The 139546-nt window shown below is 48.6% G+C and overlaps 5 protein-coding genes and 2 long non-coding RNA genes across 9 annotated transcripts; 4 read left to right on the top strand and 3 right to left on the bottom strand.

Annotated features, from left to right (window-relative positions):
* Nucleotides 1–11273: 11273 nt before the first annotated feature.
* On the top strand, nucleotides 11274–20678 carry CA6 (carbonic anhydrase 6). Its single transcript, XM_051786148.1, has 10 exons — nucleotides 11274–11385; nucleotides 12403–12495; nucleotides 13470–13652; nucleotides 16048–16196; nucleotides 16600–16695; nucleotides 17202–17268; nucleotides 17801–17958; nucleotides 18850–18973; nucleotides 19438–19536; nucleotides 20065–20678. The coding sequence occupies exons 2-10, from the start codon at nucleotides 12417–12419 to the stop codon at nucleotides 20676–20678; spliced, it is 1569 nt and encodes a 522-aa protein (XP_051642108.1). The 5' UTR covers nucleotides 11274–11385; nucleotides 12403–12416.
* A 661-nt stretch (nucleotides 20679–21339) lies between these two features.
* Nucleotides 21340–29848, bottom strand: LOC127470611 (solute carrier family 2, facilitated glucose transporter member 5-like). The gene is made up of 12 exons (XM_051786316.1): nucleotides 29706–29848; nucleotides 28445–28543; nucleotides 27902–28062; nucleotides 27329–27453; nucleotides 25145–25297; nucleotides 24939–25064; nucleotides 24500–24687; nucleotides 23987–24097; nucleotides 23587–23688; nucleotides 23174–23249; nucleotides 22645–22772; nucleotides 21340–21990 (listed from the first exon to the last, which is right to left on the bottom strand). Exons 1-12 carry the CDS (start codon nucleotides 29760–29762, stop codon nucleotides 21757–21759), a joined length of 1560 nt encoding a protein of 519 aa, XP_051642276.1. The 5' UTR covers nucleotides 29763–29848; the 3' UTR covers nucleotides 21340–21756.
* Nucleotides 29849–31031: 1183 nt separating this feature from the next.
* On the bottom strand, nucleotides 31032–45467 carry GPR157 (G protein-coupled receptor 157). The gene is made up of 5 exons (XM_051786319.1): nucleotides 44755–45467; nucleotides 38663–38876; nucleotides 36282–36476; nucleotides 35498–35749; nucleotides 31032–33146 (listed from the first exon to the last, which is right to left on the bottom strand). The coding sequence occupies exons 1-4, from the start codon at nucleotides 45129–45131 to the stop codon at nucleotides 35534–35536; spliced, it is 1002 nt and encodes a 333-aa protein (XP_051642279.1). The 5' UTR covers nucleotides 45132–45467; the 3' UTR covers nucleotides 31032–33146; nucleotides 35498–35533.
* A 7327-nt stretch (nucleotides 45468–52794) lies between these two features.
* Nucleotides 52795–56547, bottom strand: LOC127470616 (uncharacterized). 2 transcript variants are annotated; one of them, XR_007904342.1, is made up of 3 exons: nucleotides 54066–56045; nucleotides 53243–53348; nucleotides 52795–53097 (listed from the first exon to the last, which is right to left on the bottom strand). It is a non-coding gene; the product is annotated as an uncharacterized LOC127470616 (long non-coding RNA). The 2 variants fall into 2 exon arrangements; XR_007904341.1 differs by lacking the exon at nucleotides 52795–53097 and adding an exon at nucleotides 56353–56547 and having other exon boundaries at nucleotides 53143–53348; nucleotides 54066–54161.
* Nucleotides 56548–81466: 24919 nt separating this feature from the next.
* On the top strand, nucleotides 81467–93057 carry H6PD (hexose-6-phosphate dehydrogenase/glucose 1-dehydrogenase). The gene is made up of 7 exons (XM_051786309.1): nucleotides 81467–81505; nucleotides 82071–82185; nucleotides 83885–84039; nucleotides 85795–86451; nucleotides 87608–87725; nucleotides 89739–90008; nucleotides 90596–93057. The coding sequence occupies exons 4-7, from the start codon at nucleotides 85825–85827 to the stop codon at nucleotides 91951–91953; spliced, it is 2373 nt and encodes a 790-aa protein (XP_051642269.1). The 5' UTR covers nucleotides 81467–81505; nucleotides 82071–82185; nucleotides 83885–84039; nucleotides 85795–85824; the 3' UTR covers nucleotides 91954–93057.
* Nucleotides 93058–102455: 9398 nt separating this feature from the next.
* Nucleotides 102456–131963, top strand: SPSB1 (splA/ryanodine receptor domain and SOCS box containing 1). Of its 2 annotated transcripts, XM_051786321.1 has the most exons (3): nucleotides 102456–102597; nucleotides 125455–126270; nucleotides 129824–131963. In XM_051786321.1, the coding sequence occupies exons 2-3, from the start codon at nucleotides 125577–125579 to the stop codon at nucleotides 129949–129951; spliced, it is 822 nt and encodes a 273-aa protein (XP_051642281.1). In that variant the 5' UTR covers nucleotides 102456–102597; nucleotides 125455–125576; the 3' UTR covers nucleotides 129952–131963. The 2 variants fall into 2 exon arrangements, with proteins under 2 accessions (XP_051642281.1, XP_051642282.1); XM_051786322.1 differs by lacking the exon at nucleotides 102456–102597 and having other exon boundaries at nucleotides 125265–126270.
* Nucleotides 131964–133634: 1671 nt separating this feature from the next.
* On the top strand, nucleotides 133635–139274 carry LOC127470621 (uncharacterized). The gene is made up of 3 exons (XR_007904347.1): nucleotides 133635–134430; nucleotides 136045–136169; nucleotides 137172–139274. It is a non-coding gene; the product is annotated as an uncharacterized LOC127470621 (long non-coding RNA).
* The last annotated feature ends 272 nt before the right edge of the window (nucleotides 139275–139546 follow it).

Below are 139546 nucleotides of genomic sequence, written 5' to 3'. Positions count from 1 at the left end.
CCGGCGCCGCGTGCACAGTGCGCGCGCGTGGGGGGCGGGGCCAGAGCGGCCCATGCGGGCGGCGGGAGCGGGGGGGGCGGGAAGAGGACGGGACCATGTGACGGGGGGAGCGGGGGGAGCCGAGTCCGCGCGAGGGACCATCGTGGAGTCGTGGAATGGTTTGGGTTGGAAGGGACCTTAAAGATCATCCAGTTCCAAACCCGTTACATAAGCAGGGACACCTTCCACTACAACAGGTTGCTCCAGCCTGGCCCTGGACACTCCCAGGGATGAGGCAGCCACAGTTTCTCTGGGCAGCCCGTGCCAGGGCCTAACCACCCTCACAGCAAGAAATTCCTTCCCAATATCCCATCTAAACTTCCCGTCCTTCAGTTTGAACCCATCCCCCTGTCAATGCATGCTCCTGTAACTAGTCTTGCCCCATCATGGCTGTAAGTTCCCCTCAGGCACTGGAAGGCCGCAATTAGGTCACCCCGAAGCTTCTCTCCAGGCTGAACAGCCCCAGTTCTCTCACCCTTTCCTCACAGTTGTGTCCGTCTGGGGAGCTGGGTCCAGTTCTGGGCTCCTCAGCACCAGAGGAGCTACTGGAGAGGGTCCAGTGGAGGCCATAAGGATGATTTGGGGGCTGGAACATCTCTTTGAGGAGGAGAGACCACGGGAGCTGGGCCTGGTTAGTCTGGAGAAGAGAAGACTGAGAGGGGACCTTATCAATGCATATAAATATCTCAGAGGATGGTGCCAGGGACAGGACAAGGAACAATGGCCACAAACTAAAACACAAGAAGTTTCACCTCAACACGAGGAAGAGCATGAGGGCGGCAGAGCCCTGGAACAGCTGCCCAGGGAGGGTGTGGAGCTTCCCTCCCCGGAGACATTCCAAATCCACCTGGGCACATTCCTGTGTCACCCGTTCCAGGTGACCCTGCCTGGGAAGAGGGGTTGGGCTGGATAATCCCAATAATTCTGTGTGGGAATGGCAACTAAACCCAGAAAGAGGAAGGCTGGAAGGGGGGGTGCGTGTGTGTTTGTATTAATTCTAGGAAAAGGTTAATTACAATAAATATTTACTTTGATTTTTAAGTGAGTAACCATCACACTTCCCGGGGTGAAAAGGGAGCACTTATGTTGATGGGTTATGACACCCCATATCAGTGTGCCAGCAGCAACAAAAACTTTTCCAAGTGTTCTGCCTGGATCTGATTCCCCAAGACACATGTTTGAAAACTATGTTGTTACAAAAAAAAACCATAACAGAGCAGAACAGAGCTCAGAACCAGCCACAGAATTAAGGACTTTGCCAAAATGGAGTGATCTTTGCTCCTGAAAAGCTCCAACCCCTCTGTGGATGCTGTAAAAACATCCAATTATTCATTGATAATTATTCAGTCTGCTGTGCTATGGTGAGGTATGAGCCACTGGCTGAGCTGAGAGCTCTGTGATCAGCAAACCCTCCATCCCTGGAAAGTAACACTCAGCTGTCTGTGGACTCCACGCTGACCTCGTGTCCTGGTGTTTAATAAGAACATGACCCCTCACATGAATTGTTCCTGCTGTGGCACTGCCCAGGGATTCCTGTTCCTTCCGTATTTATCCAAATCTCCCCACCAGCTGTTCCCTGGGACCACCTTGGCAAGGCCCTGCTCCATCTCCTGAATGCTGGAATGCTGCACTGTGGTGCTGGTGGGGGGGCCATGCCTCCCTCCCTCCCTCCCTCAACAACAAAAAACCCCCTTCAAACCTGTTTTCATCAAGCCTGGAGTTGGGGTCTAGGGGCTCCAAGGTCCTGACAGACCTCAGAGTGGGTTCAGATTGGATATTAGGAAGAAATTCTTCCCTGTGAGGGTGGGGAGGCCCTGGCACAGGTTTGTCCAGAGAAACTGCGGCTGCCCCATCCCTGGAAGTGTCCAAGGAGCAACCTGGTGTAGTGGAAGGTGTCCCTGGCCATGACAGGGGGCTGGAACAGGATGATCTTTAAGGTCCCTTCCAACCCAAACCATTCTGTGACGTGATTCTGTGCCCAGTTCCCCCCGACTGCCCCAGACAGAGCCGCTTCCTTGCTCCCAGAGTCGGTGATGTTTGTGCTCTCTCCAGCCCTGCCTCGCCCTGCTGGCCTATGACTGATTATTTCTTCTGGGCACATTTTTCTTTCCTTCCTGAGAACATCCCCTGGGGGCAAGCTTTAAGTCTAACAAAAAGCAAAGGGAACCTGCTGAACTGACCTCCTTCCCCCAGCACCTCACGGTGCCACAGTGCCCCACGGGCCCCCTTGTGTGACCCCCCAGGCTCCCAGCAGGGAGAAGCCCTGTGAAATCCAAGCTGGTTTGGGACAGTGTGACGTGTCCCACGTGCCCACAGCGACACTGTGTGCTGGGGTTTGTGGTTTTTATGCAGGTTCATGTGGGCTGCACAGCCGTGAACCAGGCTGAAATGCTCCTGGGTTGCACACAGCTGAGACAAAGCCATGTTGGCCAGGAAAAGGAATTAAACTGCCACTTAGGGGTAGATTAATTAATTAATTAATCTTGGGATTAAACTGTCACTTCTAGGTAGATGATTTTTTGCAGTGCCACCCTCCCCAAAACTCCACATTATACCCCTTAGAGCTGTGTACTTGGCATTACTGACCTTCCTGCAGCCTTACCCTTCCTGGTGTGAGGGCAGAGGAGGGGAACATTCCCTTCAAAAACACATTCCAGATGCTGGAAATCACAAAACTGGATTTTTATGCTGGTTAACTGCTGGATTAGAGATGCCTCACCATCTCTGCACTTGGTAAAAGTCCCTTGATTGCTGTGCAGGAAAATCAGGCAGAGGTGCCGAGTCTCATAATGAGCTAAAGAAAATGGAGCACAGGAAAGCCTAAGGCAGAGGGAAATTAAACATTGTAGTAGCTGAGCAAAGGCTGATGCTGAAGTAAAATAGGGTGCTCTTTGGGGATACAAGATGTATTAGGAAAGGTCATAATTAGCTTGGTGGCAGGCAGAAGTGGAGTGTAAAGCAAACCCTCTGGCCTGGAGCACTGAGCCTCTTGCAGGTCCCTGTTCCTGCTCAGCCAAACCAAAGCTATGGGAGAGGACTGGTTGTAGAAGACCTTCCTTGTGAGGAAGAGTTTAGAACTTGTCCCTTGTCTTGGTTCTCCTTTCCTTGGGACCACAAAACCAGCACAAAGCGAATTCTCCTCCGTTGGAGTGCGAGCGACGAGCTGTGTGCTGAGAACCTGCATTCCCCATCCCCAGCAGGCAGGACTCGGTCCTGGCCATGGACACCGTGCCAAGAGCTGTGTCTGCTCCACTGGCTCGTGTGTCCATGAGGGAGGCACAGCTGGAGCCACTGGGACTGCAGTAGCTGGAGGCAGCAGTGGTCAGGCATCCATGATCAGAAGGCTGGCACTGTTCAGGTGTTGGTATAATATTTTTCTGGATCAGCAGATTTAAAATTGCACTGTACCATAAATATTAAAATGAAAATCAGAGCTGATATTAAAAAAATGCCGCTGCTCAGTCATGTATCCTGTCTGATTTTTCTTTTTCTCTTCCTTCATAAAGAGCATTCCTAAGGCTATGAGATATCTAGGAAGCATGAGTTTCTGCGGGAATCCAAGCTTGTTACCAGTTAATCAAATACTCAGAGCACTCTTTTAAAATATTTCTTTCATGGTTTGGAAGGGGTATGTATGGCTGATGGGGTGGACACTGGGAATAGAGAATTTTGGGAAACATAAAGCCAGCGATCCCATTTGACAGCCCACGCAGGGACACCAACACAGCAGCATAACTGCTGATGGAGCAGATGGAGGGAAAACACTGACACAGGCCTGGCTTACAGGCATCCACCACCCAGAGATGGAGAACAACTCTCATGATCAGAATCCCCCTTGCTGGTCATTCCTTGTGCTTTACAGGTAAAATTTCAAGTGGGATTGTGTAAGTTTTTTGATTGCTCGCAACACGCTGGTGAGCACAGCAGCTGACTGGGCCAGGCTTTCCCTTCCCTGGTTAAAGCAGGCTGTGAGCTTTGCAGAGTGTGAAATCACTGGTTCAGGCAGCTGAGGATGCCAAGGCAGGGAGCAGAACCCCCACAGATCAGGACTTGTTTGCCGGTGCATTAATGTGCTTAATGCCCATTAGCAGTGCAGGGCGCATTCCAGGGCGTGAGCTTCTGTAGCACCTTGAAAGCACTTCCTGAATACTCAGGGACTCCTCTTTCCCCCCCCAGTGCCTCACAGAACACCTGAAGAACATGTGTCTGGGTGGCTGCCTGTGCACCACCCTCGCCCGCTGCATCCGACAAGCGCCAGCCTGTTGGGGTTTGGATCGGGATCCTGAGGAAGAGCAGCCCTGCATCTCAGGGCACGAGGCTTCCCACATCACCACAGCCAAGTGGAGATCTCCAGGGGAAAGCCATTGGATGCAGAACTCAGCACTCTGTCCCTCAGATTTCTCCTCCTCATTGACCCTGCAGATCCTGCTATTTTAAGGAGCATCCATTGGGAAGGTAACAGCAGAGTCTGACTGATGCTGTTTCTGCGTCTGTTAAATTGCTGAATGACTGTTTAAGAGGTTTTCTGGCTGTTTAAGAGGTTTTCTTCCAGGCATTCAAAACTTCCTCTGACTTTACATCCTTCTCTCTCTCTTCTCATCCCCCTTTTCTGTCATGCCCTTGTCTCACACCATGGGCTTTAGGCACATGAATAGTGAAATGACTGCAGGTGACAGACCCGATGTCTTTCTTAATGCTTTTAATTTCTTAATTCTCTTAATTCTGCTGTCCTCTCCCAGGGTTTTAGAGATGGACTGGTTAGTCCATTTTTGAGAGGTGACACTGTGGCACACTGTGGTCTGTGTGCAGCTATGAAAATGTAGCACGGGTCAGTCCTCAACCTCCATGAGTAAATAAGGGCTGTGTTAGACACTGGGCAGAATATTTTGAACATGTTTTATTTAAAATGGAACATCCATGCACAACAACCATGACAACAACAACAAAAGAAGAGCAGGTAAGATGGCTCAAATAGGAAAAATATATACTGCTTTTTAACTGCTGTGAATTCCAACCTACATATACAGCCACTGCATCTGTTTCCAGGTGATGGGGAAGGGTTATTTGGAAGGGAACCAATGCCCAATTCAGAGTGCTAATACCAGAGAGCACATTTCCCAGCAGCTGATGATCTGATATGGTGATTTGAAGTGAGACTGAAAGCTTTTAAACCAGCTGGATATTAATTGCCAGGAATTGTGGATGCAAAGGCCAGAGCTGCTTGTTCCAACCACAGTGAAACCATTAAGTAATATCCTCTATAGAGGCCAGTGTGCAAGCCTTGCACTTCCTCTTACAGGGTGTTTGAGGCTCCTTGCTGAGCAGGGCCCTCCCTCTCTTTTTGAGATATATTCTGCTATAAAGGGGAAATTATGCTTGGAATTGATTAACCATTAAGAAATTATATTTGGTATTTAGGGTTGGGGTGTTTTTTTTAATGGAAACCTGAAAAAAAACCCAGCAGGAGTAACCCAATAACAACTCATTTGTTTTCTTAACGAGTGCAAAATACTTATGTAAAGCACAGGAGTTATCAAGCAGGATTCTCTTGCCACAGAACAGGTACAACACAGACAGTAGGATTTAAATCTCCTTCATGTTGTCTTTAAAAATGGACCTCATTCTCGTGGGAATGACTTCTAGCTCCCATCATCACTTTAAGCTCCTGTCATCTTCCTCCTCTTCTGAACTGGCAGAGTGCACTGGTGAGGAGCCACCAGGAGAGGAGGGACTGTGGGCACTTTGCTCCTGCTGAGTGTCCCTGCAAGGACCTTGCCTGCAGGAAAAAACCACTGCAGGGCTGAGCCAGCAAACACTGGGGCACTGAGGACCCTGAGGAAAGCAAGGACTGGTTTCTTGATCTCTGAAACTGGATGCATCTGTCCCTAGTTTGGATCTCTGAGCCATTCAAGTCTGCTTTTATAATCCAAAGGAAACAGGCACGTCTGGGTTGAAATCAAGGACAGCCGTGTGAAACACAGCATCTGTGAAAAGGCTGTTTGTCAGCACGGGGTAGAAGGGAAGCTTAAGGTGGCAAACTTGCACCTAGACTAGAACTTTTACATGTCTTCTTGGAGCTTACAGGCTTTGGGATGTGGAGTGATTGCACTTCTGTCCCTCACTGAAGGCTGTGAGCAGCTCAGCAAACACACCCTGGCCCAGCCACTCAGCACATGCCTCAAACAGGCAAAGGGTTGAGCAGAGTCTGAAATGCAGCAGATGCACCAAAGGCTACCATTAAACCTGCCAGAGGCTTTGTACCCACTGCTCCTCCCTAAACATGGGCCAGGAAAACCCATCTCTCGGTCCATTTTTGTCTTTCTCTGTGGAACAGATATTGCTAACACCAATCTGGGATGCCCTGTTCCATGGGTGAGACCCAGCTCCTCTTTTCCATGATTTTTTTTTCTTGGTTTCTCTATCTTCCAATTTACCTGACACGACAGGAATCACAGTTAACTGCTGGGATCTCCCTACAGTCACATTTCTTAATCCAAATCCACGTTAGTGCTGCCTTCCCCACCTTCCACATCTATCAGCAAAGTGCTCTGACGTGTTCAGAAAATCTCTGCAGAAGCTTTTTCCTCAGGCCAAGCCTCTTAACAAAGGATCTCTTCCAAACCAGCCCTGCTCCTGTGTCCCCTCATCCAGCTTTCCCCACTCCCTTACAATGGATTTTCTTGCTCTTGGGGAAAAGGAGCACAACTCTCCCCTCGGGTGTGGCCTCCTCAGCAGGTGCTGAAGGAGTTGCACCTTTCTGATCCCTTCTCTCTCAGCAGCTTCTCTTTGCACTGCTGGCTGAAGGTCCTGCACTCTGCTCCTACAGCAGGCTCTCCACCTCCCTAGAGAGCTGATTCCTGTGCTTTTGGAGAGCCTGGGGAGTGATATCCCCCTCTCACGTGCACTTTTGGGATCACTGCATTGCTCTGCCCCGCTGAGCCGTGTAGGGGTTAATGAATTCCTGCTTATGCAGCTCTTTGAAGATGAAAAGTGCCATGGCAGGGCTCTGTTATTGTTACCATGTATGAAGAGGTCTGTACCAGACCCAACCGTATTGTGTTTGGCCACTGGATGTCACAGCTGCTCAACACACAATGCAGCTGAAAGCAGAAAGGAAAAGTGCTTACCCAGCAATGGGCAACAGCAACTTCCAGAGCCTTTCCTTGTTCTGTGCACAGCCTCTGTTTGTCAAGGGGCTGGGGGTCTTCTCCTCTGTTTGTGCCCTGCTAAATGTTGTTTTTCAGAGAGACTGAGCAGCAACTGTGCTTCCTGTGCCTGTCATTACACTGGGAGGTCAGGAGCAAAATGAGTGTTTTTATGGGAGGAGGTGCAGATATGTATAAAACACCAACAGCACAGGGAAGGTGAACAGGTATTTGCACAGGCTGACAAGCTGCTTTTTCACTGAATTATTCCCTTTCCGTCCCACCACCATCCAGTGCACAGCACAGAGCCCTGGAATGATGGAAAAATTTCCTCCAGGCCCCCTCTCTACAGCACTCCTTCAATCCCCACATTCAGGCCACATTCCTGTGTTCCTTACACTAAATGCAGAGGGAAGTTTGACCTCCCCTTCCTAACCCTCCCTTCACGTTTTGGGTTTTTTTCAAAGTCTCAAGCAGAGATCCAGAACGTGAACCCACTTTCAGCAAAGTCCACAGAGCAGCCCTACAGAGACATTACAGGAACTGTAATTACCTTTCCTGGAAATGAAAATGAAGAGGGATTATTTGACCATGTTCTCTGCTTTTTATGGCATCACACTGTCCTTTTCTCCACCTTGGGGAAACAGGGAGTGAAAAGCTGCTCGTGCCCACGGAGCAGTGAGGTGATAACCACCCCAGAAGTGATGTGAACATTAAAAAGGGAAAACTATTTCAAGATAATCCAAGGGTTATAGCTATAACTAAGAGTAATTGGCTGAAACTGAGCAAAAGAAAATTTAGGTTGACAGTGAACTGCAGGTGGATAATGCTGAGGTCTGTTAGACCGTGAAATGGAATCCGCAGAGGGAACCTCTCTGCTTCAAAAGGGGCAAATCCTGCTTTTAGGAACACTGGTGTAAATCTCTGGTGTCTGCCTCTGACTGCCTCAAAGCCCATTTCTACCACAAAGCTTCAGTAGGATCAGTGTGTGTGTCAGAATTTGCAGCAGTAGAAGGTGAGAAGGTGTCCCTGCCCAGGGCAGAGGGTTGGACTGGGTGATCTTTAAGGTCCCTTCCAACCCTAACCATTCCATTTAATCTATGATTAAATTTAGTCAAACACATCAAAATATTATACAGGATGAAGGAGGTCTGAGGGGATTGTGTGAACTGGAGAAATGAATTCTAGCACTTTTCTACCTCTTGTGATCTCTGTATGTACTTGAAAACCAGGGGGGCAAAAAGAGGGGGGGAAAAAACCCACGTGCGAAATTTCAAAGAAACGAGGGCGAGTTTTGGAAGGAAGATGTGAAAACATTACAGGAATTGCTGCATAAAAGAATCCCCTGTTTCAATCTGTGCAGCTGTTGCCAGCTTTACTCATGGCTCTGGGCCTGCCTGCACTGGCTGATTTTGGTCTTTCATAAAACTTGTGGATACTTTCACTGACCCAGCACGACCTCAGCAGACAGATCTCTGTTTGAAGAGGCTTTAGACTCACTCAGGAAAACCCAGATAGCCTGACTGAAGGCAATCTGTCCATCTCACATCAAACAGCCCGTGCCTGCTCAAATGTTTGCTGGACTGGGGAGTGATGCAGCTATTACTGCAATTCCTGATGAAATTCCTGCTGATTCAGAGGGAGAGGAGTTAACCCTTTCAAGTTCTGGGTCAGAGGAGCACTGAGGTTTTGAGCCAGCAACTTCAATGCCACGTCAAGGTTTTAATGTGTCTCCCAATACTCAGAATGTCAGACTTGAGCTGAGCTTTAGGCCAGTGAGGAGAATAGCCCGGGAGAAGCAGGATTTAAAAGATGGCAAAGAGTCAGGGAAAACTGTAGAGATAAAAGTGAAGTGCATGGAAGCCAATGATGTGGGATAAAAGGCTTATTTCCTACTGTAGTCGAGGTGGGAGGGGGGAGGCTGAAGTCTGTGTGAAAGCAGCCTGCCCTTGGGAAGAAACAGTGCCAGGAATATTCATGGCTGAGCTACACAGCTTTAGATTTTCTCACTGGATAAATCCTGTTAGACCCACAGTCCTCACCTGTGAACCACCAGTTTATCTCAAGTCCTGCTGTGCTAACTGGAGTTCCCGAGCACTATGTCCATACTTCTCCCTAGCAATTATTTTGGGGCAGCAAAAGAGCCTCAGCCCAGCCAGGTTTAATTCCACACACACTAAAAAGGCTCCAAGAACCAATAAGCAGTGGATGATGTGTGCAATACTTTATACAGGGGGAGGACTTGCATAATATTCAGCTTGTACTTAGAAGCTGAATATCCAAATACATTCGAAGAACTTAATTAAAATCAATGCTCTGTCCTAACCCCAAAACAAATTCATACTTTGTGCCCTTAGCAAATCCTCTCCCCGGGTTGCTGTGCCTTCATAAGATCATGGAATGGTTTGGGTTGGAAGGGACCTAAAGATCACCCAATTCCAATCCCCTGCCATGAGCAGGGACACCTTCCACTAGACCAGGTTTCTCAGGGTCCCATCCAACCTGGCCTTCCAAAGCAGGCACTAATTTAGGGGAAGCTAACTCAGGCTAACAGACATGTGGTTTCAGGATGTGCTGAGCACCCACAGCTCCTGCTGATGTCAAGTGAAATGTCACGAATGTTGCAAAAGCTCCATTAAAAATTAATTTACTGTCGTCTCCGGTTTCCTGGCACCGGTACATTCCCGAATGGGCTTCATTCCAAACCCTTTGTGCAGGCTGGGCTGGCTGATCAGTAAAGCACAGGCAAGGGAAACAGCTTGTCACTCTGTGCCATCCATTTCCACTCTCCTGGTGCACACAGGGAGGTGACAGGAGGGATGCTTCAGTGCAGAGGTGACCTCCTGTGCTCGACTCTTCTTCGCACCCTCCTCTGCTGCTGTGTGGAATCCTGAAGTGTAAAGAGGTATAAACCCCCAAAATTTCTCCCTCAGCTAATTTCAAAGCCTATTTGCCCAACTGGATACACAAGGATTAAGAAGTGCATTGCAGGGCATGTTTGCTTAGTTTAGTCCTTACACAGTTCAGTGCAACTGTCAGAATAAATGATTTCTTCAGAGGAGAACGGGGGAAAAAAACCACATTTGGTTAATCAACTCAATATTACAGCAGTTCCCAAAGATTAAACATGCACTGCACAAACCAGCAGACCAGGAAAGGCCTTTTGAGGCTGACAAAGATGAATAAAAATCCTGCTTCTGTCCTTCAGCTCGGCTTAATCCCGGAAATCTGAGTTCCCCTGCAATCTGTAACTCACTGTGGCTCTTACTGTTGAATTGCTCCTTGCTGGGGGATGGATGGATGATTCCCTTGATCTTTAATTGTGGCTGGTCCTGGGAGGGTGGTGAGGTGCTGGCACAGGTTGCCCAGGGAAGTTGTGGATGCCCTCTTAGGGCTTAATATATTCATTTTTGCCTAAAAAGGTTTCTTTTCTCTCAAAAAGGGGCTTTCCCTTCTTTCCAATTGGCCATTGGGCAAAAATGATGGATCTTCCTTTGTTCTTAGCCCAAAGAGAGAAGAGAAACCCCTGTGCACAAAATTCTCACGTGGCCCCGAAAGATTTTAATTTTGGGGAATTTTTATATTTCACTTATCCAGCCGAAAAAGACCCTGACAGTCTGGGACTTGGATATCTTACAACTTCACGATACTCCTATAAAACCATATTTTTATTTCTCATAAACCCACTGGGAAGCTTGGGCAGTCCCTACAGCCCCAAGCCTGGACAGCTACACGGGGATTTTTGCATGTTTTTGGGGTTTTTTTTCTGGGAGCTCTGTTTGGGTCACCACATCTTTTTGGATGAGTTTAGAGGCCTTGTCCCCACGCTGGGGACAGGCAGTCTGAGCTCTCTTAGCAAGTGTAATGACCAGCAGCTGAGCACCTGCAGCACCTCACCTGCCCAAACTGCCACCCAAACTGCCACCCAGCTGCCTCTGAGCTCAGGATCCCCCCTGGACAGCTCAGTCTGACCCTCAGCCCTGGACTTCCCTCACTGCTGCCGCCTCTGACCGACTGAAAATCACCTTACTCCTGAAAATCCCCCCCCTCGTTGCTGAAAATAATTGCAAATCTTATTGCAAGCGGCGGGGACGTCGTGAACAGCAGTGCTGAGGTGGCACTGACCTGAGTTTGCTCTCCTGCCAGATGTTTGATGTTGCTGCCTGTCTTTGGGGGAAGCTGTAGCTCTTCTCAGTGCCAGGTGAAAATTCCATCCCCCAGGGAGGAGGTTTCTGCTCCCCTTCTGTTGTAAAGCCATGGGCTGGGGGGTGGTGGTGGTACCTCATTCCTGGAGGGAAGAGAGGGTTTTTCAGAGGGAATGGCATTTGCTTGGTAACAGGATACAAAAAGGCAGGAGGAGGATCCATGGGCTGTTCCCCAGTTCTGCCAAGTGGCTTTTTTACTGGACTGTATTTGCCTGGGACACGTTTTTAAGGAAATCAAATGTCTGAAGATGCACAGAGCAGCTGCTGAAGTCCACGAGAGCATTTAGACATCTGTCACCTGCTGGTTTTTATTTGAATTTCCCTATGTTTTTTAGAAAGCCATCAGGGTTTCAGTCTCTCCTATCACACCTGTATCTTTCAACAGTCTAAATTTTTTTTTTTTTTTTGAGAGCTCTGAATTTTTCAAAGGTTGCAAATCCCTCCCATTCAAAACCAGATTTGCAGTGAGGAGGGAAGGTGCAAAGTGCTTTAAATTCTAAAGGCTTGGGGGTGTGGAGTGGTTTTAAACCTGGCCTCAAAAGTCTGATTTTCACAGGGGCCAAGTGTCTACAGTTTTGATTTCTAATAAGATTGTGAATGCTCCCTTAAATGCCTTCTGCCTCTGTGTGAGGAGGAAACAGTTGGCTGTCTCAGGACAGTGTTTGAGGTCTGTGCTGGGTATTTTTGCTTACAGAGCACTGTTTTACCAATACTTGCCACGAAGCTTTTCAACCCATGGATGAATGGACAGGAAAAGTGGTCAGACATTGACTCAGATCAGTGTTGGCCATGGAGGGGGGGAACCTGTCCTGTTTGCAGGCACAGCTTAGTTAAGAGGGTCAATAAAGCTGACTGTCCAAATATATTATCTCCGTGGCGCTGTTTGCTGTTGTTGTTTTGGCTGGGTGAGGAGAAGGGCAGGGTGGGTGCTGGAGAGGCCAGACCTGCAGGAAATGGGTATTTTCACCTCCTGAGGGTTTTTAAAGCTCTCCCCACCTTGGGTGTCACTGCAGGTACAGCCAGGGACATGTGGCTCCGAGCTGCCTTCTTCCACCTGCTCCTGCTGCCCCTGAGCTGCTCTCACCTGGTGCTCTGGACTTACAAAGGTAACGAAAAACAAGGCTGGTTTGGGGGCTCTGCTGCTGAAGACACTCCCTTCCCTTTTGTGCTGCAGAAGCAACACTCAGCTTGACTCTCCCTCAGCGAAAGAACACAGAGCAACTAATTTATTCCACTTTATCGATGCCTCTGTGTCTTGAAAGTGATTCTCTTCAATGTCACCCCTTTTTACTCCTTTGTGTGGTTAGGACACGTTGTCAGGGTTGGCAGCACAACGAGGTTCAAACAATGGGGGATATCTTTACTTGTGTTAGAAGAAAAGCTGCCCTTTGGATGATCCTGGAAGGAAAAGCTTTAAATACGGCCTACTTCTTATTTTATTGTCACGTTCCAGGCAGTACAGAGCACTAAGAAGTCCTTATTTGGGCATTTATATTTTTTTGTGAATTTTTTCACAGCTGCATTTGTTTCAGGGAGTTGATTGCAGGGCTCACTGAAGTAAATGTTAATCCTTTTATGATCTTCGGTGGGGCTGGTAATCAAGCTACAACAAAGGACGTTGTTGAATAGTTGCAATATTGCAATTGCTCTTTCCCCAGTTAAAAATAGCAAATTGCTGCCAGTTCCTGATCCCAAGTAGAGTCTTCCTGCCTATTGCCCTGACCCTATTCACTCCCACTGGTTGAGAACCGAATTCCACACCTTTGGCAGTTGAGCCCCATTTAAATCCCCATTTCCATACAAACACTGCTCCCCTTTTGGTGGAGGCTCAGTCTCCAGCCATCATTAAGCTGCTGCTGCAATGCAGGTTTCTCCCTTTGCAGCACAGTTGTCCTGCAGACAGAATAATGTGTATTTTCGCTCTAGGGAAGGCAAAGCAACCTTTTACTGCTGCATCTCCTGGTGCTCCAGTAATTAGATCAACATTTCCTGCTGGCAAACGAGGGGGGTTCTCCCACTCTCCACTAACAGCACTCCTCACCACACCCCTGTAACCTTGCCTTGCTTCCCCTCCTCACAGAAGGAGAGCTGGATGAAGAGCACTGGGGGAAGCACTTTCCAGACTGTGCTGGCAAGAGCCAATCTCCAGTTGACATCCAGAGGAAAAAAGTGAGGTACAACCCCCTGCTGCTGGAGCTGGAGCTGAATGGTTACGATGGGCCTTTGCAGGGGGATTTCAAGATGACCAACAATGGTCACTCTGGTAAGGCTGGGGGGGTGTCAGGCTCCTGGCAGTGCTCAGGAACACTTCTCATTTTAACTGATGGAAATGCTATTCACAGACAATGCCCTATTTTTATTTTATTTTATTTTTTTTTAACTCACCTTACTTTGCCATCTCACTTGGTTCCCCTCCCCTAGTTTTGCTGTTTTCCCCCCAGTCACCCAGGAAAGCTCTCCAGAAATACATATATAAACCAGACAAATAAAGGGCCGTTCGGTTTCTGCAAGATATTTTCTCTGTCAGACCTGAAAAGGGGATAAAAGGCAGCCAGAGCATTCTAGATCGACCCTTTCTTTTAACATGCTACAACAGGACTACAGCAGTGTGTGGTATTTGGGGCATACTGACTCCTCTCTGCACTAAAAAATGCATCTTTTGACCCTGTGTGTTAGTAAGAAGTAACAGGAATGGAAACCTTTGCATCCCAGGTTCATTTAGATGTGGGTCACACAAAGTACAACGCAGAGGATCCCTCCCTCACAGCCAGAGGATGGGTATCTTGAGTCTCAGGAAGGGAAAATGAAGCACAGCACAGGTTAAACCTTGGCCTTTGGCCACACAGTGTCAGGGCAAGGCTTGTAATTTAGGAGATCCCAGACTCTCCTGCTGCAATCTGTAATTCATTGCCTAAATAATTCATCAGCTGGTACTGTTGGGATAATGCTTTTGGACTACAGATGAGCAATGAGAGGATTTTCTGACGGCTGCAGTGGGGAGAGAACGAGTGGTTTTGAAACATAAAACTCTGAGCTCTTTAATCCTTTCTTCCCCTCTGTAACAGAGAGAGGGGAAATATGGTGTGAGAGCAAGGAGATGAAGTGATGAGAGACAAAGTGCCTTCAGAGGAGGATTGTGTGTCTGAAAATTGTGCCTCCTGTTTGTGGCCCACACAAGCTCGGCGTTCAGCTCGTGTCAGCACTGCTGCCCTGCCTGCCTAGACATTAATTCTTGCAGGTTTAGCTTTTCTGACTGCACGTGTGTGTCTGCCTGTTCTTTTGTTAACTTCCCAACAATGATTTTCCGGTGCAGGGCAGTTTCCTAAAGCACAGGGACAAACGGCTGAGCCCATTCACAGCTCCTGTGAGTCAGGCTGGGATTTTCTACTGGCTTCAGTGAGAGGGGACAGGGCAGCAGAATCCCTCAGGGAAAACACTCAGCAGATCTGAAAGATGGATTTATCAGCAGGACTCTCCTTACAGGCTCTCAGGAGCCAAACCCTAATGTCTCACCTAAGAAACCAGACACATTTTCTCTGTAGCTGTATTATTATCAGGCTAAATCCCACCTGATAAAGCCTGTTTGCAGTAGTGCAGACTCTGTGTGCAGACACACTCACACAGATAACCTTGGGTTAATGAAACCTTTTGCATTTGGACCTTTCTTTTTGTTTTAAAGAGGACTGGTTGTCTGGCAGGTAGTGAGGGCAAGCACAGCTCTGGAAAGTAGAAACCCCAGTGAGGTACTTGATGTAAATAACCTTCATTATGGAAGGCAGGCAGCAGAGATCTCATGAAAAAAGGTAGATTTTTTTCCCCCCTTCACTCTAGACCCTTTGGGATATTACAAGGAAACATGTTTTCATCTTGTCTGTCTGTAAACAGTTCACAAACAAAAGAAACTTCTCAGAAACCCAAACTATGACTACTGACTAATATGGCGTGCTGCATTTTGCAAGGATAGTTGCCAGTTTTTATGACACGCTGTGGGCTTTTATTTAGATGAGGCAAATCTTCCATTTTCACTTCTAGATTTGGCATATTTATTAACATGAGACATGATTTGTGGCAGTGAAAATTAGCAGGAAGACAAATGGTTTGTAGCTTCTTTGTGAGTAAGGAGAAGGAAAGGAGATTTGTCTCCACAAATCCTTCAAGAAATAAACAGCCTTTTCAAACGTACAGGGCTCCCCCCAGTATGCCTGTTCCTAGAAAATGCAGAGTCCAGAACACTGGGAATTATGACAACAGGTTAGATGAGGCCAATCACTTCGTTGATTTCTATATTCCCCTTTTCTTCCTGGGAAAGGAAGTAGTTAAATTTATGCAGAGCCCGGCAAGGAGCCGATGTGCTGTGCAAGAGCTGATCACTGAAGCACTTTAATTAGTGCCTAATGACAAACCCGGAGCTGCTCAGGAAGAGTTTGCAGGCACAGCTACTGCCCCTGGTGGGAGCTGTGTGGGGCACAAGCCTGAGGCCAGGAAGGATTTTAAGCACATCCAGCTTTAGGCTCAGTGGTTTCCCTTCCATGCTGGGGTCGGTTCCTGAGATGTCCCTGCTCATTCCATAGGGAGCAGCAGGCACTGTGAGGGGATCCATAGGAATGGGTTGGCTGCACCCAGCGCTGCCTCCAATCCTGGTGGGGTTTTTTTTCCAGTTCAGATCGATTTGCCACCCACCATGAACATCTCCAGAGGGCTCCCAGGCCTCTACACGGCTGTCCAGATGCACCTGCACTGGGGTGGCCTGGACCTGGAGACCAGTGGCTCTGAGCACACCATAGACGGGCTGAGGTACTTTGCGGAGGTACGTGAGCAGGGGGGGCTGCAGGGAGGGGGCACTGCACCTCTGCCAGCTGGGACACTGGCAGCTGCAGCCCACAGAGCCTGCAGGAAGCAGTGCAGAGGCCAGGGGGAAGGACAGGGCTCCCAGGAGTGCAGGTGGCTGGTGCAGTGCAAGGGCTGAGCCCGACGGTGCTGGCACAGAAGGACTGTGAGAAAAGCCATTGCAAGAGCACTGGTGTCCTTCTAACGTGGAGATTTCCCCCCACATTCATCACAAACCTGTTAAACCAAAGGTCTCCTTGGCCATGCTGTGAGGCATGAGCAGCAGGAATTGGGCTGGTGGCTCTCCCTGCAGTCTGCCCTGGGCAGCACCCAGGAAGCCACTCATCACTTGTTGCTGGATGACCTTGTCTCTCTCCTGGCAGCTGCACATTGTCCATTACAACTCTGCTGACTACTCAAGCTTTGAAGAAGCCAAGGACAAACCCAACGGGCTGGCTGTGCTGGCCTTTCTCTACGAGGTAGGTTTGATGCCCAGGGATCAGGGCCTGTGCTAAGATCTCAGTCCAGACACAAGCAGCCTGTGCTGGGTTTGTACATCTGTCCTAAGAGATGGTGTCTGCCACCAGTTTAGGGAGCTGTCTGTTATCCCTGGGGCCATCTGGGGTTCACACAACACCAGCCCATACATTTTGGGAGCCCCAGGAAAGTTTGCCCCATAAGCAGTGCAGATGGAATATCAGGTGTGGGAGCTGCTGTGCATCAAGGCCTTGCTCTGCTTTGCAAGTGGGAACACTTGACTTTGTGTGGATTTAAAAGTGGTGAAAAAGGACCCTTACAGTTCCCTATTCTACCTGAGATCTCTGTGTACACACCTGGTCATGGCCAGCATTGTCCAGCCCATCAGATCTGTGATAGCATCTGTTCTCTTTATCCCCCAGTTCATCAATTAGTCCCCAGAGCTGATTAGCAAAGCAGGACAGGCAGGTCACAAAGCTTTTGATCAAGGTTTCTGTGCTGTGTTTAGGATGGGCACTTTGAGAACACCTACTACAGTGAATTCATCTCCAAACTGGCAAGAATCAGGTTTGCAGGTAAGACCTGGGAATGCCTTTCTCCACCCCTGATATTCACAAAGCCTGTACATGGGTACTGGGTCTGGGGACAGACCTCTTCCTGCTGCTTTGCTGGCAGTTCCATGGCTGAGCATCCTCAGCCGTGCCCAACTCCACACCATCCCTGCCCACGTGGCTCCAACAGCAGCAGGATGGGGGGGAAGGTGCTCAAGGCAGCAATAAATAGACTCCTGGTAGGCCTGCAGCACCAAACACCAGCTCCCTGCTGTCTGTACACCCACTGAGACTCTCTGCCTCCTGGGAGGACCAGCAGGTACTGGCAGAGCACTGGGGTGCAGGTGCCCCCCACTCCCAGGACCCAGGTACCTCCAAATGACAACCCACAGACCCACTGGAAGGGCCACTCATTTCTCTCCACCTCCATCCATCCTGCCAAAGTCCTGATAAACCTTTGGGCAGAGGGATTTGCCAACCTTGGCTCTAACAGAGCTTCCACCTCTCTCCTCACTCCCCATGAATTGCTGATGTTGCCTCTCTGCTCCCTTTTGAGGTCAATCCACAAAGCTGAGTTCTCTGGATGTCCAAGCCATGCTGCCAGAAAACCTCTCACACTTCTACAGGTACCAGGGCTCCCTGACAACCCCACCCTGCTCTGAGAGTGTGATCTGGACCATCTTCCACTCCCCAATTGTCCTGTCACACACACAGGTAAGTGGTAGCTGTCACCAGCTGCTCTTTCCTCCATGCTTCACCTTTCCTTTTCTGTCCTCCAGTGATTTTGGGAACAGCCTGACAGATGAGATAACGTGGCATCTCTCCTACAGAGCTTTTGGGATAGATTCCAAAGCAATTGGAATTACAGGTGGCTGTGATGACACTGTGGTGCCACATCACAGCAAGGGTCAGGTGCTGTAGAGCAGCAGGTTACCTGAGGTCAGCTGACTGATAACAAACTCTCTGCTCTGTTAAGCTCACCCAGAAGCACTATAAAAAAAGGAAGAGACCAGCCAGAATCAACAAGGCATAAACTACTGTAAGAGAGTCCCCCCCAAAAAACCCAAAACTGCCATAAAAGAGCCATTCATAACATTAAAACAGTTACAGAATAGTTGCCACATTTTTATACAGTATATCAGGGTTTTTCCCTGCCTAGACTTACATTGAAAGTAATGCTTTTAAGCTAATGAAGGAGCATCAGAAGCATTTCCTTCTAGGAGAAGAGCAAGATAAAATTGGGACTACAGCAGTGGAGGATCACTGTGTTCCCTTTGGAAAAGAAATACTCTTTCTGGCAGGGGGAAAGGCTGGAAGGCACTGGTGAGAAAGCTACAGCACAGCAGCAAAATTTCCATGCATGCATTACCATCAGGTGTTCAGAACTTCCCTCAGGCAAAATACCTTTATCAGGAATTAGCTGATAAGAGCCCTCCTGTTCTGTTCCCTTCCCTTGCTAACGCCCAGCGCCCAGCGAGAGCCCCCTGAGGATGCCTCTGGAAGGAGCTGTTGGGTTTAACCCCGAGCTGCAGGGTTTTCCCTGTGCTTTTTGGGCACAACAGTTGTTCCCACTGCCCTTCTAAAGATGCCCTGTGCTCCTGCCAGATCAGCCTCCTGGAGAACACCTTGCTGGACTGGGAGAACAGGACCCTGCGCAACGACTACCGGCACGCCCAGCCCCTCCACGGGAGGGTGGTGGAGTCCTCCTTCAGAGCCAGACCCCCCCAAGGTAAGGGCTCAGCAGGCAGGACTTGGGCTTACCTGGGGAGGGGCGAGAAACCTGCGTGGAAGGAGTTCAGGTGTGCTGGAGATCAGCTCCCCCAGGAGCAGCAGCGTCCCTGCACGGGTGATGTCCCACATGCCTCCTCTTTCCCTGCCAACACACTTGGCTTCTAAAGGTGCAGTGGTGGCTGCAGGGTGTGTGCCAGCCTGTATTTTGACAGTTTGGGGCAGTTTTTTGACTGTCACACACATCTCCAGGGTAACTGGTGCTATGTGGCACCACAGGAGGGTCCTCAGCTCGGGTGTGTCTGGGTGAGGTGTGAGAGCAACCGGGCACCACAGGGAGGAGAGATGCTGCGTTTTAAAACAAAGGTTTTCCCCCAGACTAGAAGATCTAGTGTAGAAGATCTAGTAGAAGATGTAGTGTAGATGTCCTGGCCTTCTGTAAATTCACCTGTCTGATTGCTCTAGCACAATGCCATCCAGAAGAACTCACCCTCAGACTGGATCAAATCCAGACGCAGCTCCAAGACATGAAGACAGAGTTGCTGAACAGAGGGAGCCAAGCAGGTAAAACACACAGCTGTGGGGTCCAGCTTACCTTGGGAGGGTGAAGAGCCCACGCCCTGCTGCCCTTGATGGCCTAAATCATTGCCAGGTTTGGTACTGACACATGCAGGCAGAATTTTGTCCCATATCTAGGCCTGCTGATGGAAATTCTTCAATTAAAGCATTGTTGTGGCCAGCCCTAATGTAGGTACTCCCACAGCAACTGCAGCTTTCTCCTGCAACACGCGAGCACATTTTTACAAGCAGTGAAACATTTAAGCTCACAGTTCCCCCAGGATAAATAATTGTCACCTCTATTTTATGCAGTATGAGAAAAAGAGAAAGAAGGAGGGGAAGAAAAGCAATTTTCCCAAACAGTTGTGTGAGGGAGCTCAGTTTTTCATTGTTTCAAGCCTCTTCCCTGTGGGCACAACACACACCAGTAACTGTGGCTCAAGACAGCTCAGACTATGGGTGCAATTCTTCAGGATTTGGGCTTATTTATAGGCACGGCAGGAAACGTAACCGGTGCCTTTTTGGTTCTTTCAGGTGTTAAACCCAGCGCTTTTCCAGCTTTCTACTTCCCTGTGGAAAACATTGAGAGCTTTGTGGATGTCCATCCCCTCCGTGACATGTCCCTCCAAGCCTTCACCTTGTGTTTCTGGGCCAGATCCCGGCACCCCGGGAGCCAGACCGTCCTGTCCTACTCCACACGGGAGAGGGACAACGAGCTGCTGGTGACCGTGGGCACAGAGGTGGGGCTGTGGGTAGGAGGCCATTCCATCAGCTTCCCCCTGCACCACAAGGCACAGGACTGGCTGCACTACTGCCTGGCCTGGGCCTCCCAGCCGGGAACGGCAAACCTGTGGCTCAACGGAGCGGCCGGCAAAGCAGCGAGCGTCCAGAAGGGGTATGTGAGCCAGGCTGGAGGGATGCTCGTCCTTGGAAAAGACAGAGACACTCTCCTTGGGACGTTCTCCAATGGTTTTGCAGGGTGGCTGGCTCAGGTGAACCTGTGGAGCCACGTTCTCAGCCCTGCGGAGGTTCGGGCGCTCGCGCTGTGCAAACCGGGGCAGCCGAGGGGGGATGTCATAGCCTGGGGACAAACCCCCATGGCCCTCCTCGGGGGGGTGGTTCTGGAGGCTGACACCAGCTGCCAGTGATCCCAGCTGCTGGGTTTTTTTAATTAAGGCATCAGGAGATTCTGAACTGCTTGCTGGGGGAACTGAGAAGAATTGAGATTACTGGCTTGTTTCTGCTTCTGCTTTGTATGGGCTCACCGTGCCCCTGCTGCTGCTCCAGGGTGTCTGTCCAAGAGAGCAAAGGCCTCCATCAGTGGGATAGAGGCAAAGAACAGCAGAACTTGAGGCACAGTCCAGCACCTTGGGTTGTCACACCCCTCACAGGAATTTTAGATCCCCCTACCTAGATCCTTCATGCCAAAGACCTGCTCTCCTTGGTCACAGAAGCCACTTTCTCAAATAAAATTTCTGTCCCATCCTTCACCCAGTCTGGCTTTCTCACCATCCTCCCTGCACATGTGTTTCCTTCTGTTTATCACTGTCCACTCACCACCCTTCCCCTGCAGACATATCACATAGGAAAGGGGATGTAAAGCAGCTCCTGTGCAATCCTTGTGCCCTGGCCAGGCACAGCCCTTTGCCTTCTTTTCTGTAAGGGATGTAGAGACAGAACATGAAAACAGTTTCTTTTTCAACACATATATCACAAATTTGAGGGCAGGTATAAAAGTAATTTTGTAAGGTTAAAGTAAACCATGTGAAGGACTCTCTCCATCAACACCACCAAATCCATGCCAGGCTGTTCAACAATTCTGCTTTTTTCAACACAGAGGGCAGCACCCTCAGATAACAAATTAAATTTAGTTTCCCCAAATACACGAGTGACAGTTCCTCAGAGGAGTGTGGTGCTGGCTTATGACAAGACAAGGGCTGGCTTGTGACAAGACAGGGGCTGGCTTGTGTCTCCCAAGGTGTGTCAGTCAGGAGATCAGGGACATTGGTCACAGGAACTGAGCTGGCTGAGGACATTGTCCTTTCCTGGTGACAAGAGGTGGAACTGGCAGCGTTAGGTTTGCATTTGGACTCGATGGTAAAGGTCTTCTCCAGCCTTAAGGATTCTGTGATTCTCAGAGCAGTATCAAATGATGAATAAATGTATTTGTTTTCCCACTGAACAGATCCTGAGGGATGTCCCTGCCAGGCCAGACACTGGGCTGTGTCACAGCTGACTGCTAAAGCTCATCGTCCTCTCTTGCAGCCCACCCGGGACAGCACAGAAATCCTTCAGCTCTTCCTTGTTTTCCTGAATCTCCACTTTGTTCCTCTTGGCCATGATCCTGTTGATTTCCATGAAGGTTTTGTTCTTAGTCTCGGGAACGATGAAGAAGATGTAAAGTGCAGTGGCCAGGCAGATGGCACAGAAGATGAGGAAGCTGTAGGGCCCCAGCCCAGCCTAGGGCAAGGACAGGAGAGAGCAGGGGTCAGGGAAACATTCCAGGTGGGCAGGTACATGGCTTGGACATGGTGCACCCTGCACTGGCTATAAAAAATGCAGCCACAGTGGTGTGCACGTATTTTAAAGCTGAACAACTAGAAGTTGGGGTGGTTCTAGATTCTGTCTTCTCATACCACCACCATGGGTTTATTGGAAACACCAGGAATTTAGTGGCAAAGGAGGGTGAATCAAGCTAAATCAAACTAAATCAAAGTGAACTCACCAGCTCCCTTTGCACAGGCTAAACTCAGCACCTGCTGCAGTTTGTGGGTCACTGCTGGGGATCAGTTTGAACTGGGGGACCCAGAGATCAAAAGTAAAATTGGCTCCCTGAGAAACACAGGGAAAGATGGGGAATTTGCCATCTTTTCCATGCTCCTGAGTTCAGGGTGAGACATTCACCTGGTAAAGTAGCTGCTTTCTTTTACAGCCTGTGCAGCAGACAGGTGTGATAAGAAAATGCTGACTAACATCAGTTTCTTGCCCTTGACATATAATCCTCCATACGGGTACTGGGAACCAACAGGGGCACTTACAGCTTTTGGGATTAAACAGGGGCGAAGGGATTAATTTTAAGCTGAAGTTTTGCCCTGTTGTGGGGTTGTCTCTCACCTCCATGTAGAGGAACACGAGCCCCACGGTGAAGTTGCTCAGCCAGTGCACAGACCCTCCCACCATGAAGGCTGCAGGCCGGGACGACTGCAGGAACATCTCGGTGATCATGACAGAGGGAACCGGACCTGGAAGGCAGTTGGACATTTGGAAACCCCGAGGGCAGTTCCTCCACTCTGAATTCTTGATTGCAATGGTTTGGTTTTTTTCATTTCAGCCATTTGTTCAAACGGTTGAAATGTTAAAAAAAAAAATGTTCCAGCCACTTCAGTGGCAGGCAATGGTTTCTAACTCCTAAGTGTTTAGGAACACCCAATAAATTAAATAAGGATTAAATAAAAAAAACCCAAACAAGTAAACAAACAAACAAAAAAAGAGAGCAAGTAAATGACTTGCGTGGTGCGTGGCCACACAGAGATGAAATCCAGTGTCTATGAATGAGCTCCACAAAGGTTGTGGGTTGAAATGGAACATAACACTTGGCTTTAGCCAGCTTGTGGAGCAGACTGGACAAGCTGTGCATACTTACTGGGTCCTATGGCGTGCCCAATGATGTAGAGAATGACACAGGCTATGCTGAGGTAGGACATCCAGGACACCGAGGTCTGTGAAGGATTGAATCACAGGTTAGATGTGGTTCCTATCTGAACACCACCAACACATCCAAGGCACTGTTTGTAATAAGATTTGAAGGCATTCTAAAGCCAGTGTCACCCTCCAGTGCCAGATGTGTCCATAATTAGCCACCAATTCACAGCCTGGGTATGATTGTTGCTGCCAACAAATGGATGCAATGGGTGTTAGGAATGTGACATACTGGAAGTAGTATTCAGACAAGCAGGATCACAGCTTTTCAAGAGGTACTTCAAAATATAACCCTGGCCTGCTCCCTGGGAAGTCCAGAAATGCTTGGGTAGGACCACCTGAGCCATTTGTACAGACCTGGAGGTTGAGGGCCAAGGTTAACACTGCACAGGAGGCACAGCACAACGAAAAGCCAGCGAGGAGAAGGATCCTCCTCCCCAGGGATTCCACAATGAAAACCTGAAAGAGACAGGAGAGGGTGAGAGACCCAACACCTGGGGTCTTTTATTCCAGGTGCCTTCACCCAAGGGACACCACAGGACACCTATTAAGGTGCAAAGCACCTCACCCCATGGGTGAGTAACATTCTAGTGAGAGGTTTCCCTGCCCATGGCAGAGGGTTGGAACGAGATGATCTTTTAGGTCCCTTCCAACCCAAACCATTCTGAGATCTCTGGTTTGATGAATATAAATTAAACAGACACAGACAGGGGAGACTGGACAAGTCAGAGCTCAGAGAGCCCCAACAGAAACTCACAGCAAGCGAAGTCATGACGACGTTGATGGCCCCTATGGACACAGTGACATACTGGATGCTGCTGCTTTGCACACCTGCTGACTCAAAGATTCTGTCTGCGTAGTAGAAGACCTGCAAAACCACAGCTGTGTTTGTATGTGGCCAAGGGCAGAACGTGGGAATCCCATTTTGGCTGCTCTGCATCCTGTCACCGGTGCACCAAAGCCTGAGGACTGAATTACTTTATTTCTGAAGACACTGTTGTTTGGATCCGGGCCCAAGCACTCTAAAAACATCCAAATTATCCTTAACAGGACAGCTTGATCCTGCATGTGTATATGAGCCTGCCCCTGTACCTGTCTGTGCTGGATTTGGTACTGGCCAGGGCCAACCCACCACAACATGAACCAGTGTCCTGGATGAAGGGCTACTCCTGTGTCCTGGGTTTTATCTCCTGTGTCAGCACTGCCCTGCATCATCAACCTCATCCATCCCTTCCTTTCCACCCCACTGCCCTTCCCACTCCCCACTCACCCCATTGACCCCGGAGAGCTGCTGGCCCATCATCATGACGATGATGGAGATGAGCTGCCACCTCAGGCCTCTGAAGGTGCACAGGCTGAGCACAGAGAACTGCCCTTCTTCCTTTTCTGACTGGCCCTCTTGGAACATTTCTTCTATCTCGTCATCCACGTCATCGCAGCCTCTCAGCCTCTGCAGGGCTAGTTGGGAGAGCAAAGTGAGTTTTACAGTGAGCTCTCCTGCTTCAAATCAAGACAGAACAACATGTAATGCTGGGCAGCAGTGCCTCCACGGTGGGAAGCTGGGGATTCACACATGCAGAGGAAGGAGCAGTGCTGCAAGAATTCCACCTTCACCACCAGTGAGGAATTTCACGCTTTGCCATCAGTGGTGTCCCACAGTCAGATCCACCCCCTTCCATCTCCCCTTCCATTAAAGGGTGACACTGTACCTTGTCGTGCCTGCTCTTCATTGCCCTTTTGGAGCAGCAGGTACCTGGGACTCTCAGGGAAAAAGGGCAGTGTAAGGAGCTGGATCAGTGATGGGATCCCCGTGAGCCCCAGCAGCACAGGCCAGCCTGCAACCATGGAGACAGGACAAGGGTGAGAAATCCTCCCCCTACGGAGCCCACAGCAAAGTCCCCAGGCAGAGCTTTACCTTCAGCATTCCCCAGGATGCTGTTGAGACCAAGGATCTGAGCTACAAGGATCCCGACGGTGATGAAGAGCTGTGGGACTATCCCAATAGCACCTCTGAGGTTTCTGGGGGACATTTCTCCGAGGAACATGGGAACCACATTGGAAGCCAGACCTGGTAGTGAGAGAACAGTGTTAGCCATGCCTGGTGTCAGCACACTCACCACCTCCAGTGAGATGGGGGGCAAAAGAGATTCCTGATGAACCACAGCACACGCAGGAACTCCACACTCAAACCCTTCTGCTCCAGCTGAAGATTTGATGGCACCTTCTGGCCAGTGAATAGGCTGTGCGTGTTTTCCTCACTCTCAGTGGAAGAGGGGACAAAAAACACGTGGCACTGGGTCACTCAGTATGTGCAGGAGTACAACATCCATCCCTGCAGCTGCTGCCCTCAGAAGCTCTGGCGCTGCAGTGCAACCTGCCCATCTGCTGGTGCTCTGAGCGTTGAGATCATTAACTGCTCAGCTGCAAAGCATTTGAGGAGTCACAGGGTGAGCAGGAGCCTGTCTTGGCCACAGAGCCAGCAGATGATTTGAGGGCTCTGTGTTCACCTTCCTAAAAGCAGCTTTCTCCCAGCAGCTACTTCAGCACAAGACACACAAAGGAAAACTGTGTAAGGAAGGAACTTTAACTTCTCCTAAAACAAGGAATTATTATCCAGTCAAGCTGGTGTGAGGGTGGAAGGAAATGACTTCGTGTTGGCTCTTAAAAACTCGCTGCTCAGTAACGCTCTGCAGAGAGCTTTGCTGCTCTGAGATGTCTTGCAGCTGGAATGCTGGAACAGGGATTTCTAATCCAATCAGGACACCAAGGGCATGGGTTATTTCGAGGAACGTGACATGCCTACCCACAGTAACCCCAGCGAGCTGCCAGCTCCCTGCTTAGGCTGTAAATCCTGGCACGCAAAACCCAAACTCCTGGAGTCAAATGACCACATGAGGCTCTTATCTGACATTTCTAGAGGTCCTCAGCTTCAGGAGCTTGGGGTTACAGAGGTGATCAAGCTGATATATGAAAGCTAAAAGGCATGGAAACAAGTGTAACCAGTGCTGGAGGGTGACATTTGGATTCTCCTGGAGAGTGACTCTTGGATCCTCCCAGATCCCAGGGCAGCCAGGCTGGGATCAGCAGCTTCCCTCCCCAGGAAAAACACCCACAGTTCTAGCGAGGTCAAACTGCAAAGTGAGGACAGCCAGTCCAGATTCCTTTGTGGGTTATAAATAACTGGAAAGAGGGATCACACTGAACAGGTCCCTCTGCATTTATTCCGAGCTCCAGTGCTAAGAGCAGCTGCCAGGTTTAGGCCGGTCAAAAGCCAAAATAAAACCACTGGAGTAGATAAAACTGGAAAACAAGAAACTGCCCCGGGGAAAGCAACTTGATCTGTAATGTGCAGCAATTACAGTCGCTGAGCTAAGGCAGGAAATTTGTCCTTACAGGATATCCCAACTCATTAATAAACCCTGGGGCACGTGAGCCTCGCCAGCCCAAAGCCAATTAATTGAGCCTAAATGCTCTTAGGACCCTTACAGACCTGGCTCTGCCCAGCACTGCATGGGGTACCCAGAATTCTGGGGTTCTGTTTGTTCCCTGTTTCTGCAGCTCTAAAAAAGCCATTTACACCAGCAATGACTTATATCCTTGGCTTCCCACTATCTTTGCAGTAAATCCAGTGTCTCTGAGCTCTTTTTTCTCCCTTTTAACAGTTCTTTCCTCCTGCAGGAAGAACAGTCAGTTCCAGGACTGGATTATTGGATCTGGCACTGACTCCAACGACTTTAATGGATTATTCTGATTATGTTAAAAAGGGAAAAAAAAATAGACTACCTGCTTTAAGTCCTCTAGGGAAAGAGATTATCAGCAGCAGGTTTCCTGGCTGGGGGAGCTGCAGTGCCTAGCAGATATTTATTGCAGAGGAGAGGTTCACCTGCAGGCACCCACCTCCTTTATATGTATCTTAAATTCCAGTCTCAGGGCCCTTATCTCCAAGAGATCTTTAGTACTCCTGCAACATGCAGGTGACCAGTGCTAAAGCACAGCATTGTTATGCAGATGCTAAAATGTGAGAGCATCTGTTGAGAGAATAAAACACCCTTACATAGCCAAGAAAATATTTATGGCTCTCCCTTTACCATCCACTTACCAGCATATATTCCCATGATAAAACGGGAAATGATGATTGCTTCAAAGGTTTTTGCTAGCTCTGAGGTCCCCATGAGGATTGCAGAAGAGATGGAGAAGAGGTTATTTATCAGCAAAGTGCCCTTTCTGCAAAGGAACAGGAAAGGAGACATTCAGCTTGGTTTTTCTAAGGCCCCCGGGGTGCAATGCTGTCCCAGACCCCAATGACTCATCATCCCAAAGACTGATGAAAGTGCCAATTGTCCCATTTTTCCTGCAGGGAATGAAGGCTTCCAGAGAGAACTGAAGCTTCTCAGGAACCCTGAGCAGCAGGAGCTGGGCCTGATCTCAGCCCAGCACTTCCACCAGTGCTCTCTGGCTGGCTCAGTGCCCAGCACACAGCCTGGCCTTGGCCATCCTGAAACCATATAAATTCCTGACAACACCTGTAGCTGAGCCCAGCAACTCACCCTCATCCCAAGGGCTTTACTGCCAAGGTGTGTGTGGGAAATTCATCCTCCCAGCTGGAGTGACCAGTGAGACAAGTCTTATCTGAGCCCTGGGGTGAGGGATCTCAGGCACGGCTGTCACGTACCTGCCACAATTGTTGACCATAGGATACACCAGCAGGGACCCAAAAAAGCCACCCAGAGGGAACATGGACACAGTAAGAGACCAGAGCAGTGTCTGGAAGGCACTGTTCATGGGCTTCCCAGTCCTGTCCAAGTAGGTTTGGTTGTAAAAGTCTTGCATGTACTGGAATGAAACACAGAGCACGTTTAGCACAGCCAGGACAGTTTTCATGCTGTAAAAGCCAAACAACAAATGCCATAAAGCTTTAAATGAATGTCTTAATAAAAAACCAGAGTGGGTGAGTGGGAAAACAAATACAAGAGAGGGATAGAGAAGCCTGGACTAGATAACTGCTACTACAAGTTATCCTGACTTACAGGATGTGCCTGGTTCCCAGAGGTTTCCCTCATTTCTCACAGTCCAGCTCTCCTGAGCACAAGGAGAGTACAAGCACCTCCCCACAAACCCCTGTAGTGAACTGTTACACTTGTTGGGTTTGTAAACCTGCTCCTAAATGTTTGCAAACCCACTCCTAAGTCATGGGCTGCTCCACAGCTGGACCTACCGGGGCTGGAGAGTTGATCACAGACACGTTGTAGCCGTACTGGAAAGAAGATCCAAAGGCAGATATCAGAGCCACCAGGGCAAGGGAAATGGTCATTTTCTGTAGAGGGGAAAGAAAACAAACAAACAAACACCGCCTTAGAAGCAGGTCTGGTTCTTGAGCATTAACAACATTCAGTAAAAATAATTACCTCAAACCTTGGTTTTCTGTGTTTTTTCCCTTAATTTTACTGCATGTGAAAGCCCAACGGGTTGTTTTCATTACGACTTATTTTGTTCTGCTTGATTTGCACATAGTCATTACAGTAATTCACTCTGTGCTTTGCTGGTATTGATGAATCATTTGGATGATTAAATTTTTTTTTTGAAGCTATCATCCTTAAAGTACCACCCCACAGGGAAAAAAGGTTGTAAGCAATTATTCTTTTCCCCACTTGCAAATTGGGTAAGGAAATAACACAGGATATTGGCGCAGGAAAGCTTTAAAAAGAAGTGATTTTTGCATCAGGTGGCAAAATCCCTTTCCTGTTAATTTTTTCCGCCTCCCACATTTTGGGACCAAGCTTTTCACGGATCTAACTGATTGTCACTGAAGCCAATTAGAACTTATCCGAGTAGCTCAGCGAGGGCTTGGTTGTGGGGTACAAGAGCTGCACTTTGCAGTTAAACAGGCGAGTGGAATTGCCATCTGGAGTGGGATCAAACACCATGTTTGTGGGTACACAGTGCCCAGGGCTCCAAACGACTCGCCTTTCACAACAATTTAGTCGCTGTTCAGCCCCCGGGCTGTGTTGACAGAGTTGGGTTGTTGGGTTTTTTGTCTGGTTGGTTTTTACAGCTCGCTAATGCATCTCATTGCTGCTACAGCAATAAAGTCATTTTAGGAAAACCTCTGGCGCACGCGAGCTGTTGTGTTGCGCAAGACTCCACCAAACGCTGCTGTAAAAGGCAGCCCCACCCAGAAAACTAACACTGTAGCCTAAAATTGATTAGACAATACGAAAGAAAACTCACACACAGAAGGGGGAAGTCACACAGAAGTTACAGGGTGGGTGAGCTGCAGACAGACAGAAAATCACAGCACTCAGTGCAACCCTGCACTGCAGACAGACATAAACAGGGCTCAAGAAATACTCGTCTCTGCCCTCCCTGTGGACGTGCCAGCCCTTCTCCTTTCCCTACAGGCATCCAGAGATTTCCAAGAGCTCCTTCTGTGTCTCTCTGGGAGGCTCAAGCTGGAAGAAGGGAGTCAACATACTCACCCCCTTTGCACCTTCACTTCTGTCTGAGCTCTCCTGCTCCCCTCCTTTCAGCTTCATTTTTGGTGTTTGAATCCCAGATGCAGTTTTTGGAGTGCAGGTTTTTACAGATGGAACAGCCAAGGCAGGGGATGGAAACGCCCCACGCAGAAAATCCCCCTCTGTGACTCTTCCAAACACATCCGATCAACGACAGGCTCTACCAGCTGGAGTAAGTCCTTGTTGCCTGATCATTCCCTTCCTGAACGTTTCTTTTCCTTGCTCGAGCCTGTCGCCGCGGGGGCAGATTTGTGTCACCAGATCCTGTTTCAAACAGAGGTGCTGCCAGTTAACAGGGGAAACAGGCTCATCTCCAGCGGGAAGGGGCAGATTTATTGCAAAAAGTTGCTAAATGAGCCGGTTCATAGACATGGACGAGGTGAATCTATAGCACAGAGCCGCTGCTCCTTCCCCCCTGCAGCCCATGGACAGCTGTGGATGGCGCAGCTGGAGACGCTGCCCAGCAACTGTGGAATCCCGGGAAAAGCAGGGCATTCTACGGGAGGGGGGGCCGGCAACAGAGAGGGTGTTTGCCATCTGCCACAGCAATCCAAGTGAACCGCATTAACCCCCCCTGCAGCCACAAACCGCACCTGCCCTTGGCCCCAAACGCTGCTCCTCGTCCTACCTTGCTCAGGCACTTCTGCGGTTCACAGAGGGCAGGTTCATCCTCTCAGGGCTGTGCTTTCCACAGCACACGAGGTTTTTCCACCAGCACTTTACCTTCCTTTCCCTCTGCGTGCAAAAGGTGGCACCACGTGCTGCTGGCTTGGTATGAGCCTCCTGCCTTACGGGACTGCTCTGAACAGTCCAGCACTTGGTTAATAGTCGACTACAATTTATAGAGTTTAGCAGAGAAATGCAAAGTTCACAGATATCTCCAGCAGCTGGAGAAAAACCAGCCTCCTCTTTATTAGTCCATCTATCTTTAACAGTCAGCTCAAAAAAAAAAACGCGTCCTCTTGAGCAACAGCTCTTTTCCACGTGTCCTGCATGTGTTCTTTAACTGGCTGGCTTGAGCACCAGCTCTTTTTCCACGTGTCCTCTATATGTGTTCTTTAACTGCTGCAGCCTCCCTTCCTCCAGGTAGAAGGGGCAGAGCCCTGCCACTTTTAGAGTAGTGGAACTTAGACCCCACACTTCTTTTATTGCTTTTGTTACAAGTGAATGACAATAAGGACACAGCTCTCCGAGATATCTGATGGTGGGTCACACCTTAAGAACCCTCCTGTGTCACAGCTGCTGAGGTCACAGCTCACTCAGCAACTGGTGGCGTTCTCACCCTTCACAGATCTTTAGCCAAGAGGGAAAATTCTGCCCCAGGGGTGCGAAAACTGCAGAAAAGGACAATTTTCTTTCACAGAATTACTGTTCTTTAAAGATAGCCTAATTTTGCAGGGAGCTCTTGGAGGAATGACAACTGCTCTGATGTAATTATTTTAAGGGAGGAGAATTCTCTATCGTGGTCTTTAAATTCCTTTCCTGAAGAAATAATCTTGACACATACAGAAATTAAAGAAAACATGCAGGTTTGTCATCAGAAATCCTCCCTCAGAGTAAATATTTGCTTAGGGCAGCAGAACAGTTTGAAGATTTACCAAACACAGCAGGAATCTGACAACACCCCTAAGGTGGTAACTGGCGCCGGGATGACCTTGGAAGAGACTGATGAAGGGAGACAGGGTGATGGATGGACTTTCAAAGCAATTGCAGGGGTGTAACACCTTCAGCACTTGAGATCCTGTTGGACTTGGGCACAGGACAGAGCCAGGAAGAAGCAAAGAGCCAATTTTACAAGGATTTTACAATTTCAGCTTCTGCACACGTTGTGCTTCTTACATCTGCCCTTCACCCCAGAGAGTGTTTGCCTGAAGACATGACCTCTACTCTGGATCTCCTCTGCCCTTGCCCACCATGTGGCAAGAGTTCCCAAGCACTTGTGCAGGGATTTATTTACCCTCAGCCCAATTGTCTGTGCTAAAAGCTGGATCCTATGAAACCCTGAGATCTTTAGGGGAGAAAAAACCCAAACAAACAAAAAACAAATTAAGAGGGGAAGCTTAGTTTTCAGGACATGAAATCTGCTGGAGGACTTTAGTGGTGAGCTCTAGAAAAGTGCTGGTTGGGTTCACTGCAATGCCTGCCCTGAGGAGGCTCCTTAGGAGACATCCCACACCAAGAGAGTGACATCAGCAGCCTTTCCACCTGCATTTTGGGAAGGAATTGCATGTTCAGTCAAGGCTTAGTGTCATCTGCAGTCCTGGGCATAACCTGGGGCAATGAGCTACAGCTGGGGCCTCAAGGTCAAGCAATGATTTAAGAAACACATTATTTGCCTGGAAATGAGTCATATGCAGATACTGCTTTATCAGCTGCATAAAAGGCTTCCAGGCAAGTAAGCAAGAGGTAGATATGGCAGCCTGATCCCCCAGGAATAGGAAAGGGGTGCTGGATCCAGGACACTGCAGGGAACAGCAGACATGGGGCTCTGGAATTAAGAAGCAAATGAGACCCTATTTTCTCTGCACAAAGGCAATGCTGGGCAGCGTCCTGGTAAAGAAACAAAACTTTATTTTGTACGAGTTGGAGAAATATTTTAACACCAGGCAAACGAGGAGCTGTAAATAAAGTAAAACATTATCTCCAAATAGTAAACCAAGCAAACCAACCCCCATCCCCTCCCCAGGTCTGATGCAACACTCCCGAAGCAAGAACAGACTGCAGCCTTCAGCAGGGGAGCTCTGGAGCTCAGAGCACTGGCCGGGCACTGCTGGGAGGGCTGTCCTTGTGGGAGGCTCTGGGGAACATCCCTGAGCACCAGGGCACTCTGCAGAGTTCAGATTTCCTCAGGAGGCAGCTCCCGGGCTGCCACCACAACCCCTGCTGATGATGAAGGCCCTCAGCCATCCAAGAGGAGGAATAAACCAACCAGAGGAACCATCCACCACCACCACCACCACCACACAGAGACGTTTGTTTGCACGTTGTTGTCCGTGTTCAAGTGAAGAACAGGAGCCAGCCTGGAGCTCCCGGGAAGATTGGCACTCTAGGACTGAAATCCATGCCCAGCACAGTCCTATTCAGCAGCTACTGAAGTTTCCCTGTCCCTGTGATATTTGCTCACCTCAGAACTCACCACACGTTCGCCTCGTCAGGCAGAAAAGCAAAACCCCAAACCGATTTCTAAGATTTTTAGCGGAGGCTGAGGGGAAGAAGGGAAGGAAACCAGGAAACTGGAGCGCAGTCTAACAGTCTCTTCCAGAGGATCCTGAGCAAAGCTGAAGACCAAAGCCTTTGGTATGTGAGGGCAAGGAGGACTGGGACCTTTTCCATCTGCTCAGCCTCTCCAGCGGCGCGTTTCCCGGGCTTTAGCTCCCTCTGTGGGACTCCGGGATCATCCCACACCTGCACAGAACAAAGCACAGTTACAACCCAGGACTGTCCCCCCACCCTGCAGCCTGTGCACAGAGCCTGGCACAGCTTGTGCCAGGTTTTTCCCAAGCCAGGAGGCTTTGCTGCAGCTCGAGCCCCAGGGATGTCACCTTGGAGCAGCTGGAACAGGCGTGTGATGGACCCACTCCTACAACACATCCTGGCACCACAACCTCAGCCACCTCCAGGAACACCTGAGCTGGAATTCTCCAGTCCATGCCTGACAGGGGAGAGTTCAGAGCCATCTCCACACCCAGCTGAGGCACCTGCCCTGCACTCACACCTCACCCAGAGACCGAGGGGCACCTGCCAGGAGCAGCCAGGCACTTCCACACATCACCTCCCCTGTCATGCCACCTCCCTTCGTATTTAGGCCACCCTCAGCTTCAGTGTTAGGACCCACAGGCATTTCTAAGAGGTTCTCTGCTGGCTGTTTTTCTTTCTCTGCCCTTGCTGACACGAGGATGTCAGAGATGTCACAGACTTTTGGTGTTTACAACCCAGCTTGCTTCCCCGAAACCCCTGGAGCTGGAATTGTAATTCTGGTGAGCTGCACATTCCTTCAGAAGCATTTCTCAGAGCTCTGTAATGGAAAAAGGCAAACTGAGAACATGGAATCTGTTTTGATTATTTTTTTGTGTGTTGGGTGTTTATGTGTGTGTGTTTTGCTTTGTTTTCCCTTAAGCCAAGCTGGTGACAATTTTATTTTCTCTCTTCAGGGCTGGGTCCAAAAAACAGAACACAGCATAACACTAAGTCTCATAAAATTCAAAAATTACTATCCTGCCTTTCTACAAGAAGTTTAACACAGCTCCTCTTTCCAGGCCTCATGGGACCAACATGAAGTTGAGCTACCCAGGTTGCTATTTAGCTTTTAGAAGTTTAAAAAAGCCTTTTGAAAGGAGGAAAAAAAAAACCTCTTGAAGTTATATGTGGCAAAGATAAGATGTTTTCATCTACCTTTCAAAGACTCCAGGGATGGTAAGAGCAGAGCCCTTCTACATCCCCTTTAAATGGGCTCTGAGCTCTTGAGGGCTCCACCTCCCCTTGTTTACACAGCCTGTGCACAACGGGGCTTAAATATACTAATATAGTAATAAAGCTAATGCCAAGGCTTCAGGAAATAACAGGGCCTGCCTCTGCCTACAGTCCCCTAAGAGCTCTGGATCATGTAACTGTTGTGCTTGCTGTTAGGGTGACTAAAATAAACTAACAAGAGCAGCTTCGGAGCAGCCGGGTGCCCGGAGCAGCAGCAGCCTGCCAGCTGCCCCTCCTCCCCAGACAGCTCACAAGGCTCCTGTTCTGCTTGCAAAAACCTGGCCTACAAATTGAAAATGTCAACTGATTAAAAATAAAGAGTCCTTTGTGGGTTTTTGGGGCTGTGTGGTTCTGGGAGGAGAAGAAAGAGATGTATGCAAGAGAGATCCCCTCGGAGCCCCACAGCCCCGTCCCTCCAGGATGCTCATCCCCTGCCATCCCCATGGCCCAGGCAGGCATTTGCCTTTCAGGCTCAGCCCTTTGGACTGAGTGTGACCTGCAGGGAAAAGTACAGCTGCAGAAGCACAGATGGTTTCATACCCTTCCTGAAGAGGCAGCACATGCCAGCACATTTATCTGAACAGTCAGGACAGCTGCTCTCTCTCCTGGAGAGAGCTCTATCAATACCTGCTTCACAGACAGAGACCCACACAGCACCCTGGCCCCAAGTGCTCTGGGATTTGACACCCCTATAAATTCTGCAGCTCTCACTCATGAGGTCAAGCACAAAGGAACCAGGTGCTCACACAACAATGCAAGGACATCAGTGCCCCATCTTGTGCCTGAAATTAAGAGCTTCTGTCGAATTTTTGCTCCTAGAGACTTTCTAGGCAGGCTTGGATGAATCACTTCCCCTCCTTTTCCCTTTCATGGTGACTGGCAGCAGGGATTGTGTTCCCTCATGAGGAAGACTCGGGGCACTAAACATCTGAACTGTGCAGTGCTGATGAAATGTGTGTGCACGTGGTATTTTAGATCAAAAAGAGCCACTAATTCCTCTTCTTCAGTTTTCACTGGTGTCCTGCCCTTGAGGGCCAGACAGCCCTGCAGTCTAGTTCCTCATTTTACAGACTCAAGTAACAGCCACCACCCCAGCTGGGGGAAAAGGGGGTGAAGCAGTTCTATAAATGGTTTAGGGGCTGCAAAGTCAGACAGGGAATCCCCCCCAGCAGCAGCAGCAGCAGCAGAAACCCCCCTCTGCCAGCTGCTCCCTGGTAGCTGTCCCCACCCTCAGACCACGAAGCACAGGCAAGGCAGGAGGAAAGACTCACACTGGATTTTTTTACCATGAAAGAAGGACTCGACGCTGAGGTGGAGGCAGCTCAGGTGCTGGAAAGCAGTGGCTTTGTCTGCTCAGGGCCTGGCACGTCCTTGTGGGGTTCTGGGCGCTGCCAGGAGCTGTTTGATCTTTGCCAGGGCCAATCCCCCTCGTCGTGTCTGCAGCAGCAGATGAAGGAAAGCAGCCGAGCCCGGACCACCCGAGTGCAGAGCACAAACATGATGCAGTTGGCACCTCCTTGGAACGTGTTACCAATTCCCTGCAAGGGCAAGAAAGGAATGAACCAGTGCTGCTCCTCCAGAGAAGAGAAAACATCGTGTCAGACAGACCAGCTGCATGACAGTCACCAACTTCACCTCAACGAGAAAAACAAATTCAGGAAAATAAAGCTTTTTTTTTTCCTTTTTTTTTTTCCCCAGAGAGAGCACCCAAAAGCAGAGCAGAGAGCTGCTGTGGGCTGGCACTGCTGCAGCCTGGTGTAGGGCAGCAGCAGGCTGAGCCCTCCTGAAGGACAAACACCCAACATTCCTGGTCTGAGCTGCTTCCACAGGCAGCTGGCACTGTCCATCCCTCCCCGCTGCAGCTTTATCCTGCAGCCACTAGATGCTGCTGAAACAGCTGCTGCTGGAATCACTGCCCCTGCTGGAACCACTGCTGTGGCTGAGCATCCCGGGCAGCGCTTGCCAGCAGGGAGCAGAGGTTCTCCCAACGCAGCATCCTGCCTAAAGAAGGGATATCGAGAGCACCAAAACCTCACCTCCCTCCCAACGCATTTCCTGGCGAATACTCACATGCAGGACAACCAGGGCTGAGTTTTGCACGGCAGGGGAGTTGCAGAGGGTCAGGATGAACCTCACGGTGCTCCAGATGCGGAGGAAGATGAAGATGACAGGGATGAGAATCAACTTCTTATCCGCTATGGAAGTCCTGGGCTGGAATGCAGGTGCTCCCGAGAGGATGGGGCGGTACTCTGAGAGAGCTGCGTGCTTCCAGGGAGGGGCAGAGAGAGAAAACATCAACAGAAACCTACACACGTTGGACATTCAGCTCCAGGGATTCTTTCCAGAGCAAATTAAATCTCTCTGCATCCTACAGGAATTTAACAGGGGCACAGTTGTGAGCACCGGCCACGCTCTGCCTTTGCAGGCAACAAACATTCCTGCTGGAGCCAGGGAGTGGCAAATAAGGGAGGTCCAGCCCTTATCAGAGTCCCACTAAAGCTTTAGACTTGCACACATCACCGGGTAGTTGCCAAGAGACCAGGTCATAAGAATATAAATAAAAACATGGTGCTCCACCAAATAGTTTTGCCGGGGCAGTGCTGCTGGCCAGGACTTTGCAAATGGGGGGCCAAGAATTCAGCCTTGTGAAGGCCTCTTGCCATACATATATATATATATATATAAAAAGATATATACACATCTGGAAATATATATTTATATTATATATTTGTGTAGAACCTGCTGCCTGATTTCTGATCATATACTGTCAGCAACGGGGCTTCTGTAGATTTGGACAAACCTCTCTCTGTACCAGCACATGTAGGGAAAAAAAAAAAAGAGGATTTGTACCCTGGATCAGATTAAATCTCTGGAGAGCTGGCCTGCAGGAAACTGTTCCTCCTGCCATCAGGGTTACTGAGCACACACAGCTTTGATGCTCAGGGTTCTCCTTCGCTCCAGTCCTGCCAGTCCCAACACCTTGTTCCCAACAGGACAGAGCTGTGTGACCCCACTGCACAGTGGGCTGAGTCCAGTCCCACTGAGGGTTTTCAGTGCAGCTTCCCACCCACCCCCATGCAGTCTTTTCCCTTTGGAAAGCCCTCAGCACACACCCTGTGTGTGCCCCCCACAACAGCTACTGCCAGAATTTCTCCTGCCTCTGACTGTGCAGGAGCCACTCCTGCCACACTCCCTTCAGCCAGAACACAGCCCCAAGCCCTGCTCTGGTTGCCTATTGCTCTTCTTTGGAAGTGGGAGGCTCCCTGCCAGTTCAGAAGCTCAGCAAGCAGCTCCAGGCCTGGCAAATTCCCTGGGGATGAGGAGAGGTGCTCTGGTCCAGAAGGCTCCACGAGCTGCTGTTCCAGACCCTCAGAGCCCCATGTGAGAGCAGTGACAGCCGCCTGCCCCCAGCCCTGCTCCCAGCACGGGGTCAGGGCTGCAGTGGGGAGGGAGAGCAGAGTTTCCAGGAATCCCTGGCAGAGCAGGAGCAGCAGCCCAGCCTTTTGGGCTGCTCAGGTTTCCAGGAGGTCACACTTCTATCTTTGACAGCGGCTGGGACACGGTGTCCTGTGGGGGTTATGTCAGGTGGTGCTGACAGGCACGAGCAAACCCTTCCCAACTCCCCTTTCCCAGGACACTTAGGGCTGCTTGAAACTACCCTGTTCTTCCAGCTTATCTGCAGGATCCTGCCCTAACCAGATTGGTGTTTATCCCTTACTACAACTGCCACAGCTACACAAGTGCAGTGGCAGCATTTTCCAGAAGGACACCAATCCACACGTGAAAGGGGTTTTTTTAACTCTAATACAACTTAGAGGAAAAAAAAGGAATCCCTGGATGCAGTTCCTTCTACCACTCTCAACCTAGATGTCTCTGTTATGCAAATGCTGTCTCAGATGCCTGGATTCTTTGTGTTCCCAAGGAACAGCAACGACTAAAGATCTGATTTCCAAAACCCTGCCGGGTCAGGGTGTCTCCTGTGCAGTGTGTGCGTGGTGCCTGTTGCCATGTAGCGCCCAGACTCCCAAACAGTGCTTTATGCTGCCAGCACAAAACATTCATAAACACAAACTATCCTCACTGATACTGCAAGGACTGAGGTTACATAAGTCCAGTCTCGGGCTGGGTACAAGTGGAACTGCAGAACACTGATTAAAGTGGAATTTTGTCCTTCACATCCTGTTTCAATTCTTACTGTAGGACTGAGCATTTCCCTCATGAACATTCCATAACCCCTGTATGTTCTCAAAAGGCTTTTACATCCCTGTGCTAAGCCACTGTGTGGTGGTGCTGCAGGGGCACTGCTGCTCCCAGGGGTGGGGACATTTCAGTGCTGGGAAGCAATTCCTGCCTGTGCAGCTGCTAAATGTGGCCCAAAAACTGCAGAGCACTGGGAGGGCAGAACCACAGAGCGAGTCTGCAAGCCCAGCTGAACACAGCACAGTACTCACTGCTCTGTTGATGTGCTTCTTGATGAGGATGTAGAGCACTGGCAGGGTCACATAGGCCAGGATCTCCCAAGCTTTCCCCGTCAGCAGCATCCACAGGACACGATCCTCGGCGTCCAGGTTGACCCAACACCAGCCCACGGAGACGTTGGAGGCGTCGTAGCCGATCTTCTTCAGAGCCACAGCGGCCACCGTGATGCCGAGGGGGACACCCCAGCTGAGGGGAGAGCACAGGGAGCAAGGTGAAGCCAAGAACATCCTGTGTGCCCCCCACCCCTCAGGGGAACGGGTGGCAGGTCAGGGATTCTCCATCAGCAGGATGCCAGTGTTGTTCCAGACCATCAGGCTGAAGGGAAGGGGCTGACAGTCAGACAGTGTGTGGATGTGGATGCAAATCCACTTCCTAAGGACCCATTGTAGGGATTTGGACCCCCAGTCTTGAAGGACAGATGTATAATGATGTGCTACACTCTGACCTGGCCTGCACAGCACACTCAGGGTGAAGAGGAGACATCCCATCCTCCCACCTACTCCCCTTCTCCCCTGGATACAGGTGAGGCTGAGGATTTGACAAGTCCAGAGCACTGCACATTGTGACTGTCCTGCAGGGCTCAGCCACCTCACTCAGGGCTTTCAGAACACAAACAACCAAATCCCACACTCTGATTCCAAAGCGACACTTGGCACACAAAGAAATCCACAACTTTGTTCCATCAGTGGTTTGGTTTGCTTTGCTTTTAAGTGGAGGTGTAGGAAACATTTTGGGAGCAAAAGCATAATTGCTGAAGGACAAAGAGCAAGTTTCTTCCCAAGGAAAAGTGCTGGCAGTAACAGCAGAAAGCTAAGAATGCCAAGAGGAGCCATATTCACATAATTTGGAGCTGTGACTTTGGCTTGTCTCTTGACAGCAGAGGCAAATATAAGGAAGCATTTAGAAGAAAAACAAGTGTGGTGACACACATGAATTGTCACTCAGCAGCTTGGGTTGCCCACAAGAAGCCAAGAGGAAGAAGAGAAAAATTCCATGAGCCCACAGAAACATAAAAATGACACCAGGGCTGAAATAGTGCCCTGCATCCAGCTGAATGCATCACCTGCCCTTCCCACATCCATCCTCAGGGGAAAACCCTGTGGAGCCTGAAGAGGGACAAGAGACATTCAATAAATGCCATAAATGCTTGAGAGTGCTCAGACTGAGCTCCCAGCACAACCCTCCTGGGCTGCCCAGGTGCAGAGAAAACAAATTCTTGCTCTTGGTACCTTCCTTGTTCACGCTTGTCTTCCGCTGACAGCCTGGAGCAGCTGCAGAGAGCATGGAAAGGATCTTCCTCCCAAAAATGGGTTCCACAGGCACCAGACTATGTAGGCAAACAGCAGTTGCCTTGACCAGATTATCTGAAATTCCAACTGAAGAATCAGAGATAATCCCGTGATATTAGATTTCAAAAAAAATACCCCATTTCCTACTTTTAAATAATGTCCAGGTTCACCTGCTCACAAAAACAAACAAATACAAATGTAACACTGTAAAAAAATGTCAGAGTCAAGCCTTCAGCATGTTTGGGACACTTTGTTTCAACGTTCAGTTCAGAACAGGCAGTGCTGACCCAAGGCAGTGCTGTTATTTAAGGACAGTGGTGCTGCAGGAAGCCCTCCCCACGCTGTTATCAGAGCAGGCTTTCTGAAAACATCCCAAATGTCACCACCACCACTGTGACACTTTCCACACAATCCAAGGCTCGTTTTGGTAAAAAATGGGGATTTCTCTGAAAACCATTGCACGTGCCAAGACATTCCATTTTCAGCTCACTTGGAAGAACTAAGGTAAAGAATTCAAGAGAACTGGCATTTCCTTAGACAAACCACGTTAAGGCACATAAGCACCAAGAAAAAGGAAGTGAACTAAGAAACTAATTTCTCTAAATAATCATCTCAACAGTGACCTGAAACTGAGAGAGAATCAAGATAAAAGCAGCTCAGATTACTGTGTGTGGATGTAAAACAGCCTAAGTCCACACAGACACAGCCAGAGAAGCCACAGTAGGAAATTCAGACCCCAAGGCAAGAGATTTACAAAAATCTTCAGTATTTAAGTGGGAAAAGGACGAGTGTGGAAGAAAACTGCTGCACAGCAGGCAGTTAATTTTCACTGGAATAGCCTGTTGGGATCAGATGGATATTTATGACCAACACCAAGGACAAGGCGAAGTCGGAAACACCACTTCAAAGTGAAGCCAGAAAGGATCTAGAAAGCAATCAGACATTTCAGTGAACTTCAGCTCCATTTTAGAAAAGTGGAAAGGAGAACTGAGACTGGTGGTTTGGTTGTTCTTAAGAACTCCTAAATGACAGTTCACCAGGACTGCAAAATGCCAACGCTTCGCACCCAGCTGGAGGAATGGAGCAGCTGAAGAACCAGGAGTCATCACCCAAGGGGTATGTAAAGAGTGGAATGAAAGGGATCCAGGATAACAGAGAGGCAGAAATATTCCTCTGAGCCTCCAAGAGCAATTATGTGGGCTGGGCCTCTCCAAAGCACACTTGGATCTAAATACAGTCAGAGTGGGAGAGAAGGGGAAGGTGACAACTCCTTGCATCTCTGTAGGATGGCTGGAGATCCCACCTCTAAGGCAGACAAAACTCTTCTTATTCCCCTAATACAGCTCCTGGCAGTGGATTACTAAAAAAACATATAACCCACTGTAATCCTTGCACATCAACACCACAACAAGGCAGGACAAGGACCCCTAAACTCCAGCAGTGTTCAGCTCGATTTGCCCTGATTTTCTTGTCCTCAGTGTGCCTGGGTCAGGTTGTTTAATAACCACATTCTGATTTATGCTGCACAGCTGCTTTTTTTCCCTCCCTAGAGGCTCTTACAAGAGGTGATTTGCTGTCACCTGCCTGCACAGGTCAGACTACAAGCCATCCTGCCAGCAGGCCTGCAGGCAATTCCTTCTGGGGACAGGAATTTATCCTCTGTAGAGAAAGAAAAATCAGTCTTCTGGATATCCCAGCCAATATTCCCGGTAAAGAGCTTTGAGTACACCTTGCAAGCAGAACTCCAGAGCAAATCTGCCCTAATTTAAGCCTGCATGAGGCAGCCTAGCAAGGACTGAGATGAACAGCACAGCAGTACATGAAAGGACCTCAAGTACTCCATGGACATGCATGTGTATGTACATATGCATGGTATAAATGTATATATAAACAAATACGCATTTATATGTATATATAAATATAAACAAGACATATAGATGCTTATAATGATTAAATATTAATTATTAATGCTATAAATAAAGCATATATATGCTTATATGCATCGCCTGATCACGAAATAAAAATACTTCAAAGGTTGTCAGCAATTGCTGTCAAAAGCCAAGAAAAAAAAACAAAACAATCCCAAGGTGGGTTCTGTCTGTCTGGTCCACTCCTCACCCTGAGTTTGGATCAGCTGCTCTCACAACAGAGATGACATTACCCAACTAGATATTTAGAAATTCAGAACACGAGGTAGCCTGGTCCTGTACACTCTGGATGCCAGAACTCACATTTTGCAACGGCATAAATATTTCCAAAGCTAAGTGTAAGCTTGTTTTCTAAGCTCCTCTGAGCTGGGCAAGTTTAAAACCCAAACAGAGGCTGCAGCTCTCCAGCCCAGCAGCAGAAGAGGTGGATCTGTTACCACACGAATGGTGAGGGACAAACCTGTTTGACAGGTTTGGTCCAGTGTGACATCCTCATTTCCCTCCTGGAGACTTTCAGGTACTGACTTCCCAACATGTATTTAGTCAGCTCCACTCAGCTAAAGAGTAAAGTCTGTGGTTACACTCCACATCCACAAAGCACTCATCTTTACAAACACTTGCCCCTTGTGAGCAGCTGCTCCTGAAGAATGGGAAACACGCCTGACAAAACTCCATCCTGCCCTGGATCCCTTCCAAAGGTGTCTTGGAATGACTCTTCACACAATGGTCGCTGCATGACTGTGCTGGCAAACTACAAAGCAAGGAGGGGGGAAAACAAAAAAATCTCAGGTTCTTGCCTAGACAAAAAAAAAAGAAATTTAACTTTCATCACCTGCCTTTGTCACCTTTCTTTTTGCCCTAGACAGGTCTCCCACACTTACCTCCTGCAGCTAATATACCAAAAAACACCAGTGCATACATGGGTAGAAGTGGTTCTAATAGATTTTTAGGCTACCAGCACCACAGACTTCCAGTGGAACCCTGAAACACTGGGAAGGGTGAGGGGGAGCCACCTCCAGGCATTACATCCCGAATTTCACCTCATGATTGAGTTCTCAGGTAACCATCAAAGTGCAGGGCTGGGAAGCAGGATGATGTGTCACGAGGGGATGGGCACAGAACAGGTCCTCACTTGTTTTCCTCTGAGTTTTCATGAGCAGAAGCAGCTTTAACCACTGGCTCTGCACAGAGCAGGAGACATTCACAAAGCAGCACCTGATGACAGGTGCTTTGTGAGTGCTGTCCAGACCCTTTTAACAGAGCAGGTGGTGCTGATCCACCCCAAGGGCAGAAGATGGCATTTTATTTTCGCTGTAAAGAACCAAAAATAAACTTACGAATTCACCCAGAGGGCAGCTCAGTTCGAGCTGTGTCACAAAGCAGAGCAATCTTTCAGGGCTTTTACAGTTTTGAAAGAGTGCACAGATTACAGCCAACCCTATTTCAGTCACTCTGGCTGTTCCTTTCTGCACTTTGTAGCCCACAAGGCTGAGGAGTGTTAAACCAGATGGAGAAACAAATACAGGCAAAAGCCACACAAGCAATTAGCAGAGAAGAAAATTACAAATAGACCAGATTTGCCTCAACTCTTTGATGTCTCCTGATGGAGCCAGCATGGCCATGAGAAGGAGTCAGACTTCTGTTTTCTGTCCATTAAGCAACTTGTGGCTCTTTACTGGCGCTCCATCCTCTCCACAGCTCTCAGAGCTCTCTATTTGCTTGAGATTAAACAATCTAAAAAACTCCTCCACTGTCTCACTGCATCTTATTTCAGCTTCACCACCACCAACCTGGTGTTTCCAGACACCTCAGGCTTCCTCACACACAGACCTTGCTGTCAAGCAGCAATTAGAACAGGTAAGGCAGGAATTGAACTTCCTCCCTGATTCACGCTCAGCCTTAAAGTCTTTCTGTGGCACATCCTTACCTGCCCTCTAATTAAATCATCTCCCAGCTGATACTGTTTGAAACTAAAAGGTGACAAATATTTGACTAAGAAACCAAAGAAAATTCAGTGTTTGTCCCAATGACTTCCCCCCCCCCCCCCTTAAACCAGATCATTCTTCTTATAATTTATTGCAAAAGCTTGGCAACAAGGAGGACTAAAGGATCACTGTTTTGCTCAGCGTGGACGTAGCACATGATTCCACAAGCTCCAATTGCATAATGAAAGCTTTTACTGAACATGCTGTGGAAAATCAGCTCCCTAAATAACAGCAACCGAGACATAAAGCTACACTGCGGTCTGGCTCGTCTTGCTTTCAATCAAACACGCCAAAACAACCTTCAGAATGCTTTCCTAGCAGCAGCCTCATCACTTGCAGACGACATTCTCCTGTGGGCATTGAATTACAGCAACCTGCCCGGGGAGAGGGGGAAGGATCCACACACCAGGGAAGTCGGGGACCCGTGGAAACAGATCCCAAACGCGGGGGTTTTGGCAACAGCAGACAGGTATCACAAACATAAGTTTTAGGATATTGTTTCCAGGATGTCAGGGCAGAAGCCGGGATTTTTAGAGTCGTTATAACTTGCCAGAGATTTTTCTATGTGACCTTGAGCAAAAACATTTTTAACTTTTCCACGTCTCCAGTTCTTCACTTGGGAAGGGAGCGGGGGGTGTGGAGGGGGGAGGGTAACCAGCAGGGTTGGCTGGTTGGAAGACAGCAAAATCCATGTTTAAAAGGAATCTGAGAGGGGGATACAGACACCCTCCTTGAGAGAGAAGCACAGGTGATTCCAGCGGCCATCCAAGCGCTCCGTCGCGGCACAGAGCAGTGGGGGCTCCTGGCCACGGGGTGGGTGTCGGGGGGTCCCCACCCCCCAGGAGCCGCAGGCAGCACCCACCTCACGGCGTGGAAGCAGCACAGCAAGCCCGTGCCCGTGGGCGAGCCCCTGACGATGGTGAGGTAGAGGTAGAGGGCGATGGCCATGGTCCAGAAGAAGGAGCTGGTGTTGGCGAAGGTGGACAGGGCGCCCTGCAGGACGCAGTCCCAGGAGGTCCCGTCGAAGTCCTGCAGCACCCCGTAGAAGTAGGAGAGCGCCGAGAGCAGGTCGGCCAGCGACAGGTAGAGCAGGAGCTGCCGCGGCCGCGTCCGCAGCTCCGGCCACAGCGCGTGGGAGCAGAGCAGGAGCGAGGAGCCCACGCAGGACAGGACACAGGACACGAGCACCACGGCCCGCTCCGAGCCCAGCAGCTCCGTCGGGGGCAGCGGGGCGGGCATCGCAGCGGTCCCGGCCGCGGCGAGGGAGGGATGGAGGAGCCGCGGCGGGACGGGAGCGCTCCGCGGGATGGGACGGGACGGGACGGGATGGCATGGGATGGGGAGGGCAGGAGCGGCAGGAGCCGGGGCCGGCTCGGCAGCGGCGGGACCCGACCCGCCCCCGCCGTCATGTGAGCCCGGCCCGGCCCCCCCGCTCCCCCCGGATCCCGAGGGAATCCCCGGGGACGGCGCCGGGAGCCGCGCACGGCGGAGCGCTGGGAGCGAAGCGGCCCCGCGGCACAGGAAACCCCTCCGTTCTCCAAGTTAAAAAACCCCGCCGCGACAGCACGGGGCAGAAACAAACGCCTGTTCTACTCTGTTTCCTTATCTTTGCTGTTGACTCCTTACTTTTGCTGTCGGGACCTTCTTCCCCCAGGACAGCGCACAGTTCGCCTGCCCCCTTCTGAGCCAGATCTCTCGGTGTTCGCACAGAGATACGAACGCTCGGGGGCACACTGGAAAAACACGTTCAGATGTCCAGAAAAAAGGTTTATCAGAGCAGCGACACACACCACCGGTCCCTCACCCTCCCCAGGTGACACCGGTGTTACCTCCACCTTCCACCTTCCAGCACTAATTCGCAGCATCCTGCTCCATCCTGCAACCTGCGGGGTGGAAAAGGCTCAGGAGGCACAACAGAGCGTTCACTCCCGCGTTAAACGGATTTTACGGTTCTGTCGATAAGAAAGAGCTTTCCCCCACCCCGCCTCCCCTTCAAAGAACTCACAGGTTGAAAGCACGTCCTTGTTTGCCTGATCCTTCACTGGCTTCCACACAGACAACTCGTGCTCTACACCTCTGATGTAGATGTGCTCCATTTTCAAAGAGCGTTGCTGTCTCAGGTGTCTCGTTCTCTCAAACAGTTTAATCATTTCCCAGCCGTGAAGGATCCCTGCTGAACTCATTTTTTAACAGAGTTTATTGGGACCTGTAAAACCAGCTGTCCCCACTCAAGCTTCTCCCAGCACCCCGAAGCCACCTAACACACCCCAGAAAACACACCTGATGGAAACACCTTAAAAAAACCCACAAACGATTTCATGTCTTCACGTCACTTTTGGCCACAGTGTCCTTTCAGTTTTACATTCCCATCTTCCAAATCAAGAGTTCTCAACATTTTAAATCACTTCTTTCGACCAGTTTTGTATTTAAAACACACCATTTTACAATCCAGTAACTTTTTCAGGGTAACTAATACTTAATGGAGCTCTGCTTTTGCACCATTAAAACTTTACTGGAAAATACATAATTCCACTTCTTAAAAAACAACCCCACACTCCCCTCAGATGTATAAGAGGGCCACCATTGCTTACATGTTTTTCCAAGAGCGGGTTTTTCCACTGCAGCAATTCCTTCTTCCCTTGCTCTGCTGCACAGCTGCACTCAAACCTGCAGCTCCACTGCCTCCTTAAGTTTTTTATTACCTTCATCTGGTTTTGACTTGCAAGTTCAAATCCAATTTTCTAATGAATCCTGGAAGTCCTGGGGGACGCATCAGTTTGGCAGGATGAGCCTTCACACCCACTCTGCCAGTTCACAAAGAGCTTCTGGGTGACATCCAGCCCTGCCTGCCTTGGGTTGGGTGCCAGTGCTGAATGAAGCCTTTAGAGCCTTTTATCAGATTGATTTAAATCAGTTTTGCCACAGGACAAAGAAGGGGGGCACGAGGGTCAGGACCACAGAGCACCTCACAAAAATAGACCATCTGACACTTGCCTTCCCTGTGCCACCCAAAGACAATCCTGCTGCTCCAGAGGCACCTCCAGGGACAAGTCACACCAGCACCTTTCCGAGAAGCTGCTGGATGGAACTTCAGAGCCTCTTAAAACTCCCTTCACTAAGTCCCCAGCTACATCCAGGCCTGGTGTGCTGCTTCTTGGTCACCTTGGGGCATCAGTCAGTTGTTCTGTTAAAACTCCTTCCTCTGGAAACAAGATTGTCTTTCAACTTACCTTTTTTTGCCCTTTATTACCACTCAATTAAACTTCAGCCGAGCAGGCTTTCACTTTTAGGAGTTTATTTTGGAGCCTGATGCCCTCTGCATGTTCTTCATAGGAAAAGGAAGTTGCAGCATCTTGCATTTCCCCTGAACACAGTTTGACACTAATAGCTTTTTTTAACTTATCATTATTCCAGCCTTTCTTTAGCTACCATCTGACCCACCCAAAAAAACCCACGAGACAAAGCTTTGTTAAGGCTGCATTCCCAGTTGTTGTTCTTACACATTCTTGGCTTCTTCCTTTGTTGTTTGGTTTCCCCTTTCCCCAATTTTTATAGCACAAGACACTCCCCTGACTATCACAAACATCCAGACCAACCACATCAGCAAACACCCTGGCTTTTGAGTGTTGCTTTTATTTTGGGTGTTGGATGTGGCTCCATAACACAGCTTAATTAGGCCTTGCCAGAGAGTGAATCAAAATAAATCCAGAATTTGCATTTCCCTGGGGCTGTAATTCAGATATTCCCTTCTCCTCTCTTTTAAAAAACAGTTTGTTGCAGAAATAAACAAATGTATCTTTGTCTTAGCAATCAGAAATAGGATGGGCAGAGGATTTTCTGCTGGGTCTCCCCCTGTTCTCTAAAATAGGAATATGGTAAGTTTACACACAGAAATCACCACTCAGCAGCAGGGCACCCACAAAGAGTTTGTGCTTTAAAACTGAGTAATAAAAGGCAAATAACTTCTTACCAAGGATTCCCACCACCTTTCATTTTCTTGGCATCTCCACATCCAAGCCATCCAGCATCTCCGTGGCATTCCTGGCATTTTGATGTTACCTTCCAGCTGCAGGGGAGCAGTGCAGCTGTCTCTGCCCAAACACACGTTCCCACCTTCCCTCCCAAGGAATCTGCAGTTGTCCAGAGAACAGAAATATTTGGAAACTGCCCAAAGACACATGTCAACTCAAAGGCAGCATTGTCTGTAGCTCAGAAGTAGAAAAAAAATCTAAGCAAGTAGCTTGTAATAAAGCAACAGACACAATGAAAAGTCTCCTTTGAGAACTTCAATTTCAGATGCTTTTTAAGGCACAGGGAGGTGAAGCAACCTGGTCTTTGGCGAAAAGACCAAAAAAAAATCTTTTTTCCTGACTTGAATTCATCTCACCAGCCACTCAAAGAGCTTTCTGACACACAGGCTGCACTCTGCATCTTATGAGGCACTGGTTGAGCTGTAACTGCATAAATTTACCTCCACTGTGAGACAAAATGTACTGACATAACCTTTAAATTTTTATTACTTTTTTTTTTAAACCAGCTTCGACGAGAAGTTTTTGCTCTGCCCCTGCAGCTGGTAGGAAGCTGGGCTGAGACAGTTCCCCATTAACTGGGAACCTGGTCATATGCCTTAGGACTTTTAAGTGATTATTAGGAGCTGAGACCCCACAGCACCCCTGCACATCACAGACAAAGGCCTGCTTTCACAGCACTGGGAAATCTCCTGGATATAGTGCAGGATCAGTGAGACAGCTTTTATCAGAGATAAAGACACTCCATGGAAAAAGCACGTGAGCAGAAGTTCTGCTCTTGCTCTGTTTTACTGCCCTGAAATGCTCAAAGACCAACTCTGGGCTCACCAGGGAGAGGAGCCTGAGCTTCTCCTGAACCATCAAGACACCATTTCCCAGCCCAGCCCAGAGCACACACGTGTGAGGAAGAAAAGAGACTTTGCACCACTTACAGCTGTTTGTTTCTGACATTTAAGCCAAGAGAGAATCTGAGTTCCCTTCACCACATCCACTTTAGGGCCACAGATAGGATAACACCCCCTGACTGCAAGTGGCAGCTCCCAGCACCCCCAGCAGCCTCTCTACCCACAAGAGGTCACTGCTGGTCCAGGCAGGAGTGTTTTCTCCCATCACCACTGTCCTGATCTAACAAGCTCTTCATAAAGGCTCTGACACCAACCAGCACATGGACCTTGGTCACCTTTTCCCATCCCTGCCCACAGCTTAGACAGTGCTTTCGAGTAGGAGCCTGGAAAAAGATGGGTTGAGTCCAGTTTCACTGCACACACACACACAAAAGTAGATGAAATAACCAGAACTCCTTAATGCTTTAGTTTTCAAACCACCACACAGCTCATTCCAACCCAGGAAGCCAATACAGCTGTTTCTTGTACTCATCAGCTTCTCAGGGCTCAGCCTGGGAGCAATTAGACACCCAACTCCCACCCTCCTGAGAGGGATGCAAAGTTAAAGGCACCCTGCACAACCTGCCCCTGACACAGACCCCAGGCAGGGCACTGGGCAGGGGTGAGAACACCTGGCCAAGAGTTACACCTGAGTCTCTGGAAAGAGGAACCTCACTCTGGAATTGTAAAACCATAAAGGAAAAAAAATAAAAAAAAAGCCAGCCAACAGTTTTACCAGCACCTGAGCTCTTCATTTCCAGGAGAATGGGACCATTTTTCTAAGTCATCACCTGATCCTTGGGTTCACTGCATCAGCTCAAAGGAAAGCCAGGGAAGCATAGTTGAGAGAAGGTTTCTGAGAGAGGTGAAAATCCTCATGCTTGTCCTTTGTTGCTTTTTCTAGCATGTGACCAAAAAAAAACCCCTACATTTCTAGCAGTCCTGGCACAGATTAGGGACCTAATCCTTGACTTCATTAACCCCATCTGTTCCATTTTTGGACAGACACTGACACAGCCAGCTTTTGACACAGCATTGCTGAGAGCCATCGAGGGCTGCTCCAAAAATTCCAGGGTGATCACTCAGGGCCTTCATAACAGCCTCTCATCAGCTGCCCCCTCCAGACAACAGCCTTCCTCACACAGATTTAGAAGGGTCAAGTAAAAAAAACCCATGAGGAAATACATTCCCTACATGTCTACCAAGAACACCAAGCAACAAGTCAGTCAGAAAGGTGCAGACATCACACCCAACCTCAACACCAACAGCTCCCACTCTCCCCCAGGGACCAGATGGGTCACACAGCAAAAGCCAACGTGGGTACAAACACCACCCGAGGTGCCCCATGCCATGGCACCAACTGAAAATCACTTTAGCTAGTTTTAACTCATTCCAAGTCCTCTGGGATTAGCAAATGCTGCATGAAGACCAAATACCCTGACTTCCTCTGCTGCTGCTGCTACTTGCAGGTTAAGACCCCCCTTCTCCTGCTTCCCACCCCTCTGTGCCCTCCAAGCTGCTGCCAGGGCCTGAGTACTAAGTTTGGCAGGTCCACTGCTGCTCCAGCCTGGCTCCTTGGGATTCCTTGGAGGCTGAAACACTCAGTCCCCTTGAACCAGACCAGCACAACTGTTGGAGCAGCACATTTTCAACTGCTGGCAGGCTCAGTGTGGGGACACAAGAGTGGCCCCGAGGCAAACATGACCCTGTAAAAACCTGCTGGATCGAGATGACTCAGGATTTACTCCAGTCTTTCCTTTCCCATCTCCAGCAAACCCCAGAGCAGAGTGTTTGGACACAACTGCTGGAGCAGGAGACCCTCATCACCTACTGCAGAGCACCACACTGCATCCCTCTGGCAAGCAGAGATGCTTAGTCATTTTAAACATAAAAATGTGTAGTCAGGCTGCAGAGATGGCACAAGAATTCAAACCAGCAGCTCTCCAAAAAAAAAAAAAAAAAAGGCAAATAAAAAAGCCACCAGCAATGAGAATTTTTTGCAGGCAGAATGTAATTAGTTACAGTGCTGGAATGAAGCCAGTGACAATCAATGGATTAAAGGATGCTCCAAGTGTTGTGATAGGTTTTAATTTCAAATTTAAATTAGGGGATTAACATGGGATATTCCTTCATGCCGTGGCTGAGTGGAGAAAAATGAAGGTATTGCTATTGTGCATTCATAATGAAACAGAGCATGCCATGAACAAGCAAAAGATATTGCATTTCAGAGCTGGTTGTAAGGTCACCCAGCTCAGACCCAAGCATGGAAAGGTGGGTGGCACTTTGGGAAAGGGCACTAGAAAGGGGATTTACACAGAATACAAAGGGGCTGTCTCTGCAGTGATCTCTGTGGCAACCTCTCAAGGCTAATTTCCTACCACTGTCATTATTTATAGTAGAAATGTATGGACTGCAACTCTTATAGTTAATAGTCAGAAAATAGGCCCGACTGTAGGATTTCTGGGGTGCAATTTTTACTGTAAATTGACCTGGAGGTGCACATTTTGCAGCAGGGAGGGCTGCCTCCAGCCTGTGGTTTTAACACAGATGAGGCAGGAATATAAAAGCTAATAATGAGAGCCTCAAGGAGGGAGTCATGATGCAGATCAGCTTCCCTGGTAACTGAGCTCAAAGCCTCACTCAGGTTATTTCACACAAGTTCTTAGGAGCAGATGGAGAGCAAAGCAGCAAACAGACAATTTTACTGAAGGGAAAGGGTGTGACACAGCCCAGGAGACTGTTTCTTCCACTGACACAACATCTACAGTCCAGAACCCAAACACGACCCCGAAAAGGGGTTTTAAAACACTTCTCACCCTTTGCCAAGCTCTGTACAGGAAACTCAGAGAGCAGAACATTCTCTTATAACCTGGAACTCAAACCCACTGACTTCATTAACACAGATGAAGTTGCTCAGCAGTCACAGGGTGAGACAGGTCGAGCCCCACATGTTTGTCACCCCAACCACATTCCAGTGATTGCATCAGTTCCAATCAGCCAACACCCAGCTCAGACTCAAGCCCAGAGCAGTGTCAAGCTGGGAAAGGGCACTAGAAAGAGCATTTCCACATAACACACGCTGGCATTTTCTGCAGTGATCTCCATGGCAGTCTACCAAGGATTTTTTTTTAGCCATTCTCATTCCCTATAACAACCCACCCCGTTTCTTCCCACAAAAAGCCTGGAACTGATGGTCACAGTGAGAGACAGGGACAAGGCAAAAGCAGCTTGGTTGGTCTAAATGAAAGGTAAGCTCTTATCCTCCGTGTGATTGCTGAAAATTTAAACAAGATGTAGGCAAGGCCTTTCCTTCTCCCAGTGTTGGGAGGCTCTTGCACAGCGCAGGTTTGCCCTTTGCATAAATCCTCCTTGCCTCCCTCTTACCCAGACAAAGTAAGAAGTCATGTCTCATTTTGTGTAATTAAACCCTGATTCTTTCCCAGAAAAATCAGCTGGGTTTTTGGGTGCCTGACCCCCCGTATTTGCAGTGCAAGCTGCTGACCAGCACCCAGGAGAAACAGTGACCACAGGGGACTTGCTCCCAGGGCTGGTTCAAAGCCGAGTTAACTCGTCTGAGGTTGGGTTCAGATGGATTCTCCCTATTCCCCCAGTGCCTAGTGCTGCATTTTGCAGTGTTACCAACCACAGCTGGCACTTCACACGTTTTACACCCAGGAAGGACAAAGAAAGAACAAAACTTGCAACACACTCATCTCCTCTTCCCTCCGTCTCCTCTCCGCCGCGGCGACGTCGAACATCCCGTGGCACTGCTCACATCAGCTCCTGCTCCCTCAGCACCCCGAGCTCCAGCTCAGCACAGAACCCCTGGGCAGCATCCCAGCCTGGATCCCCATCCACCTGGAGCCAGGGAGGTGAGGCAGGCCCAACAATGTGCAGCACTTCTAGGGCAGTATACTTGCTGATTGCTTCCTTGACTATTGTTCACAACAACCAGCTAAGACACTGCCAAAGAAACACTCACAGCTGGCATCACACACGGATGGCAGGTCGTTTGAACTCCTCCTCTTCTCATCTGCAGAGTCTGGGGACAAACAGAGAAGCAGCTGCAGCAGTACTGAACAAAACAGCTTTCAAGGGAGGGGAGGCTCAAACCCATAAAGTGACAGTTCCCCTGTCCCTTACCCCCAAATCTGGGTTATGGCCTTTGAGAATTACAAATATTAACAAGATAAGCCCAGCTTACTTGCCTGCAATCCATATTTATTGCAATGAGTTCCCACATTTCACACACCACCACTCGGGCAAGACAGTGGAACAAAAACCACCAAGCATCTGGAAACAGTTTAAAGACACAAACTTGTTTAAGCTGTTGGTGGGTTCACCTGACTGCACAGCTCTGTCTGGGGTCACACACATGGAATGTCAGACAGAAAGGGAACTCACTGGGAACACAAAGGAGAAAGGCACCAACACTTACCTGTACTAAAGCCATTGGACTTTCCTGTTTCACATGTGGAACAGCCTGAGAGACACAAGGAATGGTGTTATCTGGCATTCCTGCAATCCTCTGTTCCTGGAAACACCTTCAGGACAAAGCAGCTCCTTAACTCCTGCAGCACAGCCTCAAAAGCAGGTTATTGCTCCAGGGCATCTTGTGCAACACTTGAGCATAAATGTCCAACACTGCAGGACCAGGAGCTCCCTGGCTTTCACCAGCCTCTAATGTCTTTCAGTGATTCACTGGCAACACTACATCTGTGTATTCTGAGACTTCTAAACTTCTATTCCCCCTCCTAATGCACCAGGTCACCACTCACAAACACCACAGTCTGGTTTGTGTTTGGACACCAAGGCAGAGCGAGCTGAGCCCCCTGATTGCTTCTTGCTCTCACCCTGTTTTGCTCAGTGAAATTAAACCTCATCTTCCAACAAGTCACCAGAGCCCTGCCTTCCCTGCAGAGAAAGGCATGAGCACCATGAAAGGCAAGGATTGGACACACTTCAGACTGAAAGGCAGATGTTACAGCCCCAAACTCCTGCTACCACCAAGTCCCCAGGATGGCCAGCACTGGGGAGCAAGTTCTTACAAGAGATGTGCACTCCAAGACTGACCTGTTGGGTTTATTGCATGCATTAAGCCATGACAAATTTCAGTGGCTTCCATCACACAGGATGGCAGTGCAGGTGATGGGAAAAGCTCATGCCCTCTGTATAACATCAAAGGAGGCTGACAAAGGTGAAATGAAGTGCTGTAACTGCACATCAAACCAAGCAGCACAGCTGAGAACAGTCATACCCACCAGGTATGTGACGACAGAACAAGGGCTCCACTCCCTGTGTCCCAGGAGACAGCACCAATCAATTAACAAACCACTTCTTGACTGTACCTTTTCACCCTGAGGGAAAAAGCAAACAACTCCAAAGCATCAAAATCAAGACTTGACAACAGTACCCACCTCCTTGCCCTGCAAATGTGTCCCACTCTGGAAAGGAGCTGTCTTGTTTGAACAATGACCTAATCATCCCTCCAACATTTCCCACCAGGATCAGAACAAACCAGACTATCTCAAAGGCAATTAACAGGTCAGGGACAAGCACAGCTACAGGAGAGCAAAACAATCTGGTACAGAAGAGGAAGATACTGCTTCATCTTTCATCCTCCTCGGGGGACACACAGGACTGCAGAATTTGGGAACCGTAAAACTTTCCTTTGAGCCACTAAAAATCAAGCACCACAGGGCCAGGAAAAGATGTGGGGCAATAGAGATGGGGTATTTTTTCCCACAAATAAGAAATTCCCAAGCCTCCTCCACAGATGTGAATGGGATTTACCATCAGCCCAAACGAGCTGGCAGCCAGGCAAGGATCCTTCAAGTTTTACAAGCCCAGTTTGAAAACTCTGCAGCAAAAGCCAAGGGACAGAAGAGCTTCCCCTCTGCAGAGAGCTGGAACCACTGACCTGACTAAGTTGGTTCTTATGTCTAAATGGTCAGAAGCTCTATTTCCATGGATGATTAACTTGGGAACATGCACATGGAGTTGAGTTTTCCAGTTAAGGGCTCAGTTTGCCCCAAAAAGGCAACTTTCCCTTTAGATAAAAGATAACTCGTGACCTGTTTCACTTCACTTTGGCTGTTGAGGTGCTTTACCTGCAGAGAGGTGCCCAAGTCTGCTCAAATCCCACCAACTCACCCCAATCCTGTGCTGGGTTAAGGGGCTGGAGGCCAAACCTGAGCTAAATCTCACAGGATGGGTGACAAAGCAGCAGGAAAAAGCTGCTTGGTGGATCATGTAACAGCCCAAAGAATCAGCCTGTGAAGAAATCACCACTGTAAACCAACAAGCTGAGGGGTGTGGAAGGTGGAAATACTCTCCTGTTACAGAAATACTGCATTCCAAGAAAGGTAAAAAAGCCTTGTCAGGCGAGATCTGCAGCAGTCACTTCATCAGCACTGAACTATGTGATACCACAAGCTTCATTTAATTAATCACATTTATTTCAGGTTCATTCCCAGCACTGTGTCACCCTGCTCTTGCCAACCAGTGCAGTTTTGTGCTATGACTGACCTAGTCATGAGCTGGGAACTGAAGCATTACAGAGTTTCACTAAAGATTTGAGCAATTCCTGCTGAAAGCCTGAGGTAAACAGATCCTCTGCCTCTTCAGCTAATACCTGTCATAAGGCCAGGCAAGGCTGAATTCTCATCTGTGAAATTTGTGGATGGAAACCCAGCAACAGGAGAAAGAAAGTCTGAAAGAGAAAGATGAAGCAACAGTTCTCACATTTCAGGAAGATTTAGGTTGGAAGAGACTCCTGGATATCAGCTGGTTCAACTGCCCATTCCAAACAAGGCTGACTTCAAAACTACCTCAGGATGCTCAGTATCTTTGATATGGGCTGTTTTAATCAGCCCAGTCTCTTTCTAAACCATGGAATTAGAAAGGATGTCTATCTGAGTCTAATATGCTCACTAGGATGAACTGTCACCCCAGAGAAAAATGATCTTAAACCTAAGCAATTCCATGATTCTAAACTAAACCACTAGTGGTGGTTGCAGAATGAGAACAAATTTTCTCCTTTTTCCCAAAGAAGGTGTCAGTCTTTCCTATTATGAACCTTCAGGCAGTGGAGGAAAGGTCTTGCTCCTCCAAACACAGTCAGTTTTCCTGACTTTCAGCCTCACAGACAGGCTTCCCCTTTTCAGATGAGAATCCATTTGATATATTCTGATTGATTTGACAGAAATCCCACCATATGTGGGATCCTGAGTTTTGGGTTAGTGTCCCCAAAAGTTTCCAGGCTAGTGCTGTACTATCCCACCTTCTACTGCAACTCCTGCAACCTGCTGAGTCATCCAGGAGATGGTTCTGGGCTGTGACTCTTGGCAATGCTCATTAAGCACTGTTATTATCATATTTTTTCCTGCCGTTCTCTTCTCCTCCAAATTCCCTGTAGCATCCTAATTCCCCAAATACAGAACACAAGCTGCTTAACAAACTCCTGTTTGCCTTTTCTTAATTAATCACACAGCAGAAACCTTGCTGACGAGATGAGCTGACACGTCCCCAGACAGGAAAGAGATTTACCAGTTCCTCGGGGTCCCGTGGTGGGGGCTGATCCCCTGAGGTCCATCTGAGCACCCAGGTGATCCCATCTTCCTGCTCCTTGGCCTGACACAGCCCAGGGAAGGTGAGCAGAGGCTCCAGAGAGGTGCAGACACCTGCTCCAGACTCACAGCAAACCCAGACAGTTCCGGCTTTCTGGACAGAGCCAGGACTCCTCCCCACACACACACGGCCACCACTCCCATGGGCCAAGCTCAGGCTGGGGAGGAAATGGGACAATACCTTTGCATTGAGTCACAGGCTGCTGAAAATGAAGCAGAACTGAGAAAAACACAGCCAGGACCAGCAACTGCCTCGCTGTGTTTCACAGAAAGCAAAAATCACCCGGGACAGGCGACAGAAGGACGAGGGAAATGAGTCCTGTGTGACCATTTCTACCTTTAGGACCTGCATTCCAAACCTGGCTGGTTTCCAGCTGGTCCCTCAGCTCAGAGGGACACGGGGCCATTTGGGCAACAGGCTGTCCTGTCTTACTGCAGGTGACAGGAGAAAAAAGCAGTAGCAGTTTTGTAGCCTCTGGGGTGATATTGCTGATGGAAGCCAGATCTGCCCCCAGTAGCCTCTTCCCACAAACTTTCCTGTGCTCTGAGAAGCTCAAAAGCTCTCAGATACAAGAGGGAACACCCAGGAAGGAGTTCAGGTTGTGCCATTACCCAAGATCTGCAGGACAGCTGTGTCTGTCCCTCCAGCACCCACTCCAGGAAATACAGGCACAAAAGACATGGTCCAGTTAAAGACACTGTGAAGAAAATCTAGAGCAACAGTCTCCTCCCACCCCTTGAAAGGCATCATATAGAAAATCTATCAGCTCTCACCCAAGTGAATCCTCATTTGGGATCTCACTGAGCCTGACTAATATCACTGGCTTAGGCAATATTAAACCCCCACATCCAAACAAGATGAAGCCATGGAATCAATACAAACATCACTTACTGAATTTCCCCACGTGCCCTGCTGGGGGGAACATGCTCACACAGCACACCAGACTTGGGCCTTCTCCCACAGCAGAGTTAAACAATTCGTTCTTTGCCAGATTCAGGGCAACTTCTTCCCTTATTTTAGATTTCCTTTTCCTTTTTGCACGAGGACAAACAAAAGAAGCCCTCTGCTTTCTGCACTCGAGGAAATCCTGCTCTTCCCTTTGCAGCAACAACGAGTAACAGAGCTTTCATTGCCTTTTTCCACCCCGTTCTCCCAAGTGAGGGCAGAGATGTCCAGCAGGAACATCTTAAACTTGGACTGCAAGCTCTTTCCAGCAGCCCAGTCTCAGTGGCCAGAAGAACACCTGCACTTGTATTACCCACTGCTGTAGTTCACACATCAAACTTGCTGCATGTTACCCCTTTCCTCTGCACAATTCCCTCCCCATACCTTATCTAACTGAAATAAAACACACAGACTGAACCCAAAGGTTTAAGCAGAAGCCAAAATGTTCTGTTAAACCTGCTCTGTGGTCATTTGTCAAATACCATAAACACCAGTTCTCCCCCTACAGCACCTAGAGAGGGTCTTTGAGGAATTGCCATTTTGGAGCTTGCACAAACAGCTCACAGCTCTACCAGCAGCTGAGTCAGTGCCATGAATTTCTGTGTAGAATTGCCCCAGACAAAATTACTTCCCAGCAAGGAGCTGTGCAGTGAAGCCTGGTGATGGCCCCATCCAAGGCTGCGGTGCTGCCAGAGCTCCTGGAAGCAGGGCTGCCCCTTTTCCCAGCCAGCTCCACTCTGCAGCAGCCAGTGCAAGCTGAGGACACCAGACTCGGGGATTCTGCTGATTCAGTACCTTGGGAGAGGCCTGGGCAGAGTCCAGGGCATTGCAGAGCTGGGAGGACTGAGCCACACGTCAGCCCGTGACTCATTAGCCCGGCAATGCGCAGGAATTACTCATCGATCATAAACCCAGCAGAGCTGCAAGGAGCCTCATCCCTGCTCCAGCCCCTCAGGCCAAACAGAAACCTGTGGGTTTACAGCCTAGGTAAAGCTGAGAAAGACAACTTTGTCCAACTTAAGAAGTTCCCAGCCTGGCCCCCCAGGTGAGGCTGCTGGGACAGAAGATGCTGCCGGGCTGATCCAGAGCAGAGATTTTATGGTCACAGCAGTTCTGTCCTTTCTTCCCTGTTCATCTCAGCCTCCTCCTCCATCAGGGCTTTGAAGGAGCTTTATAGAACCTCCTTCAGGACATGCCTCTCTCCTTCTTTTCCAAGGCCAGACCCACTCATTTGTACATTTGTTACCCTCGGATGCTCCCCAAAAGTGCATCTTCCTCTCCAGCCTGACATGGGCTGTACCTACTTACACAACAGAAGGGGCTGTCATGCCTTGTGAGATGCATTTGATGAGTTCATCACGAGGGCACTGCAATATTCTAGACAAGGTCAGGGTCTTGCACATCAGCTGCTTCCCTTGTGCAGGGCTATAACAGCAGACACCCATCACTGGGGAGAACATTTACAGAAAGGCTCCAGAGAAAAGGTTCAAACTCCATTTTCAGTAATATAAAGTGTTTTTTTTTAATCTAATTCATCTTACCAAAGCCTTCGCTTGTCCACTGGGTGCAGGATTCTTGTTTCAGGGAGAAGGCAGCTTCAGACAGGCTGGGCATAGGTTGGATGCCTGGTCACTTCTCCTACAATACAGTCAGATGAAAACAAACAAACAAAATACATAAAAAAGTGAAAACTTGACTTCGAGTCCCACAGCTGTAATAAGCCCCTTCAGCTGAGCCTCTCTCTGGAAACAAAACAATGGCTCATGTGTTATTAACTTCTCTCCATTTGCATTAAGAGATGATCTGTACCAGTCACTGCAAGATTACTGGTGTTTTACCTTCAGAACACAGGGAAGCACAGAGTGCCCTACAAAAGGGACTGATAAGTTTCGTTGTATACCCAAAATATTTTTTTTTGTGTGTGCCTCAGTTTTCTGAAGCTGCTTAAAATAGGTCAATGAACTTTCTCAGGGCACAAAACCCAGTGTGAGATGACCAGACAGAAGTGTGGCCACCAGAACTGCCTGCACTCAGCATCCTTGGGTTGGGTGCAGAGGGCAGATAGTGGAAGAGAAGGAAAAAAAGGAGCCTCATTATGGAAGAATCCTTTGCCCCTCTCGCCCTGTTTGGAATTCAGGCTGAGCAGGTCATTTCACAGAGCCCAGGATTCCACTGTGCCCAAGGCTTTGCTGCACTCCTCAGGCTTGGGGCAGAGCCCTGGGTGCAACCCCCTCCACGAGGTACATGATTCTGGCAGGGGGGGATTTTCCAGGGAGTAGAAGAGCTGCAGTGTGCCCAGTGTGCCCACTGGAGCTGCCAGTGGGACAGGGTTAAAGCCCAGCCTGAAACCCCCTGCAGATGTGTGCAAATGGGAATTCATGCACCAACAGAAAGCCTGGCTGGAATGGTGCACCTCAAACATTACTGGCTGCAAAACCATCAGTGGTAGATGCAAAGTATTCACTGGAAGAGAGCAGAATTCATCAGAACCAAATATTACATCTTTACTTTCAGGTCCTAGAAAAAAAATAGTAAAAATCACTTAACATCTCTAGTCTAGCAAACTAAACCAAAAAAGCACCTCACAGCACTTGAAAATTATAAAGCAAATAACAATCAAGCAAACTCACCCTTGGTATGTGGGAACTCCAAACCCCTCTGGTGTATATACAGCTAATAAAATATCAGACTGTACAGATGAGAGGCAGGTTGATTATATTAGGTTGATTTATATCTCTGATATAAAATATATTAAATTGTAATATATATATAAAATAGTATATTTAAATATATATAAATGTATATTTAATGTATGGATATTTAAATATATAAATTAAATATATAAAATATATATAATATATTTTAAATACATAATATAATATAATAAATATAATAAATAAAAATACATAATAATATAGACACTATATAATGATAAAATAATATAAAATAAATAAAAATAATAAAATAAATATAAATAAATCGATGTAATTAAATATATATTAAATTGTAATATATTAAATTGTAATTTCATATATTTTATATCAGAGATATAAAGCATATAGGCAAAACACCCCACCCTCTGTGAGATGCACCTGAAAGGTGAGAGGGGAAATAACACCAAACCCTGAGGCTGGATCCGTGCTGCTGCTGACAATTAGCTCTGATGGACTGGTATTTACCTCTGGAATGAATCCTCGTGTCTTTTCCAGCTGTTACCCGAGGCAGCCCTAAGTCATGGAAAGGCCCCTCTGTTATGTGATGTTACAGTCACACAGATAATCCCACTGGCATTTGCAGACACCTGGAACCGCCTGCTGAGCAGGTGAGTGATGCCCAGGGCACCAGGTGCGGGTACAGCCCAGCTCCTCTCTGCAAGACTGAACAGGGCAGGGGGGAACAAAGCCAGACACGGCACAACAGAGCTTCCCTCCCCCGTGCGAGCGTTTCAACTGGATTATTTATCCTTCCCATTACAAAGGCAACACGTTGAGCCCGGTAACAGCCCTGGAAATAGGATGGAGAGGACAGTTTGTGCCAAGTGTGGCAGAAGAGGGGAAGAGCTGCCAGCTCTTCGCAAATAATTGAGCATCCAGCTTTGTGTTCCCCCCCATGTAAACGCTTGACATGACAGTGAATCACAGAGTCGCTAATTCCACATCAGTTTGTCTCCTGGATGTAGCAGCCAGAGAGCAACTCCTCCGGATCCCGGGCTGCTCCTGGGGCATCCTCAGCTCCCCCCGAGCGGCTGCAGCACGTGTGACCACACGGCTCCTTTCTGGGTGCTGTGACCTCCCGGGATCCCTCAAAAATGAGACGTTCACCAGCACCCCCGACTCTAAAGTGCATTTGTGTACGAAGGGCTTGAAGGAAGGGGGGTTCAGAAGAGGAAAGGGGGGGGGGGGGAAGAAAAAAAAAGGAAAGGAAGCATTCTTTGTCCCAACATGACAGGCTGGAGAGGGCAGTTACTGTGACATTCCCCTACATGATTTCAAGACCTCTAAAAGCCTACCCGAGGTGTACATCTGCACAGACCACCACCACCCTCCAGAGCCCCCCAGACACCCCCAGGCTCTGCAGGAAGCTGGCAGGGGGTGTAAAGTGGGCAGATACACACAGGACACGTGCAGGCAGGAGGGCAAACACACCCAGGCTGCGCTTACCTGGGTACAGGTGGGGTCACACAGGCTGCAGGTCAGCGGGTTCTGCCGGGGGCTCTCAAGGGGGATCCAAAGCAGCTGCAAACCGCAGAGGCAGATCCTCCCGGATCCACTCCGATCCCTGGGATCGCAAAGACAAAGGCAGGCTCAGGCCTGAACAAGCCCAGACAAGCCCAGATAAAGCCTCTTCCTGAGCCTGCCCGGTCAGAGGCAAAGCCAGCCCTCCGGGTGTCACAGCGAGGTACCTCCTGCAGCCCGGGGAGAGCCCAGCACACACCGGCCCCTGACACAGGACCCAATTCCTGCCGCTACAGCATCCCAGGGAAGCTGAAACACGGGAGTGCTGCAACTTCTGCGGGCTTGTGCCAGGGCTGAACCGGACCCACCCCACTGAAAGAGCCCACTCCAGGAAGAATGTGGGATTTCTCCAGGATCCTTCCTGGCAAAGGAACGTAACCCACAGCATTGCAATCCCACCAGAGGCTTCAGGAAGTGGAAAAAAGGGAGCCAGGAGCCCAGGGCCACAGGGCAGCGAGGACAGCGGAGCCCCAGGGCTGCAGGACCCGGGTGTGGAATGCACACCCCAAACTCACCCCCCAAACTCACCCCACGGGCTCTGGGGGATGGATTTCCTCCTGCAGCCTGAGGACACCCATCTCCCAGATCTGCTCCCCCAACACTTATTGCTACAAATGGCAGGTTGGACGAGGTGCCTTCGCCTCCCTCCTCATCCTCCAGAGAAGCCCTTGGTGTGCACACAGCTAATTAATAACGAGCCCTTCAGAGGCAGAGCTGCAGCAGCCTCCTCCCCGCACACCATGCAGATATTTTTCCTCTCCTTTGTAGTCAGTGAGTGGTCACATTTACTTTTCTTAAGGAAGCTGCAGGGCCAGATTCAGATTTGAGCACAGCACCAGACTCAGTGGGTGACTCCATGATCACCTCCAGGTACCCTTGCTTCCCACCCATCACGTGAAGATGCAGCTGGGGGAAGAAGAGGGGCTCAGGATTCGTGGTGTGACAGGGGTGAGTGGGATATCCAACAGCTCCAAAGCATTCTTTTTTTTTTTTTAAATAAAAAAAGCATTTCTACAAGCTTATTTTAAAAATAAACTAGCCTTATGCACAGACTTCCCCGAGCTTGAACTACCAGGGGATGAGTCCTTCGCTCCCTTCATCCCATGTGGGAAGGATGAACAGCAGAGTCCTCCTGGAAAGGAGTGTGAGAGGTGTTGAACAGTGTTAACAGCAACAGGCAGCAAAAAGGGCCAATTCTACACTTGTTCATGCAGTTCATCAGGGCTCTCCCACTTCAAACTGAGGTTTCCACCTTCCTTGAACTTCTAAACTGACAGCTCCCAAATAAAACAATAAAAAACAGAAACCCCAACTTCTGAACAGCCATTCTTTTCTGTGTGAGACAGCAGAGAGCCCTCTGCAGCCCAGAGCATCCCACCATTTCCCCTCCCAGCACCCTTCACAACTCCCACCCCTTGATGTAAACATTAATAGAGTTTAACACCAAGTTTCCACCGAGGGTAAAAGAGTGTTCCCACAGAATGTGGAGGAAAACAGCAATTTCAGTGTCTCTAAGTTCCCAGCTCCTCCTCATCCATTCCAACTTTGTCCCCTCCATGGCACCACTCTGGAGGTAGATTCGTGTACACTCATGCAAACTATCACACAAGTCACTCATATATGACTTCTCTCCCCTCAAAAACCATCATTTAAATATATAAATGACAAAATTCTTGATAAACACGAGGGAAAAAAAAATAATCAGGCTTTGCCCAAAGTCCATGTTTCCAAACCTCCTTTGTAAGGGCAGACAAGCTGAGGACTTTGCATCTGTGCACCTGGAATGAGCAGAGGATCCAGGTACCTTAATTACAGCAAAGTGGCCTGGTAAGAATGAACAGAAATATTGTCTGCACAACACCAGTTCCTGTGTTTATGGTTGTATTTATGACATGAATGGCTTGGTGCCTGCTCAACAGGCCCTTTCACTTTGTGTGATGAGTGTTTCTCAGAGGCCAAGTAAAAGCTGGCTGAAGCATAGCCCCAGGTCTTCACACAAACCTGACAAACCTCAATAACCTGTTTTGCATCTTCCACTGCAGAAGCAGCTCGGGTGGCACCCAAGCTGGGAAACTTGAGCAGCAAGTGAGTGTGGAGGGCATCCAACTGCAGTGCCATATGTTTGAACGAGTTCCCCGAGCTGAGCTGGGAGCAGTGCCACGCTCCAGCAGGGCTGCATTCCCTGGCTGTGTGTGCAGGCTCACAGCCTGTGTTAACAGGAGTTAACACCACAAATACCAGCTCACACTGAGGGAATATTTGCCTCCATCAGCAGCCACGGTGTAAGAGCACAGAGGCACATTTCACCTACTGACTAATCTTGAAACAACACCACTTGGTGTCTGAGCCTGTCATTGCTCCCCTCCTGCAGCTGGCTCTCTGCTGAAGCTTTTACTTGCAGCAACGAGATGGACAAGGGCTGGTGACTAAGACACATTAACCAGGTGGAACTGGAACATCAGCACAGGAGAAGTTCTCAGGCTGCTAGAGGAACATGAGCTGTCATGAACTCAATGACTTGAAAACTCAAATACAGGCCCAGCTCTCCTCAGCTCCTCTGCAGAAACCTTCTCCCACCACTGTCCTCTGGCTGCAGACAGACATGCCTGTACAAGCACACTTTGTAGAGGCTAATTACAGCTAATGAGATGGGCACACAGTCTCTCTGGTTGCATGGGTGTAAGCACAGAGCAGCATCCGTGAGCTCCAGCACCACTGGCAAATGCTTTCCCCAGACACTCTGTGGGTAGAACAGCCTGTGAACATTTCCCCTTTCTGCAGAACCAGGGAACAGAAGCAGAGCAAGCAGCATGAGGAACTGAACTAATTCAAGCACAGAGCAAGGGGTGACGTTCCAGACAGCTGAGCGTGTTCCCAGCGACACTGAAACATCCGACTGCTCAGACTCAAGTGCCTCCTTCACTCTGATAGTCTGGTCTTGCTCAGACATGTGCCAGCTTCAAGATGAGGATTTTTGATTCTTAGGGAAGATTCTCCCTCCCTCCTGATCAGATGGAAGTGGGTACAAGGCCACACCCCGGCCCCAGACCCTCATGCTGCACAGGAGGTGGCATCCAGCAATAGCTGCCAGGTACAGGGACAGCTCAACACATGGGCATGACTTGTCCCTGCCCTGTTAGAACAGACTTGCAGAGAGACTGAGACACACCAAAGTTCCCTGGGCTGCAACAGCCCCAAGCTGAGGCACTTTGCAGAAAAGGAATAGAGTTTGTCAGTGTAAAAACCTGTCCTGTACTCTCAGAGGGGGGGAAAAATGCCACTGAGGACATGGCAGCACGTTACTGCTCTAGGAAGCAGACAGCCCTTCAAAGAGCTGATCTCCTCCTCCTGGGCTGCATCACTCCTCCCCAGGGTCACAGTCACAGGAGCAGGGCTTGGATGGCACAGGGATTCTGCCTCTTAGCTGGTGGAACAAATGGACAGCAGCAAGCTGGAGACCCAGCTGCAGATCAGAAAAGGTAGAAGGACAAAAGAGAGATTTTTGGACTAAGGTCGTCCGAGCAAAGAGTCCCAAGAAACTCAAGTCATTCAACCTGCTCCCTCAGGCTGAGTTAGGGCCAGCTACAGTCCACCAAGTTCATCCATCAGCATTTCCACCACTTTCTTAGCATTTCCATCAGGACTGGACTTATCTCCCTCGGAAAAGCAGGGTCTCCATTAATCTCTTGCGTGATTTAAGAAAAGAAGACGCCTCCCAATTCACTCACTCAACTGATCTCTCCAAAGGCACACACCAAGCTCAGCACTTGCTCTGTCAAGAATCCAGCAGGGACTGAACTAAGAATAGCACCTGAGGTGAAGGACAGAGCTTGCTGGTAGGATTAGCTGGTGCAATTACAGGTAGCAGTTCCCTGCTACTCAAGGGCTTTATCGTTGAGCAGCAAGAGAAATTAATCTTTACTTGGCGGGGTGTTGTGGGGTTTTGTTTGCTCGTTTTTAGTGACAGGGAGGCTGGAAGAGAACAGAAGAGCTGAGGTTGGTGTGCTGCTGCCTCCCTCTGCTGGGAGCCAGGCAGAGGGGACACCTTGTCCTGGGAACGGGGTGGCCTGTCCTCCTCTAGCCTAGTGGGGACATCCCCCAAGGGCCTCTGCAGGCACCCAGGGTGACAGGGCTGCAGCAGGTAGGAGGGGCACAGATGGGAGAGTCTCCCTCAGAGTCATCTGGGAGAAGCCCATCACATTTTCCCCTGCTAGTTCACAGGTGGAGGACTAGTTCTTTGAGAATCAGTGTAAGAAAACTGGGCTTTTTGCTGGCAGCTGTTTCCTCCCCCCATCCCCAGCAGACTGCAGGTATTTTTATTTCCTTGCGTGCTTCACATCTGCAGAACAAGCAGAGTTTTCAGCAAGAGCAGGGGTCAAGTTCAGTTCCTCACACGCAGAGGTGCTCAGGGAGGGAAGGCTGTGCAGCAGCATCTGCCTTTGCACCCAGGGACAGTGCAAGGCCAGCAGAAAACTGACAGCTCTGTTTGCCTGGCCACACTTCCTCCACTGCCACTGCAACACCTTGATTCCTCCTGGAATGACAGCCAGGGAAAGAAATACTTTTCCTAATCCATCCTTCTCCAAAGCTACCCAGTGAAAAGCAGCTTTGAGCCTGCTGAGGTGGCACTGCACAGAGGAGGCAGGCATCAGGAACATCAGGAACTCAAAGCTTTGGAAAACACACGTGTAGAGATCTCCACATCTCCCCTGGCTGCTGCTGCAGCTCTTCAGGGCATGAGGAGAACGTGGCAAGAAAGGCCACCTTTAAATCAACCTGCAACAGCACACAGCCAGTTCCCTGTTCAGCTCAAGTGGCTGGTTTAGATATTTGGTCACACAAGTTTATACAACAAAACATGCCAACATCACCACTAATGTGCTCCAAGTGGAGACTTTGTTACCAGAAACACTCATCACATGTAAATTTGAGTCACTTTCTTAAAACAGAGTCTGAAAATAAACATCAGCTGAACATGAATGCTATGGATGCTACCTACCAACAGAAATACACTCATTGCATGTATTCAATTGATGTGTTATAGAGAAACTGTCAGAATAGAAACAATTGACCCCTGCAAGTTTTTTCTGCATCCAAGATCTCCTGCAAACTTTACTTCTCCCATGCTGAACTCTCAGTTCACTGGCACCAGAAGAAATTGCATATCAGGTAATAGAAGCAAGTGTCCCCTCTTCTCTAACTCAGTATTTTGATGGTAGTATAAAGAGTTAAGATAACAGGTTAATTTTGAGACACCAAATTAAAAAGCCTTACCACAGTCTTGCAACTCCTTCCACAGCAAGGTGGCCAAATCCTGCCCTGGCTAGCGGGTTGTGCTGCCAAGAGATCCAGCCTGGAAGCAGCGTAGCAAGATGCCCACCTTTCTGAGCACTCCTCTGGGTCCTTGGCAGACTGTGGCCAGCAGCCCTGCCCCTGCCCTATAGGTCAGTGGGGTCTGCTTCCAATCCTTGTTGCCACCGTGGGTGTTATTCCCCGGAGAGGGGCAGAACCCATCACCTGACAGGGCGGCCCACGGGTTGCAGTCTTTCTCTGCAGCACCAGTATATTTGTTGGGGGCCCCAAAGGGCTATTCCCAGTTGAAGAGCTTTAATCCCCAGTAGGTAAGATGCATGAAGTGCCCTGTGTGTGCCTGCCTGCCCCGTGGCACAGCCCGGGTACCCCGCGTGTGCTGCACCACGGAGCCCAGGCTCACCTGCACTGCATCAGCAGTGAGCCACCCCTTTGCTCTCCAACTTCCTCCCCATCAGCACTGCTGCTACATAATGCGCTACATCTGTCATTTCAGTCCCCAGAACACCACAGCCTCCTGGCTGGGGCCACTGCAGAGCGGGTGCTGCAGTGGTGGCTCCTCACCCAAGTCCATTCCGCCTCCTGGAGCCTCATCCTGGTGGCACCTGAACCGCTACAACGAGCCCCTGGGGACGTGGCTGCACCCTCCTTGCAAGTGAAGGGCATCCAGGGAAAGGACACTGCATTCCTGTCACAGACACAAGGCAGTGGACTTGGCCAACTCTCAGGGAATGACTGCGGGGGAAGCAGCCCAGCCCAGGCTTGGCTGCCACGGCGCTTGCAGCAGCATCTTTGAGTCCTGTGCGTCCATCGTCCCCCCCTCCCCTTTCCCTGCAATGTCCTTCTTTGCTGAAGAGTTTTCAGACAGGGCTTTTGCTGCAGTGCATCAAAGAGCGGGTGACTTGCCAGCAGACCACAAAGTGTGCCCTGCTCTCCCCCTCCATCCCGGGCACAGGAGCTGATGCTCAGTAATCAGACACGGAGGGACTGCCCAGCCTGCCCACAGCACTGAGCCTTCAAGGAGGAGCAGGTCTGGTTTGCACCACCCCTCCTTTAAACTCTTCTGGGAGTACACAAGAATCCTGCTCTGGTTTACCCTCTGTGTGCCATAACCAAAACCTTCTCTGGGCCACCACCAGAACCCTCTGTGTGCCATGACCAAAACTCACTGTATTCCATAACCAAAACCCTCTGCATGCCATGACCAAAATCCTCTGTGTGCTATAACCAAAACCCTCTGTGTGCCATCACCAAAACCCTCTGTGTGCCACAACCACAACCCTCTGTGTGGCATAACCACACTCACACAGTTTCTCTGCAGAGTACTTTTGCCTCTGCCCTCATTCACGTGGATTTACCAGCTCCATAGGCAAGGCAGGCTTGGAGCTTGGAATATTTCCTGGTGTTCAGCCCAGGGTCTGTCTCCTCAGGACTGTAGCCCAGTGTTCTAACTGACACAGTTTTCCACTGCCCAGGTTAGTTCCAAAAAAGCCTTCAGTGACCAGTTTCTCCTGCCCTTCTCTTCAAGGACCTTTCTTTCAGGCCCCTCTTTGCCTAGAGCACATCAAAGGCTGCTCTCTGAAGCACAGCAGCACTGTCAGGCAGTTCTGCAAACAAGGGACACAGGTGAAGTCACATGTCCTGCCACTGACAGTGCCCCTGCATTAGCACAATGACTTCTGTCAAAAAAAATGTATGTTCTTGGCTATATGTAAAGGCCTGTTCAGGTGTCCCCTGGGAGAAGGCACTTGGGGAAGCGTTTCAGAGCCTGGGAGCTCCACGGGAGCCAAAACACAGCACGTGAGGTGTGACCTCGACCAGCAACCCTCTCCCTGGCTCTGCCCAGCCTGACAGTGACCTTCAAAGTTGAAAATGGCTCTCCACACCACTGCCCTTTGTTTAATCAAAAGGTACTTAATCACCCAACCTTTTTGTGTAGGACAGGGCCGGCAGAGTGACTTATGACAGATGCTCAAATACAATACACCAATATTTTAAACCTAAAAATTTCACCAACAACTCAAGGTCAACAGCTAGTTCAAGGCCATTTCCACGCTTTTCTTGAATGTAATAGTCTCTTGTCTCTGAGCTTTCTGGAGCAGGGACCTTATTTTGTTTCCAGAGGATTCAACACAACTTCAGCTGCTACACCAAGTGAAAGGCCTCTTCCATAAGCACTACCCTCACTGAATTTTCTTCTTTAAGACAAGAGCAAAGTACTTGCTACTCATCACAAGGAGGCTCTTAAAATGAGGTAAGTTTGCCCTCTGTTTACCACTGTACAAAGTTACTGGCTGCAGAGTTTTGACGCAAATTAAAACTCATTTAGTTTTGCCAAATTGTAGCTCTCCACTCAGCAGCAAGGACTCTCCCTTCTCAAAAGGTCAGTTGTCTGAGAAGCAGGAGAAAAGGCACAAGGGCAGCAGGATGGCATTCCTGCTGCAGCTTAGCTATCCCAGCATAATTAGAAATTCTGAAGGCTGAGCTGGAAAAATTACACCTTAAGGACATTTATGGGGTAGCAGAAAAAAAAAATTAAGGCTCCCAGCACATGGGAATTCTTGTGTTCACGTGTCAGACAGGGATGGGCAGAAAGCAATTTACAGCAGCTGGTGAGGCTTTTTAAATACATTGGTGCCTCACATCCCACAAGGGAGCCAACAAATCCCCCTGCCCCTCACACTCCTGATCACTCTGATCCCGCAGTGGAAAAGCCAACTGGAAGAATCTGCAGGGGTTTTTCAAGAAGCAGCCTCTCTCCTTGCCCCAGCCTAAATGTTTCAGGTCTGCAGAAAAGTGGGCAAAGCTGCCTTAGGTGACTCAGGAAGGAAAAGCGCATCTTCCCGGCTGCCCACGGGAACAGGCGTCAGCAGTGACCCTCCTCTGGGCTCCAGCAGCAGTTTTTAGATTCCACTCTGTGTTACAGACCCTTCCTCACATCACCTCTGCCTTTCTTGCCTCGTAACACCAGACCTCTTGGAAGGGAGAAACTTGGAGCACGTGGGTTTGCTGCAGTGCTCGTCACTACCCACAGAGCCCGTCGTAAATTAAGAGGGGGAAGAAGCTTGAGAATAAGCTGCATCCCTCCAGCCAAGCAGCTGCTGCTGCACTACACTGCATTTGCCTCAGCAGCACCAAAGGCAAGAGTGAAAACTAACTGTAGACATACCCAGGTTTTTAATGGCTATCTGGCTTTGGCAGTGGGGCAGCAGGCACAGAATCCATGACCTTCCCCCCAAATGTGCAGGCTGTCACTTGACCCAATCTGCCTTAAAACATTTCTGTACTAGCCACTGGAAACAGAAACTGAAAAGCCAAGTAGCAACAAGCAAACCATTATTTAAGTCCCACTCCTTAAACACACAGTGAAACACTCATCTGAGGCTCTGGTAGCAGTGCTGGCTGTAACCACAGAGAATTTCACCTGCCATCTCCCTGTGCCAGCTCATGAGCCCCAAGAGCAGGCACTAGGAATAAACCTCCTTACGTTTTATAAAGCCAGTACTTTCTCAAGACACCTTGCTCTCATTAAAGTAAAAGACTTCAGCGGGAGCAAATACCCCAGGCAGCCCAAAATGCTAAAACTCACTCTAAAAATCAGCAAGGCATCAGGGAAAGATCACTGCTTCCCGGATCAGAGACTGGCATTAAAGGAAGAAATCAGCTGAAATATGGCTTTTCATCAGGCACAGCAAAGTTGGGATGTCAGAGGCACTGAATCTCTGCACTCAGGCTTTTCAGTACCTGGCTTATGTTATATTCACACTGTCTGGATATTTATCACGTTGGGTTGCTGGAGGCACAGCACAGAAGTTTAAGGTGGCACTGGAGGTGCTATGAATTCTTGTTAAGATTTGATGTGCACTCAGGATGCCTTCCCAGGTGTGCAAAGCAAGGACTGCTGGGGCAGCAGAGGATGTAAGAGGATAAACAGCATGAGGTACATCCTGTCTCCCCAGCCCTTGCACTCTGGTTTATTTTGCCTTTTGGGACTTTTCCTCCCATTGCTCAGCACTGAAGGGCTCTTTGCCATTAATGTCCTCACAGTAACATGAATCTGTCACCTGACAGACTCCCAGCACGATGACACTTCAATGCAGGGACTACCTGAACCACCAAGTCTTGGATTGGGCTCAGTCATTCTTATTTTCTCTGCCTGTTGGGCAGTCACCAGGCCAGGTTTTCAAGGAGACATGAGGAGAACCCTCCCAGGAGGCTCTCATGCCCACTTCTGGAGAGCAGAGCTCCAGGGAATGAGGCTGCTCCCCTGCAGTTCCCCAGTGCTTCCACCACTTTTACCACCCTTGGTGAGTCTGTTCTTCTGTTCAAATTTACAGCAGTTGTGGGTTTTTTTTTTTAAGGCAGAGACCAATATTCTTTTGCACCGATTACCCTTCCACAATGCCCATCTGTTGGAACACCCTGTTACTTCATTATCCCTCGGTGATTTACATCAAGCCTGCTGTTAACTCAGTTACTTTTATTTTGTTCCTATTCTGCCAATTAGATTTGTTCTTCATAAGTGCCACAGACTCACTACATTTGCGCTTTACAAATGAATTTGAGTTTCTTTGCTCATTGATATGACGATGTAAAGGAACAGAAGCAGCACAGCATTAGTGGGCTACATAAAGTCTGCACTAAGTCATACAGAATTCAGGGTTTCACCCTTACCTCTGTGACTGCCCCTGTGCCTTCTGACCTGGGGCCAGAGATATCTCTGATGGAAGGCATGAAAGTTTCACTGAATTTAAAGGAAGACTGGGAGCTGAGGGTGCCCAGGGCTTGCCTCTGCCATCAGCTGGCACTGGGTGACCTTGAGAGATCACACTTCAGCCCCAGCTCCTCTGTGATGAGGATAACACTCACCTTCCCTACAGATCTGACTGACTTCTCTTAGCCCTTGTGCAATGAAACAAAAAAAAACCACCACAATTACAGATCTAATCAATGTAAACATGCACCACTACTCTCAAATAAAGCCACAGACACAAGTAATTGCCTCGGCCTCAGTGGGGACAAGAACACCCTGCCTGGTGTCAAGAGACATCACTAAAAAAGGGAAAGTCAAATATTTAGTCATTTCAGATGCTGCAAATGTCACCCAGCATCAAGTCCACAGCAGCAGCCAGGGTCTAACTTGGTATGTGCTGTTACAACTGACTGCTGAGTAGCTTCTCCCCCTACCCCCAGACACAGAAGATGAAATCCATATCTACAGGGATTTCAGCACAGCTGACTTCACTGCTATTTCAACAGAATTGATAATTGCTCAAACTGCATTTTTCCCCTTGCCCCATTCATTCATACAGTTCCCAAGGCTCTGGAATTGCAAGGAAGCTACATTTCAATTAATATAGATATTTTTATACTAGGAAAATGCAAGCTGCCAACAGGCAGTTATGCCCAAGTGAAATTTTTTTGCTTTATAGTTTAAAAAAAAAACAAACAAACAAATCAGTCCCTGTGCCATTAACAAATCAGACTGCACACGTCTCCAGAAAATGCAAGTTAAACTTCTGCAGTAAGAGGCTGTGCTGGCACATTGCCATACAAATTCAACTTTTGAAGACTGTAGAAAGGTACCAAAGCTTGGAGGTCATGAGAACACTTCTCTCGGGTTCATCAAACACACTTTGAAAGCTCAGTTCAGCAGGTACAAGGACAGGATCTGTTGGGAGAAGGGTGCTGAAGCTGAGGTCTGGGTCTGGACGTTCCAGGAGACAACAGCTTTTGGGTTTTTTTGACTGACTGCTTAGAAATCAGAGGTAAAAGCAAGTCAGTTGGGGCTGCAAAAACCCTGATTCCGTCTGGCAGCTCCGGACGAGCACGGAAAAGGGGAATCCCTGGCTGAGGCTGCTGCTTTGCAGATCACTTGAAGGAGAAAAGCTCTGGCACTGCTGCACTCTTAAAGCTGCAGCGCCCAATTTCTCCTTCGTCCTCCTCTCTCCTGCCACACAACCCCCGGGTTCTTGGGGCTGGGGAGGGATGACAGGGAGTGAGAGCGGGGAGACGAGCTGAGAGGTGTCCGGGGAAGGGGGAAGGAGGGGAGATGCAGGAAGTTTCCGTGCCCGGAGTGCTGCAGCAGCAGCAGCGCGTCCTGCTGCACCTCCTGCAAAGCTCCGCAGCCCAGCACAGGGCTCGGACTGCAGCACAACTGCACCAGCAGCCGGGCAGGGAAAACCCACCACCTGCCTGGAAAAGCACCGGCGGTAACGCCAAACCAGAGCTCCCGACCAGGCGTTTTAGTGGGTCTTAGTTCTGAGCTGGGTTTTTTTTGTTTTGGTTTTTTTTTTTTTTTAAATTTTATTTCATTTGTTGACTTGTTTTAAAATGAGCAGAATAAAAAAATACTTCACTGATTCAGCCTCCCTCACGTTGGTCCCAAGGAGAATTTAAAAGGCAGAAAGGAAACGAAGCGGATGAAGTTTAATTAGCAAGCACAGGGGCAGAAGTTGCACTCTTTAATCTTTTATCCATCATAAAAGACAACCCCGCAGGAGGGAGGACCGCAGCCTCTCTAAAATGCCTCCCTTCCCAAAAGAGCATGCAAAGGAAAGAGCTTCCATTAAAGCGGGTTAGGAAATCCTCCCTCCCTCCCCGAGTTCTCTCTTCTTACCCCAAATCCGCTCCGTGGAGCTCTGCTGTCTCAGGGATGGAGCGTTGTCGAGAGCAGCAAAAGTTGCAGACGGCTGCTCTGCGAGGGAGGCAGGACCTGGCAGAAGTAGTGTCAGACGGGTCCTTGCGCTGAAGTGATGCCGGGAGAGCCCAGGGCTGCTCAGACAGGCAAGGAAAAAAAAAAAGGGGGAGGGGGACTTAAAAAGTCTTAAATCCCTGACACTGCAAGAACCCTGATCCTATAGGATTGGGTCTAAAAAGCCGGCACTGGCTCCCTGTGCAGCCGGATTTCCCGACAAGGTGGAGACTGAGCTCTTTGATTGTCTGCTGGGCTTTCTCACCTGGTGATGTGGCTCTTGCAAGAGCGAGGATGAAAAGCGAATCAGACAATCTGCAGGAGCCTCTCAAATGTGCTCTGCTCCCACCTGAGCTGGTCTAAATCTGGGGAGCAGGCTGGAACTTATTCAGGAGTCAGCAGTGGCTTCTCCAGCAAACAAGCCGGGGAGATGCAGGGAGTGCACTCTTTAACTTTGATAGGGAGGACAGGGGGTGACAAAAAGAACGGGGGAAAATCTCATTCTCCACGGTACTGCTAACAGCACGCTTAACCACATCAGCAATTCAGACAGAAGCTGCAAGTATAAATAATAAATTCGAAAAAAATAAGACAAACAACCTGAACAAAAAGCTCACATATCCCCCAGACATTTGACAGGTCCCTTTTTTTCCTGACACACAGAACAGCATAAAGCCTGATCCAAAGACCTGTATTTAACTCCAACAAACGTGTTGTTTTAAACCTCAGGCCTCAAAAAGCTTTTTGCCCTGTGTACATATGATTTCTGCCTCTTCTCAGTTTGACAGAATGCACAATTTATCCCCTGCTATTCCATGGATTCAGCCATTGGAAGGCTACAGCAAGTGATGCTGCACAGACCCCTGTATTTCGGGGTGGATTCAGCCCATTTTCATGACAGACAACAGGCACTGGTGCATTTTCCTTCTGTCTCATGGAAGTGGGAATCAGCACCATGGAACAAGTGTCCAGAGAAGAGACTTGACTTTACACCCCAGAACCACTAGTTTTTAGTGATTTCTGGCCCTGTTGTTCTAATCTTCACTGAGACTGAGGAAGGGGGAACCTCTTTAAGCTCAAGGTTATTGAAGGACATCTCCAGGGGCACACAGAATTTAAAACACTTGGACGAGAGCTCTACAACGAGCTGGCTCTGGAACCAACAGTTGCAAAGCTTTGAAACATGTTAATTTTTCATCCACACACTCCAATGCACCACAGCAAAATGCCAAGTGTACATCAGGGTCAATCTAAATTTATCATTGCCTTTTGGTACCACCCTTGAAAGCTTTCAGATACGCTGATTACCTGCAGGTGGCAGAGCCCTGGTGCTGCCTGGGAAGCCTTTTCTTCCCTTTCACCTTCATTGCTTTTCCATTTGGAGATTAGTTTTTTTGACTGGACCACTTGCACCTGCCCATCAGTTGCACAACCCAAAATGCACGAGGATACCTGTTCTTTGCCTGGTGAGATGGAGATGGAGATCTGCATCCAGCACTCCAGTCATCACCACCCACCCTGCAGAGGTCTGGCCTTGGGAATCAGGGGTCTGGGGCGGTTTTTACTTCTCTGTACCTGTTGCACAGGGCAACATGCTCAATAATTCTGGGTTTGTGCCACCACAGAAGAGCACAGAGAGACAAAACCGGGTTCTCAGCATTGTATTTATAGTTACCTGTGCCTTCCCAGCAGCATTGTGCTGCTGCATGGCAGAGTGAGCATTCACAGGCGGGATGTTCTCAGCCCAGCAGCCCTGCGAGCCTTCAGTGACACCTGAAAGTGGGCTGAAAGCAGCAGCAAGAGACTCCCCTGCACGTCAAAATATTTCAGTGAAATTTCACGTATCTTTGCCAAGGCTTGGGAAACATTGATTTATTGAAGTGTTTCACAATATTTCGAGGCCACTCACTCCATAAACCAGAAACACGCAGTTAATCTGGGTTAGACAAGATGAGGAAAAGCACCACTGGAGTGCTGGGGAGCTCCAGAGCACAGCCTGTGTGCAGGATGCCAAGGAATGCACCGAACAACACGTTCCATCCCAAACTCTGCACCAATTCCCTGCTGCACCACAGTCCATTTATAGTAACATGGTTTTGCATTTTGGTGCATTTCACTTTGTTATAGGAGAACAAAGATGTTACTGTGTAGGGTTTGGGGTTTAAGCTTTGTCAAGCAGTCTGAGCTCAATATAACACCAAGATAGGAGCAGAGGGGTCTCTTTGCAGCTTTGCCTTCCCATTCAGCCGTGGGATGCTCAGAGAAAACCTTTGACTTTCCTCAGCTGCATTAATGCTCTGGAGTGCAGCAGCTTTCTGACATGGAGTTCAACACAGCTCTCCTGCAGTATTACACCACCAGATACTGCCTAGACCTCTATTTATATTAGAACATGGAAGGGGTTGGTAGATACTGGTTTTACTTTTATTAGAGTTTTCAAAACTTCTCGGATAACAAAAATAACCCAACTGCCATTGTTAAACCTGCATCCCTTAACAAGAATTCAATATAAAAGTGGACACTGGCAATCAGGATTGCACTGATAAAAACCTTGGACTGAGGGTGTGAAAGCCAAAGCAAGAACTAAGACATTTCTAGACTAGGAAGCCTCCATGTATTCGAAGGTTTTTTCTTACAAGTGTGCTACTTATATACAACTAATTTTTTAATGTTGTTGGTTTATTTAGTTGTTGTGTTTTTTTTTTTTATATCTAGGACAATATATCCAATATTAATTAGTAATCAGGAAGCTGATTATCAGCACAACAACGCCCATTAAATTCAGCAGTTCCGTGTGTCAATCTTCATCAGTCAATATTTATCTAAGATACAGTAACCATTAAACTCTAACCAAGTACATTCTGGGGGAACCTCAAGTAACTCAAGGATGACAGTACTCGCTACAAGCCCGTCTTCTGTCCACCTTTTACATCACAACCCAAGAAAAGTAACTTCTGTCAAAAGCTGCCAGAGCCAGCCAGGCAGCAACACGAGTTACCCACCTTGTGCTTCTTTCTGAAGTAAATCAACAGACTGTGACACAGACCCAAAGCTGCTGAAGCTGTGAATCAGCCTGGACCACACTGCAAGCAGTTCATGTTGGAGAACTAACAAGGAAAGATGTTTATTCTTAACACCCCGGGCAGAGAGGAGACAATCCCTTCATCTGAAGTACCTTTGCTTATCTTGAGCAAACAGATTTTAGTCCATTCCTGCACATCTTGTCCACAACAATGGGAATCAGTCGTTGCTTTATGAGTGTTTTTTCTCAGCTAGGATAGGTACAACTTGCTCTGTTGGTTAATGCTCTGAGAGCACAGGAGCCACAGTAATGTCTTTGGCTCCCTAAAGCCAAGCCAAGCTGCCTGGCTTCCTCTGTGCCCACGTCAAGAGGAAGAGAATACTTCCCTACTGGACGATGAAGAAACTGTATGTTTAGCCTATAACCTCTATTTTCATCTTCACCTAGCCCCAAACTGAAAAGGAGACTGAAGGCAGCTCGTCCCAGTGCAGGAATACCTGGGGAAGATGCCAGCACTTTATCTTTAATCTGCTGATGCAACCGATGAGAGCATCACTTCCTTAGAACAAAAGGCAGAGAGCAGGCACAGCTTACTCGATTGATCAGCTCTGCTTCATTCAAGCAGAGCACTTGGTGAAGATTAGCTCTCCTCCTCCTCCTCCTCCCACCCCGAGGCTCCTTTCCCCTTGCCCCTGCTTTTCTGGAGCGTTGCAGGTCCTGGTTGCTGCGGGGTGGCAGAGCTGCATCCCCACTGCAGCAGTGCAGGGAAGGGCTCACCTGCTCCTGCCGACGGGATTTCACAGCGGGCATTAAATCCCGTTTTAATCCCACGACTGGGATAGCAGCAGAGAGGTAATGCAATTAGCCAGGAATGCCATGCACTCGAGCTTCGCAGCAGGGCAGCTGTGTTAAGACACTTTTCCTCCCCACTCCAGTTGCACACCTGAGAGGCATTCCCTGGGCACGATTTCTGTAGCTTGAAAGCCGCAGTTCCAAAAGGAAAATCAACAAACAATAGAAACAAAAGCTCTTTAGAGGCAGTATTACTCTAATACTCTCTCACCTTGGAGTGTCTCAGCTGTACTTTGATGCTAAGCTCTTTAAGAGCCAAGCTGTCCAGGCAGAACACCAGAGCTGTGGGGACTTGGGAACCACAGGGCTCTGCTTTGGGATCAGCTTTCCAGCCTTTAAACTGTTTGTCTGGATGCACAGAGGTGGAATTTTTTAATACCAAGCGGGCCTAAATATTTAAATCCTAACTTCTTCAGCTGGATTGGAGATTTCTCCCTGCTCAGGCCCATTCAAGGCTGTAGGGGAGCACCCTCAACCACGAACCAACTTCAAGCACAACTGCAGCTCCAGAACTCATTAAGCAGGTAAGTCACTGACTTACCCCAATAACCATAACAAAGCCCCTCTTTCTTGTTCTCTCCCACACCAGTTTAAGAAGTGCTGTTATGACTTTTACAGTCTGGTTATCCAGAAGCCACAAGACAGTAATCTGATTTTCTAAGAGCCCCCAGCTGCTGTACAGCTGTTCTTTATTGCTTCACGGCAGAACTTAACGGCCTTATCCAAAACCACGTGGCCTTGATAACCTAGAACTTGAGAGCTTTCCTGGAAGCTTTTTCCCCCCAGCACAGCCACTGACTGAGCTCCCCCAGCTCTGCAGCAGCAGGACCAAACAGGGCCCTCAGCCCGTGGAACAACACCCGGGAGCCAAGGAATGGTGAGGCACCCACAGAAATGGCTCAGTCATGTACAGCCACCTCTACACTTCACTGGCAGCAGATGCCTTTGCAGAGGCTGATAAATTCAGCAGATGTCAGGCAAGTTTCCTCTAAGATTACTTCATCCAAAGCTTGCCCTGCAGAAGCACACTTTACCTCTTCAGAGCACTACAAACCCCTTCCTGCCCCAGTTTCACCTCTCAACACCTTGATCTAGCCTGCAACTGCAGCACCAAAGGGCAACAAAGTCCAGCTACATCAAGCTCACCTTTTACTTTGTTTTTCCCACTCCTAAATAAAGAACCACTTTCTATGGAACAGCTTTCAACTCCTGTGCCAAAACACAGCCTTTATCCAGGGTTTATAGAGTCTCTCCATGGATAAGCTGCTTCCTTTCAGCTTAATGCTTCCTCCTCTGAAACACCATCTTTAAACACCACCCAGAACAGCTACTTTTCCTATAGAGCTTTTATTTGCTTGTAGAACATCTGTCTCCTTAATGCCCCTTCCCTTGCTAACTACCTTTTATTCCTTTATTGGCATCACATGTCTCATCTGTCACACTGGACCTTTTTCCCTTAAAGGCACATGCAACTGAGGAAGTCTGAAAAAGGCTCTGACAGAAGCACATTCTGATCCAAACCATCATCCTGATAAAATCTTAGTTGCCCCAAATTATGAGATGTTAGAGCTCCTTAATGAAACAGCTGAGGTATTTTTAACACGGTCAAAAAACCTATTTTGTCTCCTGACCTTCAGCTCAGAAATAGCTGCACTATTTTTTTTTGTCTTCCAAAAAATGACTGCATAAAACAAACCCCCCCTTACAATTTCAGCCTCAGTGTTTAAAGTTTGGCATCATGCAACTAGCTGAAAACATGGTCTCTCAACAAAAGATGTTAAACAACTGCTGCTACTCCCAACTTTGAAATCTATCCATGATAATAACAGGCTGAAGTGACCAAGGCCTCAGCTGTTCATCTCATTCCACGTGCCAGAAATATGCAGCAGGGAGACTTGCACTTTAATGATTTCTGCTAAAGTAGGTGGCAGACTCCCCTTTTCCTCCCAGAACAGAACACAAATTGCAGAAGGGGACTCCCATGTACCCCTTCTCGCCGGCTGCTCTACCCAAACAGACCCAGATTAACTTCTGAGAGCTCAGCAAGCTTTGCCATCAGGGTGCTAAGGGGTTAAACCCAGAGCTGTGGGATGTAGCACTGCTTCCCCCCAAGCTCCTTGCTAAATGTACTGTGTAGTAACATCACAGGGAGCAGGAAAGGGAGATCTCCCCGCGCTGGATTGTTTGTCCAGCTGGCCCTTTCAGATGAGTTATTTATCCCCTCAGCAAGTCTAATTTGCTCCATTCCACCGTCTGTGATGTGCCCTGTGCTGGGTTTCGGGACTGGAGCCGTTCAGAATCGCAGGCACTGAGCCTCACCCAGCCCAGAGCTGCATTAGCAACATGGCTGGAATCACAAAGCACTGTGCAGTGCGAGGCAGGGCTCACTGCAGTCTCCCTCCTCCCAGATTTGGATCCACGTCCTTGCAGACAAACCTGGGTGCTGCCACCCAGGTGTCACTGTGGCACCTTTGCAACACCTTACAGGGTCTTTGTGAGAGCAGGCTGGTGGAATAACCTCCAGAGCAGGGTATGGAATAAAGGAATGATGCAGTAAATACGATTCAAAGTTGGATCATAGAACCACAGAATGGCTTGGGTTGGAAGGGACCTTAAAGACCATCTTGTTCCACCCCCCTGCCCTGGGCACACACAACTTCCACCAGACCAGATAGATATATGTATATTGAGCAATCTATATATATGTATCTATATATCTATATATATCTATCACAAATATAATGCAAGGCTTGCCTTATGTATGAATTCATTTCTAGGTTACCAGCCTGAGCAGCAAGGTACCCCAATTCTGTGCTCAGTTCTGCCAGTGTGACTCCCTTTCCCCACCTGGAAAGTGGTGGTGGTAAAGTGTCTCTGCTTGTGTAAAATAATTTGAGACCTTTGAGTGACAAAGACAACAGGAATGGTGTGTAGTCTTGCCATATAATGTAATGCCATGTATTATGGGATGCAGTTATAGCTGTTTAGCAGTCTAAGTCTGCTTCACAACTCCCTGCTGTTGCCATACACGTTTGCAAAGACACTTTTTTCCCTTCTTCTGCCTCTCATCACTCCACCTGCCTCCCCAAAACTTGATGTGTCTAAAAGCAGTGTCAGGCTGAGCTGAATCGCACACCAGGAGGGTCACAAGGTACTTTTTATTGTTTAGAAAACACAGGACTGGAGTTGTGGGGGCACATGTGTGGTGAGGAGGGGGTGTGCTGGGGTCACAGTCATTTCAGGACACAAAGCAGTGCAAGGTCTGTAGTCAAATATACCAATCTGTGTGTGTGTATATATATATATGTATATATATAAAATTAGACATATATATAGCAGTGCAAGGTCTGTGGACACATATACCTACCTGTGTGTGTATATATATATATATATATATATATATATAAAATTAGACATATATATATATAAAATTAGACAACCAATGCAACTGGGGAAAAGAGATACTTTTTCTTTTAGAATGAATCATAGAATTAAGGATGGTTTGGGCTGGAAGGGACCTTAAAGTTCATCTTCCAACGCCCTGCCATGGGCAGGGACACCTTCCACTAGACCAGGTTGCTCAATTCCCCATCCAACCTGCCCTTGAAGGTTACCAAAACTCCCACCAAACCTCCCGCCTTTGGTCAAAGCTTTGGTCTGATGGTGCAGCGAGAGCATCTCCATCCAGAAAGGGAACTATAAGCAAAAGCACACCCCCCCCCCCCCCCCCCCCATAGGGACACTCCTGACGCAACGCCCAGGCGCGGAAGGGGTGCGATGCCCAGTGCCCAGTGCCCAGCAGGGGCTGGCCGAGGGTGTTCGTGTCCCACCCGAGCGGGGGCTGCGCCCCCAGAGCCCCCTCCTTAACGCGGCGATTTTTTTTTCCCCCCTCCCGCGCGACGCCGCGCGGCGAGACCCGACGCCAACCACAAGACTGCGCGCCGGGTGGGCGGAGCGCGCGGCGGGCGGGGCGCTGTGTGTCGGGCCCGCCGGCGCGGCGCGGGCGGGCGGGAGGTGAGCGGGGCCGGGCCGGGGGTCGGGGGGCGCCGGGGGTGGGACCCCCGGCACGGGCGGGCTGGCCACGGCTCTCTGCGCTGCCCTGTGCCACCGGGCAGCGGCATCGCCCCGCTCCGGCACCGCGTGGGCGGCCGGAGAGCCGCGCATGGCCGCGGGAGGGAGGGAGAGATGCGGGGATGGACGGATGGAGGGATGGAGGGATGCAGGGATAGGGGGATGCAGGGATAGGGGGATGCAGGGATAGGGGGATGCAGGGATGCTCCCGGTCCCCGCCGACCCCCGGCCCGTCCCCAGGGTTCCCCGGCGGGCAGAGGTGTTTGCGGGACCCCCGGTCCGTCCCCGCCCCGCGTGGGCACCGCACGTTCTCCTGCCCCGCACCCGCGGGACCCCCGTCCCCGCCGCGCTCAGCCCTGCCCGGCTCCCGCTGGCCCCGCCGATCCCTGCGTGTCCCGGGGAAGCTCCGGCGGGCGGTGCGGGGGATGTGACACGCACCTGTCACAGGTGAGCTCATCCCTCGGGTGCCAGCGCATTTTGTCCCCGTAACCCTGTCCTGCTCTTCCAGGGCTCCGGACGCTGAGCTGCCGTCCCGGCGCTGGGACCAGGGCACCTGGAGTGGGGCTGTGCCAGAACCAGAAGGGCCAAACACTAATTCCTGCATCGCCCGGCTTGCTTTTAATGTGAGTCTCCACGTTAAGCCTCTGACCTTTCCAGGAGGTGATGGTGAGGCCATTCCTGCTCTAACGTTGGAATATACAGAGGGCCAATATGGTTTTCCTGATTCTCAAAGTATCCCCATAACTCTTTCCTTCATGTGTTACCTGTGCATGGCCTTTTAGGAGCCCAGCCACACTGCTTGTATCATAGAACCACCTTCCCTGAGTCGGAAGGGACCCAAAAGGATCATCAAAGTCCAGCTCTTTTGGCTCTGCATCTGTTAATTATTTTTCAGTGGGGATGCAACAGTAACAAAACATCTTTTTCTTTTTTTTTTTTCCCCCCCGTACAAGATCTGAACTGAGCTCCTGTCAAACTGGAGGAAATGCACAGTCTAACTGCTGGGTTAAGCTCCCAAATGTTTTATATGGATAAGGCCCAGGAGTCTTTTCCTGAAGCCTGACTGAGCAACTTTGTTCTGGCCGGCGGGGGGGATTTTTTGAGTATTATTTTTTAATGTGAGCAGTGGTGATTAGCTGATATGAAAGCAGTAAACAAACATTGCTGGGTTTGCTGTGCTTTTTCTGGGCAGCGTAGCTCAATATTTTGCAATTGGGAGTGTTGTGAAACTGGCTTTCAGTTGGCTTGGAAGGACATGTGACTGAATCTGCCAGGAAGTTACTTGGCTAATTCTCTCCTGCCCTTTGGAAAAGCCTGACCCACCCAAACCCTTCCCACTCCACAGTGGGACCTCCTGGGGTCTCGTGCAGCATCTCAGGGACTGCAGCCTGCCAGGGTGCAATGGGCACTGTGTCACATGCCCCTGCTTCCTGGAACAGAGGTTGCTCAAACAAGTGTAAATACTGCCCCACTGCCCTGAGAAACGTTGCCACCTGAATTGTAACCCCACAGCAGGGGAAGGAAAACCAAATAGTTATTTATGCTGCAGGCAAAACCTTAGGAGCCACATTTCTGCCCCTCTGCAACTGCCAGTACTGTTTGCTGGATTCCTCAAGTGAGTTCATGGGGCTTAAAGAGCACGTGGAGAAGGGAGGGAAGTAGGGGAGGCAGCAGAAGGCTGGGGAGAGCTGATATGAGTTAAATTTACAGCCCCCAGTGTACCTTGTTGAAGCTCTCTGGAGGAGAGCAGTAGCTACTGGGCTGTCTCCTGAGGGACTGATGTGCCTGTGGGCATCACTGAGGCTGTTTCCTTGCACAGTGGGCTGCAGTTGTCAGCTAAAGTGATGCTCAGCTGCCCTGTTTCCATGCAGGAAACAGGGAAGGAAAAGCCAAAGGAATTTTTATGCAAACTGAGAGAGAAGCAGCCAGGGTGCCCAGAAGGCTCAGCACTGCACAAGAGCTGTCCTGCTGTCCTAGGAGGGCTCACTAAGATGCCCTTTCCCACTGCCACAGGGTTGTGGTGTTGGGACTGTTCCTTCTGAGAGTTGGACCTGGGGATTGTTCCCAGAAGGGCTCACTGGGATCAGCTGGAGACCTGCAGCACCCAGCTGAGCTCAGGTGCAAAGGTGAGGAGTCAGGAAGAGACTCTGGGAGCAGGAATTGCCACGTGTGCCTGTGTTTTGCCAGCTCACAAACAGCATCCAGGAGGTTTGGCCCAGCCAGCGTGGATGGGCTGAGAGCTGGGGTGTGCTGGGATGTTACTGGCTCAGGCACAATTCGTTTTTTCTCTGCTGTAATCAGGTCTTTCCTCCCATTTACCAGAAAGGGAGCAACCTGCCTTATCTCTCTTGTTCACCCACCTACTGGTCAGAGACTCTGCCACACACCAGTCCCTGCAGGAGAGAGATCTGCACTGGGGAGAAGACACATTTCCAGCTCCTCTTGCCACTGTGGTCTCTGAAGCTCCTGTGTTACAGGTGAGTCTGCTGGGGAGAGAAACACAAGATTTATACAGACCAGTTCAAGCTGCAGACAGGGAGAGATGTTCAGAGGTTCCTTGTTATTATTTAGTTATCCTTTAGCTAATCCTTTAGCTAATTTAGGTCCTTTAGCTGCTTTGGATCCTGTGTTGATTCAGTGATGAAATAGTGGATTTTCTGGGAGCTTTCCATGGGGAAAACCAGTGAAGAGCTCAGACATCTGTGCTTCATCCCTCTGCCATTCAGGGGGAGCAAGGACCAGGCCTTTTGCTCCAGGCTAGGAAAGACAATCCTGAGTGAGCCTGGGCAGATAAAAGCAAGGAGCTTTTGGTTCTGGGGCATCTGTGCAGCTGTAACTGGAGCAATGAAGCCAGGGATGTTTTTCTTGCTGACTGTGAATGTGTGAATCTGATGAGACACTTTTCAGAGTCATATCTGCCCGCAGAAGGTTCATTCTCATACCCAAGATCCATTTCTCAGTGGTGTGGTCATGAAACTGCCATTTTAAAATGGTGTAATCCTTCCCCAGTGCAAAGCCTAGTAGTGAGACTGCAACTGCACCAGCACATAAAAGCCTCTTACTGTCAAAATAGGGCTGGTTTTCCTACACAGGTAAAATTAAAAGATATCTATTTATTGACCAGAACCAAAAGTTTTTAAAGAAGTTAATTATCTCGTGTGCTGTGAAGGCTTTGCTCCAACTAAACAGAAAGTGAAACTAAGGGAGTGAGAAATCCATAAGAGCTTCTGACATAACATCTGATGGAATAAGAACTGCACAGTGGTTTAGTCACTCATTCCAGATTATCTCTCATGAGATGTAAAGTCATTGCCGTGTTTCTAGGTATAAGAACTAAATGTTTCTTTTCTCTTAAAAGCAGCTTTATTTTGAATAAGTAAGAGTGAGCAAAGGGGCTTTTTGGTCAGGGATTCCAGCTGTCCCTGTCTGCAGGGGTTTGAATGGGGGCTGAGTGGAGAAGGTGCTGACCTGCTCTTCAGTGATGGGAGGTTGAGGGAGGCAGAACACAAACCCCACGTTCTCCCCTGGCCACATACATGGCCACCATGGGGCACATCTAGACTGGCTCATGTCTAGACTCAATTTAAGGACTAAACTTCTTCCCCTGTGTTGCTTTATCACACCAGTCTCCCAGCTGCTCCTCAGAACCCAGTTCAGCTCTGTTCCCAAGCGTGCTTGTGCACATGAGTCATTAAAGGGTGTCCTAAAGAGGAACCTGTGCACTGGGACTGCCAGTGGTCGTGTTTGCCTCTGAGCTGCTCTCACAATATTGACTTGAAGCCATGCCAAGGCAGAATAACACTATTTGAGCAAAGTCCCAAACAGGAGGCTGTTGAAAGCAGGGCTTAATGTGCAGGCATGTGTGTTCAGTGTGCAGGCACGTGTGTTCAGTGTGCAGGCACATGTGTTCCTTTGTAGCCAGCTCTGAAATTTGTGTTAAAATGGGCTCCAGTTTCACAATCTAAAGGCACTGACACCCCTGCATTAACTCAGCTGTGGGAACAATGCACATGCTACCCAAATACCTTGGGCACACGCTGCCTTCCACTTCTTGGTGTGCATGAGGAGGCTCTTCAAGAACCCAAATCACAGAGGGGAGGAGGGACTGCTGGGTGGAGGGTGCAGGCAGAAGTCCCTGGCTCTTCAGCCATGGGAAAGCAGGTACCTTGCTTTGTGTTTTGCAGAGTTATAACATGGATTGACACATTTTCTTTTCTGTTCTTGTCTTCTAGTGTTCCTGGGTCTGCCCCTTCTCTCCCAAGATGCTGGGAAGGGTCCTGTGTGCAGCATTGTTCGTGGGAGCCTTGCAGTCCCTGGCTAAGGCGTCCCAGGGCCACATCTCCGTGGTCCTGCTGGGAGCCACGGGTGATTTGGCCAAGAAGTATTTGTGGCAGGGTCTGTTCCAGCTCTACATGGACCAAGTGAGCAATGGCCACAGCTTCACGTTCCACGGGGCTGCGCTGACGGCTCAGGAGCCGGGGGAGAGGCTGATGTTTGAGGCGCTGAAGAAGCTGTCCTGCCCCCCGGACGAGGCTCCCAACAGGTGTGCTGTGCTCAAGGACCAGTTCCTGAAGCTGAGCCAGTACCACCAGCTGAGTAGTGCCGAGAACTACACCGCCCTGAGCAGGGAGATCGAGGCCCTGCTGCGCCAGGAGGGGCTGAAGGAGGCTGGGAGGATCTTCTACTTCTCAGTGCCACCCTTCGCCTACACGGAGATCGCCCGCCACATCAACAGCAGCTGCAGACCTCCCCCGGGGGCCTGGCTGAGGGTGGTGCTGGAGAAGCCCTTTGGCCATGACCTGGAGTCGGCCCAGCAGTTGGCTGCAGAGCTGACGGGCTTCTTCAGGGAGGAGGAGATGTACCGGGTGGACCACTACCTTGGCAAACAGGTGAGCAGCTGGCAGGGCACAGCCCCCTGCCAGGCTGGGGGGGCTGGTGGCTGGGAGAGTGCTGGGTGTCAGTTCTGCATCTAATGGGAGTGTTGTTCCCCTCTCAAATTCAGACAGAGCCTCCCAGTGTGATCCCAAGCCTCATGGAATCCTGTGCTGTTCCTCTTCTGTCCTGTGCTGCTGTCCATCCTCTTAGAGAGCAGAGGAGATGTGCAGACCAAAGCAGGGCTTTCTCCTGTTGGAGTGATGAGGGTCCCTTCTCCAGAGGGAGGCCAGGGTGTAGGGTTGAACTCTGTATGGGCCTGAAGTAGAGATGCAGAGTTTATCTGGTCTTCTCACCAAGGTCGGGGGTTTGATTTCGCTGAGTAACCAGCACCCTTTCCCTCTCACAGTTCTCCCATCTCAATACTCACAGGCCTCTCTGCTTAGCTGTGCCTTCTGGAAGCAGTTTTTGATTTGATATGATAAGGAGCTGATGGGATGTCAGTTTTATGGGATGCTTAGGAGAAGGTTTCTTCCTGCCCTGTGTTCCACTCCGGCCTGCTGCAGGGACAGCTCAGGGTGTGGAGCTGCGTTGTCCCCGAGGGAATGTGTCCAAGGACATGCCATCCTTGTTTCACAGGAATGTGATGTCACATTTTGAAAGGAGCCTGCTCCAGCCATGGCACTGTGGCCAGATTTTACTGCATGTCCAGCTGCAGGGGGAGCATCTCCACTGAGAGGGGGGATTTCTTCTGTTTCATTTTTTGGTTGTTTCTTTTTTTTTGTGTCCCAAAAAGAGCAGATGGCTTTAGTGGTGTAGCATTTCAGCACTTTGGAAGTGTACATTAGTCCCAGGATGGTCTGACTCAGCCCTTTGTCCTTTGACAGATATAAACTGAGTGCCTTGCAGTTTGTAGTTCAGCCTTTTTTCACATGAAACCTCAAAATGCCTCAGAAAGACCTTTAATGTCTGCTCTGGACAGTCACTGGCAGCCCCACTGTGCATCCCTGCAGGCTCTCTTGCTGGTTTTCTCTTCTCTGACCCACTCTGCTCTCTGCTGTGCTGCCTGTCTGCTGGCACATCCCAGTGCTGGATGGGGCAGAGATGTTGTGCCAGAGATATTGTGGGAGTCTGGTGAGTTTTTATGGGATCCTTGACTTTTTCCCTTCACAGGCTGTAGCCCATATCCTGCCTTTTCGAGATCAGAACCGACAGTTTCTGGATCCGATTTGGAACCGACATCATGTGGAAAGAGTGGAGGTTGTCCTGAAGGAGACTGTGGATGCTAAAGGTTGGTGAGGAGAGTGTGCAGAGTGTGCAAGGTGAATGAATGAGAAGGAGAACTGGCAGGTTCATTAATTATGTGAAAGTGGCCCTTGAGGTAGTGCTGGTACAGAAATAAAACCCGTAAGGTATGCTGCTCTCTGGAGATAGAGGGGGACTGTCCTACACTTCCTGTGCTAGAGACTGACTCACTTCCAGGTAGTGTTGCTGCTTCCAAGAAAAGATTCCAATTGCAGTTTGTCTGGGAGCAGGGGCAGAATCCCCCACCTTTTTGTGCTGCAGAGCCCTGGGGACATTGCACCCAGCTTTCCATCCTGATTCTTGGTAAAAGGCACTAGATTTGGAATTGATGCAATCTAAGGCCACTTCAGTTTAGTGCAGCCATCCTCTGGTTGTTGAAACAACAACAACCCTTTTGTATTCCTGTCCTGTTAGCTACCAAGCTCACCCTGAGCATACCTTTGTGCTGTTCCTTGGAAGGTGCTCTTGCATCTCTTGCCTGAATGTTGCTCATCTCAGCTAATCAGTGTCAGTCCAAGTGCCCGGGTCACTCTGTGTTTGCCTGCCTGTTTCTTTCCCTTCCTCTCTTGTAAGTGAGAAAGAGCATTGCAGAGAGAAAAAATCCAAGCCCAGAGCTGCCAGCATGGGTCTCCTGCTGAAGGACACGGCTGCATTCCCTCCCTGCAGTGCTGCAGCAGCCGCTCTGCAGTGCTCAGCACAAAGCTCCCTGGGCTGGACTGCCACCCGCAGCACTTTGGGCACGGCAGGTGCCCTCAGTTCTGCAACATCAGAGCTGCTTCTCCACTCACTTTACCTGCTCCCTCCTTCCCTCCCTGCCTCCCTCCCTCCTCGCTCTCTGAGCCACCACAAACCAGTAACACAGTTCTATCAAACTCGGAGTGATCTCCGGTTTGGCAGCCCAGACCTCACCCGGGCCTGTTTCTGGGAGAGGGACACACTGCAGGGTAACAAAGGGGGGAAGTGTTGTCTCTGCACAGCCCCAGCTACACCCTGTGCCCTCCCTGCTCTGAACAGCTTTGTAATTTTTCATTTGGCGTCTTTTTTCCCCTGTTCAGCTTCAGCTGGCAGCCTGGCTCCCAGCGAGTCTGCAGCATTGATTCCACTAATGAATGTGCCTTTGGATTAGAGCAGAGGAGAGAAATGTATCAATCAATAGGGGAAGCCTATGGGTGATGCAGTCTGCAGCCTGCTGCTGCTGGATTACACAAAGGCATCTGCTTGAGTCTCTTCATAAGTGCATTGTCCTTCTCCCCCTGCTCCCACCTGCATGAGAAGCCAGGCAGGGAAAGGGTTTTGTGCATGAAATTTTGTCTCCCAAGGGCATGGCTCAGCCAGAGCCTTCTGAGGACAGGAAAATCAGGGGAAAGGGGCAGTGGAGAGCAGTGCTCATTGCCAGGGCACAGCTGCTGCTGTTCTGGGGAGCTGGCGTGTAGCTGTAGAGCTGTTGGGGGTCCCTGCTCTGACCCCACTTTCCAGCCACTCTGACAAAGCTTTTGTGTGGAACTGCCTGTTGTGTGGAGTGCCAGACCCAGGGCTGTGGCTGCAGAGCTGCCTTCTGCTCTGTGCACTCGGGACTGTCAGGCACAGCATGACTTCTCCTGGGTTTAGGCTCTTTAAGCACCCAAAAAGAGGATTGTGTTTGGCTCTGGGGAGGACAAGCAGTCCCATGGGGACCTTTTATCTTTATTTTAGTGTAGAATCGTAGAATGATTTGGGTTGGAAGGAACCTTTGAAGACCATCTAGTCCAACCCCCTTGCCATAAGCAGGGACATCTTTCACTAGAACAGGTTGCTCAAAGCTTGAACACGTCCAGTGACGGGACATCCACAACTTCTCTGAGCTTGGTGGCTTCAAGTTAATTGTTGGGCTGGGAGAAGAGGTGCAAACCAGTCAGGGCTTGTTCTCTTTGTTCTTGGCACACACATTACACATGCAGAGGACAAAGCTGCAGGAGAACCACGTCAGTTTAAATGCATCTTCCCTCCTCCTTGTCCTCAGGCCGCACCAGCTTCTACGAGCAGTACGGGGTCATCCGGGACGTGCTGCAGAACCACCTCACAGAGGCCCTGATGTTCCTCATCATGGAGCTCCCCGCCAACGTGAGCAGGGCAGAAGAGGTTTTGCAGCACAAGCTGCAGAGCTTCCAGTCCTTGTGGGGGCTGGAGAAGAACAGTGCCGTGCTGGGCCAGTACCGGGCGTACGCCAGCCAGGCCCAGGAGGAGCTGCAGCAGGCACAGGACTACGTCAGCACGACACCAACCTTTGCAGGTGAGAGTTTGGGCTGGGCCCTGGAGGGGGGAGTAGTCTAGAGCTGAGGAGAGCGGGAGATGTGAGTCCTTGTGTGATGATACCAGCTCCATGACTCTGGACCTCACTGCTGGCACTGAGATGTCTCCAGGCATGCACCAGCATGACTGGGAGCTGGAACAAGACAACACTGTTGTCCTGTCAGCTAGTGATCCAGTGAATGGATTTTCATGAAGTCGAGTCTGCAGCTGAGGGGTAAAGCTCTGCAGTTCTCTGTGATGAACAAACCATGAGATTACCTCTAGCCATTCTGGGTCTTCTGAACATTAAAGATACTGTCTGAATTATGTTCATGTTCAGAAAACTGGTTTCCTACAAGATTAAAGGAGGCTAAACAACTGGGATACCTGGGAGGAAGCACAGCAGGGTAACTGGAGAGCAGTTAGGTAATGAAGTCAGGAAAGGGTTGAATGTGGAGCAAGAGACACGGCGGCTGCCAAAATTTCTGGGACCTGAGGAAGGAGAATAATGGGTAGGTGATAGAGATCCCCCCCAAAACTGTTTGCTGTTCAGGTTTGATTTGGTAGCTGAGCTCCCTGTCATTTCAGGTGTGCTGATCCACAGTGACAGCCTGCGGTGGGAAGGGGTCCCTTTCCTCCTCACCTCTGGGAAGGCTCTGGATGAACGGGTAGGTTATGCCCGTGTTCTCTTCAAGAACAGGGCCTACTGCACTCAGAGTGAGACTCTGAGGGATGCAGGGCACAGCCAGTGTAAAGCCAAGCAGATCATCTTCTACTTCGGGCACGGGGCTCTCAACACCCCTGCGGTGCTTGTGAGCAGGAACCTTTTCCGGCCTGTCATGCCCAAAGACAGCTGGAAAGAAACCGTGGCTCGGTCGGACCTGCACATTTTTGGACAACCACTGTCTGATTACTATGTGTACAGCCCTGTGAAAGAGAGAGATGCCTACTCTGTCCTCATCTCCAACATCTACCACGGCAGGAAGGATTTCTTCATCACCACGGAGAACCTGCTGGCCTCCTGGGGCTTCTGGACGCCGCTGCTGGACAGCATCTCCCACCAGCCCCTGCGCCTCTACCCCGGGGGCGTGGAGAACCAGCACCTCCTCGACTTTGAGATGGTGAGTGGGGGACTGGCATTCTCCCTGGCAGAGCCAGCGGAGCTGCTGAACCCCACCAGGCACATGCCGAGTGATTACAAGGCAATCCAGTCCAAATATCGGCAGAGTCCCCTGGTCTCGGCGTGGTCCGAGGACCTGATTTCCCAGCTGGCTTCCGACATGGAGGAGGCAGCAGTCAGGAGTGTGGCACGCTCCGGGCAGTTCCACCTGGCCCTCTCAGGGGGCTCAAGCCCAGTGATCCTGTTCCAGCGGCTGGCAAGGCACCACTACGGCTTCCCCTGGAAGCACACCCACATCTGGCTGGTGGACGAGCGCTGTGTCCCCCTCACCGACAGCGAGTCCAACTTCTTCAGCCTGCACAGCCACCTCCTGCAGAGCGTCAGGGTGCCCTACTTCAACATCCACCCCATGCCCGTGCACCTCAACCGGCGGCTCTGCGTGGAGGAGGACAGAGGCACAGAGCTGTATGCCCAGGACATCGTGGCCCTGGTGGCCAACGCCAGCTTCGACCTGGTGCTGCTGGGGGTGGGCACCGACGGCCACACGGCCTCGCTCTTCCCCCGCTCGGAGAACGGGCTGGAAGGGGCTCCCACTGTGGTGCTGACTGAGAGCCCTGTCAAACCTCACCAGAGGATGAGCCTTAGCCTACCCCTCATCAACAGGGCCAGGCAGGTGTTTGTCCTGGTTTTGGGGAAGGGGAAGCACGACATCACCACCCTGCTGAGCAGGGTGGGCCACGAGCCGACGAAGTGGCCGATCTCGGGCGTCAGCCCCAGCTCTGGCCAGCTGGTCTGGTACGTGGATTATGAAGCTTTGCTTGGGTGATGCCTTCACAGTGTCCCTCCTCCCTTGTCTGCGTGGCCTTTACAGCCTGGATTTTCCTACACAATGTCCATGTTTTTCTGTTGCCAGCGGCAGCTTCATCTCTGACGGGCTCCTCAGAGCTTCTGGGATATCCGTGGCCTGCAGCGCCTCTGACATTTGAGCCTGAAGGGAGCTGGGCTCAGTGTTCAGAGCTCAGGAGGAGCCAGTGCGGCATTTTTGGCTCTGCCAGGGATTCTGACTGTGACTTTGGACAAATTACCTCACCCTGAAGTGCCTCAGTTTTCCTGTCAGGCGTTTTTGCTTATTGGCATTTAACTACCTCGCAGGCACTACAGGAGACTTGTTAAATTACCTGCCAAATTTTTAAAAAGTTTCATGTAATTCTCAGGCTAAGAGACAATAATAACATGTTTATCCTGTGCCCTGCTCAGTCTGGCTGGGCCAGAGTCCTTGTCTCAGTGAAAGGAGGGTTGTGTGCACAGGGATCTGGTGTCAACCAGGCTCTGACTGTGCCCTCCTGGGAGCACGTTTGGCTTTTGTGCCATGTGGCCCCTAAATTCTGACACTGATTTGTGAGCTCACTGCAGTCTTGAGCCTTTGCAACCTGCCCAGCAGCAGAGGCTGAGTTTAGAAGCACTAATTTGCTGCTTTCATTAAGTGGATGGCTGATACAGGGGGGATGGGGAAGGAAGACAAACTGCTTTTTAGGCTGTTAAAATAATGGGGACAGGGTGAGGAATATGGCAGCTCACAGAGCTGTTGTTTGCCAGCAGTGCAATAATTATTGAGGGAAAAGCTTGGTGTTCAGAGGAGTTGGTGGGCTTAGCTAGCAAAAAAATGTTTTCTTTAGCTGTCTTTACCTCATTCTCTGAAATGAACTTTTCTCTGTCCTCAGAATTGAAGCTTGAAGCGTCACACGGTGGCTTGTAGAATTTCTGTGGGAGGCAGCTTTATAAACTCCCAACATATCCATGAGTACAGCACACACTGAGGTAGATCCACTGTTTGCAGATGGTGGTGGTGGTGTTTGAACTCGTGGGCACTGACTTACGAGGGAGGGGATTTTCTCTGCACACATCCCTTAAGGCACACGGAACCAGCAAAGTGCACCTCTGACAGCACACACTGAGCTGGTTGTGGGAATGTGTAGTTCTGCTGCTCACAGGGAGGGTTGGGGACATCCAGTCCTACCCAGAGACCCCACTGTCCCCTTCCTAATCTTCTAATGTTCACCTTCCCAGGATGCTGCCACGCATGAGGCGTGCCCTGTGCTTTCAAGGTGTCCCCAAATGCTCCGTGATCTCCTCCAGTGGGTTATTTACCTTTGGATTAGTGCCTTAACTGCTCTGGTTTGACAGCTGGGATGGCTGGTTATCCCTCTTTTGTGGGTGCCTGTGACTAAGTTTGCTCCTGCCTGTGTCCTGGTTGCAGGCAGGATTAACCAGAGGGTGAAAATAAACCCCAGGGGAGGAGAGGAGAACAGGGAGCAGGAGGAAGGTGAGCTCTGCAGGCTTTGCTGCAGGACTTGCTTGTCCAGTGGAGTCTGGAACAAGAGCACAAGTCCAGGAGTTCATTGGAATAACCCTCTCTGTAGAGGAGTGGTAGCAAACAGTGATTCCAGAATATACCACAGTGGCAGGAACAGCTGTGCAGAGGAACAGGGTTTGGGTCTGGTACATCCATGAGTCCCAACATCATTTTTTATTTTTAAACGAAAAAATCCATTAACTTTTATCCAGGTCTTTTGTGTTTGGTATAAGGGAACAAGTTCTAATGAAAAATTGACCTATATGAGAGTAACTGTTTTGTTATGAATGACAGGATTTATGACTGTGTTACAGGTGACTGTGGCATTGGTGTTTTCCTGGTTTTGCACACTTTCTTTTTAATATCTTGCTGGCACCTTTTGAAATAAATACTAAGGGGTTTATTTGCACTTTTAAGTAAGCACATATTTTTTTTTCCCCAGGGAGCCTCTCTTCTTTCCAGCTGAAAATAGTGTTTATTTGTGAAGTCTCTATCTAGTGGGTCATCCCAAAATTAATCCCAGATTTTATTAAAATCCATTGAAAGCTTCCACATGTTTTCCTCAGTGAACACAGCTGTCTGAGTTGGTTGGTTGGGGAGTTGGAACTGCATTTTATTTTTACACAGATAACTCCTTTTAAACTCTTTAATAATTAGCATTTGCCAAATGAAAAACAAGTATTTTTGAATATACAAAATTTATGACTGGAAAGAGAGATACTGTGGATAGGAAGAAGGGTTAAATGAGCAACAAATCTGATGAGGAGGAATGGTAGAAATCCACTGGGCTCTAGGCCAAGGAAGCAGTGCTATTTTTATTTTGTGAAAGCTATAAATAGGAGGTGTGCACCTTCTTGAGAGCTTGTATTAACCTTTCTTTGCAAAAGCAACTCCATGGAGTAATTTCTTACGGTCTGTTTCTCCTTTAAGTGATTATTGATACCAATTTTATTAATTTTTTAAATGTCAAGTGCATTCCTAGAATTCAATGGTATGATTATTTATATGTTTTACAGAAAACTAACACTGGAAATAATTCATTTTTCACTTCAACTTTTATAATTCAAGTTGTAAAATCTTTTTTTTTTTCCAATGAGCAAAGTTTTGTGATTCCTTTCATGTTGTTTAAGGAATAAAAGAGAATTATATTTATAGAAAATAAATAATTTTTAACAAGAAGTGCCTTTTAATTTCTTCCAAAGGTGGGTGGTCATTCTGGTTTTTTCCCTCTCGGTGAGTGAAGTTTTAGGGTTTTAGTTGTACAAGGTGGACAGTGTAGCTGGTGTTGAATGTTCACTCTGACTCCTGGTTTTTTTGGTGTCTCATCCAAACAAGGCCAGGACTTTGCAGAACAGAGGAACAGCCAAAGCCCTTTTAAGGTGAGAGGATGGGATCACCCAGTGCTGTGCAGGGTCCTGAAAGGGCCAGGCCTGGGGAAAGTCTCCCCTGGTGCACATTTACTCCCTGAGTAGCATTTCCATGGATACTGTCAGCACAGGACAGAGCTGCTCGAGAGCACAGAGTTTACAGATTTGAGCTCTGCTCTGGTCAGAGCAGCTGAAGTTCAAGCACAAGCTGTGCTGTGGCTCTGGCTGGGAGGGCACTGTGGGCATCCCAGAGCAGAGTCCTGCCCTCCAGGTTAGCTGATGCCCAAATGCCCCTGTCCAGAACCAGCCACCTCCTCACCAAAAGGAAAATCTCACCTGGCACCTCCATTCCGCAGGAAGAACGGGCACAGCCTGGGAAAGGGGAGGAGCAGCACAGCAGTTTCGTCCCAGTGCCCCAGGGGAAGGCTTCGTTTTCCCGGTAAAAGGAGGATGGGAGGATTTAAATCAGATGGTTTCTTGCTGCAGTCTTGCTGATTCACAACTGCTCCTTCCCCTGCATGCCACTGTCACTCCCACTGTCACTCACACACTTGGGGGTTTTCGGTGGATTCCAGCAGAGTGTTGCTGCAGTACCACGGGTGTGGATCTTCTCAGTGTCCCAGTCCTCTCCAGTGCTCCCCTGGGTGTCCAGGTACTTTCTGGTGCCGTTGGTAATGCTGAATTATCTAAGACACCTATTCATTTGAAGATAGGTCTGCAAGTGAGGAGATTTAACAGTTAAATGCAACATTTAACATAGGGCTGGGGCAGTATTTTCCTCTATAGGTTTCTCCTATTAACATCAGAAGTGTTTTAATTCTAGTTTAGAGATAGTTTTGTTCCAGTTTACATTGCACATCCCTGAAGAGAGATACTCCAGCTAGAACAGGATCAGTGAATCCTCCCCAAATGCAGGGAGCAGAGGCAGTGGTGAGAAAAGCAGCAAAATTTTCAGTGTCTTAATGCTTTTTTCAAACAAATCTTTTGGTGCTGTGCTCGACTTCTCCTTTGGCTGCAGCTCAGGGCGATCCTTAGCAGGATTTGTGCTCTGGATTCATGGCCTGCCTTAGCAGGGACGTGGTTTCTTGCCTTCCTCTCCCCGAAAAAAGGATGATGAAAATGTGGCCGCGTCCTGAAAACCGGCAAGGAAGGAGACGGAGGGGAGAGAGCGAAGAAGAGGAGCACATTTCAGGAGCCTGGGCGGTCCCGAGCCGAGCTGCCTGGTGAGATGTCTGTGGGTTATGTGGATGGATCCGGCTCGTTCCAGCTGCTCCCCCTGCAGAGAGCTGGCATGAGGTCCTGTAGCAATGCAGCACCGGGTTCCCCTGCAGGCACCGCTGCGGTCCGTGCCAGCCCGGTGCCCTCCAGCTGCTCCCTGCGGCGGGACGTGCTGGCTCCCTCCCCTCCCCTCCGGCAGATCGCTCTGTGGAGAGGAATTTCCCGCAGAAACTATGTCCTGGTGGCGCTCCGACCAGACATCGCCTCATTTTTTCCTTAAACAGGGCTCCCTTTTTGTAGGCATCTCCTTCTCCCCAGAACAATCCGGGTTCTGTGTGACTGTGGCTGTCGCTGAAACGAGACCTGTGCGTGGACACAGACTGGCAGGCAGGATCCTTTCTAGGCAGGATCCCAGGCTATTTTTAACAGAATTCCAGCATTTTTTTTTTTCGTGCTTTGCTTTTCTTGAGGTGGGTAAGAAGAGCAGTTGGCACAGGGTTCTGTGTGCTTGGAGGGAGGAAGGCAGAGAGGCCGTGAGATGGGAGGGGGGAATGGAATGGGAGCTCAAATCTCTGCCTCATCCAAGTCTGGAGCTGCAGCCAGGACCAAGTTTAGGCTATTTCCCCACATGAAGAGGGGAAACCTGGGGTCAGATGTTGGGGAAAAGATCAGCTTTCATTCAGGGAGAGGGAGGAAATGGGAGGAAGAGACCAAATACTCTGTGTCTGTCTAAGGTGTGCATATCCCATTTGGGAATGTGCTCGTGGGGTGGACCTGATCGATGTTAAACAGCTTAATTTGGGAAAAACAAAAGGTCTGCAGCAAAAGGGAGGGGGAAAAGCCAAGGATGACTAGGATTCAGCTGACTGTCTGGATCCTGCATCATCCCACAGCTTTCCAGGGAGGCAGCTTGGTGGTGGTGCAGCACCACGCTGTGTGCCCCGTGGTAGGATTGCTTAGGGGTGGGAGGAGTCAGGACACCTTCCTCGTGTTCCCAGAGCCCTGGGAATTGCTGGATCGTGCTTGGAGCAGAGCTGAAGGGGCAGGACTCCATCGCTGACTCACTGGGGGTGAGTCACCTCTTGCCTGGGTTCCCTTCTCCTCTCACACGCAGCGACAGTAAATCAGCTACCTCGTGGGGATGTGGAAGGTTTGGAAGAGGCTGGAGGAGAGGCTGCTGGAGAGCTTCATCCTACATCATCCCTGTGGTGTGTATCGAGTCATGTTCATCAAACAGTATCAGCCAAAGCACTTGCTGGGAAGAGCAGCAGCCAAAATCTTTCCAGCACAAAGGCAGGGCCTGCTCTTATTGCTGTTATCTGCTGGAAGCAGAGGCTGCCTGGCACCTCCTCTCCCAGCAGCTGTGTTTTGACAGGACCAAAGTGTCTGACAGAGCACCCACCCCCATGCTGCAGGGGGGACATCACTGTGGGTGTCTTTCCTCAGCTCCTCTCTGGAAGCTCTTTAGGTGTCTGTCAGTGAAGAGGTGCTCTGGAGACAGGTCTGCCAGCAGCAGAGGGTGCTGCTTCCTCGTGCTGCAGGAGCTGCTGGGAACTGCTTTTCCCAGCCCTGTCCTGCAAAAGGAGTGTTTTCCAGAGGCACAAACCAACTCAGCTGGGCCTCTGACACCGGCTCCTCCGCTGGCCCTTGAGCCACACATGGTGCAGGGCTGAGCACTGATCTCCCGTGGCACAGCGAGCTCTCTGGCCAGCCTGCTCTCCCAGGAGCTCCTCCACAGCTGCTGTTCCTGTGTTATCCTGGTTGCTACCATTTTCAGTTCATGGCTATCCATCAAAAAGGCAAGGAACTAATTTTTCTGCTTCCCCACTTCTCATGCACAGGCTGTGACCATGTCCTTAGCTCCCCATGTACAGTGCAGTTGACACAAGGAGTGTTGGGACGTGGCTTTTTTCCTGCACCTGCAGGACTTGTGTCAGCCAGAAAGGTCACTGTGATTTTAAGGGGGTGTTACTTCTCATTAAGAGGTAGCCACGTCTGTAGGACGTGCACCCTGGAGATAACTGGTGTTGTAAGGGTTGCTCCAAAAAGAACTGGAAGTGGAGTATCTTCTACGTCCAAGTGCTCCAGCCATGTATTTCCCATTCTTTAAGGCATCTTCCCATCCAGCACCCTGTGCTGAAGTGGAAAGGCAAAGGAGAAGTGACAGGAGACGTCACAGCAAGCCTCTGCTTTCCAGGTGAATGGAAACCAAAATATCCTGGTTCCACTTTTGTTTTGTTTTGTGTTTGTTTGGGGTTTTGTTTGTTTGTTTTTGGAAAAGCAGTTTAATTTCATTCCACAGCCTCATTTGCTTGTGTTGCAGTGTGCAAAGTGTTTTGTGTTGACACCTCAGTTCACGAGAAGAGACTAAAAGGAAGATGACTACTTTTTCTTTTTCCTGCAAAGTGTCCCTGGGGTTTGCCTCTTTTCCCTCCCCTGTCCCACCCTCTTTTACTCCCTTTCCCACCACATTTAGCCATCTTCCAGCGGAGGAGGGTTTGTTGATTGTCCTCTAAGCAGGCTTGGCAGGATTTCTACCTCGTGAGGCTGCTGTTTTCACAGCCTGTCTCTGTGTTCTGTAGCACACTGGGTTACTTTGGCTTTGTAGCTGCACATTACAGACGCTCATTGTTCACTATCTGTTGCATTGTCTCCCTTAATTCCCACAGGCAGAGCCTGCATGCAGCACGTACATGTTTCCGGGCAGAGTGTTTGCTCTCTCGCTCTCTCTCTCTCTCCCCTCCTCTCCCCAGGGCACAGAAAGCTGTGTGCTTTCTGCCTGCCTGTCTTTGTACACCCCTTCCAAATGCAAAGCAATAGGATCCCCTTCATTGCTTCAGTCTACCAGGCTCCTGCTGCAAGGTCAGTATCAGTCAGGCATAAAACACATCTACAAAGTCTGTACCAGCCTGAGAGTCTGTGCTGGGAGCCTGAAGGATTTAGATGCTTAACTTCAGACAGTCAAAAGGGACCCATTTTCCAGAATGTGGATGCTCATCCACTTCCAGATCCCAGAGCTAATCTACAGTACTGAATGCTGGCCACAAGAAAGCAGGCATGCCAAGTCATTCCTCCTCCCACCTTCCTTTTAATAATCTTAGCATAAATTCACAAGGATGGGAGCTGGAAAAGTCTCTGCTAATCCAGGCTCCATCCCAGTGAGATCTTGGGCTTCCCTCAGCATCCTGGCTCTGGCCATTGTCCTGTCACTCCACTGAGTCAGAGCAGATGGGCAGGCAAAGGTCTCAGGGAAAGAGAAAATTTCCCCATCCATATATCTGGACATCAAGAGCTACTGTCACTCACCTAATTAACCACTGCCTCCCCTCTGCCTTTCCACCTTATGAATCCACTCCAGCCTTTGTCCCACTCCCACCAGTCAGGTCTCACATTACAGTAGTCACCCACCTTGACAGTGCACTCAGAGTAGGTGCACTTCAGTGAGTGTGGTAGACTGATTTACTGTAAAGGAGAATCTGGTCCACAGAGCAGCAGTTCTGAGCAGTCCTGAAGTTTCCCTGGACAACACTCCAGTTTGTCTGGCTCTCCAGCTAACGGATGCCTGGAGCATTCCTCTAACAGCTTCAGTATTGGCAGAAAAGACTGGAGTGACTGGAGTGGGTCTTTTGAACAGTGGAGATCAACTGAGAGAACTCCCCACTCTCCACAAAGAAAGTGGGTTGGCACAACAAGCTGCAAGTGTGCTGCCAGAAAACACTGGGGCTGGTCTGCAGAGTCAGGATCCTTCCTCAGCTGCCTCAGAGCAGCGTTTACAGGGCAAGCATGGGCCCCCAAGGTTTGGCTAAGAGCTGTCCAAGAACTGAACAGCATTCTGCAGAAAAACTCAAAGGGGGAGATTTTCAGAACACTTTATTACTGAAGAACTTCTGCTGAAATTAGTGAGAACTTAAATAGGGGCGGGTCCAGGTCAGAGCAATGAAGTTTTGAAAAAGCTACCCAGATATGTACCTATTTAACATAAACCCACCTATTTCTATCTTGCAGGGCGTGAAAGAACATATTTGTGCTGTATCTACAATCTCCCTGGTGTTTCTGGTCAGCTAGAGCAATAAATTTAATCTGATGTGAATGTGTTTTTTTAATGAACCACAATGGCTGGCATAGAGCAACTAATCCCCAGGGACACCAAAATATGCTCCACAAATTTGTGCCTCAGTCCTGCAAAGATACAAACGCCCATATGAACAACTTCCTATGCATGCACTGTCCCATGGAGTTCAGCAGAATTTTTTCCCCTGCATTGGCTGAAGTCCTCTCTAGGGATTTTTTTGGCCTAGAAGAGGTGAGGAGGAGGGGAGTATTCAGCAGGTCAGCCACCTCACCTTGGCCCTCACATTTCTTCTGACTTTTTCTGGCAGCTCAGTGGGTTCAGCACTGCACCCTGCCCCTTTGTGTGTCACTGAATGCCCTGCTGTGACCACCTCACTGCAGACATAACCCAGCAGTGGTTATTACAGTTCCCTGGGGACCACACAACTTCATTTCATCCCCGTGCAGCTGCAGGGGTTTTTTTTTTATCTTGTAAGAACTGGTGTAACTAAGTTGTAAATCAGTGCATGGCCCATGAAATGTGTCAGACAGTCAGACAGCAGAGAACACCTTCTGCCAGTGTCCCCAGAGAGCCTGCACACGGCTGCACCCAGGAACTGCCTTCCTCACTACTCACACCCCACTCCCTAAGAGGAGCACAGCCAGGAGAAAAGTGGCTGAGTATAGGAGAAAAGTGGCTGAGTATCCTGCCTAACTAAAATGTAGGTAAGGGGAATGCACTTGTGTATTTATGGCAGAACCTTGTTGGAATGAAGCCCCTCTGCTGGAAATGGAGTTCAGCCGAGACAAGAGCAAAGTCCTCTGGAAGTAGAGGCACAAAAATGACGACAATTAATTAACCCTGCCCTTTTTAAACATGTGCCCAAGACCATCAGTGATGAGAAATGTCAAGGCCCAATGTTAATGTCCAACCCCAAAATACAATAACTCCAGCAGCATGCAGCGGCATTCATTCCACACTGACTCAGATGGCAAGCTGCCACCTCCTGAATCATTCATACCACTTCCTGCAGCTCTTAGGTGGTCCTTGGAGGTATCCCCATGCAATATGGATTGCTGGATTTATGACAACCCACTGGTTTACAGCTCCAAGCAGTAATGCTACAAACAACCCTTTTGTCTGGAAACACTGAAAAATTAATCGCCTCAAAGACACACACTACTGGGTCTAATTAGTCCAAAGAGTAGTATTTTTTGGGGGGAAAAAGGAAAAAAAAAAAGGCTGAAATGACCAGAACTATACTTCCCTGGTTTATTTTGGTAAACAAATGAGTCTTAAATAAAAAGCAATGCAAACAAATAAATGAATACTAAATAACTGATAATAATAAAACATCACATAAATACTAAATAATAAAATAAAAATATCACAGAAATAAATACTAAAAAATAAAATAAAAATAAAACATCACAAAAATAAAAGCAAAATAATAAAAGTAATAATAAAACGTCACATAAATACAAAACATTAAAATAATAAAAATAATAATAAAACGTCACATAAATACTAAACATTAAAATAATAATAATAATAATAAACTGTTGCATGAATACTAAACATTAAAATAATAATAATAAAATGTCGCGTCAATACTAAACATTAAAATAATAATAAAATGTCGCATGAATACTAAACATAATAATAATAATAATAATAATAATAATAATAATAATAATAATAATAATAATAATAATAATAAATGTCGCGTAAATACTAAACATTAAAATAATAATAATAATAATGAAATGTCACATAAATACTAAACATTAAAATAATAAAAATAATAATAATTAATAAAATAAATAATAAAATTTAACATAAATAATGTTATTTTTAGCTAAGTAAATACTAATAAAATAATGATTACATAAAATAATAAATAAATAATAAAAATTTGAAGCCTATAAAAATAAATAATAAAAATTTAAAGCCTACTAAAATAAATAAATAAACAAAAAGCATGAAGATCCCCGGAGCGATCGCAACAAACGCGGCAACACCGTGCCGACGAACGCGACACCGAGGATGCCACTCGTCACCGGGTGGCCCCGCCGCGCACGGGGACCCGCAGCGCCCGACTCTCGCCGCTAGTTTTAGCCGTTCCCGGAGCGAGCGCGGCAGCACCGACCCAAAGGAGCCCAGATTTAGCCCAGGACCGGCGCCCGGCACCGCCAGGCACCGCGATGCTCGTCCCCCCTCCCGCGGCCGCGCCCCGGCCCCGCCGCTGCCCCGCCCGCCGCCCGCCCCGTGCGGCGCTGCCCGGGCGGAGCGGCCGCGCCCCGGGCCGGGCCGGGGGCGGAGCGGGGCCGCGCCGGGCGCTATTTGGGCCATGTGACGGCCCGGCCCCGCTTGCCGCGCCTGGCGCCGGGAGGAGCGGGCGCTGCGGCTCGGCCTCCCCGCCGCGCCGGGGGCAGCGAGCGGCGGGGCCGCTGCCATGGTCCGCAGGGCAGCCCGGGCACGGTAGGAGCCGGCGGGGCCGGGCGGGCGCTGCCGCGGGGGCTCCGCGGCCTCCCCGCGCCCCGCTGCCGGCGGGGTCTCTCTGCCCGCGGTCGGTGCCGGCCGAAACGCCGCCCGGCGCCGGGCTGGGGCTGGGCCGGGCTCTGGAGGCGGCGGGGCCCCGCGGGAGCGCGGCTGCTCCATCCCGGGGAGCGCGGGGGGATAACGGGGCTCCCGCCGCTCCGCCCCGGCGCTTTGGGGTGCTGGCGATGCCGCGGGGTGGGTGGCTGCCGGAGCCCGGCTGGCGTAGCCCCCGTGCGTGTTCGGAAGGCAAACGCTGATAATGTCGGCTCAGATGTCTCCGAGCCGCTAAGGAAGCGGGGTTGTTTGCTCAGTGTCTGTGGTTACGGCGGTGGTCTCTGGAGCGCACCTTACAAGGGCTGATTAATATGTCTCTTTTCTCGCTGCATAAACCTGTGCTGGTACAGCGGAGACTTATATAACCCTGTGTCTGAAGGACCGAGACTGTTGTTACGAGAAGAGGTCAGTCTTGCTGTGGCCTCCTGCTGAAGTGTGCCATGTGTTCTCCTTGTCCCTTGACTGAAGTGGGCAGCCAGGGTGGCTGATGGCTGGTGGTGGCCGTGCCTGATTTAAAACCTGTAAATTGCCTGAGCCACGGCACAAGATAAGGAAGTTTACAAAACGATTGTAAAATGGGAGTTGCTACCTTGGAGGAAGATCAGCTCTTTTTTTCCCCCCGAGAGCAGTGTAGGATAAATCTGTGAGCCTTTTTTCGCAGGAGTAATCTCTGCTTTTCCCACCCCTCTAACATCTCATTTCTGTGCCAGTGGCTTGCAGTAAAAGAGATCTGGCTATAAGATGGTTGGGTCCAGCCTAGGAGGATGGATATTTCTGTTCTGAGTTGATAAGGGAACTAACTGCTGTGAACGTGATGGAGCTGTGCTACTGTTTACAAAGTGAATGGTGATGCTGAGAAGCACTGAAGTGGAGGAGCTCTTTCCCTGACCAACCAGAGGGAACTGCCCTGTCTCCTCCCTGCTCTGTCACTGTGCCTGGCCACTGGATCTCTCGTGGCTCTCAGCAGTTGTGATGATGGATGCATAAAGCAGCAATTTACTCTGCTCCCCCCTTAAAGGCAAGGGATGAACTCCAGCAGTGTATTCCTCAGGGGGGCATCAGGTTGTTGCTGTACATCAGCAGAAGGCTTTTGCAGCCTCTCTCCTCTGCTTTAGAGGTTACTGAAGTGCACTATAATGTGGTTTGGAGCTTGTTTGTAAACTTGTGTTGGATACTTTGGAGACTTGGGCTTGTGTTCCAGGAACTGGCTAGCTGATACGTGCTGCATTTGTGTGGAGTCACTTCACTGCTGCTGGATGTGGAGACTCTGCTCTGCTTGTTGCTCTCCTGTGTCTGGGTTGATTTTTTTTTTCCCTTCTGGCCCCTATTTCCTTTCCTCAGAAAAAGTGAAAACAGTCTGCAAGGGTTGCTTGTCTTGTCAAGTCTGTCTTGTGAGGGCTAATTAAGAATTCATTAAGTTACTGGAATTAAAAGTCTGTAGCTGGTGAGCCAGTCATGACACTATGCCAGGGTTTGTGACTGAGTGTAGACCGTGCTGACATTGTTCCAAGTCACAATGTATTTTTTGAAGAATATAAGATGTGGAAGGGAGTATGTGCTGTGCCTGTCTGAGGTTTGTCTCTCAATCACATTTTGTGGTGTCACTGAGTACACTGGAATTGGCACCTGAGGGATTCAAAGAGGCCAATGCAAGTGGTGCTTATAATTTTGGGCTTCAGTATACATGTACTGACTGAGTCTGGAGTCACTGAGGGCTTGTGTTGACAAGGAGTGAGGATTAACTGGTGTTGGCAGGGAGTATCAATGAGATGATCTCAGCTGGGCTGTGCTTATCTTCATGTCCTGTGGAAGGAGACTTCTACATGTATTAACTGGTAGTGTTGCATTATAGCAGTGAGAAACAGCTGGCTAGACCTGCATGAATTAGCCTAACAAGCTGTGTTTTGGTGTGAATTCCCCAAACCTGGTGTGTGTGGCTGGCTGTGGAGGTGCTGCCCTGCTCCTCTGTATTTACAGGTGTGTGATGTATCTTGTCCCCACAGCCTAACTTGCCAAGTCACAAGTCAGACACTGGTTGCTTTCAGACAAAGCCATGTGATGCCTGCAGAACAAAAGTGAGTAAGTGTCTGTTACCAAACTGCAGTCACTGGGTTTCTTTGCTGGTGGCCACTGCAGAATGGGCTCATGTTGAGGTGTTGACTCACTTCCAGTTGCTGCACTGCTCTGGGCAACAAAAAAAGTTTCCTTGAGTTGCTCCATGTGAGTAACTGCTGCAGCTGCCACTGTTTCTGTCAATAATTGCTGGGGGGAAGAGCACTGTTGTCCTTAACAAAGAGGGGGTGGATATGTGCTACAGGTGATGGCCAAACACTCTCTGCTGAGTGTGAGAAAATATAGCTTAAAAATACTACTAACTGGTGGGGAGATGTGCCACTGTTAAATGTGTTTTCCCAAAGACTACCAAAGCATCGATTCCCTGTGAACTCTGTAGTGCTCTGCCCTCAAAGGTAATGCTTTGGAAACTCTTGGGATAAAGTAAATTGGTCTGTTGCATTGGTCAGAAAATTCTCTTCCAGACAGAGGAGTGTTTTTATACAGCAAATATAAAAAATCCTCATTCTGGGTGTTAATTTGGTATGGGGACTGCTTTCTTCTGTAGCTGTGGAGTGGTACAAGCTGCCTCGACTTTGTAGCTTTTCAGGGAAGGAAATCCAGCAGACTTTCCCTGGTAGAATAGGTTTGGTGTGAGCTGGATGCTGCGCTGAGGTCTGCCCCCAGTGTGTAAAGGCAGTGAGTAAGGAAGTGCCAGAGCAGTCAGCTGAACCATGAATAATGTCCTGCTCTGGAGCTAAAATTGAGTAAAACCTAAACTGTCCCAGTCCAAGGGACTGCCTGTGCAGGAGTCCTTTCTCTAGAAGCAGCACAGAGGGAAGGACAGTTTCTCTGCACGTCAGCTGTACGCTTGAGTTCTGGACCTGGACCAGTGGGATGAGCAGATGGGAGTGCTGGATGATGAGGTGGGTGCTTGGTGCTGTCTCCTGAGTGCTGGGGACAGTTCTTTGTCACGTGGTGTCATGCCTGGGATTGGCTTTAGGGTCCAGAGCTCTCCAGGCCAGTTGGTCCTTGTGCCAGTGCTGTGTGTGCCCCAGGGAGTGTGGTTTGGAGGGATGGGTGTAGGGCCACAGGCCAGGGACAGCTGTGGGCTAATCCTTTCTAGACATCTGACTCGATGTGTGGCCTTCCTTCTATCACTCGACTCTGCACTAGGGTTTTCAAAAAGGGAGAAAATAAAGCTAATGCTGCTCTTGTCTGATTGGGATGGATACTAATACCAGTTTTATTTAGTGGCCTCTACCATGTGGCTCGTTCTGGCAGTGGGGTGGAAAAGGTGAGAAGTGTCTAACCTGTCCACAATGTGGAGGTGCCATGGTGAGGAGTGGGGGGGCTTGGCATGGCATCAACTTTCTAGTGTTTCACTCATGTGGTAAATGTCTTGTCATCCTCCCTTCTGGTTTTGTGTTGTACTTAAGCAGCATCGAGGATCAGTTTCAAAGGTTTTGGGATTAGCATCTCTTTCTGATCTTAATAAACAGCCACCTGCCTTTGCCTTAGCTTCTTTTCCTTAACCCTGAAGTGTCTTGTCCACTGACACTTCCTTGTCTTATGGCTCTGCTGGTTTTTCCTCTTCCAGAACATGGAAAGACAGACTCAAAGCAGCAGTGCTGCTGCTGTATAATAGTAAGGCTTTTAACCTGCAAAGCTTTCCCTGGAAGGAGAAAGCTTTTTAAGAGGAGTGTGGGCCTTTCTCTTTAGGAAGAAAGCTTTTTGCTTTAAAAAAACCCACCACAAAATAACAACAACCACCATCATCTGCCTGATTTCAAAGTGAGAGCAACAACTTTTGACCTGGGAGCTTTGGGGCAGAAGGTGGTAATGTCTGAATGGTGTTACCAAACATGGGCTTTTTCTTTTAGCCTGGGAGGGGAATTTGATGAAGCTTGTAAGTCGGAGCAGCTGTGTAGATGTTAGTTTGAAACTGCTTTCTTTGGAGAGCTGGTATGTTATCAAGTCAGGAATCTGTCCTGAGGAGATCCCAGATGGGGCCTTGACACCATAAATGTACAAAGGCACTCGGTTGCACAAAAACTGCAGAAACAACTTAGTTCTAAAGAACGTGAGCCACAGATGGTAAACAGCCAAAAAAAGCAAGTAAGGGGTAAGGCCAAGCCGTTCTTGACATGAGAAGGCTACATTGGTCTCAGATGTTTAGGAATTCTTAGTTTAAACTTCTGCAGACTTCCCTGTGGATAAATTCTGGTTTGAATGGCCTCTTGTAAATTAAGCTCTGCTTAATGTAGAGATGTGAAAAATGCCTGGATTCTAACTACAGTGTTTGGAGGTTCGAGGTAAGCCCTGGAGTTTGCCAAAGTGCAGTTCTTGCCTAGATACCCTAATTCATTGTCGTGGTGCTTTGGGATCCCTGGGTCTGTAGTGCAGCCTAGTGAGCTGTGCTGCAGGGAAAGCAGCATTGCTTCTCACTGAGAAGACAATAATGACTCTTGAAATGCTTCCAAACAGTAGCCTTTGGCCCTTACTGTGGAGGAATTGGGACGTTGGGTATGAGGAATGGATGGGGCTGTCAGCAGTTCTACATGGAGATGATTTCTTTTGAGGTATGGTCTCCCCATGCCATTTTAAGGCTAAACCAGTCATGTTATTGAATGTAGAGAATGAGGGAGGGATTGCTTTGTCCCATACTAATCCCAGGGCATCGCAGACTTGAAGTTTCAAGAGGTGCCCATGGAAAGAAATACCTAAAACTTTGTGGACCAGCTGGTAAGGGGTAAGCTGAACTGAGAGAGTTAGTGTCTGTGTCCTAGTTCCTGTAAACTGTTGAACAGCTGCAGAAGAAACCTGTTGACCCCTGTGCTGAGAAGAGGTTTTGAGCCTCTGTGAATCCCAAAAGTACCTGGCTTGATGCCTGTGGGCAGGAAATTTAGTTGCTTGGACTTTTTGTGCTGGGGTTATATGATAGGCACGGGCTGTGCTGTCACCCTGCAGCCTCACTGTCCAGGTTCTGCACTGCTGCCTTCAACACTTGGCTGCCTTGCCTGATGTCCCCCACAGCTTCACTGTCAGTGCTCTGGGGTTGTCCATGTGGCACGTTGTGCACTTCCAACTGGAACACAGTGGAGCTGGGGGTGGGAGTGACTCAAACTGATGAACGTGTTTCATCTTCTGTGAGCCAGGGCACTGCTTTCCCCCCCGGTACCTCACGATGTTTTTGGAGTGCTGCGTGTCCCTCTTGCAGCAGGGATCAGACAGGCAGTTGTAAGTGGTTTCAGCCTCGACTCTGGTTTTGATTCAGGCCCGTGCATCTCTTAGATCCTGCTAGCAGAGCTTAGTTTGCAGCCTAAGAGGGGAAGGGCAGAAGGGCTGCACACATGGCACTGATTCCAGCAGGATATTGCTGGAAGGTTAGGTATGTGGCACGAGGCCTTGCCAATGTACAGCTGCTGTGCAGAAGTTAAAAAAGGGGCAGCTGATCTGCTCTGAAGTGGCTGTGAGCTTGGTTAATGGTGAAAATTCAGGGAGTGAAGGCAGACCAGCACTGTAATGTGCTACTGGTTTTCCAGGTTGTGGGTTTGACCTGCTGTGTGGTGTGATGGGGAGAGCAAAAAAGGTCTGTGTGTGTGTCTTGGGTTTATTAATGTGTCTGTTTCAGTGGCTGAGATTCATCCTGGAACTTGGATATTGTAGTTCCTTCTTAATAATTCCCTTAGTTAATTGACCTTGAGATGATCTACTCAAGGACCAACAAGCTGCTAAATGGTTTAACTTTTTTAACTCTCTGTTTGCAAGAAGCAGCTTTTGAAGGCATTGAGAGCTTTCCTGGAGGGTTCACTCTACACCTTCCCCAGCTGCATCTTTCCTGGTCCACTGAGGTGTTTCTGATCCTCTGGGTATGTCAAGTGGCAGCAAGATGTTGCCTTCTAGTGAGATTGTGGAAGGGGCAGGTCATATGTGCCCACAGTGCCCACGCAGTGTCCAAATCTGCCCTTTTGGCATGAATAACAATAACGTTAAATCCGGGGCTTTATTTGGGTAATCCGATAAAGCCTGGTGTGCGTGGACACCGAACTGGATTTGCAAGAGGCACAGCTCTGTGTGTCAACACTCTGAGTGGGAGGGGACACCTGATGAGGTTGCCTGGAAGGAGCAGTCGCCCACATCTGCAGCCAGGCTGTGATTGTGCAAGTGCCCTCCCGCTTGCTCCGGAGCCGGAGCAGTGCTGTGTGCCTGGGGAACCCTGCCAAGGGTGCTGTGTCACTCCAGGATGGCAGACACGTCCAGATGTTTGCCTACAAGGAACTCCAGTAAATCTGCTGCTTTACTGAGGTTCATTTCAGAACACAATCCTTGCTGCCAGGTATACTTGAACACTAACTTGGTGTATATGTTATTTTCTATAAGGACTTTCTGCTGTCCGTATTTTCTCCAGAAAGGAACTTGCCCGTGACTCATGAGGTGCCTTCAGTCTTTGCCCTTGATGTAGGGAAGTGGTTGCAAGTGCATGTGGCAGCACATTATCAGTGGGGGCAAACAGAATTTCCATGGACTGCACATTGCCACTGGGACATGTGCAGCATCCCTGGCTGAGCTCAGTAGGCAGGAGCAGGTTTGGGCTTTAGGCCAGAGGTGTGGCAAGGCTTCTGGTATGCATCTAGGAACATCCAAGAGCAAAGTGAGATGTCTGGCTTATCTTCAGCTGGACTGTGTTTTGTGGGATAAGTGTAGCAACACTTTTGTGTTAAAATGGAGAAGAATGGCTGCTAATGGTTTTGCAGTTTTTGGTAAGAAGCAGGAGAAGAATGGCTCTTAGAGCTTGATGTGGAAGAGATTTCTTGATGGAGGTAAGACCTTGGTTGGTGCTGGGGAGCAGTGTGCTGTATAGGACTGCTGGCAAATCCCCCTGTGTATTTAAGATAGGAGAATGGTTTTTGAGCTTATGGTCATTAAGGTGGAGGGGAAGGATACAGTATTGTAACCAGTACTTGTTCAGTGGCATGTGCTCTTATGTTGTTTGGATTAGGCTGTCTTCAAACTTTCCAAAAATGCCAAACAATCCTCAGTCTAGACTGTTTTTGAAAGAATCCTTGGCCTCATGGGAATCTCCATTTCAAGGTGCAAAACAGCACAGCAGAAGGCATATCAGTGGTTTTACTGTTGAGGAGGCTTTTATGCCAACACAACGTTCAGTGTGCTCTTAAATCTTGTTTTGGCATACCTGAGATACCCACGAAACAGGTCTGTCACAGAAATGGTGTCTGACCCGGGGCTGTGGTGCCAAAGAGGTGTCATTTGAAGTCCTGTCCTTGGCACAGAGCAGACAGAGCAGATGGCCCAGCAGGTGGCAGGGTGGCAGCAATGACAAAGTGACTTTGCAGGTCGTTCAGTGAACCCTCTTTTGCTTACCAGTCTGATAGAAGAGCTGAGCAGTCCAATTAATACTTGCCTAGATGCATTTATCCAGGGTGAACAGCTCCATAACCAGCTTTTTCAAGCCAAGGATGGTATCACCAAAGAGTTGGAATTATCTGTAGGATGGTTTCAGTTTATGCTTTCATTGAATATCAGTAGTGTGATGGATTGACTGTAGAAATAAAACTGCAAGGTAAGTTTATTCTGGTGTGAGGTTTTTTCGGGGAGGAAAACACTGTTGGATGTGGTGGCTTTGTTTGATGTTCCAGGCATTAGATATTCTGGACAGTTTACATCTCTCCCATGTTTGGGAGGTTGTGGTGCACTGAATGGTTGGTGGCAATGGCTTTCTCATTACTTTTAAATTGATGTTTGCACACAGCAAATCTTGGCAAAGCCATCCAGCTTTCTCAAAGGGAGTGAGGACTTAAGCAGCAGCCAAAGAACAGTTGAACATACTTGAACTAAGACTGACCAGCCCTAGAAAAGACAGAAGCCCAGATACTGAGGACAGCAGCTATAACATAACTGTCTTATATCTCTGCAGTTCTTGATCACTAAACTCTGAAAATGCAAGGCAGCTGCTCTTTTCTGCTCATTCCTAAGTACACTGAGTGCATTTTGCTTAAGTGCAGATCTTTAGACTGTTTCTACAGGGCTTCTTCATCTCTATTTTTTAAGTTCTACTAATGTGTTTCAAACTTGGTTTCCTAATTGGAAACTTTCCATTGATGTCATGGGAGCTTTCTGTGGCCCACCTCAAATATCTTGGTTCACCAGGAATTAAGTGACTGTACAAATGTTTATGTTAAACACTTATTTAGAAGGTATGTTGACTTATGAGGACCTCTGATGACTGTGGTATGTTGGGAGGATGGCTTGACTGTACAGTTTTTGTCTTGCCTTTGAACTCTAAAAGTCCTGGCAGCTGTTTAATGCCTAGATAAGGACTCAGGCTTGCTTACAGCTCACGAACGTGTTTCATCACTGACTGTTGCACTGATTTCTTGTCTGTAACATTGGAGAGGTTTTTGAATGGGTAACCTTCATGGAAAGGACCCAGATGGCAGAGTCTGGAATAGTCACATCAGAAAGCTGTTGGCTTAATTACAGGTATGGAATTTTGTTGTTTTAGAGAGGAAACCCACAGTTTAGTCTGCTGAGGAGCCCTAGGGAGGGAAGGAAGAACATGGAAGTTCTTCAGACTCTGCTTACTCAGGCTTCTGTGGCAGTGTCAGGGCATTTGGAAGGTGGAAACAGGAGGAATAAAAACCATCATAGCATTCCCTGTCACCACCAGACAGACCTCAGACACTGAGCAGTGGCCGTTTCTCCCCTTCCCTGCAGGAGACTGTGCTTTGAGGTGCAGCTTCATATTGGCACACAGGAGGTGAGGAAGCCACTTTAAATATTGCTTGATTTACAGAGTTTAAGCTAGTGAAACTGTTGCTTAGGAGTGAATTTCTGTGTGTCCCACCACGACTAAGGGGCCAATTTCACCCCTTGCCACTCGAACCAGTAGTGAAGCTACTGTGAACTGTGCTGTAGTACATGTCTTGGTCATGTTTCTTTGGCAAAAACATTTGTTCTGTATTACCACAACTGCTATTTCCAGGAAAAAGTTGCTCTGGGATATCTGGCTACCTTACAGTGCAGATGTCCTCTGAAGACAGCATGTGCATTCTTGCAGCCACAGTTTGTATAATGTGTTTTTTATCCACTTCATTTTGGCGCTTTCAAGTCTGATTTGTCTAGTTGTGCTTTTATAGGGATAAAACTTCGGGCAGGCTAGGAAGGCTTTCTAAAATTGCTGTTGTGTGAAACCTTTTGTTGGATGGTGTCAGGAGCCAGCCAAAGCTTTTGGTCACCCTGCCTGTCCCAAAGCACCACCACAATTTCCAGGGACCCTTTCAGGTAATGGTGAAAGCAAAACATTGCATCATGCTGGGACTGTACCCAGCTGCTGGATTCATGGAGATGTGCAGTGCCTCTTCCTAATTATGGTGTGTCCCGGGTCAATTATATTTAAACACAGAGCCCAACCGTGTCATTAAACTTTTTTGGCTAATGACAAGTCAGAAATCCAGCGAAGCATCATCCCAGAATGCTCTCTGCTCTGGGGAGTTGCTGAGTGTGTTCCAGTAAAGCTGGCAGTGTGAGATGTCTCTTGTGCAATCTGTCTGCCAGGAATATCCCCTTAGTTCAGCACTTTGGGAGCTGCTGTGTGATGCCTCGTTGCTGGTGTGTGTTCCTGGCCGTGGAGGGCTCGCCTTACTAAGCACACCGGTGGAGTGGTTTGCTGAATGTTGACAAATGTCTGGGCACTAGTCTGTTCCATGTTTATCCAGCTCTTTCTTTGGGTTTTTGCTTCGTATAACCAATGTTTGAGTAACACAGCTTCTGGCAGCTGCCTCAGGAATGAGAGGTGAACACATCTTTCTAGAGACTGGCGATGGGCTGGGTCAGGCAGAGTGCACTTTGTTGGCTTCTTGTTCCTTGATAGTTTCAAGCAGTTTAAAGGTTACATGAAGTGGCTTTCTCCACCTGCTGTTCAGTGGAAGGATGGGAATCCTTCCCCATCCCCATCAGGAATTACAATTCTGACTTGATTCTCTGCAAGGAACAGACTGTACCAGGCAGGCAAGAAATGTCAGGGCTGTTTTCCATTCTCTGCTGGCTGGATTGCAAGCCATTTATGCCCAGACATTCTGGAGGTGTTCTGCCATGGTGTGACTCTGCTTCCCTTTTTGCTAAGGGAGATCCATAGGAAACTGCTTTTCCTTTGGACACTTGAGGGGGGGAAGAAAGAATTGGAAGCTAAAGAGGGGATATTGTGGAACTGAGCAAGCCAAGGTGCTCGATGACCCTGGTATAGCAAGCTTGGATTTGTCTGGACACTTTGCCTCAACTGGCTGCTGCAGCAATTGGAGAACAGAAATTGCATCTTCTGTCTGTGTTGTTGGATTTGGAAAGGGTTTTTCCACAGCTTTTGTTATGTTTAAGGGTGGTTGTTGTTCCCGGATTAGACTTGAATAGAAAACATAAGGCTGCTGCCAGCTTTCTGTCACAGGCACCTTTTATCTTGCATTCATCTCTTCCAAGCAGATGCTGCTTTCATTTCTCCTACTTTTTTGCTACAAGACTGATTAACAGCCCTTTGATGCAGGGGAAGAAACTGTATTTCAAAGCAAAGTACCTCCTTAACTTTGATAATAAAACTGTTGTTTTTATCTAGAAGGCAATTCTCTGTTCCTTTGAAACAAACCTGAGGGTTGGGAGCTCCTGAACCTCTAAGTGAATGTGCAGATCATTAGCTGGCAGCTCAGTGACTGTGCTGTTTGGGTGGGAGGTGTAGGTGAAGCTGAGCTGCTGGTGGTGAGGATGTACCTGGGGAAGAGTGTGACAGACACTGGTGCACAGCATTTCTGCAGATGTTTCCCTCCCAACTGGTCACGAGCTGCAGTGTGTGGCTGATGGTGTCAAAAGAGCCAAGCACACAGCTCAAGGTGGGGCACAGCAGGAGGAAGGAGCTGAGGGGAACACGAGTCTGCAGACACTGCTTTGTGGTGGTGAAGCAATCCGTATCCTCCAGCCAGGCAGAACTGTTTTTCCCAATCCACCCTGCCCTCCCAAGCCTTCCTGCCTTCAAAGACTTGCGCTGAGCATGAGGTTCGTGTCAGCATCCAGCTTTTGGCTTTCATCTTTTCCACTTTAAAAGATAAGCCCTGTTCCTGTAAGGTGTAATAATTCCAAAAGGGTGGTGTGAGGATTGTTTCCAAGGGGGATGTTGAAGCCTGCCTGTCCTCATGGGGAGGACAACTGGTGGATAAGACTGAGCCACAGCATTGCTCATGTGGCAGGTGACTTTGAGAAATGAAACATTCCTAAACTTGGGCTTGGCTGGTGGTCAGGGCATGGAAGAGATGTTGTTGTCATCATTTGGCACATTACAAGAACTATCTTAATGCAGCAGAGGAATGTTGGATGTGCAGATCATGGGTCCAAGATCTCATTTGAGAGTAGGGGCTAAGGGAAATACCTACTGAAGCTACCAGACTTCCTGAGGGAGACCATGGAAAGCTGCTTTGCACACAGGCAGGTGCTGGAGGCACTGAAGAGTCTGACAGGTTAGGAAAACCTCAACTTGATTTCAAGAACCTGTCACAATTGTGTGATGAGCTCCTGCTTTGGATGCACGTACAGGGGTGTTGACTTTTGAAAACATCCTTTTAAGTGAACTGTTTCCTAAACAGTGTAAAAAAAAAAAAATCACTTCCTCAGTGACTCAGCTGTCTCCTCTTGTGAGGTTTTTGTCCTCTGTGGTGACACCCTCAGTCTCCACAGACCTCAGGACAGGAAAGACCTGAATCTGTAGCTTAAGCTGTGAAAGATCTACTGGGTCTTCATACACAGGGATGTAACTTCAGTCCTGTTTTTTCAACACTTAAGAAGCCCAGGATGAAGAGATCTGGGTCAATATTGTGGAGGAGTGTTGAGTTTTTCCATGTGGCAAGGTAAGACAAAACGACACGTGAACTGGATCTGTTTGTGTTGCTTAGAGTAAATCACTGTGCAGGATGAAGGCACTAACAGCTGATACAAAGGCACTGAACTGCATTCCCTTGTCTAGGATTTATTTGACCTGAGCATTAACACAAAACTCAACCCGAAACCGGCAGATTAAGAAACTGGAATGACTTGAACAGGGAAGAAGATGTGTAAACCATAAGTATAAGGAGGAGTCTTGTCACCATGGAGCTTGCCAAGCTTTGGAACAGGTTGCCCGGAGGTTGCATAGTCTGTTTTTGAAGGTTTTCAAGAGTAAACTGGTGAGCTAGAAAACAAAATTTGCTTCTGTTGTTCTTCCCAAGCCATCCTGCCTAAGGTCTTAGCAGCCATGTCCACCTAATGCTTGATGTTCAGTAAGACAAGGTATAAAACTACAGTTACTGCTTCTGGGGTTGGCACTTTGTTTGTTTGTTGGATGTCAGCCCCTCTTTAAAGAGGGACATGACTGTTGTGATAGGTGTCAGGAGCACAGTGAGCTTTATCTCTTGACCTGGTGGTGAAAGGGTGGAGGGAAATGTACTGTACATGCTGAGGCAGCTGCTGGTGACCAGGGGCTGCACACCCAGTGTTTGAGCTGGTACAAGGATAGAGCTTGAGGGGAAAGTTGTGCTTGTTACACTGCATCCTTCCCTGCCTTTTTTTCTGCTTTAAACTCTGCATGGATTGGGTTGTGCTATAGCACTGGTTATGTGTAGGAAAACAGTAGCTATGCAGAGCTCTTTAGCTGCATTCAGCCCCAGGGTTATGGAATGAATTTTCTTAAGTCTCGTGGTTGGATTGTCGTAGTGTCTGATCAGGTGGAAAAGACTCAGTCAGGAAGCTCATTAGCTCCTGCCTGAGGGACTTGCTTGTTTCCTCCCTGAAAAATAGCAGCAGGCATGCCTGGCTGGATGGGAAACTCTCTGCATCCATCCTCCTGTCTGTGGTGGGACTGCTGGGACAGGAGAGGTCAACACAGTGACTAAACACAGACTGTAAGAGGGAGGATGAAAGGGATGAACTTGGCTGGAGCGGATTGTTGAACGCGAGGAGGAGGATGCCAGCTGAGTTGCTGGGGATGCAAGTGTAAATAAACTGTAAAACTGGAGGAGAAAGAAAATTTAACTTTTGCTTCCTTAAATGTCAGGGACAAGGCAGGTTTCTGTGAGGAGGAACTGAACAGTGTTCTGCTGGGGGTTGGAGTTCCCTCCTCGGGAGCAGGCAGTTTGTGGGCATCCTCCGTGGGCCTGTTGTTCACCTTGCCCTTTTGCTCTCCCTGTGATGCAAGGATGAGAAGTGTGCAGCACTCTGATCTTCTGCTCTACAAAGTGTCTTCTCCTGCCCTCTATGGTAGGCTGGTGGTGGTGTTGCTGCCCATCTCCACGGGGGAAATGCAGACCCAGGGCAGTGATGTGCTGAAGCTTGGCCAAGCTGAGTGGCAGCGAAGCAGGGATGGAGCACAACTTCACTTCTGCACCACGAGGCCTGGATTTTGGTGCATGTGCTGCCCTGTCTTCTGAATCAGAACAGCATCCAGTCTGTGGTCCTGTAATGCTCTGCTTGGAGGGAGCAGAGACGCTGTTGCAATCGGGCCAGGAATTATCTGTTTCTAGTACATGGCCCAGATTTCAATTACCCTTTTTCTGTAGTGATGAGCAGCACCAGACACTTGCACAACTTCCCCTCTGGCAGAGATGTATTTGATGTAGATACATGTGCTGAAGCTTCAGACACAATAAACGTATTTGAGGGTAACAGGCTGAGTAATCTGGTGCTTGGCAGCTGCTCTGTTGTGGGGATTTTTGATTTACTGTTAGTAGTGCTTGTGACATCTTTAAATGAAAAGAGGAAGGAGACAGGAGCTGAGCAACCTTAATATTAAAATAGCTCGAACTACAAGTGGTTTTCCTGACAGAAGGAATCCTGCTGAATTCAGTCTGTCTCCTGACAGAGTATACTGTATTGCTCTGAGGAACAGGGATTGAAATCCTCACAATCTGCTGTGTGCTTTATATTTTCAAGGCATCTATTTGCAGGTCTGTAATACCCAAATCAGTGATTTGAATACAGTAAGGGCTCAGTTTATGTTCTCATGCAGGTATTAGTACTTGGTGTGTACTAGGTGACTTCATTCAGCTCTTGCTGGGCTCTCTGTGTTCATGGAGGTGTTGTGTTTGCCTCATTCTGCCCACTGAAAGGAGCAGAACAGTCCTAGCAGTCCTAGAAAAAAAACTAGGACTACCAAACTAGCACTTCCAGCAGTTGGGATGCCATGGTTTTACTCTTCAGCCTCTGACAAACCCAACCATGTTGCTTCCCCCATTTCTTCAAACACAAAACCCATGAGAAAGGCCTTGTACAGATTTGCTTCTAGGCACAGGACAGCTGAAATGGAGGCTGACCTGCCACGAGGTGAGAGAAGACAGCACAGGAGGCAGCTGGAAAGTCTCTTTGTTCTGCCCTGCTGTCACCTAGGAAGGAGACAGAAGGGGAGTTTTGGTAGGTGACTGCTGAGAACATGGATTTCTTTTAATGCAGCTGCTGCCAGCGTGAAACCACAGTGATTCATGAGCTGTTTTTAGGGGAAAGCAGTGCTTTGTTACCAAAACCTTTGTCCTGATGGCTTGTGGTGTTGGCTGATCTCACAGTTGTAGCCAAAAAAGTGCTTTTGATACCGGAGTGGAAACTCTGGGCAGAGGTAGAAACATCAAGCTTCATTCCTTCCACCCACTGCTCCCCCTCCCATCTCCTGATTATCAGACAAAACTAATGAATCCAGAGATGAGGGGTGGACAGTGGGCAGTGTAGGCTGCAAATTAATAAGTAGGGAAATAATGAAAAGCAGGGAGTTCTTGTACAAGAGGGTGGCTTGTTATGGATTATGTGGAGTTCTTTAATGCAAATAGTTCTGAACATAAACACTTACTATTTAAAATTTATGGTGGCTTAATTGCAGAGGAAATGCCTTTCTAAATGCAGCCTATCAAATGGCTCCAGTGCTGGAGGGAAGGAGGGAAAAACCTTAGGCAAGCATGGCAACTTGGCCAGGTCTTTCGAGTGCTGCTTGGTTATAAAACTGGGGGGTTCTTATTTGTAATGTGCCAAGCAGAGATTTCAGCCTTATGGGGTTGTGAGGCTTCCTCTGGAAGCAGTGCTTGTTTACATGCAAAGTCTTGATAAAATATGGAAAAATCAGGTGAAGGTGGTTGGACAGGTACGAAGGTGTAAGAAAGGTGAGCCTCTGGACACGTGGGAAAAAGGTTGCACGTGACCTTCCTCTTTGCTACTTAAGTGACTTATTTCCTGTGGCACTCAGTCTGCAGGCAGATCAGAGAGGCATCTCTTGAGTGCATGTAGCAAAATTGGAACTGTGAAAAAACCGTGCCTTTTGCAGGTGACCTTTGCAGTTGGTGTATCTGTGCCGGCCTAGCTTCTTTTCCTCCTTGGAATAAGCTCCCCCAAGACACCAGGGCTCTTTCTTCTGATGGCAAAGACTGCACTGAAGCAACCTGGGAGCAGCCTTTCATAGTTGTATCAAATAGTCTTCATTTCAGTACAAAACAAGCTGCATTCCCAAAAAATGGGTTCTTGACATAAGCAATAAAGAAAAGCATCACCTGTCTGATGGATCTAGCATGGGAATGGTACCAGGAGCTAAAAAAATGCCTCTGCCAAATGTGACCAGTGAGAGGAGAACCTGGTCTGAGGGAAGTACATCTTACCTGGTCTGGAAGACATTTGATCTGGTGGTGCTGTGTTCCCTAAATGGGTGTGTGCTGCAGCCTGCAGAGAACCTGCCATGCTGGTGGAACATGTAGCTGGAGTGTCAGAGCCTCAAAGCTGCCCAAACCAGTGCCTCAGCTGTAAACAGCTTGTCCTCCAGAATGGCTGTGCTGTGATGGTGTGCTCAGTGGGGATAGGGCTCTACATAAGGGCACAGGAATGGCAACAACTTACTAGTTTTTCTCCAGGCTCTGCAGTGGCTGCATTGCTGTGTGCCCCTGCTGTCACATCTCCCTGTACCTTCCCCCAGGAAGGGAACAGTGTGGATCTTTGTCTTCCTGTAGCACCATGTACAGGTGTTGTCTCGGCTCAGACCTAACTGCCAAACCGCAGCTGTTCTGCTCTTTCCTCCAAAAGAATCTATCTGGGGTTCAGAGCTGTGGCACAAAGCTGAACCTGACACATCTGATGAGCAGCAGCAGCAGTGTGTCCCCACTGTAACCTGTCCACAGCTTTGGCACTGGACACAAGGGATGTCTGCAATTCATTGTATGGCTGGATAACTTGGGAGCCCAAGTCAGTGTTTACCCTGTGAGGTGACTTGACTGACACCAGAGTATGTGACAATCAGCCTTGTGGCACCAAGTGTGGTTTGGATGTTGAATTCTACCTGGAACCCAAGTTCATCAAGTCAACCTTCTAGGTAACAGCTGCCTGTAAATACTTGCTGGAATACAGAGTTTAAAGTTGCTTCTGGAAAACAGCACTTCACCAGTTGGCTACAAGCAGATATTCTAGACCAGCAGGAAGTTGGAGAGGAGCAAAGGGGAGAGGTGTAGGGAAGGTCAGTGCTGCAGCTGCAGATGTGGGACATGGGAAGGGACTCTGGCTAAACTTCTCAGTGCTTAGCTGAGATGCAGAGCTGTCAGTTCAATGTGGGATGATGAACTCGGGGCCCTATCCTGCCTGATGGGAGGAAAAGCTTTAGTTGCTGGATTTGTGGCCGGTTCATCAGCTCCTACTTGCTGTGAGTACTTTACCATGGCTTCTCTCAGGCCATGGCCAATTTAGCAGCCATTCTTGTGCTGTGTAATGCTGCTGCTCACTCTGCAGTGCAGGTGTTTGTGTGCCTGCATGGAAGGGTTCTGCAGTGTTAAGGATGTGTGTTCAGGGTAAATTTCTGTTGTACAACTGCAGCAAATTGCTTAATTCCTTTTAACATCTGTGTGTGTTCCACTACCAGTAAATGAACCATTTCTAGCCAGTCTTATTGTCTTGACTTGCTTTGTAAAGGCCACAGACCATGAGTAAGTGTGGAAAGGAAGTGGACACACCAGACAGGATAAGAAGCAACTGTGCTGTTGGTAATGCAGAGAGGTCTGGACTCAGCAGTAGTAATTGTTTAACCTGCATAGCTTCCTAGTGCTGCTGTCCTCAGAATACCCAGGACAAAGCGTCCCCAAGGTAGTTTTGGAAAAGGTACAAAAGAACTGCTTTAGAGTACTGGTCTAAGTGGGTTGACCATGGGGAGCTGAACTAACAGTGCTTCGTGCCAAGAACGTAGTGGCTGCAGGCAAAAGGCTGCAATCTGCCTCTGAGAAGCTATTTTAAAGAGTCTTGGTTTGTGCCTGGTCTCTAGCATGCAGCTGACATTCATAAGCTGCCTTACACAGAGCTGTAAATGACCTTTACACATCCCCTGAACTTCCTCTGTGAGGAAAACCAGCCTGAGTTGGCTTTTTTCATTGGAAGGAGTACCTTAGTTTCTCTGAACCAAAATTGCCATTTATAATTATCCTTCAATAGGAGAGAAGATCTCAGGCAGGAACTCGTGGAACTCCTTTTGTCTTGAGTTGCTTCCATCATTACAAGTACTTTGAAAAGTAACCTCTCCTGTTGTTTAGTGGTATTTTCTGCTAGATTATGCAGCACTGCAGTTAGCAGGAACTGCCTGGGTAGGTGGACAGGTGGAAATTTGCTTAAGTTGGTTTTTAGTAAGTGGCTTAGTTGAGGATGGGTCATGGTTGTTACTTCAGGTTTTAGTTTACTCAGATGTGCTCCTCTGAGTAACTTCAGTGCTTTGTTTTGGAGAACTAGACACTAGAGAAATGGTGTAAAAGGGCACATTGCTTTCATCACACTGCCTTCAGCACAGCAAAAATAGCTAGAGAACTTCAGCAGAAACTGTCTGAATCATCCCAAGGAGAGGAAGGATGGAGAGCTGGGTTCACACAGACAAGCTGATTCTTAGTGGTTACAAGTCCTAGCAGTGCTCTATGATGACGTGCTCTTGGCTTCCTTGGGCAGAAGCCTTTTCTAGTGTGTCTGGGGGTGGGCATGCTTGTACTGGCTGCCTCATGTATGGGAGAGCAGAGCCCTTGGTGCCTGCTCAGTGGGTGAGTGAGGCTGTTTGCTCAGCAAGGTAGTTGTTACCTTTGTAGTCCAGGCAAGTCAAGCATTGCCAAATCAAAGCTTGTTCTCCCCATCCGTGGTGTATCTTGAGCACAGTAACTTGTCGGGCCTCTTACTCTGCTGCACCTCTGTGCTGTTTGCTGGGCCACGGGCCACCTTTCTTCACTCTTGCTTGCCCAACCTGCTGTGAGCTCAGTGACTGCAGTTTCACTTTTCTGTGGGGGCCGCCCAGCCCTGCCAACACCTCAACCTGCTGAGCCCAACTGCTCCTGCTCCTCAGGAGGTGTGGCTGAGGAAGTTGCCCCTGTGGCAACCTTCTCCATGTGGGGCAGGGCAGCAGTGAGGCTGCCAAAGCCAGTGCTATGCAACGAGGGCTGCCTGCCCAGTCCTGATCTCAGCAAACTTGCAACACTCAGACGCGCTCTAATCATGTTGTTGGTGCAGTTGTTCCTGTCATCTGTCCTGCAGCTGCTTGGGCTCTGCTAACACAGCACTGGAAAACTTCTTCAACAGCATAGGTGAGCTTTTTTCCCCCCGAGGTTTAATCAGTGTTTACTGGGGTGAGAAGGGTGTTAGAGGCTGGTGAAGTGACTGCATCAGTGCTGGACGGGGTGTCACAGCCTTCCTGGGACCAGGTTCTGCCCTGGGCAGAAATACACAGTGCAAGTGGGCTGCTGTGTTTCTGATGCCAAAAATTAACAGCAAGCGGGGAAAATCAAGTGTCCTGGTTGTTTTGGGGGTAAAGTTTGAATGCTGTTAGAGGCATGTGAGTCTTCATCCCTCTTCACGCTGGTTAAGATGTGTTGTAGCATTGCTGATCCATCTTGGCTTTTAACTTGGGGGTGCAGAAGGTCTGCACAATCAAGGGGTCTGTTCTCAGCCCCACCAAGGGAGGAAGAAGAAATCCTTTTCTTTCTAAGGAAGGGTCTTTGTGGGCAGTTGCTGACATACTAGTTGTGCACATATCTACCTTCCAGCAGGTGAGTCAGCAAACCAGGAGCAGTGTGGCTCCTTTGTCTGTTGGCTTGCAGGATGAACATTCAGCCCAAGAAAATGAACCAGGTTTACTTCATGCTTTTCTAGTAAAATCATGGGAACATGAGCAAAACTGCAGTGGTATTTTTGGTCTCATTTGTTAGTACTGTCTGGGATCCTTTAGTTCAACTTCTAAAGCTGTAAGCAAGTAAATCACTGTGGGTAGAATATCTTTTCTTTCCTTCTTCTGAGGTGTGTTCCAGGCTGGAAATCTTTAGGGTAGGGCTCTGATTCATTGTCTGTAGAGCACCCAGAGCCTGTTGGGTGTTTAAAGGTTTGGCCTTTTATCTATAGAAGTACACCTGATATTATGTGGAGAAAATGAAGCCACAGTAAACTGACTTGAATAAATAGACTTAAAGTAAGACTGGATCAGGAATCAAGGAGTTTAAGATCCTTCAAGTGTTCTTGTTATTGATGCTCCAGACAGGTGTCCTGTAGGTGTTGAGTTGCAGAGCAAAGAAGGACCCATGAGGAGCCTTGGGTTTTCTGAGCTGAAAACACCAACTCTGCTCTGTCATATACAAGATTTTCCTCGAAGACTTGTGTTCTCCCTGTCTAACAGCAGGGACTTGCATTGAGATGTCTGTCTCCTGCCTTGATCTGTTTTCAGCAAGCAGTTGTTTTGAAATCTGGCATATCTTTCTTGTATGGCAAACTGCCTGCTTGCTCTGAACAGTGAAATCGAGGGGAGGTCTAATTCTCACTGGAATAGCAGTGAATGCTTTTCTCTGAGACACTCTTATAATTTCATTCCAAAGCTTTTAAGCCCAGAAGGTTAACAATAGAACTGAAAAAAAGCATGGGGAGCAGAACTGAGCATCATGGGGATGAGCTTGTGTTTGTGAAGCAGAGCAGAGTTGCAGCAAGCCTGAGCTGTTGATAAGAGAGATAAAAGCACTTTCAGTGTTTAGATTTGTACTTAAACCTGTAGCAGTTCAAAGGTTTTGAAGCAGCCCATTCCCTAGCATATCTTCTCATTTATGGCTGGCTGTGTCTCACATTAAGCTGCCCAGGGCATTAATCCATTAATTTAAGAGGATAAGCTCTTCTGTATCTCTCCTGCTGCAGGAAAGTGCCTGTATTGTCTTGTGCGTGAAGAGGCTTTTCCTTTTAAAAAATGGGGGTGTAACTGTGCTTCCTGACTGCAGGGCAAGGTGCCACTCTGCAGTTCTAGACCAGGCTAGTGCCAGGAACAGCAGCAGAGCCAGCTGTGAGCCAGAGTTATTGCCTTGCCCTAATAAGGAGCCATGTTGTGCTTAAATCTTGGCATCTGGTGCTCAGTGTCTGACCTGCTCTCACTCTAATCAACCCCTTTGTTCCAAACCTTTTCCTTTCTTCCTCCTTTCCCTTTATTCTGGCCATTGTCTTTCATCTGGTGTTAACAGTCTGCCTGGGAAAGAGTCATAACTAATGGAAGTGATGAGTGGTGCTTGTGTGCAGAAAAGCTGCTTCCTCTGCAGAGCCAAGCAGGCAGTGAAGGGTGTCCTGTCCCCTGTGCTTCACAAGTCCCTGTTGTCTTTCACTGGGGTGATTCCCTTTCTGGTGCAGCAGCCTTGAGAGAAATATGATGAAGCTTATGTTGGCAAAAGGCAAAAAGTCATAATGAACGAGGCATTGTCTTGCTAATGAAGAGCACAATTGTGTTATCTTCTCTTGAGTATTTTGTGCTTCAAAGAGGTCTGCACCAGTGCTCCTGCAGTCTGGCAGTCTGCTTTGTTTTGGTTCTTGCTTCCTATGCTGTGTTCTCACGTGTACTGCACAGGAAGTCTCTGCCTCTCCTCCTTCTGCCAATGTTTTGTTCCTTTATCCTAATCAAAATTCCAACAGCTGAATTTGCCCATGGACTTCCATGTGTACTTTAGCCAGTCCCTTGTTGACAGCCTTTGCCCTTATGCCACAGGCCTGGGGAATGCCAGGTGGTTCACCTGGTGCTTTCTGTAGAACACCACGTGTTCTGTGTGGAACACCACACGTTCAGCAGCCTGATGGGTTTTACCCCAGCCTGAGCAAATCACTTACACTGGAACGATTGCTTTGGGTCAGCATTGATGTGCCTTTCCCAGGGAAGCTCAGCTAATGTCTGGTTTGGCTTGTTCTTGGCATCCCTTGCTTTGAGCTTTTGCTGTTCCTTAGGCTTCCAGAGAGCAGCAAGGCAGCCTGTGCCCTCTAGGGCTGAAGTGCCTGTGAGTCATGGAAACACATGGGCCCAAGCAGGAGCTGTGGGGCACAGCAACTAAATCATGTGGCATCCAGGGACTGCCATCCCTCTGCTGATTTTTGCTGTTTCTTGCTTATCTCCAGCTGCTGACCAGCTGGCTCACACAGTTCAGGATTTGTTTTGATGTTGGGGATGGTATTTATTTAAGTTGCAGGATGTCTTGGTTATCTTAGCAGCTGATAACATGATTGGACCCTGTTTAAATGGCATCTTCTCTCTGTCAGTGCCAAACATCTGAGGTTCCTGAACAGTTTGAAATAGCTGTGCTTCAGCCTGTGCATTGGAGTGTGACTTTTAAAGAACCTCAGGCCTTTTCCTCTCCCATCCTTGACAAAAAGGAGGGAAGGGAAGGGAAAGTCTTGTCTCTTGTTACTTAGGAATTATGAGATTTAGCTCACCATTCCAATGGCATACCTTGGACTAGTGGTAAAAACCTGTAGGGAAGCTGCTGAATTGAACATACATGAGCCTTCCCTGTCACCTTCTAGCTGAAGCCTTGCTGCTGGTGTCCAGTAATCTTATTTTTAAACCAGATCTGATTCATGCTCTGTTTTCTATGCCAGATGAGGTTCTTGGTTGTGAGTAAGTGTTGTGACTGTAGCTGGCAGGAGTGCTGCATGATTGCCTCACTTCAGGAAATGTTAAAATAACACTTTTTTTTCTTAGAAAGCTCATTTGCTCCCCTCCCACTTCTAATTCTCCTAATAGCTGCCCCCAGTTTGGCAGCTGTCTTACAGAGGGTTGTTTGTGTTGCTGAGTGAGAGCAGAGACAGTTCAGTGGATGCAGTGCTGGAGGAGAGGTACACAAAGTGAGCTAGTATCTCTAGCCAAGCTGGCTTAAACGTTTTAGAGGTTTCTCTGAAATCTGGAAGGAAAACTGCTAAACTGTGAGAAGAATCTTGCTCCTCCCCCTGGACTCTGCGACTGAAGCGGGGGATTTTTTTCCTCTTGGAGAAGAGGAGCTGCCCCAACCCAAGCTGCTCATTTGAGACAAACCATCCAGCAGGTTTATCTGCTCCCTGCCTACAGTAACTCGGTGGGGCCAGGAGTGCCAGCAGCTGCTGGAATGAGTGTCCCCCAGGGACGGACCCTGCAGGTTTTGTCTGCTGTGTTGGATTTGCAGTCAGGCCTCCAAGGTACTCAGCAAAGCTTCAGTGGGGTCGAAGAGAGTTATCTCCTCAAACCTGTATCAGTGGCTGCTGTGTACTCTGCCAGGCTATCCGTGGAAGCCTTCCTTGCTGGTGGAAAGGCAGGACAGGTTGTTGGGATAAACAGATTAATGCTGTGCTCTGTAAATGTGGCATACAAGGCTGTGTGTGCTAATGTTTAACTTGTCTCTTGTTTTTCTTTCCATCCGTTAGGCAATACTGAGTGGTGCACATCTCGACAAAGTCTCCTAGCAACCTTTCCTGCAGGGCTGAATGACAGCAGAAGCTGCCAGGTGAACCCATGAGCCTGTAAGGAGGCGAAACCGGGACACACCATGGGTCAGAAGGTCACAGGTGGGATAAAGACTGTGGATATGAGGGACCCTGTGTACAGGCCGTTGAAACAGGAGCTCCAAGGACTCGACTACAGCAAACCCACACGGCTGGACTTGCTGCTGGACATGCCTCCCGTGTCCTACGAAGTGCAGTTGCTGCACTCGTGGAACAACGACGACCGCTCGCTGAACGTGTTCGTGAAGGAGGACGACAAACTCATATTTCACCGGCATCCGGTGGCCCAGAGCACAGACGCCATCAGGGGCAAGGTGGGGTACACCCGGGGGCTGCACGTGTGGCAGATCACGTGGGCCATGCGGCAGCGGGGCACCCACGCCGTGGTCGGGGTGGCCACGGCAGATGCCCCCCTGCACTCGGTGGGGTACACGACCCTGGTGGGGAACAACCACGAGTCGTGGGGCTGGGACCTCGGCCGCAACAGACTCTACCACGACGGCAAGAACCAGCCCAGCAAAACCTACCCCGCCTTCCTGGAACCAGATGAGACTTTCATTGTACCCGACTCCTTCCTGGTGGTCCTGGACATGGATGATGGGACGCTGAGCTTCATTGTCGACGGGCAGTACATGGGGGTCGCGTTCCGAGGGCTCAAAGGGAAGAAACTCTACCCGGTGGTGAGCGCGGTGTGGGGACACTGTGAGATACGGATGTGCTACTTGAACGGACTCGACCGTGAGTATAACTCCTGTATTTGCTCTGGCTGCACAGATCTGCTGCTTACTGGGACAGCCTGGGGAGGGGCTTCATCCTTCAGCTCCTGTCAGCAGGAGCGTTGCTGCATACAGCTCTGAATCTGTAATGGCTCACACAAGAAGTTTGGCTGTACACACGTACCCAGGCACCGCAGGGTTTGGGTGGGAGAGTGTGGTGGGGGAAGGTGATGCCACCTGTCTGACTAGAGATGGCAAAGCTATATTTCTACCAGAGTATCAGCAAATGTTCTTCTGACAGTTGCATTATTTGCAATGTAATCCTGGTGTCTCGTTACAGAAAATGGTCTGAGACAGTCCCCTTCCTGAAATGGGTAATGGAGGGACTTTTAAAATCCCTTGCAGGCAAGAATGGGAAAATCTGTCCCTAGCTGAGAAAATGGGAATGTCTCATCTTTCAAAAAAAGTAGCTCAATTCTCTGCTGCTTTCAGAGCAGGGTGTGCGCATTTGTAGCAAGGGGCTGGATATTGTAATCAGCCCAACTTGCATGCCAGGCCCTTTACTAACAGGCACATCAATCTCTAGCTAAGCTTAGTAATAAATTTGGCTGTCCAAATGTGCTAAAGTCTGTTATCTCTCATAGTCAGAAGTTCCCATGGGGCCAGACTGTGACTCAGTCCTCTGGGTAGGGTGGAGGAGAGAGGTGAAGGAAGTGGATTAAAATCTGGATTTATGTTTTTAGTGAAATAAATTTGGCAGAATTGATATGAAGAATAGTTTTTCCCCTGCATTCCAGAACAGTGTCTGCACAAGGGCTGTAGCATATTGGGCTTCTTTATTTGTGCTTAAGAGGTGTCCTAATGCTGGGCCAGCAGTGGCAAACCCTGGCACTCCTGGCATGAAGTACAACAGAGCTGCCACCAGGCACCAGAAAAACAGAACTGTCAGAATAACCAGGAAAGCCCTGCAAAGGGATAGCAGCAAAATCCACAGTGATTTGAGAAATACATTTCATCTCAGCAAGACCAAATAGAGAGCTCTTGGCATTTTCTTACCCAAAGAAAGAAGCCCAGACCCTTCTGCCCTGACAGTTTACAGAATGGCAGCAGCCCCAGGAACCAGGTTTTGCTGAAGGGTCAAAGGCAAAACCTGCAGCTCCTCTCAAAGCCAGCAAGTCTGTGGAATTGTTGGAGCAGAGCTGCACTTAGCAAGGAAATGGCCACCTCCAGGATTGGATTTGGTTGTAATGTGCTCTCGGCATAGGAGTGAATTGTGGGCACAGGGCCAGGAATGACGGGATGCTATTTTGGCACAGATAGAAAGAAGGTGTCTGGCTCTAACCACTTCTGAGCATTCAATAGCAACACTGTCCAGTGATTGTAGTGCCTGTGAATGGAAGGAGGTCGGATATGTGTGTGCTTTCTCTTTTGGTCTCCTGTCAGACTGGGTTATCAGCACAAACTAGACGGGGATAAAGTTCTTGTTCTTAATCTCTGTGGAAGATCCTCTCCTTTTAAGGACGTTAAACTGCAATGTATTTGTTATGTTAATGTCTATAGGCTTTGAAGGTCAGGCCCCTTGTCCCTTGGGATGCTGGTGAGACAATGCCTCTGTCTCAGCTATCTCCACACAGAGCAGGCAGAATTGGGACAGGCTTTGAATGCAGCGTGTTTGTACCCCAGTGGTTTAAGAATAAGCTACATTGGGAAGTGCCAAAGGAGTGCTGCCAGGAATAGGCCTCCCTGGCAGTGTCACAGCCAGAGCAGAGAGGTGCAGTCTGGCTGCAGGGACCTGTCCCTGTGGAAGAGGCAGCATGGATCCTGAACTGGGTCACGAGCAGGCAGGAGCAGGGCTTGCAGCCAGGCCTCCCCTGTGACACAGAACACGTGTGGTGAATGTGGGGCTTGGGAAGCAACAGCACTGCCCTGACACATCCCTGTGCTCCCCACCCAGCTGCCAGTGCAGGAGAGGTGTGCATGATTCCTCAGGAATAACTAACATGGAACTGCTAGGAAAAAAAAAACACATTTCACTGCAGCTTCCCCTGGAAGGAGGTAATAGCTTGTGATCCACAGCAGGGAAGGAAAAGAGGGGAAATAGAGCCTTGGTTCAGCTCTGACTGAACATGAGGAGGAGACAGACCAATTCAAGCCTGTGTTTCCTGACTTTGTTACCAAGTCTCTCCACAGCTAACAAACTCTCCTTCTCACAGACTTTTTTGCCAAAAGTCGGATAAAAGTTACTTTCCCCCCTTCTCATTGGAAGTGTTTTCTGCTTGGAGCAGTGTGACTGTTAATCTTTTCCAAAGTAGAATCAGAAGTGACCTGATCAGAGGCTACTGGCAACACCTTTCTGTTTGAGATTTTCAGTGTTACCTTTGAACCTGGAAGGAAGGTACTTGTAACCACCTTATTGATGGAATGAATTCTGGTTAAAAAAAAATGCAGTAACACGATCATGCTCAGGGAAAGTAAGCTTTGGCTGTCTCTCATCTGTTTCAAAAGCTGTATGAACAGTGAGATTAATTTTGCATGTAGTAGTAGAAGCTGGAGCTGTTGGTATCTCTCAAAGCTCCTGAAAACTGCAACTTCTTAGCCAAGCTCATTCCTTGTCTGTGAGTGCTTTTAGGTCTGTGTTCAGCCCAAGAGATCTGTAAAGGAAGCTTTCCAATGGTGCAGGCAGAGCCCCCAGGCTGTTAAGAAGGACATGCAGTTCTCCGCTTTGGGATGTCTTTTGTGTTTTCTCTTGGGGGGAGGAGAAACCCCTTAGGCTTGAGCAGCACTGTGTAAAGGTGAGCTTTGACAGACTCAGCAGCAGGAGCTGTGAGTAACTAATGTGTATCTTCCCCTCTGTGCAGCCCTGATGTGTTTGTTAACTCTGGCTTTGACCTTAGTCCCCTCTAAGTTGTGAATGAGTCCTCAACAGCAAAGGGCCCCATATGCCATTCCTGAAAAACTAGTATTATCTTGTTCGGTGTTTTAAGTACAGGATGCAAAAAAAGATAGCCAAAGGCTTTTATCCTTCCCAGGTTTGTGACAGAGGAGGGAATCCTCCAGTGGAAAATGTCACCACAATACAAGTGGTGACATGAAGCTCTGACAGATGGTTTTGTTTTTCATGGGAACTATGTAATATAAATGCAGGGGGTTGACAGCTGTTATCCTATATATGAGACAAATCGTGGCACTTTCTGGGTGCCCAGACCACGTGATGCTCTCAGACTGCTGCAGTCTTTTCCTTCAGTGACTCTTACAAAAGTTTTTGGATACTGCAGTAAGAGGCACAAGCTGGAAGATGTGTTCTGTCTTGAATGGTATTGCAGAGGGGCAACTTCCATTTGAGGATTCTGGTATTTTTTTGTTCACACATGTATGGCTTAGATAACGTATTTGAGTTGAAGATTTGTATTTGAGTTGAAGATGCTGATATGTGAATGCTGAAGGGTTTAGGTCCTGCAGACATGCCAGGCGTTCACCCTTCTTGCTCAGTCTCTTCTGGGGGATTTTTAGAACTAGCAAAATGAGCGTGTGTCTCGTGTGTTGAGGCGTTAATGTCTCGGCTTCTCTTTCGCCAGCTGAACCACTGCCTTTGATGGACTTGTGTCGGCGAGCTGTGAGGCTGGCTCTGGGCAAGGAGAGACTGACTGAGATCCCCACACTGCCCCTGCCAGCCTCCCTCAAGAGTTACCTGCTCTACCAATGACCTTGGTGTCCGAGGACAGAGAGCTGGAACCAAGGCAACGCGTCGGAGCTGACCCACTGAGCAACGGGCTCTCCACCCTCGTGTCATCGCTACTGTTGGGACTCCTTGGCCAAAGTATTCCTGCCACTGCTTAAGCCTCCATGTGCCCTTATTGGCAAGCTCCCAAGTAATCCTTGTTTCACAACTGGGTGTTTTGTTCTCTGGAAGTCACTTCCCCAGCACGATTACAAGAAGGGACACTCACAGAAGCTCTGTGCTTCCCTGCTTCTCCTGAGAAAAGCTGTGCTTTGTCCTTTGGGCACAAGGGCTTGGGAGTGAATGATTTGTCTGTACCAGCTAAAGGGAAGAACATAATTTGGGGAAAGGGAAGGCATTAGGAAAGGTTAAGACTGGGTCCTAAGAATGGAAAGGCACAAGATGTCCAGCAGAGTTGGAAAGAGTCCGGAATACCAAGAGGAATTAATTGCTGAGTTTTTAAAAACAAACAAAAAAAAATTAAAAAAAAGTACAACCCCAAGCCCTGAAACACCAAAATTAAAACCCTTCCACCAGGACACTTGTTAATTTGGAGAAGGAGCTTGTGTTGCTGATATCTGTATCTCTACTGGAACTTCTCACCATGTTCTAGTGCTGTTTCACAGATCACAAATCCCATGTTCTCGTTTACCACTGTTGCTTTCTCCTGCTCCATTCTCTGCTCTGCCTCTTCTTAGAGGGTTTGACTCAGTTGATTGAGCAGTCAGGTGTCTTCACCTGCCTTCTTCCTGACTTAAAACTGCAGGTTTTAGTCTGGGATCAGGGGGTCCTTGCTGATGTGGGGACAGGGAAGGGACAAACTTCTGCAACAGGGTGCAGAAGATGGAGACCAGCTTTATGAGCTGAGAATTGTTACTCAGCTACAGGCCCTGTCACCTTGGGTCTGTTTTCTAACCTGTTCCATGGTGAGGCTTTAGAGGAACATACTGATGTGTTTCTCTAATGGCTCTGCCAGGGGAATTTCCTTCTTGGACAAGCTGCTTATATTCATCCAAACCAGGCTTCTTTCTGTCATAGACCATTGGCATAATCTCCACTTAACTATGCAGCAGGAATAGTTCTCCCTGTTTCTTGCTTGAGGGGGGGAAGTTGTCCCAGAGAAGGTGGTACCAGTGTGGGCTGCAGAAGTACTGTCAGCAGATGAGAAATCCAGGAGGTGATTGCTGCAGAATGTCATTTGTGAGACCTTGACAGAGGCCGGGGGGGTGATCTTCAGGCACAGCAAGAAGAAACTAAACCTCTCCAGAGCTGGGGGGCAGGAGAGAACTGCAATAAACAGGACAAGCAATTCAGGCAAAATCAGCACATCCCAAATAGATTCTCACCTCAGTAGCCGAGTAAAGAGGATGACACTCCTTTACTAGCAGGAGCTGCTCTTTTGACCTCTCCACAGGTTACTATGCTGCCTTTCTGGGGTTATTTTGCACATTTCTTTGTCTTGAAAAATGTTTGTGTGGTTGGTTTTTTTGCTCTTGAGTTATTCCTTCAGTTCTGTGTAGGTACAAATGAGTTTAGTTGTTGAAAATGTTAATATATATATTTGTGGTGTATGTATAAGAACATGTTTTAAACAGCTGCTGTAGGGTACCTTTTTTAAAATAAACTACTTGCATAGTATATTTTTTAAAGCACAGAATTGGTGCCAAGACTGGGTGGGGTGTGATGTGCCCCTTTTTTATTCTAATATTATATGATTTTGTTTTTTCAGCGTAGGGGTTTGTACTAGTTTCTGTTGCAGGGTGGGACACAAGAAAATTCAGTGTGTGTGGAGCCCTACTTGGTTGCCTTCAACTTGAACCAGTGTCTTCCAGAACTCCAGGGAAGTAGCTGTGTTCTCCCTACTTCTAATGCTCATTGTGCTCCCACGTTTCCCTCTCTTTTCACTTCACCAGGACATTACTTTGTACAGTTTTAAATTCTGACTATTTTATGACTGTAGATAATACTCAGTAACCTAATAAACTTTATTAAATATTGCTTGGTGATGGTTTTTATTCACATGAAACGATCAGATTTCTTTATGCTTGGTTTCTACATGAACAGTGAGCTTATTCCCAGGAATCCTGCCCAGGCAGGCAAAGCAGGGGCTGTTGTGGCCTTATCTCTGCTTGGAAGAATAACAGTTCAAAGCTGGCATCTGAAAGGTGTGTACAGATGGAGGGCAAGGTGCATTGGTACAGGATGGTAAGGTGTGGTAACCTGAGATTTTTGGGCAGTTGCCACTATTGCCTAAAAGATGGAGTTTATTAAAGTCTGTGATGAGACAGCAGCCTTGGTTTCCTGATTTAACTTGGTTTACAGCTGATTTATTACACCATACTCCTTTTTGTATTCAATATAAAATAGATTCAATAGAGTTTCCCTCCTGCATTACAGCAAATGACTTTTCTTCTTTCAGAAAAGAAGTTTTTAAGTAAATCCCTGACTTCTTATTTTATGTTGATACCTGACATTTTTCTTAGGGAGGTGGTGGATAGAAGACAACAAAATAAAATGGTGAGGGCTAGAGGGATCCCTGACCAGAAGAACAGCACAGTTAATTACAGAAGGTGCTGTGGAAGGTTAAGCTGAGTGTTGGGAGTCATTCCTGTGTGCTTGAAAAATGGCTGATTGATTTCAGTGTGTTCTGGGAAACTTCCTCAGGTCATGAACTTGATTTAGCTCATGTTACTTGGTATTGGTTTTCAGTCACTCCCTACCCACTGCTATAAGTTGCTCTGTTTTCATGTATTTTTGGGATCTGTTTGCATAAGAGACTTCACTCCTGGGCCGTGAGGAGAGATGGATTATTTTGTTTGTGGAATACAACCTGTTTGCTTCCTGGTTGTGCCTTCAGTCTCTTCCACCTCCAGCCTGTGCAATGCAGAGATGCTCTCAAATTGTGTCAGCAGGGAGGTTAAGCTGCCCCAAAGTGACTGAAAGTGTGATGACATGGTAGTTTTCTCAATGATGATGAAAAGTCTCTCCTGTTCACACACTTTTTTGTCTTCCCTGCAGCTACCAACTTCTGTGTGGAAACCAAACCATTTAATCAGTTAACACACACACTGCAACTTGTGAGGTTCAACTGAAGCTTATGAACTGCTGAATAATGGTGCTGTAGGGGGAGAACTTAAAAAAAGGCAGGTAGTTTCTTTCCTCTTGTCTCTAGCCAGGACAAGATTTTTTTTTAATTTTGGATGTTTTGCATGTGGGACAACCATGTGATTAAGACAACTGTTTGTAGATCCAAAGCCTAAATATCCATTGTATTCAATAATCACCACTTCTGATTGCTGCAGGTAGTGGAGGACTTCAATGAAACACTTATTTTTTGCCTGTTTCTGACCAAGGCTGGCTTCCCCTTTGCCTTCCAGTGGAAGGCTGCCTGTGTGTCACTGGGAATGTGGCTGGAGGGGTTCTGGGACAGCAACAGGCTGGGAGGGTGCAGAAGGTGGGGCGGGTGCAGAAAACTGAGAAATTAGTTCATGCTCAGCTCCAGACACCCAAACAGGCTTGTGTTCCAGCTGCATGGAATATTTGAAACAAATGACCTGCTCAGGGCTGGGAGTCTGCAGTGTTTATGTACAGTGCCATGGCAACAGTGGAGGAAGTCATGGGATGGGGATTGGACCTGATGGAATCAACAAATGATATCACAGATTAGCAAGTCCTAATAAATCAGTGGCTCTCTGCTCCCCTGCTATTAGTGCCTGTATCCAAGCACTGGCACTGGGGCAGGAAGATCTCTGCCTTTTGGAGTAGCAGTAAAAACTGCAAGCCCTGCTTGTATCAGGACTGCCTTGACAACCAGCCCTGTTCCACTGGCCAGCATCTCGTCCTCCTGCTGCTGCTGAGTCATCACGTTTACGCACATGGAACCATTCCTACATTTTATAGGAGGCTTCTGGCCTTGCCTGTGCTACAGCAGTGCTGTGACCATTCTGCAGAGAACCCTGGTGTTCTAGACAAGCAGGGGAGTAGCTTTTGTTTCTTCCTGAAAGTCGAGGCGTTGGTGACAGTAATTTGAGTGTGGAAAAGTGTGCAAGAGGGGAAGTGCTCGGTGGAGGAGTCGATAAGGAGGCAGGTCCTGTGCTTCAGCAGTGTTGTGTCGTTCCTTTCACAAAGGGAAGCCTGTACTGGGTGCAGGTTACACTCCTGCACACGTTTGTACCAGCCAATATTCCTATTGTGGATCTTCACCAAAGCTATGACAATGTCAGGACAGAAAAACTTCGGGGGGGGAAGACGGTTGCCAATTCTCTCCTTTATCTGCAGAACCGAGAAATTATATCTGAGCTCAGCCAAGTTCCCTGCTGGAGCCCAGCTGCCAGTCTGTACCTGTCAAGTCCTTTGCCAGAACCAAGGCAGTTTTCCCTGTGCCTGAGATGTGTGAACTCAAAAGGATGTGCGTCACGCTTTTAAGAACTTATCTTGGCAGTCACACCTTTTCTCCTGCATAAGGTAAGACAATTATGAAAAACATTTCCTAGCACGCTGCCCCTCTTCTCTCCACGTGCTTCCTATGCAGAGCTAATGCTGTTGATCTTATGCCAAAGACTAAGTTGTGTTTGACTGGAGAAGGAAATACACGGTGATTTATTTAGTATAAGTTTATTAAAATTAAAAACCTAACCCAAAGCACAGCCTTTCTTGGCTTACAAAACACTGCTGAGGGGGAACAAAACTCATTCAGTGCTTGCACAAAACACACTGGAGCACTGATCCTGCCTTTGCACATGTTTTGATTCGAAACTATTGCAGGCTTGTCTGCCCTTCAGGCAGAAAACTATTTGAAGCAGCTGCCAGATGTTTTGTCTGCCCTGTGTGTTACAGTTTGCTTACTGCTGAGCAATGCTCTTCCCATCGGGTGCTCGAGCTGCCCTTGGGAATCTTGCTCCTGTGGCACCTCCGTGCTGGTTTCCCACCCCTTTGCCCTGGTCACGTTCTCACAGGGCAGATACAAGTCTGAGTGTTTTACTGCAGGGCTCGGTGTCTGCTGTGCAATCTGCTGGCCTCGTCTGGGACCTTTGCTGGGGCTAGCACAGACCAGCCACATTCCTCTGCTCACATGTTGCCACAGTGTGTAAAAGTTAAGGTGATTTACAGTCTCTTATAAAAGCACTCGGGGCCTGAATTTAGGCCTTGCTGAACAGCCTTACCCTGAACACCCACAGTTCAGGGCCTGGGCAGCCTCGGTGACTGGCTGTAACTTAGAGCTGAGTTATAAATCTTTTCCCCCCCTATAAGATGGGTGATAAATTCTGAAATACAGCGAAGTGGAGCAAAGACCTTTGTGTTTTTCCAGAACTGTGACAAATTTAACTCAGTCAGAAGACGTACCTGCTCAACAGAGATACCTTGAGAATTCCTGTGTGTTTGCCCAACCGCTTCACGTTGCTTGTGCAAAATACATGTTATTTGTTCAAAATACAAATTTTCTGTGTAAAATTTCTCAGCTGGGAGCAGTCCCCTGTGCCATCATGTTTAGAAGCACACGTCCTTGGCTTTCTGTGCTTCTGCACCACTGGTAGTCCTGCAAAACCACATCTATACATCTTAGGGCAGAGTCCTCGTTAAAGGGGGTTTAACCTGCAATTTTTCACTTTGCTCAGACTTCTGTCTTTTTGGGCACACATTGCATTTGCCTCTAACTGTTCTGCAGTCAACAGCTTATGGCCCAGGGTCTGCAATGGTGTTGGGTGGGACAAAGGCCAAGAAATAGGTGCTACTTCTGGATACCCTTCTCCATAGCACCTTGTTTGTCCTGAGGAACCCCATAAATGACTCTTCTTAACAGAGTCTTGTCATTGTTCCCTCTCACAACCTCTTGTTAAGCCATTAACTATTATTTAGGAGCGCCTAACAAAATTTTACTGTCTAAAATCTGCATAAGCAAACAGGCTCTCCAGCTGATTATTATAAAGGGTACATGGGCAGGCAAGAAACACCTGCCTAAGCTGGAGTCTCATAGGACACAGGTGTTGATATTTTTTTTCCTTTTATTAAAACATACTGAGGGTTCTCCAGAATGGAAATGGGTCTGAACTCTTTGTTCTCTCACTTTTCCCAAAACAGGACCTTTGGGAGTGCAGAACGTTCTCGTAGGCTGCAGGTAAAATGCCATCCACTGAACCAGCAACCTAATTTCCTGCAACAGGCTGGATGTTTTCTTTGGAAGAGGACCACCTAATATTGATAAGGTCTGTTCCCACTTAATCTGAGGTCCAGCAGAGAGACTTGAGAAGTAACAGCTGTTACTCCTAAATATGATCTGTATTTTTCAAACTGTCTAGACACCTGGGTGGGTTGCACACATTACCAGCAAAGCTAGTTAATCATGTCAAACGTTTTCTTTCTCTAAAGGTTTGTTTTGTTTAATGAGCTATATGGAAACCCAGGGGAAGACAGTGAATCAAGCAGACAAGTGAGGAAATTTGATCACTGACACTTGGACATTTTTCATTCTGACCTGGTATAGACAATGCACGGATTTAGGGATTTCAGAAGTTATTAGCTGTGGTGTTTGATAACACCATTGACACAGTAAACCCTTAAAACAGTGAGCTGGGTGGATGTTTCCCATGTGGTCTCAGTGAAATGCTTTTAAATGAAAACTGACTGAAACTCTGCTGCACAATAGGAAGCTACAGCAATGAAAATTACATTTACAGAATGCCAGAAATTTAGGTTTACAATTGATTTGTAAAGGAAAGCCTAGAAGAAGGAGCACTCAGAGTCCTTATGATGCTTCCTACTTGGATAAATACAAATGTTTTCAATAAATACAAATGTTCTCACAGATGCCAGCTACCTATTCCAAAGTACGGTGCTGCGTGATAAGATCCTTTTTATTAGGAAGGAAAGAAGGTGATTCTTCATATGCAGCCTGACATTTTTATTTGCATTTTAAAAAATAGTCAGAAAAATGCAAATAAACCTGAAGTTTAAAGGGGTGAGAGACATTTCTGGACAGGAACCCACCCTGAGAAGCTACATCCTGGAGTGCAGACACCCTTGAGGTGGACGTGCAGATCCACAGGCACGTGGATCCTGGAGGATACCTCACATTTACAGCAGAGACTTGTGGCACACGTGCTTTAGAGCTGTGTTTTCTTGTGTTTGTGTTTGCTAACTACGTTTTGAACTTCATAATCAAGATGAACCATGGCCTTCAACAGAATAAACCTGTTTTCCTCTTTCAGGTTGCCTGGCACTGGCACTACTCACAAGAACTTTTCAGTAAGCACAAGGCGTGTGTCTTTCTCTACAAACAGCAAATGCAAATAAAATAATATTATGGTCAAACAGGTGGAATGTTTGCAACCTAAACAAGCATAAGAATCCCGAGACAAGCTATGATGCATTTCCCAGTAAGTTTAACCTGGAGTTCAGAAGAATTGAGCACCAGCATGAAATACCCTCTCCCCAGCTGGGTGTTAAATAGTGATTTCAGGAAGGTATGAACACTGAAAGAGCAGACCCAGCTTTGGAAGAAGCCAGGGTGCAAAAAGACTGTTGGTCAGGAAAAGCCTTCGACACGTGAATCTTTTACCAGCTGCATTTGGCAAAGGTTCAGAATCATAACTGGGAAGACAAAGAGGGGGAAGAGATTCAGCCTGGGGGCTGGTTGAGCGTTCTGACCGTGGTCTGAGCTCTTTGGCTGTTTGATAAAGCTCTGCAGGTACAAGTTGGCAACTGAGGCTGAACCTGCAATCTGGCTGCCTCTCCAAAATGACAGGCTGGGTCCCTGAGCAACACTTAGGGTGATTTTCTTTGGGTGTTTTCCCAGTGGTCAGCGGCTCCAAATGGTGCTGGAAATAGTGTGAGAGGAGCAGCTTGCTGCAGACTGCGCTCAGTTCCGAAATTCTCTCAGATGCCTTTCTTGCCAAATTCTCTTGGAAAGAGATTGTGTAATCAAACGGGGTTGCATGTAAAAACACACTTGTGTACGTCCAGGCGTGCAGGGTATTGCCAAAGTGGACAGACTGTCCTGCCTGTGCCTGCCAGAAAAGTTGTGTTTTGTCCAGCGGAAAGGAAAACATCCTTTTCTCTTTGCGCTTTGGAATTTGTCTTTTCAGACTCTGATCTCATCAGCAGAGGCTTCATACTATGACAAGTTTGGCCATCTTGGGTCAGGACCACAGTCCAGTAAATTGAGGCTTGCACCAGTAGCCAAAACTCAGCTGTTCTCCACAGAAAGTGGCCTTCTTGGTAACACGGCAGATGCTTCAAAGATTGCAGAGAACATCCAGGAAATAAAGGAAGCTGATCACTGATTTGTAATATACAGTCTTTTGTGCTAGTTGTTCTTTGAACTACAGCAGACAGCATCTGCCTCTAAACTGAGGACACAAGGAGGAGTATTTCATACCTAACATGTTTAATAGGTTGGAACAGGGGCAGGTTGCACCATGCTGTGTGTGAACTCTGTATCACAGAAATTAGGCACATGCTCTAGGTGTGCTACCAACAGGCATCTTTCTTTCCAGGCTGTCCTATATAGCTGGAAAGGCTGATTTTTAAAGAACCCAGCAGCTGAATAGAGTGACATTTTTCCTATGTGTTGCTTTAAGCCCTGGTCCTAATACAGCATTCACCTTTTATTTCCCTCTTTGCTGGCTGCACTGGATTAAAATGGCAGATTTCCTTGGATTGTGTGTTAAAATGAGACTGCCAACTGCCATTGGTAATTTCACTGAATATGGCCCATGCTCTGCATTCATGTTTGGGAGCTGTAGATTGTCAGATGTCAGTGTCAACATGACATTTTGCTGCATCTGTGACATTCAGAGTCTCTCTGCATGAAAATATAGCAGCTCCAGTTCCAAGGACATCCTTGGAAGAAGAGCTGCCCCTCTCCAGTCCCACTTTTTAGTCAGGTGACCAGTTTCTTTGGAAACTTCTTTGCTGTGGGTGGTGGATGGGGATATGTTTAAAGCAACCAGACAAAGGTGGGAGGAGAGGAAGCAAAAGGAAACACTCTCCTGAAGCCAAATTGTTTTGGGGGGCTGCTGGGAGGGGGAAGTTGTTTAGTTTTGTTTTCTGAAAAAACATCCTTACAGCCAAGACAAACAAAGGTGCTGCTCTAGGTCTTGTTACCTTTGGTCTCCTTGGGCCCCATGTCAATTCCCAGATTATTTTTATGAACTGTTTAATCCAGGGCTTTTATTTCCCCTGTAAATAAATGGTATTTCAGATTCCAGGGCAGCTTCAGATGCTAATACCAGCTGTCTAGACAAAGAGTGGCCCATGAACATGATCGTAAATAAAAATAGTCTTGGGGCTTTGGTTTGGGTGTTTGTTTTTTTTCCTTCCTTCTCTTGTCCAACTTGCAGAGGGAGACTGGCAGGAGAGGCTGGCTGTGTGAAGGCAGGCACTGCACAGTTCTCACCTCCTTTGCCATCTCTTGCAGGGGATTGAGCTGGCTGGGGCCGTGCCAGGGGACGCTTGGTGTCTCAGAAATGTAAATATTTCTAGATAAGGAGCTAGGGGATGGAGCTCACAATTACATAGTGCATCTCCTAGGTTGCACAAGAGCAACACTGCAAATGTTTTTATGCCTCCCATGGCTTTCACT

The sequence above is a fragment of the Manacus candei genome, unplaced genomic scaffold, assembly GCF_025592945.1.
Source record: "Manacus candei isolate 608988 ecotype Guabito, Panama unplaced genomic scaffold, ASM2559294v1 h1tg000022l, whole genome shotgun sequence".
Lineage (NCBI taxonomy): Eukaryota > Metazoa > Chordata > Aves > Passeriformes > Pipridae > Manacus > Manacus candei.
The sequence above is the reverse complement of the archived record's forward strand: the minus strand, read 5'-3'. Positions and strand labels throughout refer to the sequence as shown.

Excerpts from the sequence above, each read along its gene's own strand:
- CA6 (XM_051786148.1), top strand. The coding sequence starts at position 12,417 with ATGTGGCTCCGAGCTGCCTTCTTCCACCTGCTCCTGCTGCCCCTGAGC. Across the intron at positions 16,197-16,599 it reads GGCTGAGGTACTTTGCGGAG|CTGCACATTGTCCATTACAA; the intron begins GTACGTGAGCAG and ends CTCTCCTGGCAG. Across the intron at positions 17,269-17,800 it reads GGCAAGAATCAGGTTTGCAG|GTCAATCCACAAAGCTGAGT; the intron begins GTAAGACCTGGG and ends CTCCCTTTTGAG.
- GPR157 (XM_051786319.1), bottom strand. The coding sequence starts at position 45,131 with ATGCCCGCCCCGCTGCCCCCGACGGAGCTGCTGGGCTCGGAGCGGGCC. Across the intron at positions 38,877-44,754 it reads TGCTGCTTCCACGCCGTGAG|CTGGGGTGTCCCCCTCGGCA; the intron begins GTGGGTGCTGCC and ends CTCTCCCCTCAG. Across the intron at positions 36,477-38,662 it reads AGAAGCACATCAACAGAGCA|CACGCAGCTCTCTCAGAGTA; the intron begins GTGAGTACTGTG and ends CCTCCCTGGAAG.
- SPSB1 (XM_051786321.1), top strand. The coding sequence starts at position 125,577 with ATGGGTCAGAAGGTCACAGGTGGGATAAAGACTGTGGATATGAGGGAC. Across the intron at positions 126,271-129,823 it reads CTACTTGAACGGACTCGACC|CTGAACCACTGCCTTTGATG; the intron begins GTGAGTATAACT and ends CTCTTTCGCCAG.
- H6PD (XM_051786309.1), top strand. The coding sequence starts at position 85,825 with ATGCTGGGAAGGGTCCTGTGTGCAGCATTGTTCGTGGGAGCCTTGCAG. Across the intron at positions 87,726-89,738 it reads GGAGACTGTGGATGCTAAAG|GCCGCACCAGCTTCTACGAG; the intron begins GTTGGTGAGGAG and ends CCTTGTCCTCAG. Across the intron at positions 90,009-90,595 it reads CACGACACCAACCTTTGCAG|GTGTGCTGATCCACAGTGAC; the intron begins GTGAGAGTTTGG and ends CTGTCATTTCAG.
- LOC127470611 (XM_051786316.1), bottom strand. The coding sequence starts at position 29,762 with ATGAAGCTGAAAGGAGGGGAGCAGGAGAGCTCAGACAGAAGTGAAGGT. Across the intron at positions 23,250-23,586 it reads CCTTGGCCCTCAACCTCCAG|ACCTCGGTGTCCTGGATGTC; the intron begins GTCTGTACAAAT and ends AATCCTTCACAG. Across the intron at positions 21,991-22,644 it reads TCGTGTTCCTCTACATGGAG|GCTGGGCTGGGGCCCTACAG; the intron begins GTGAGAGACAAC and ends TCCTTGCCCTAG.